General features: G+C 44.7%; 2 protein-coding genes across 2 annotated transcripts; both read left to right on the forward strand.

The window, feature by feature from the left end:
- Nucleotides 1-293: 293 nt before the first annotated feature.
- Nucleotides 294-32,756, forward strand: Tgm7 (transglutaminase 7). Its single transcript, XM_004660738.3, has 14 exons — nt 294-321; nt 716-817; nt 4,199-4,381; nt 5,088-5,333; nt 20,015-20,133; nt 22,029-22,157; nt 22,245-22,422; nt 25,001-25,139; nt 25,963-26,066; nt 26,438-26,680; nt 27,961-28,287; nt 28,982-29,142; nt 31,485-31,618; nt 32,597-32,756. Exons 1-14 carry the CDS (start codon nt 294-296, stop codon nt 32,754-32,756), a joined length of 2,253 nt encoding a protein of 750 aa, XP_004660795.3.
- A 17,828-nt stretch (nt 32,757-50,584) lies between these two features.
- Nucleotides 50,585-108,466, forward strand: Tgm5 (transglutaminase 5; the record flags this gene model as incomplete). The annotated part of the gene is made up of 12 exons (XM_012949269.2): nt 50,585-50,774; nt 50,879-51,124; nt 55,235-55,353; nt 59,471-59,599; nt 60,554-60,731; nt 83,949-84,087; nt 84,740-84,843; nt 84,933-85,172; nt 105,410-105,775; nt 106,209-106,369; nt 107,652-107,785; nt 107,960-108,466. Coding segments are annotated over 12 exons (2,160 nt in total), but the record flags the coding sequence as incomplete, so codon positions are not given.
- Nucleotides 108,467-113,100: the final 4,634 nt, after the last annotated feature.

The following is a 113,100-nucleotide window of genomic DNA, read 5'->3' on the forward strand; positions in this document are numbered from 1 at the left end:
AGCCATCTCCTCAGCCCCATGCTTTTCTTTTTTTAAAAAATTATTTATTTATTTATTTATTTGAGAGCGACAGACACAGAGAGAAAGACAGATAGAGGGAGAGAGAGAGAATGGGCGCACCAGGGCTTCCAGCCTCTGCAAACGAACTCCAGACGCGTGCGCCCCCTTGTGCATCTGGCTAACGTGGGACCTGGGGAACCGAGCCTCGAACCGGGGTTCTTAGGCTTCACAGGCGAGCACTTAACCGCTAAGCCATCTCTCCAGCCCCCCATGCTTTTCTTAAGTTAGATACTATGCGTTACAATCAGGTTCGCATTGCTGGTATAAATCACCCAACAGCAGCTTGTGGGGAAAAAAAGGTTTACTATGGTTTACAGACTCGAGGGGAAGCTCCATGATGGCAGGAGAAAACGATGGTATGAGCTGAGGGTGGACATCACCCCCTGGTCAACATAAAGTAGCCAACAGCAACAATAGAGTGTGCCAAACACTGGCAAGTGGACACTGGCTGTAGTACCCATAAGCACTTCCCCAGCAGTACACTGCCTCTGGGAGTCATGAATTCCCAAATCTCTATCAGCTGGGAACCTAGCATTCAGAACACCTTAAGTTTATGGGGGACTCCTGAATCAAACCGCCACACCATGCTTGGCTCTAGGCACGGGGATCTAGGTTCAAGATCATAAAGGACCTGCTTCTGTGGGGCTAATTCTAGAAGGTGTTGTGATAGCAGATGATCTGGGACAGGAGGCGGAGCACTTCGCTCAGCAGAAGAGAGTCCCATGCCGTGGTCATGCCGAGATCCACGTGGAGGATGGTGACTGAGCAGGGCTGTCTCGGGTTTTGGTTTCTCAGAAATCAGGAGTTTCGCTTCTCAGAATTCCTCACAGGCACACAGCTGTTTTAACGTCTCTCTCTCTTTTTTTTTTAAGGTTGATAATACATCAGGATATTCTTTGATCCTTTTATTCCCCTGTCTTTGCATTAGTCAGGCAAGCGCCAGGAGTCTTGTATCTGAGGCTTGCCTCCGTCTTACTCATGGCATTAGCTCCAGTGGGACTGTCGCCAAGTCAGGCCTTGTGGGTGCTGACATGTTTTTCTAATTGATTCTGTTGGATTTCTTGCATTGTTGAACCTCTTCCTGATTCTCTCAGCTTCCCTTCCTTTTATTCACTCAGACAAGTCTCCTTGACACGAAAAGCCCTTTAGTGAGCCAAATGTGTAATTACTTTAAGTACAACAATAAGAAAGCATAAGCATCCAGTGGAGAACGTGTTTCACGTCTGACAACCTCGAGCTTAGAGAGGAAGACACCCCTTCTCCTTAGCCTTGCTTCCTGAGCAGAGAGAAAGCAGCCTGGCTTAAAGGAGTGTTGCGCAGCCGGGCGCGGTGGCGCTCGCCTTTAATCCCAACACTCGAGGCAGAGGTAGGAGGATCGCCGTGAGTTCGAGGCCACCTCGAGTGAATTCCAGGTCAGCCTGGGATAGAGTGAGACCCTACCTCAAAAAAACAAAAAAAAAAAATAAAGGAGCGTTGTACTTGACTACCCCTGGGAACCAGGACCCAAGGTGCGGTGAACAGCAGCTAGGAGGCTGCCTCATCTCTGTTCTCTCCTGAGCAGGCCATGTAGGCTCTCGGCTCCCTTCCCTGCCTCTGGGAATGTAGTTAGTGTTGAGAAGCTTCCTGGCAAGGCTCAGTGGTCTTGATATGAACATTCCAGACCCCTCAGGAACGCAAATTGTAGTTTCCCACAAGCTTTCCACCATGACCACAGTTCATGTCATGACTCAGTGGTGCACAAACATCCTTGTTCTTCTGACGTGCAATACTTTGTGATATTTTCTATTTTTATTATTTTCATTATCTTCCTTTAAATCGTTCTCAAACCTACTAATAGGTTGGACCTGAAAGTTTTAAAAAATGCTTTTAAGTAATTCCAAGGCATTTGTCTTAAATATTTCTCTGACTTTTCTAGTTAAGTGCCCAAATTTCATCAAAAGTCTGAAAAATTGGGTACCATTTGATCTAGTAATTCATCTTAATGAATCTACCTGAAGGAAAGCTTATTCTTAGGAAGAGGATCAATGAACCATTGTGAGCACTGCATTCAGACATTTGACAAATTTAATGAGAAAGATGAACATATGGAATGTGCATTTACATTTTATTTTATTTATTTATTTGAGAGTGACAGACAGAGAGAAAGAGGCAGATAGAGAAAATGGGCACATCAGGGCCTCCAGCCACTGCAAACAAACTCCAGATGCATGTGCCACCTTGTGCATCTGGCTCACGTGCATGCTGGGGAGTCAAGCCTCCAACCGGGGTCCTTAAGCTTCACAGGCAAGTGCTTAACCGCTAAGCCATCTCTCCAGCCCTCTTTTTTTTTTTTTTTTTTTCGAGGTAGGGTCTCAATGTAGCCCAGGCTGACCTGGAATTCACTAGGTAATCTCAGGGTGGCCTCGAACTCACAGAGATACTCCTACCTCTGCCTCCCAAGTGTCTTTTTCTTTTTTATTTTAGAGAAAGAGAGAGAGAATTGGTGCAACAGGGCCTCAAGCTACTGGAATTGAACCCCAGACACCAAATGGGCATGTATGACCTTATGCTTGCCTCACCTTTGTGCATCTGGCTTACGTGGGATCTGGAGAGTTGAACATGGGTCTTTAGGCTTCACAGGCAAGCTCCTTAACTACTAAGCCATTTCTTCAGCCTAGAACCTGTATTTGATTTTAGGCTGTGAAAGAAATTTTAAGAGACCTAATCCAAGCCCTTCATTTGAGAAGTACAATGAGAAGAAGGCTACGTTCCTTAGTGACTCAGTGATAACCTGGAGGAAAGCTGTGAGGATGCTCACCAGGCCTCCAAACTGAAGTCCCACAGCTTACAGCCATCTCATGCCCAATGGCTGCAATAAAGACATGGAGAAGAGTTTAGACAGCTGGCAAGATCAAGCATTTGGGTGAGAGAATTGGTATTCAAAGAGTCCAAAGAACTAGGAAAGATATAAAACATAAAGAACTCATGTAAAAGTTTCAAATGCAGAAAGCACACAAGTGGCTGTGAGCAAACATGAGTATTTTCTCTAGGGTGCTCTTTATTGGCACCCAGTGCTCTGTCCACTCAATGCCAGGAACAGCCTCTCCCCACTCATCACAGAAATGCCTCCAGACATGGCAAATGTCTTTCAGGGGACAAAATTTTTTCTTATTGTGAATCAGTGGAATACTTTGATGTTCTGCCAGGAGAAAGACCTAATGGATTTTTTTTTGTTTTGTTTTATTTTATTCAAGGTAGGGTTTCACTCTAGTCCAGGCTGACCTGGAATTCGCTATGTAGTTTCAGGGTGGCCTCGAACTCATGGTGATCCTCCTACCTCTGCCTCCCAAAAAACAGCAAGGCAAATGCAATGTGTACTACACTGTCACTGCTCCTCAGACTAACTGGCAGTTGCTGGGTACTTGTCATGATGCCAAGGCTCTCACACAGGCTTCCTTACTTCTGGCCCATGAAAATGCTGTGAAATAGGAATATGGTTGCCTCCCCATTTTTCAGATGAGAACAATAAGGTCTAGGGATATTAAGCGACTTTCTTGTGGTCTCACAAGCTTCTTATGAAGGTGGTGACCTGGAGTTGTGTCGTTCCAGAGCCTGCACACTTGTCATTATCTTATGGAAGCTTCACAATCATACACTACATATAGACCACCAAAAGCAATCAATGCCTTCCTCACAGAACTGAAATATGACTGAGAAATAAGAAATAGCTTATAAGTAACCCTGAGTCTCCCTAGCACCCTAAAACAGGAACTTGTCCCACATTAGATGCTTAGTTCCCGTCAGTTCACTGACATCATCCATACAGAATTCTACTGTGTTCATTCTTAGACCACAGGATAAGAGTAACTTTCAGTTACCTCGAATCATTTTGCTTTTGGGACAACAGTCTTCCAGCTCTGTGACTCTGGATCCAGGTGTGGAAGCCCCAGGATTGAGAGCTGCTTCCTCTCTGGCCAGAGCCTGCTGAATTGCCTTCTGAGACTGAGTCATAAAATTGGCAAGCAGGGACGCAGAAATGCTAATTACTGGACAGAATCTTTACCCATATCAGAGTCATCTTACATAGAAACTCTTAAGTATTGGAGATGTCTGACCCAGAGTGACAGCTGGGCAGTGACCTAACCTCCTTCTCCCCAAGTGGCAGCCTTGGAGCTCAGGTCGGTGGACCTGCAGATCCCCAAGAACAACAAGGAGCACCACACTCAGGAGATGGGCTGGAAGCAGCTCATCTTGCGCCGTGGCCAGTCCTTCACTATCCAGTTGAAGTTCAGTCGACCCTTCCAGCCCCAGTTGGACCACATCACCTTCGTGGCTGAGACGGGTGAGATTGCTCTGCGTCCCCACCCCACCCCAAGGGCTCCATGGGTCCTCTCAAAACAAGACGTTAGCAAAGTTTACCTGCAGGGCTGGTGCCACTCCCTTCTGAGGCATCGTCTCCTCTTCTGAGACCCTCATGCTCTGTACTAACAGTCCTGGTAAGGACAGATTTGGCCTGCTCAGCAAACTGATATTGGAGGGATGGCAACCAACCTCAAGTACACAGGTGCAGTGCTAAAATTCACCATACACGGTCTCCTTTAATCCCTATGGAAGACTTTCAGAGGGGTACTATTATCATCCCATTTTACAGCTTAGAAGAAAAAATCAGAGCTAAAGAGATGGCACTTGCTGGCACAGCCAAAGGACCCAGGTTTGATTCCCCAGGACCCATGTACAAGATGGAGCATGCATCTGGAGTTCATTTACAGTGACTAGAGGCATGCCCATTCTCTCTCTCTCTCCATATATATGTGTATATATGTGTGTGTATATATGTGTGTATATATATGGTGTTAAAGAAATAATAAAAAAATCAGAAGTCCAGAGATCTTAAGTGGCTTACCCAAGAAGGCCAAATGGTGTAAAATCCTTAAACCAAAAGAGTTTAGCAAGTGGTGGGGGAAGAGGGAGTCCTCCCAAGCTACAAGGAATCCTAGACCACATGGAATTTTTTGAGTCCTCCTCTGGGATCATTCTCTTCCACCCAGGTCCAGAGCCCACAGAGCTTCTGGGAACTCGAGCAACATTCTTCCTCACTCACACTCGGCGGGGCAACATTTGGAGTGCTTCTGACTTCACCATTGCCTCCGACACTCTTCACATCTCCCTGTTCACACCAGCCAATGCAGTCATTGGCCACTACACACTGAAGACGGAGATCTCCCAGGGCCAGGCTCCTAGTGTGACTTACCCACTGGGGAGATTCATCCTGCTTTTTAATCCATGGAGTGCAGGTAAGACTTGCTCCCTCCCTGTCTGCAGTGTTAACCTGATCCATTGGGGATGTTCTGTGAGGTTCTTCTGAGAAAGTCCAGAAGATAAAATCACCAAATAACTGTGCAACATCCTACTATGACTCTCACTAAAAAAAAAAAAAAAAAACTTTCTTTTTTTGTTAGAGTATCCCACATATTCTGCTTTTTTCTCTTTATTTTATTTTATTTTATTTTATTTTATTTTGCTCTGTGTGTATGCGTTTGTGCACGTGTGTGTGTGTGTGTGTGTGTGTGTGTGTGTGTGTGTGAGTTTGGGCATGCATGTACCAAGGTGTGCATGTGGAGGTCAGAGGACAATGTTTTGGATGTCGGTCTATGCTTTCCACCTCATTTTGTGGCAGGGTCTCTTGTAATCACTGTGCTGTGTTCACCAGACTATCTCTTCTGTAAGCTTGTGGGAAGTTCTCCTGCCTCTGCCTTCTATCTCACCATAGGCATGCCACCATAGCTTCTGATTCTTCACATGGAGCCTGGGGATCCAAACTCAGCTACTCACGCATGCTTCATTTACTGAGCAATCTCCCCAGTCCTCCTCCCCTCCCTCCTTCCCTTCCTCTCTCTCTTTCTTTCTTTTGTCCTTTTTACTTATGAGAAAGAGAATGAGAATGGGAATGCCAGGGCCTCTAGCTACTGCAAACAAACTCCAGACACATGTACCATCATGTGCATCTGGCTTACATGGGTACTGGGGAATCAAACCTGGGTCCTTAGGCTTCACAGGCAAATGCCTTAACTGCTAAGACATCTCTCCAGTTATTTTTTCTTTTCTTTTCTTTCCTTTTTTTTTTTTTTTTGACACAGGATTTTGATCTGCAGTTTAAGCTACTCTTACACTCATGATCCTCTTGCCTTAGCCTCCTGGGTGTTGGTATTATAGGTATGGACCATCATATCTGCCTCTAAAAATTACTTTCATAGAGAAAATTTTTAAATTTCTTTTTGAAACTAATTGATTAATTAATTAAAAAAATTTTTTTTATTTACTTATTTGAGAGCGACAGACACAGAGAGAAAGACAGATAGAGGGAGCGAGAGAGAATGGGTGCACCAGGGCTTCTAGCCACTGCAAACGAACTCCAGATGCGTGCGCCCCCTTGTGCATCTAGCTAACGTGGGTCCTGGGGAGTTGAGCCTCGAACCGGGGTCCTTAGGCTTCACAGGCAAGCACTTAACCACTAAGCCATCTCTCTAGCCCTGATTAATTAATTTGAGAGAGAGACAGAGACACAGAGTATGGGTGTGCCAGGGCCTCCTGCTGCTGTAAATGAACTTCAGGCACGTGTCACTTTGTGCATCTGGTTGTATGTGGGGAACTGAACCTGGGCTGTCAGACTTCACAAGCAAGCACCTTTAGCCACTGTGCCATACATGCATGTAATGCGTTTTGATCATATTCATGCCCCACGTCCCTCTCTCTGGTCCCCCCACCACTCCTGGTGAACCTCCTCTTCTTGACTAGTCCCTCTCCTATCAGCATGGGTTTTGTTCTGGTGAGCTTAATTAAGGTGACTTGCGTGAGCATGGATTGGGAGTTATTTACTGGAGTATGGGCAATTTACCAGGGACTACACCACTGAAGGAAATTACTTCCCCTTCCCAGCAACCACTAACTACATAAGGGTAGAGGTGGGCTCTCACGAGCCCCTCTCCCATCTATGATGGAATGCTGGTGGGCTCAGTCTTGCACAGGTCTTGTGCAGGTACCACACTGCTGTGAGTTCAGGAGTGCAATGGCATGGCATGTCGGGAAGACAGTGTTTCCTTTCACAGAACTCCTTCTCATCCTCTGGACCTTGAATTCTTTCCCCTCTTCCATAATGTTCCCTGAGTCTTGAAAGGGGCAATACAGACGTTTTGTTTAGGGCTGAGTACTCAACAGTTCTTTATTCTCAGCATTTTAAACAGTTAGGAGTCTCTGCATATCATACCACTGCAAAAAGAAACATCTCTCTGGTCAAGGCTGAGATTAGCACTGTCTTTGATTAGTGACCTAAATATCTAGAAGGCAGTTTGATGACATGTCAGTTTAGCAAAGCAAGAGTAGTAAGTTCTTCCTAGGGCCTATGACCTCTTGAGCCATGGGCTTTTGATCAGGTTTACAGTACCTCCTGTGGAGTGGGCCTCAAATCCAATCAGAAAGTGGTTGGTAGCTGGGCATGGTCGTGCACACCTTTGATCCCAGCACTCAGGAGGCAGAGGTAGGAGGATCACGGGGAGTTTGAGGCTTCCCTGAGACTACATAGTGAATACCAGGACAGCCTGAGCTAGAATAAGACCCTACCTCAAAAAACAAAAACAAAACAACAACAAAAAAGAAAGTGATTGGTTACTCCCATCATAGTCATGGCACTGCTGTATCACTGGGCACACCTTACCTGGCAGGTTGGTAGTGTAGCATTCAGGTTACACAGCTGGGTAAGACTATTGATTACTTTCCTCCCCCAAGGGCTGGAGGGATGGCTTAGTGGTTAAGGCATTTGCCTGCAAAGCCAAAGGTCCCAGGTTGGAGTCGATTCCTCAGGACCCACATTTGCCATATGCACAAGGGGGCACATACATCTGGAGTTCGTTTTCAGTGGCTGGAGGCCCTGGCATGCCCATTCTCTCTCTCTCTCTCTCTCCCTCTTCCTCTGTCAAATAAGTAAATAAAATAAAATGAATACTTTCCTCCCCCAAAAGCTCAGGCAGCAACTTCTGGCACTATGAAAGCTATCTAGCACAGAGGAAACTTCCAGCACAATTCCAATTTGGTATTTCTTTGTGCTGCAACAAAAGTGCATGGTGTCTTCAGCAATAGAGATTTACCATCTTGTTTTTGTGGGCAACCAAGAGCAATGGCAGTAGCCTGTATTGTATGTAGGTCTCTGGGACCTCCTTGCCCAATATCTCGTAGGGAAGTGTCTCAGTTAGTTTCTTGCTGCTAGGACAAAACACCCCACCAGAAGCAGCTGATGAAAGAGAAGAGTTTATGTCAGTTTACAGCCAGGGGAAGTTTCATCATGGCAGGATAAACACAACAGGGGCGCACACAGCTGGTGAGCATCACATCTCTAGAGCAGCAGGAAGGAGGAAGTCTGTGAGCTTGCCTGAACACCCAGTGGGCTGGACCAGTGATCCTCAAAGGCCACTCCCGGTGATGCACCTCCTCTAGTAAGGCTCCACCATCCAGAGGCTTCACAGCTCTCTCACATTACTACCAGCTGGAACAAGTATTCAAAACACATGAGCCTATGAAGGACACTTACTTCAGACCACCACAGGAGGTGTCCCATGCATAGCCCTGGGATTTTCATTTAATAGCTATGGTTTCTGGGGTAGCATTATCTGCTCATGAAGAGTACAAACTCCTTTTTGAAGCTATGTATATATGTTTTTTTGAAAGAGAGAGGGAAAGAGGCAGAGTGAGAGAGAGAGAGAGAGAGAATGGACATATCAAGGCTTCTAGCCACTGAACATGAACTCCAGATGCATGTGCCATCTTGTGTATCTGGCTTATGTGGGTACTAGGGAATTGAATCTGGATACTTAGGCTTTGCAGGCAAGTGCCATAACCTCTAAGCCATCTCTCCAACCCTGAAATTATATTTTTTTAATTATCTTACAAGTAGTAGGTTTCCATATAGCTTTTTCATGCACCCTTATTTTTCATTAGCCCTCCTCCTAAGCCCCTCCTTGAATCTTCCCCTTATCCCCATTCATGCTTAAACATTTCCACCTCTAGATTTCTTTCTCTACTTTTTTTTTTAAAAGACCAATTGTGGTCTTTTCTTATTATTTATTTTATTTATTTTTTATTTGACAGAGAAAAAGGGAGAGAGAGAGAGAATGGGTGTGCCAGGGCCTTGAGACACTGCATACAAACTCCAGACTCGTATGCCCCTTTGTGCATCTAGCTAATGTGGGTCCTGGGGAATAGAACCTGCATCTTTGCTGCCATTTGTTTTCCTTTTTTTGTTTTGTTTTGTTTTTTATAGCCCAGGCTGACTTGGAATTCACTCTGTATTTTCAGGGTGGCCTTGAACTCATGGAGATCCTCCTACCTCTGCCTCCGGAGTGCTGGGATTAAAGGCGTGTGCCACCAAGCCCGGCCCCATTTGTTTTCTTGGTGGTAGCCATTCTGATTGGGATGAGATGGAATGTCAAAGTAGTTTAAATATGTTTTACTTATTTATTTGCAAGGAGGGGGGAAGAAGGAAAGAGAGAGAGAGAGAGAGAGAGAGAGAGAGGGAGGGAGGGAGGGAGGGAGGGAGGGAGGAAGGAAGGAAGGAAGGAGAGGATGGGTGTGCCAGGGCCTCTTACCACTGCAAACAAACTCCCGATGCACTACTTTGTGCATCTGGCTTTATGTGGGCACCTGGGAATCAAACCCAGGTGGTCAGGCTTTTAAGCAAACATCTTCAATATTTAAATTATCTTTCCAGCCCCTCAAAGTAGTTCTAATATGCAATTTTCCTGATAACCAAGAATGTTGAATGCTTTTAAAACTATTTATTGATCATTTTAGATTTTTTCTTTTGAGAACTCTGTTCAGTTCCAGAGCCCATTTTTATTATTTATTTATTTATTTTTGGTTTTTCGAGGTAGGGTTTCACTCTAGCCTAGGCTGACCTGGAATTCACTATGGAGTCTTAGGGTAGCCTTGAACTCACAGTGATCCTCCTACCTCTGCCTCCCAAGTACTGGGATTAAAGGTGTGTGCCACCACGCCTGGCTACCAGAGCCCATTTTTAAATATTTTATTTATTTATTTGAGAAAGAGATAGACAGAGGGAGACAGAGAGAGAGGGAGAGAGAAAATGAGCACATTAGGGCCTCCCTCCACTGCAAATAAACTCCATACACATGCACCACCCTGTGCATCTGGCTTATGTGGGTCCTGAGAAATCAAACCTGGATCCTTTGGCTTTGCAGGCAAGTGCCTTAACCACTAACCCATCTCTCCAGCCCCAAAGCCCTTTTGTTTTTATTTCTATTTATTTGCAAGGAAGAAGGGAGAGAAAGAGACAGATAGACATCACACAGTATGAGCATGCCAGAGCCTTTTGCCACTGCATATGAATTCAAGGTGCATGCACTACTTTGTGCATCTGGTTTCACGTGGGTACTGGGGAATTGAGCCCAGGCCAACATGCATTACAAGCAAGAGCCTTAACTGCTGAGCCATCACCCACCCCAAAGCCCATGTTTTTAAATGGGTCATTTGTCTCCTTGATGTTTAGTTTTTTGAGTTCTCTGTATATCCTAGATGTTAATCCTCCATCACATGTATAGCTGGCAAAGATTTTCTCTTATTCTACAGGCTGCTCTTTACTCAATTTACAGTTTCCTTTCTGTACAGAAACTTTTTTGTTGGTTGTTGGCTTTATTTCTTTTCTTTTCTTTTCTTTTTTTTCGAAATAGGGTTTCACTCTAGCCCAGGCTGACCTGGAACTCACTATATAGTCTAAGGGTGGCCTCAAACTCATGGCGATCCTCTTATCTCTGCCTTCCAAGTGCAGGGATTAAAGGCATGTGCCACCACACCCAGCTCTGTTGGCCTTATTGAATGAACAGTGTCCTATTCAGAAAGTCTATACCTATGTCTAGAGCTTGGTGTGTAATCTCTATTTTTTTTCTCCAAGCAGTTTCAGTTTTGGGTCTTACATTGATGTGTTTGAGCCCTTTGTGAAAGGTGAGAGATAAGACTCTAGCTGCATTCTTCTGCATGTAGATGTGGTGGTTTGAATGTAAAATGTTGCCTAGCCAGGTGTGGTGGTGCACACATCTTTAATCCCAGCACTCAGGAGGATCACTATGAGTTCGAGGCCATCCAGAGACTCCATAGTGAATTCCAGGTCAGCATGGGCTAGAGTGAGACTCTACCTCAAAAAACAAAAAAATGCTGTCACCCATAGACTTGTGTTTAAATACTTAACCCCCAGTTGGTGGCACTGCTCTGGAAGGTTGTGGGACCTTCAGGAGTGTGACATTAAGGAAGGCTTTTAAGGGTTACAGCCCAGTCCCAGTTGCTCTTACTACTTCCTCCCTGCTGACATGAAGATGTGATACAGGCTTCCTGCTCAGGCCAGCCATGCCTTCCCTGTCATAATGGACATTTCCCCTCAAAACTGTAAGCCAGAAAAATAGCCCTTTTCTTCCCTAAGTTACTTCTGGCTGCTTATTTTGTCATAGCAATAAGAAAGTAACTAAAACAGAAGATACTGAATTTTCTAAATGCTATTTGTTGAAGATGCTGTCTTTTCCATAATGTGCTTTTTTGGCATCTTTGTTAAAAATCAGGTGACTTGAAAAAAAATCAGCCCATTTTCTCTCTATCTGTCTCTTTCTCTCTCAAATAAATAAATAAAATATTAAAGAAAAGAGAGAGGGCTGGAGAGATGGCTTAGCAGTTAAGGTGCTTGCCTGTGAAGCTTAAGGACCCAGGTTCAATTCCTCAGTACCCATGTAAGCCAAATTCATAAAGTGGCACATGTGTCTGGAGTTCATTTGCAGTGGCTGGAGGCTCATTCTCTCTCTGTCTGTCTTCCTCTTTCTCTCTATCTCTGTCTCTCTCTCTCTCTCAAATAAATAAATAAATAAAATATTTTTAAAAATCTTTTTAAGTCAGGTAACTGGGGCTGCAGAGATAGCTCAGTAGTTAAAGGCACTTGCTTATAAATCCTGAAGGCCTGAGTTAGATTCCCCATTACCCATGTGGAGCCAGAGGCAGAAAGTGGTGCATGTATCTAGAATTTATCTACAGTGGCAGGAGGCCTAGACATGCCCATACTCTTTCCCACTGTCTTTCTTTTAAATAAATAAATAAAGGCTGGAGAGATGGCTTAGTGGTTAAAGTGCTTGCCAGTGAAGCCTAAGGACCAGGTTTGATTCCCCAGGAACCATGTAAGCCAGATACACAAGGTGGCCTATGTGTCTGGAGTTTGTTTGAAGTGGCTAGAGTCCCTGGTGTGCCCATTCTCTCTCTCTTTCTCTGCCTCTTTCTCTGTCTCTCTTAAGTAAATAAATCAAATATAAAAACAAATAAATAATTTTATAAAAATCAGGTGGCCAGGTCAGGGGCTGGGAGAGAGTCTAGGAAGATAGCTCAGATATTAAAGGTGATTGCTTGACAAGCCTGGTGGCCCAGGTTCAATTCCCAAACCATTCACATAAGCTGGATGCAAAAAGTGGCCCAGCATTTGGTGTTTATTTGCAGCAGCCAAGAGGCCTTGGTGCCCCTAGATGTAAACAAACAAATAGGTGGCTGCATTTATATATTAGTAGCTAAACATAAGAAGTTATTTATAACTATGCATGCAGTTATATGCATATATATAGTTATATATGTAGATAGGTAGGTATATATAAGCACATTGACTTATATATACTCCTTCTAATCCATTAATCTACATGTCTGTTTTTGTGCTGGTGCCAAACTGTTTTTATTACTGACTCTAGCATAACTTGAAATCAGGTTTGGAATTTTGATTGGGATTGTGTTAAGTGTGTATTGCTTTTGGTAGGATGGCCATTTTCACAATACTATTTCTTTAGATCCATGAGCATGGGAGATCTTTTTTTTTTTTTTTTTTTTTACCATCTGTCTCAATTTATTTCTTCATTGTTTTAAAATTATAATTGTTGCTGGCCATGGTGGCCCAAGCCTTTAATCCCAGCACTCAGGAGGTAGAGGTAGGAGGATCACCGTCGAGTTCGAGGTGACCCTGAGACTACATTGTGAATTCCAAGTCAGCCTGTGCCAGAGTGAGACCCTACCTCAAAAAACAAAACAAAACAAAAAAAGTTTTCATTGTAGAAATCTTTCACTTCATTGATTAAGTTTATTCCAAAGTACTTTTTTTTTTTTGAGGCTATTGTGAATGGGATTGTGTCTCTGATTTCTTTCTCAGGCATTTAGGGTAGCTACTGATTTTTGTATGCTGATTTGTATCCTGCTACATTGCTGAAAGTGCTTATCAGCTCTGAGTTTTTGTTTTGTTTTGTTTTTGGTGTAGTCTTCAAGGTCTCATATGTACAAAATCATATCGTCTACAAATTAGGATACTTCGAAAAGAACTCAAAGTATTTGTATCCATTTTATTTGCTTCTCTTGTCTTATTGCTCCAACTAAGATTTCCAGCAGTAGATTAAATGTGAGTGGAGAGTGGAACCCTTATTTTGTGCCTGGTCTTGGTGGAAATGTTTCAAGTTTTTCTCTTTTTAGCATGATGTTGGCTTTATTATGTTGAGATATGTTCCCCCATCCCAAATGTCTCCAGGGGTTTTATCATAAAGGGATGTTGAGGGCTGGAGAGATGGCTTAGCAGTTAAGGCATTTGCCTGCAAAGCCAAAGGACCTCAGTTCGATTCCCCAGGACCCACGTAAGCCAGATGCACAAGGCCAAGGGGCACATACATCTGGAGTTTGTTTGCAGTGGCTGGAGGCCCTGGTGTGCCCATTTTCTCTCTTTCTCTCTCTTAAATAAATAAAAATAAAGTTTTAAAAAAATAAAGGGATGTTGGATTTTGTAATAGTCCTTCTCTTTCTTTTTTTTTTTAAAAATTATTTATTTGACAGAGAACGAGGCAAATATATATATATATATATTTATATATATAAATAAATATATATATATATATATTTGCCTGTCAAATATAATATATATATAAAATAATATATATATAAAGACAATGGGTGCACCAGGGCCTTCAGCCACTGCAAACAAATTCCAGATGCATGTGCCCTTTGTTCATCTGGCTTAGTAGGTCCTGGGGAATCGAACCTGGGTCTCTTGGTTTTGCAGGCAAGTGCCTTAACTACTAAGCCATCTCTCCAGCCCATCTTTTTATATATTTGAGAGAAAGAAAGAGAGAATGGGCATGCCAGGGCCTGCAGCCACTGCAAATGAACTCCAGATGCATACACCCCCTTGTGCATCTGTCTTACGTGGGTCCTGAGGAATCTAACCTGGATCCTTTGGCTTTGCAGGCAAATGCCTTAACTGCTAAGCCATCTCTCCAGCCCCTCATTTCTTTTTCTGAGGTAGCCCAGGCTCACCTGGAATTTACTATGTAGTCTCAGGCTGGCGTTGAACTGGCCTCCCAAATGCTGGGATTAAAGGAGTGTGCCACTACACCTAAGTAGTCCTTTTTATCATATTTTACACATGCATATGTGCCTTACATAATTCCCTCCCATTACCTTTTCTTATCCCTCCTCTCTATCCCCCTTCCAGTAAACTCCTTCCCAACTGGTCTGTTTTCTACTTTAATATTTTTTTTGGGGGGGGGGCAGGGTTTAAGGTAGGGTCTTGCTGTAGCCCAGGCTGGCCTGGAATTCACTATGTGGTCTCAGAGTGGCCTCAAACTCATCATGATACTCCTACCTCTGCCTCCAGAGTGCAGGATTAAAGGCGTGCACCACCATGCCCGGCCTACTTTGATTTTTTTTCCTAGATAAAATTGCTACATAGCACTGGTTAGAGTCTTCCTACAAATCCCCAAGGAATTTTTTTGCTGCTCTATTACCTTGGGGAAGGTCTTGTAATCTTTTAAATTTCATCTTTCCCAGACCTCCTGAGTACCCCAAGCCTCCCTCTAGGAGGGAGTATTTCAACTCAGAGGACGTTGCTATATAACACCTGCCTAGTTTAATTAGGGTGGCCTACATCAACACAGGGGGAAGTTATAAGATCATGTACAACTTGCTACACTCTTGAAAAAAAATTCCTTCTACACCCCCAGCAACCATTAAATTCCAGTAACTCCTCCCATGGGCCCAAAATTGTTCAGGTAATAATCACAGTAAGATCATGAACACAGTGGTCTACAGCGCTCCTCCTCATCCTCTGCCTCTTACATTCTGACCAATCCCCTTCCTATGATGCATCCTGACCTTAAAGGGGCTGATAGAGATGTCTCATTTAACACTGAGCCCTCAACAGTCACTTATTCTCAGCACTTCGACTAGATTTACAGTCAACCATTTACATAGCAACCACCAACTGCAAAAACCCATTTATATGGCAACCACCAACTGCAAAATAGCAGCTGCTGACATGGGAATTTGGGGTGTCTTTGAGAGTGGCAGAGATGTTCTTGGCTGCTACTTAGGCCTTAACTCAGAAATTGGGGTGCTGGATGGTCAGTCACAATAAATTTCCACTGAGTCAGTGGCCTCCAGGTCTTGTCTTATGAATTCAATGAATGAAATCCAGAGGTTGAGGTTTAGAAAGATTTTTTTTTTCAAAGTAGGGTCTCACTCTAGCCCAGGCTGACCTGGAATTCACTATGTAGTCTCAGGGTGGCCTCAAACTCACAGGAATCATCCTTCCTACCTCAGCCTCAGTTCTCTTCATGGGCTGTTCCCTTAATCAGGATGAAGTGACCTTCTGAACTAAACTCTTCTGACTAGTTTTGATTTGAAATATATATATATATATATATATATATATATATATATATATATATATATATATAATATTTTTTTTTTCAAGGTAGGGTTTCACCCTAGCTCAGGCTCCCCCCAGAATTAACGATGTACTCTCAGGGTAGCCTTGAACTCACAGGGATTCTGCTACCTCTGTCTCCCAAGTGCTGGGATTAAAGGTGTGTGCCACCACACCTGGCTTAGATTTGAAGTATATTTGTTTAACATTTCTTTTCTTTCTAATTTTTTTAATATTTTATTTACTTATTTATGAGAGAGCTAGAGAAAGAGGCAGAGAGAGAGAGAGAGAGAATGGGTGCACCAGGGCCTTTAGCCACTGCAAATGAACTCCAGATACAAGCACCACCTTGTGCATCTGGATCTGGATTTATGTGGATACTGGGGAATCAAACCCAGGTCCTTAGGCTTTGCAGTCAAGCACCTTAACTGCTGAACCCTTTCTTCAGCCCTATTTTCTTTTTTAAAAAGTAGTTTTATTTATTTGAGAGAGTGACAGAGAGAAAGAGCCAGATAGGAAGAGAGTAAGTGTGGGTGTGCTGGGGCCTCCTGCCACTGCAAATGACTCCAGATGCATGAGCTACTTCATGCATGTGACTTTATGTGGATACTCGAGAATTGAACTCAAGCCATCAGGCTTTGCAAGCCAATGCTTTTAACCACTGAGCCATATCTCCCAGCCCTGATTTGAAGTATATTTAGTCAGATATCACAATAACAGCACCTGCGTGTTTTCTGGTTCCATTTGCTTGGAATATCTTTTTCCAGCCTTTTGTCCTATGGTAGTATCTATCTTTGCTGACAAGATGCATTTCTTGGAGGTAGCAAAAGATGGTCCTATTTTTTTTTTAATATTTTATTTTTTTATTTATTTGAAAGGGGGGAGGGAGAGAGAATGGGCACACCAGCACCAGCAAATTAACTCCAGACACTTGTGCCACCTTGTGCATCTGGCTTACATGGGTCCTAGGGAATAGAACCTGGGTCCTTTGGCTTTGCAGGCAAGCGCTTTAACTGCTGATCCATACCTCCAGCCCGATGGTCCTGTTTTCTAATACAATCTACTATTCTTTTAATAGAGTATTTTTTGTGAGTTGTAGCCCTCTGAATGTGGTTATATCTCCAGTGTCTTCTAGTATCTTCTAGAGCTGGCTTGATAGTCTAAATTCCTCCAGGCTAATTTAATAATGGAAAATTTTTCTCCTTTAGTTATGACATATAATTTTGCCAGTATAGTGATCTGGGCTGGCATCTGTGGTCTTTCTGAACTTGAAATAAATTATTCCAGGCCTTTCTGGCTTGTGAAGTTTCCATTACTAAGAACTTTTAATGGCACAATGAAAATATTTGTGGTGTGATGGTAAGTGAGATAAATTTAGCAAGTGGAAAATAATTTAATTTTAATTAATCACATGCACATAACAAGATGATAGAGTATACTAAAATGTATATATTACATGTCACTGAGTAGTGAGAATGACCAATTTTCATTATCATTCTTCTGTCCACCTACATTTTCCAAAAATCTACAATAAGTTTGTAACTTTTTTTTTGTTTGTTTTTGGAGGAGGGTCTCACTCTATCCCAGGCTGACCTGGAACTCACCATGTAGTTACAGAGTGGCCTTGAACTCACAATGATCCTCCTACCTCAACCTCCCAAGTGCTGGGATTAAAGGTGTGCACTACCAAGCCCGGCAAGTTTGTCACTTTTATGATTAATATTTTTCAAAGCATAGGTTATATTGCTAACTTCTTACAGCAGTTACCTTCTTTTGCTGGGGCAAAATACCCAACCAGAAGCAGCTTATGGAAGAAAAAGATCTATTTTTTGGCATACAGTTTTGAGAGGGAGGTCTATCATGGCACAGAAAGCATGGCAGGAGCAGGCATCCAGTGTCACAGTTTACATCAGCAGAGAGTAAGTAGAAAGCACAAAAGCATCAACTGGGGTTTGTCTATAACATTCCAAGTCCTGTCCCCCAGTGACACACGTGAAACCCTGTAAAATCCAAACACAGCTTATGTACTCCCAACATATAATTGTACAGAATAAATTTCTTGTCCCAAGAGGAAGGAAGGGAGCACATCAAGGTAAGACTTAACCAATTCAAGATCAAACACCAGCAGGGCAAACATCAAATCCTGCAGCTCCATGTCTGGCTCCTGGGACTTGTGATGAAATCATCTGACCTCCAAAAGACTTGGGTGATCTTTCCCTCCAGTTCTGCTGCTTGTCAGCCCTCGCCCAAGGAGCACCCACCCTAAGCCTGCAGTTCTTCTAGGCAGAAGTTCCACCATCCTGGGATCTCCAACATCCCAGGTTCTCCACTGCAACCTACAGTTCATCTTAACAGCTTCACTCAGTAGCTTCCTAGGGCCTCCTTTCAGGGACCTCAACCCTACTTCATATTTCTCAGCTTCAGCCACTCTCTAGCACTAAAGCACAATCCAGGACCCTATATTTTCTGCATTTTTCATGCTTATAAAACCAATACCATGTGGGCAACACTATGTATCTCCATGTGGGGATGAAGCCTGACCTTGAAGAGCAGGAAACTCCTTCAGCATTCTTCCTTCAGGCTCCCTCCCTTTAAAAAATTATTCTCATTGTCTTGAGCCTTCAATGGGTTTGGTCTTGTCCTCGGGACATCCTTCCCATTGTCCCAATGCAGAGCATCTGGCCCATCCTCAGTGGTGGTAATATCTTTAAGAATTGGAGAGCTCCAGGCTCTGGGCCTGGAACCTGAAACTTACTTGCATTTCTTTCTGTGCCAAACTACATATATACATGTATATACAAATTTTTTGTTTTATTTTTATTTATTTATTTGAGAGTGACAGAGAGAGAAAGAGGAAGAGAGAGAGAATGGGTATATCAGGCCCTCCAGCTACTGCAAATAAACTCCAGACATGTGCACCCCCTTGTGCATCTGGCTAATGTGGGTCCTGGTGAATTGAGCCTTGAACTGGGGTCCTTTGGCTCCACAGGCAAGTGCTTAACCACTAATCCATCTCTCCAGCCCCAGACTATATATTTTTCCTGTCCTCTCATTCTACATTTTGCTCTTTCGCTGTTGATCTGAATAAGAGCATCAAAAAGAAGCCAAATCATAGACTGTATGCTTTTTTTTTAAGATTTTTTTTAAAATTATTTATTTATTTATTTGAGAGTGACAGACACAGAGAGAAAGACAGAGGGAGAGAGAGAGAATGGGTGTGCCAGGGCTTCCAGCACTGCAAACGAACTCCAGATGCGTGCGCCCCCTTATGCATCTGGCTAACGTGGGACCTGGGGAACCAAGCCTCGAACCAGGGTTCTTAGGCTTCACAGGCAAGCGCTTAACCGCTAAGCCATCTCTCCAGCCCCTCTGTATGCTTTTTGCCCTGAGATTCTCCCCACCAAACACATAGTCCATTACTTTAAAGTTCAGTTTTGTTCAACTTCTCAGGATATGAGTGGATTCTTTGCCAGAATATCTTATGAACTGCTTCTATCCCCATTTCCAATGAAGTCCCTTTTCCCCTCTGAAACTTCCAATGTTGTTATGAAACATCCATTGTCTGTATTTCTCTCTACATTCTGTTCAGCCTAACTCCCACCAGAATGGCTCAGTACATTCCACTTACAGCACTGTAAGCCTTCTCCAGTCCAAAGTCCCAAATCCTTCCACATTCCTCCCTCAAACCAGTTTCAAAAGACTAAGAACTGCCAGGTGTGGTGGTGTACACCTTTAGCCGCAGCACTTGGTAGGAGGATCATTCTAAGTTCAAGGCCAGCCAGAAACTACAGAGTGAATTCCAGGTCAGCCTGGGCTAGAGTGAGACCCTCCCTTGACAACAAACCAACAAATAAGACAAGGAGCCATACAGTCAGGTAAACTTTGGGGGGGCATGCTTTCTTTTTTATTATCATTACTTTTTTTTGTTTTTCGAGGTAGGATCTCACTGTACCCCAGGCTGACCTGGAATTCACTGTGTAGTCTCAGGATGGCCTCAAACTCATGGCGATCTTCCTACCTCTGCCTCCTGAGTGCTGGGATTAAAGGCATGCGACACCATGCCCAACCTAAAGTGGGGCGGGGCATTCTTAATTTCTATTGCCACTGACTGCTCCTTCTGTTTGCAGAAAAATATTGTTGCTCATTTAAAAAATTTTATTGCTCTGTTTTTCTGGTTTGTGGTTTTGTTCTCTTCACTACTCTACTCCCCAGAGGATGACGTGTATCTGCCAAGTGAAATACTGCTGCAGGAGTACATCATGAGAGATTATGGCTTTGTTTACAAGGGTCATGAAAACTCCATCACCTCCAGGCCCTGGAATTATGGGCAGGTAACATCATCACCAGAAGGTGGGCCTGGGATGGGTGTGTTAAGGCTGGTCCTTAGCTGGACAACCCTGTTAGCTCATGAGGGCCAGCTAACAAAGGGCATAATGTAAAGTCTGGTCAATTTCCCATCCCTTTCCTTTCGAGCTTTTTAGGTTTTACAACACAAAACTGAAAACATGAGCAAAGAAGACCTGCAACTATAACTAATTTCCATGTGCCTGTCTCCCCGATTCAACGGGGACCAATTTATTATGTCTTCTCTTATCTCTTCCAGGGTCAAGAGTCCATGGGACAGATAGTACCTCAAGGTCCCCCCACTTTTTTTTTTTTTTTTTTTTTTTAGGGGTAGGGTCTCACTCTGGGCAAGACTGACCTGGAAGTCACCATGTATTCTCAGGGTGGCCCTGAACTTATGGCAATCCTCCTACCTCTGCCTCCCAAGGCATGCAAACCATGCCTGGCAAGCCCCTTGGGTTTTTGTTGTTGTTGTTTTTACATGGGTCTCACTATGTTTTCAAGGTTGGTCTTTAATCCTCTATATAGCCTAGCTTGGCCTTGAACTTGCAATCCTCCTGCCTTTATCATTCACACATGAAGAACTGTTTTCACATTTTAAAATTATTAAAAAGGATTTTAAAGGAATAACATTTGTAACATAAAACATTATATGAAGTTCAAAGGTTGGTGTCTACAGGTAACATTTCATTGGAACATGTGCATCCTCATACATGTAGATGCTGACTAAGACTGCTTTCATGCTATAATGGTAGAGGCGAGTTGTTTAGACAGAGCCCATGGTCTCCCAAGGCTGAGGTATTAACTACCTGCCAGTTACAGGAAAAGGGTAACCAGCTCTGGTCTATGCTTCTCCATTCCCACTGCTCTACTGGAGTTTTGAAAGGAAAATATAGATCACATATCATTTAATCCAACAATACTCAAGAACGTAACATACGCATCTAGAGTTCACTTGCAGTGTCTAGAGGCCCTCACGTGCTCATCTTTCTCCCCACCATCTCCTTCTTTCTCTGTCTCTCTCTGCTTGCAAATAAAAGAAAATAAATTTTAAAAGATTTTTTTAAAAAGAATATAGCTCCAAAGTATGATCATTGCGGAACACATAACCACAGTACGTGATCCAAACAGAAATTAAACATCCAATCACTGCTCAGAGGGGAACCTTGGAAGAGGAAAAGTCTTCCACTCTACCTACCCATGGTTGAGGTCATTTTCTTTCTTCCTTACACTGCCACACAAACTTCAGGGGGAGAATGGGCCACCTTGCTGAGGAAAATCACACTGTCCCCATTCTTCAACTATGGGAACTTGTGTTTTGAAACTGAGGTGGCTCGCAGTGCCTTTGGCAGCTGAAGGGTCCCCACGTATGTCATACACGTGTGTTGCAAATGTATGTCATGAGCCTGCCCTGATCTTTCTAGTGCTTTCTTACAACGTTAGCACTGTGCTCCTCTCTCTGATCCCAGTACTCGGCACCATCTTCTCCCTCTCCTCAAATGCTGGTCCTCTCGTCATCCAGGTGGCCTTTCCCTATTCCAGATAGGAGAGGACACAGGTCCTGGGACCTACCATGCTCAGAGACCTCAGGAAATGTCTCTCCTCTCCCCTTCCTGTGCCCCTATCCTAAATCCAGGAGTTTCATTGACCTCTTCAACCCAACAGAGGCCTCTCACTTTCTGAATGCTTTAGTATTCGCCCAGCTTAGTTTTGCAGAATTCTGAATGTCACACGAGCTTGCTGGAGGCAGGACCTTGCCTTGTTTTTAGCCCCCGCTGTCCTTCACCACATGCACACCATTCCTTAAAATCTATAAACGATGGTTCCAGAAATCTTGTAATTTTTGCTCTCTTCTGTTTTCTTCTTTGAAATGCCTTGCAAGTTTGAAGAGGACATCGTCAATATCTGCTTTGAGATCCTCGACAAGAGCCTATACTTCCTAAAGAACCCAGGCAAAGACTGTTCTCAGCGGCGCGATGTGGTGTATGTGTGCAGAGTAGTGAGTGCCATGGTAAGGACAGGGGCTCCACACCCCTATCTGAAGACACCCCAAGCCTTTCTCCGATGCGGTGGAAACCTAACTGTCCGTCCTTTGCAGATCAATAGCAATGACGACAGAGGCGTGCTGCAGGGGAACTGGGGCGAGGACTACACCCAGGGCACCAGTCCACTGGAGTGGACGGGCAGTGTTGCCATCTTGCGGCAGTGGTCATCCAGGGGTGGGCAGCCTGTGAAGTACGGACAGTGCTGGGTCTTTGCTTCTGTTATGTGCACTGGTGAGTGAACGCTCACCCATGGACTCCTCCTGATTCCCTTGTCATGTCAGGCTGTGACCATCTCCACTCTCACATAGGCCACTGTGGCTCATGAAGGGTTGGGAACCAGGGAGTGATGCGTAGAGCCCTTAGCCTACACTTCAGTCTCCAGGTAGGAATCTGTTGCAGTCATTTCACAGCCTCTTTTACAGAGACTGGTGAGGGGGCCACCTCAGCTGGTGGTGGCAGTGGTGCTGTACTCCTGTAACCATAGCACTTGGGAGGTAGAGGCTGGAGGATCAGGAGTTGAAGGCCATCATCAGCTACGTTGTGAGTTTGAAGCCAGCCTGGATTACATGAGACTTTGTCTCATAAGACCAACGAAGAAAGAAAGAAAGAAAGAAAGAAAGAAAGAAAGAAAGAAAGAAAGAAAGAAAGAAAGAAAGAAAGAAAGAAAGAGCAATAAAAAGAGAAAAAAGACAGAAAGAAAAAAAGGAAGGAAGGAAGGAAGAAGGAAAGGAAAGGGAGAGAAAAGGGAAAAAAAAAAAAAAGAAGGGTTACTTGCATAGTGCAACTTGCAATCTTAAAGCAAAAGCAAAACGCTTCTTCCTGCTGCCCGCTCAGCTCAAGGTGAGCCTGCACTGGACAGACAGGTGGAAGAAACTGGAGGTACAAGCAGACCCGGGGTAGCCTGAGCTCACACATGCAGGCTTCTCTGAGAGACCCGATGAGTCAGCACATTTAGAGCTTGGTTATCTTGCTGACGAGACTTCCCTTGAGGCATGGGAGCTTTGTGCATATTGGTTTCTTTACAATTCAGTGAAAAGTTGCTGTCCTGAGAATCTATGAAGATGGAGAGCCTGGGGATACCAAGGAATTGCCTGTCCGCCTCTTGCAAGACCTTCCACAGGGCTGTCTGGTCACCTTCTGTGTTCAATGCTTGCTCAAAAGGTTGACTGAATTGGAGAAAGGGGAGAAGACAAGGGCCAGAGTTCTAGACTTTCTTACAGGGGTGACATGGCTTGGCAGTTATGGTCAAGTGAAGCAGAGAGAGAGAGCAGCTGTTTTAATATGAGCATTCAAGTCAAGTGACCTCATTGAGCTGACTTGTGAGATAGGCTGGGACTACTCTGGCCCTTTGCAGTCTCAGTTCTGTCTTGGGCTGGGAAGTCCCTATAGACAGGTGGCCTCCTAGGGACATTGTAAACCTCCCCCTCCTGGGAAGAGTGAATGTGATGAGCCTCTCTCTGAGCTCCGCACCACACTGTCAGGTGACAATCTACCTCCCAAGGCACACTTGGATCTTGGCTTAATTTGACGTGACTCTGGACAGGTGGTGTGTGTGTATGCAGTAGGTGGTAGGATAATGTCTGCTTTGTTTGAACATACCTGGAAAAGCTTAGCCTTAAAGAAGCCTTTGTAAAGCCACCCCAAGAAGCCACAAGAGGGCGGTGCTCGTTTATCAAAGCTGGCTGTTACCAGCTATGTGGCTTCGTCTCTGATGTGTTCATGAGCATGGAATGAAGGTCCTTCTAGACAAAGCCATTCTTCCCCCTTTTAAAATTTCTTTCTTTTTTTTTCAGTACTGGGGAACAAACCCAGGCTTTGATAGATAGATTAGATAGCTATGTCCTCTTTTAACTCTTATCTTTAAGTAGAATTACAGATTCATAATTTTAGAATTAAAAGCCATCTGGTCCAGCTCTTCATTTTATTATCACAAAGAGACTAGCCCCGAAAATTTAAGCCACTTACCTCAGGTCACACCACTTTTCTCTCTCTCTCTCTTTCTTACATTTTTATTTATTTATTTGAAAAAGAGAGAGAGAGAGAGAGAGAGAGAGAGAGGAATATAGGTGTGCCAGGGCTTCTAGTCACTGCAAACAAACTCCAGACACATGTGCCACCTTGTGCATCTGCCTTTATGTGGATATTGTGAAATCAAACCTGGGTCCTTTGGCTTTGTTGGCAAGCGCCTTAACCACTAAGCCATCTCTCTAGCCTCTATCCTTATGTTAAACTACTAAAGTTACTCCAAACCTTAAAAACTGAGAAGAGGACCCAGGTTTGATCCCCCAGTAACCCATATAAGCCAGCTGCACAAGGTGGCACATGCATCTGGAATTCGTTTGCAATGGCTAGAGACCCTGGTGCACCCATTTTTTCTCTCTCTCTCACTAAATAAATAATTAATTAATTTTAAAAAATGAAAGGCCAGAAGAGCTCCTGCCCATGAGAAAGCAGGAGGTGGTTACTCCCACTTCTCTTTTGAACTGGCTACAGCATAGATCTAAAGTTTAAAATTTTTTTCTTTTTAATTATCACATGTTTTAGGCTCTTTATTTTTAACCTGGAAGACTCCGAGAAGGAAGGACCCTAAATGATAAGTTAATTAGTATTTTAAGTGGCACACAAATGACCTCTTTTTTGTGGATGGATACAGGCAGTAGTAGAGATTCAGGGCTGGGCACCCATGGTCTGGGAATAAGGGAGGTACAGGTTTACAACAATCTCGTCTCTAGTGAAAGAACTCATGCATGGTCAAACAATCCTGCTTGAAATCGGCTCAGGGATTCTCTCTTCTTTTTCTTCACTTTAGTAATGAGATGCTTAGGTGTCCCAACCAGGGTGGTTTCCAACTTCCACTCTGCACACAACACAGATGGCAACTTGACCATTGATACCTATTATAACCGAAATGCGGAAATTCTGCCAACTGAGAAGCAAGACAAGATCTGGTAAGAGGCACTGTCTCTAAGAACTCTGCACCGCGCTAGGTAGGGGAGGAGCTGACTTGGTTCACTCAGCCTCAGGAGACATGACTGCCCTGTGCCTTGCTATGGCTGCTCAGCCCCGGAGGCTGTTCTGGTTAATTAGATCATCAGACATGGAAGACACTGGGGTGCCATTCTCAGCACCTCAGCCGCATGAATAGCTGTCTCCTGTCCACCGGCCTGCAGGCCTTCATGCACCTCACTTTTTTTTGAGGTAACATTTATTTGCAGTGGTTGGAGGATTTGGCACATCCATTCTCTCTTTCTTTCTCTCTCCCTCTTTCTCTGTCTGTCACTCTCAAATAAATAAATACTTAACAAAAAAATTTTTAGGGCTGGAGAGATGGCTTAGCGGTTAAGCGCTTGCCTGTGAAGCCTAAGGACCCCGGTTCGAGGCTCGGTTCCCCAGGTCCCACGTTAGCCAGATGCACAAGGGGGCGCACGTGTCTGGAGTTCGGTTGCAGTGGCTGGAAGCCCTGGCGCGCCCATTCTCTCTCTTTCCCTCTACCTGTCTTTCTCTCTCTGTCTGTCGCTCTCAAATAAATAAATAAAAATATTTAAAAAAAAAATTTTTTAAAACTTCTTTGGTTAAGCTTATTCCAAGGTATTTTTTGAGGCAATTGTGAGTGGGATTGTTTCCCTGACTTATTTCTTTAAGCTAGTTATTACTTTCTAGTAGAGTGAAGGAAAATAGAAACATAAGCAATGATATAAAGCATTCTTCATAGTGTCTGGGGCCTGGAAGATCCTCAGGAAATGTAAGTCTGGTCCTTTCTCCCTTCTGTAGGAACTTCCATGTCTGGAATGAGTGCTGGATGATCCGGAAAGATCTCCCACCAGGATATAATGGGTGGCAGGTTCTAGACCCCACTCCCCAGCAAACCAGCAGTGGTAGGTGATGACCTCCCTGGGCGGCCAAAGAGAGCGACAAACCACATGAACAGGAGCCAGAGAGAAGCAGCATTGTCCCACTTCACCCTTGCCCAGAGTCAGAACCAAGACAGTGTCAGCTTTGGAGTCTAACCTCACCATTAACAGAGGTCGTCTGGATGGGTCAGGCCTCGGGTCTTTCCTCACCTGTGGGGAAGATGGTGATGACAGTGGCCACTTCGCAGGGCGGCTGTGAGAATCAGATGTGTATAAGTATGCTTGGTAAACTGGAGGCCACCTCAGGATGAGGGCATTGCTGCCCATCCATGCTTCTCACCTTCCAGGGCCCTTATGTTGGCAGCCATGTCCCATAATTCTTTCTGCCTCTACAGGGCTGTTCTGCTGTGGTCCTGCCTCTGTGAAGGCCATCAAGGAAGGGGACATCCACCTGGCCTATGATACTTCTTTTGTGTATGCTGAGGTGAATGCTGATGAAGTCGTCTGGCTCTCTGAGGATGGCCAGGTTCAGGAAATCCTGGCCCATAACACCAGGTCCATTGGGAAGGAGATCAGCACCAAGACTGTAGGGTCGGACAAGCGCCAGGACATCACCGGCTCCTACAAATACCCAGAAGGTACCTGGGCCTGGAATTTGGGCAGGGACAGATGTAAGCCCTGGAATAATTCCAGGTGAAAACTATCACCACCACCTCCTTGTGGAAAACTCCTAGGGTGCTTCACTGGATTTTCCTAGGACATTTGGCTCTGGGATGGATTTGCCCAGATTAGTAAATAAAAATACAGCATGCCAGTTTAAATTTGAATTTCACATATATTCAGCTAAACAAATATACAATTAATATAAATATGTCCCAAATGATATGCATGACATCTTTATGCTAAAAAGAACTTACTACCCAAAATCCAAATTTAACTGGGTATGGTTTTTACCATGAGCACATCCCAACTATATTGCGTTCAACCTATTATGAGAAGTTGTTATTTATCTTAAGTTCAAACTTGATTAGTGGCTCTGTATTTTATCTGATAAACCTCCTAGGATGACACCATTGTCCTCCTATGTCCACCTCATCAGGGTGGCAGCAGAGGGGGAAATAGATAGTCAGGGAGAGGGCTCTGGGCCTGTGGAAGGGAGCAGACATACCCATGGAGACCTTCAGTGGATTCAGGCTCTGCCATGCTGTGGCTGCTCAAGCCGAGGCCATTTTTACCAATGCCATGCTTCCACTTCCCCATCTGTAAAACAAGATAACACCGCTTCAGAGGTGAGTTAAGTGAGTTAGTACACAGATCACAATGGGAACTGTGCCTCTGGCAAAGAGTTTGGAATACATCTGAGTTAAGCCTGGGAGTTGAGCTATCTCCAAGGGAAAGACATAAAGTTCTACTTAAAAAGCCTGCTTGCCTGGCGTGGTGGCACATACCTTTAATCCCAGCATTTGAGAGGCAGACATAGGAAGATTGCCGTGAGTAGTTGGAGACCACCCTGAGATGACATAGTAAATTCCAGGTCAGCCTGAGCTACAGTGAAACCCTACCTCGAAAAAAAAAAAAAAAAAAAAAAAAAAGCCTATTACTCATTTTAAGAAAGAGGATGCTGGCAGGGGAAAGAAGCCTCTGGCTTTAATGAGGACAAGGATGCAATATTCACAGTAAAGAACCATGCTGAGTGCACAGAGATGAAGGGACTGTGATGCAGCAAGAGTTTAAAAGCAGCACGGATCCCACTTGCAGCCACGATGCTGCGTGCATCACTGCATGGCAGCTCACCACACATCATGAGGTCGGGGATTCCGGATAGCAGCTGGGAGTTCAGTTGTTTTCCTAAGAAGGTCATTGGTCTTCTCCACTTTCCCTGCTGATGTCTTTGTTGTGTGTGGATCTGTTCTGCTAGGATCTCCTGAGGAGCGGTCTGTCTTCATGAAGGCTTCCCGGAAATTGCTGGAGCCAAGAAGGGCCTCTTCACCCCTCCTGCATCTCCTGGGGTCTGGGGACTTGAAAGACCAGCCAGTGCAGCTGCAGCTGTGGCTGGCCAGGACCCCCATGTGGGGCCAGGACCTGCTGCTCATGCTGCATGTCAGGAGGGTTCCAGACAGAGCCCATACTCAGAGTCCCATCGGACTGATGGTGCGGTTCTGTGCACAGCCCCTGCTGCATGGAGGCAGCGCTCGGGAGCCCCTCTGGAGGCATGTGGTGCACTTGAACATGGATTTGGGGAAGGGTAAGTATGAGGCAGGCCCGGAAAGGCATCACTAGGTAGAATCGCTGTGTGTTCATAAACAAGACTGGGCTGGTCCAGCCAGATCACAGAGAACCCCCTCCCCTAACACACACACACACACACACACACACACACATCCCAGGCAGTAAAGATACTACTGTTGGGCACTTAATTGCCAGCCACTGAGCCTGTGGTGGCATTCTACTGTGTGAGATAACAGTGAGGTCTGGGGGAAGTCTTCCTCTCTAACATAACCCCTAAACCCAAGATGATGTTTTTACGTGTGTGTGCATGCGCACGCGTGTGCTGTGTATGCATGTGTATGTAACCATGCCACACCCGTGGTGGCCAGAACAGAAAGTCAGGTATTCTGCTCCATCACTCTTCCACCCATTTTATTTGAGCCCAAATCTCTTACTGATCTTAAAGTTTGCCTTTTTTTCCCATGAATTTCAGCTATTCCTGGTTCTCTGATCCCATATGGAACTGGGGTTACAGGTGTGCATAGCCATGCCCCGCAGTTTAATGTGAGTTCTGGAGGTTCAAATTTGGGAAATCTTAGGCTGAGTTCTGAAGATTCTAACGCAGGCAGGCAGTCTTAGACCCCTTCAGGCGCTCCTGCTTGCACAGGACGCACACTTAACCCCTGAACCATTTCTCCAGCCCCCTCAAGATGATTTTTGCCTGTGCTTAGAGATGCAGTGGCCACTCCTGCTGCCCTACAGCGATTACAGAAACAAGCTGACAGATGAAAAGCTGATCCGTGTGTCTGGCATCGCTGAGGTTGAAGAGACAGGGCAGTCCATTCTCGTCCTCAAAGATTTCTCTCTGGAGCCTCCCCGTTTATCTATTGAGGTAAGGGTCTCTGGAGAAAGATGGGAACCCAGGGATTCTCTGATGCTCCTAACATGGGGGCTGGGGGTACAGCAGTGAACAAGATCCCCCCCCCACCTTAGACACCAAACTGACAATTACAGTGCAGCATGGTGTGGTCTCTGGTGCCCTACACTTGAGCTTAGCTAAAACATCAAGCAGTGATGGTCTGGGCTGGAGAGATGGCTTAGCGGTTAAGCACTTGCTTGTGAAGCCTAAGGACCCCGGTTCGAGGCTTGGTTCCCCAGGTCCCACATTAGCCAGATGCACAAGGGGGCGCATGCGTCTGGAGTTCATTTACAGAGGCTGGAAGCCCTGGCGCGCCCATTCTCTCTATCTCCCTCTATCTGTCTTTCTCTCTGTGTCTGTCGCTCTCAAATAAATAAATAAAAATTAAAAAAAAAAAAGCAGTGATGGTCTTAGGCAGGCAACATTTGAAGAGGATGTACTGGAAGGCGCTGTGTAGGGAAGTTATATAGACATGAAGGCATTTTAAGGAAATTGCTTAGCAAAGGCAAAGAGACAAAAAGGCAACCACTGGGAGATGCAGTAGAGGAGACCGGTTTCAGACAGACAACAAGGCCACTTTCAAAAGATGAAGGTGATGAGGAAGTGAGAAAAACCTTGGGCTAGAGAGGTGGCTTAGTGGTTAAGGCACTTGCCTGCAAAGCCTAAGGACCCATGTTCAACTCTCCAGATCCCAAGTAAGCCAGATGGTACAAAGGTGAGGTAAGCACAGGGTTGCACATGCCCACTAGGTAGCACAAGCATCTGAAGTTTGATTGCAGTGGCTGAGGCCCTGGCATGCCAGTTCTCTCTCTATGTCTCTATTCTCTCTTCTCTCCAAAAAAAATTAATTTAACTTAATTTTTTAAAAAAGGTAAAGGGACCTTTTATTTTCAAACCTCAGATTGAAAATCTCATTGCCAGAGTGGCTGGTTTGGTTCTTTCATGAGGAAGATGAAGGAAAGGTACTGAGGAAGGCAGGCATGCTCCCCATATCCTATCACCAGTTTCACTTCCCCATACCCTCATTTCCCCACCTCTCTTCCCCTCTCCCCCAAACATGCCTCATCCGAGTCTGGTTCTACACCCGGTGGCTCGGTCAACAGCATGCCCAACCCTATCTGGAAGGAGAATTGGGTATCCCAGATTGGATCATAAATCAGCTGGCCCATGGTTTGAGGGTATGCTATCAGGTTGTCAGGCCAGATGATGCTGGGCAGCCTCTGGGATGGGGCAAACAGTGGACAAGTGCAGACACACCCTTGGTACCGAGACCAGAGCCCAGCCTGTTACCCAGAGCAGGGCCCTGGTTGTGCTAGGATCCTGACACAGCATGTGCCAAGTAGGCTTCTCATGGGTTCCCATGGGTGTGAGACCTATGATGGTGTCTGTCACTATGCTGGCTTCTAAAGCCATTTTGGCTTGTTTGGCTTTGACACTCTCATTAGAGACTTGGTTCTTTTGTTGAATTCCAGGTAAGTCAGGGTGTGTTGTGTGTTTTCTTCTCTTTGACTCTCTGGTCAAGCCAGAACATGTCCTTAGCTTGATCTGGATGGTCAGAGCTTATAGTTCAATCTCGTTTGCTGATATCCATCACCTGGCTGGCATTATCCTGGGCATAGGGGTTCCAGAAACAAGGACAGAAACTCTGTCTCCCACTCATAGGCCATGGTTGTGTTGCCCCATGCTCCAGACCTCAAAAGTCAAACACTGAACAAGAACGTGTCCTGCCAGTGTCTGACAAGATGCAGCAGGGCACGAGGGAAAGACGCTGGGCTGGGGCCTAAGACCCCTTTGTTAGGTTCTGACCCTGCTCTTAACACGTCATGAGACCTCGGGTTCTTCACTTCCTCACTGATGGCATGAAAGGATGGAATGATGTCACGGATGGTACATGGATGGCACACACGACACTCCTTCCTTATCCCATGCCCCATTCAGACATGACTAATCTATCATGACTGACTGGATTTGTCCTTGGGATCCTACTTCACACAGCCTTCATAGTAGCCATCACTAACCCTTTGGCGCTGACGCTGGTTGAATTCTAGTCAGCATCTTTAACTAGATGGTGGGGAGGGAAACAGGTTTCAACTCTGACGTTTTCGATTGGTGTAGCATTCTAGAGTAGCCTGTCCTCCTAGAACACTGAACATATGAGTTCATCACACTCTTGGCTTACACTTTTCTCTACCAGTGTGGCAGTACCTTAGTTAACCTCAGTTAAAGCAGTCCTTGGTGGGCACAGAGGTGGGGGAGGGGAAGAAGTTTACTGAATGAGGTGCAGGCCAGGGCACCTGTGTCTTCTCTCCACACAGGTGTTTGAGAGGGCTGAGGTGGGCCATGCCCTGAACATCTACATCACCCTCACCAACACTCTGATGGTGGCCCTGAGTAACTGCACTGTGGTGCTGGAGGGAAGCGGCCTCATCAGCGGGCAGATAGCAGAAGAGTAAGTAATGCTGCCCATGGGCCCCTCACCCACCTGCTTCTGGCCTGTCTGTTTCTCAGGCTGGTCTCTGAGAGGCAGCGTGTTGCAGTCCGGTTTGCATTGCTGGTAGAAATCACCCAACCAAGAGCAGCTTCTGGGAAAAAGATTGATTTTGGCTTACAGGCTCGAGGGGAAGCTCCACGATGGCAGGGGAAAACGATGGCATGAGCAGAGGGTGGACATCACCCCCTGGCCAACAGAAGGTGGACCACAGCAACAGGAGGGTGTGCCAAACACTGGCAAGGGGAAACTGGCTATAAAGCCCATAAGCCCGCCCCCAACAATACACTCCCTCCAGGAGGCATTAATTCCCAAATATCCATCAGCTGGGGAGCTAGCATTCACAAAACCTGAGTTTATGGGGGATACCTGAAACAAACCACCACACAGCACCTCCTGGGACCATAAGACCCTCGTCATTCTGCAGATGCCACCTGTAGCAGATTTAGGTTCGCTGAGATGGACTTCCAGACTAGGCACAGTTACGGAGGAAGGGATTTATTGAAGCTTACAGATCCAGGGGAAGTTCCATAATGGCAGAAGCTGGCCTGCTTTCACAGGGCCAAGCAGAGAGAGAGAGAGAGAGAGAAGCACAAGCCTAAAGCCACACAACACAGCACACTTCAGGAACTCCAGCTAGGCTCGCTTTGCATTTCTTTACATTGAAATCCCAAACCCACCATCACACCTTGAGATCCGCCCAGTGACACCGCCTCCAGCCAAGTGGCTGCAGATGCAAATTGCAAACTGATAAAACACTGAGTATATTGGGGGCCATCTAGTCAAACTACCACACCGCCTCCTTTCCCAATCTCCTCTGGGACACATCAGAGGGTAGGTAGAGCCGGGAGTGGGAGGTGCTCACGCACTACAGAGATTCCCCACCCTATCGCCCACCCAAGCAGTCACAAGCTCCAACAGGCTGCTGTTGACTTTCAGCCTTGGAACGCTGATGGCTGGAAACACCTTACGGATCCAGCTGGAGCTCTACCCCATCAAAGCTGGGCTCCGCCAGCTCCAAGTCCTCATCCGCAGCAATGAAGTCAAGGAGATCAAAGGCTACAAAGACATCTTGGTTGCTGCAGCTGGAGTGCCCTGAGTGCTGCCCTCCCCGTGGGGCTCCCAGGTCTCCCCTTGCCCCTCCCAGCACTGCCTCGCTGCCTTTTAGCCCTGCATACGCTATCTTTGCTCCACCTCTGTCCTGGGGATGAACGGCGCTCTGTAGAACCACTGTGTCCCTCGAGAAGAAGCAATCAAGGCATCTCAGCTCGCATCTGTGCTAACAAGCCACTCACTGCTGCCAAGGGTCCTCTGGGCCTGGCTGCCAGCTGTGTGGCTGGATCCTGCCTGCTCCTACTTTTCCTCCTCCCTCAAGGCCGCCATCCAAAAACAAAGTCCACATGAACCTCCCTGAAGCTACTTCTCTGAATCTGAGGGTCCCGTGCTTCTCAACTTACATTTTCTTGGCCAGCCTGGAGGCAGAGGCAGGAGGGAGACCTCTGGAAAGGTGGCAAACACGGTGCCAACAACCAGAAGCTTCCCAGAAGATCTTCTCAGCTGTTGCCGTGTGAGCACGCAGCATGGCACTTCCTCCACAAGCATTGCCCACAGGCCCTCTCAGGACAGACCAGCAGGGTTCTGGAAAGTGCGTCACAGCTGGGGCGCTCCGGGGACAGGCCTTGGCTTTCCCTGACTTCGTCCTTGCTCGCTCACACCCCCGACCTTCCATCCTCTCCTTGCCACCCTGCCTCTCCCCAGCCCCTCTCCCCTTGCATCTTTGATGGTGTTTTCATGACGGGAGTCAATCTTTTGTATTTTTCTCCTTATGGTTATTAAAGTCATCCATGTTCACTATTGATTATTAGGAAGTAACAGAAGAGTATAAATAAACTGAAGCAAAATTACCAACAGTTCCCTCATCCCAGAGGAAATATATATATACATATACATATATAAAATTTATAAACAAAGAGAGGAAAAGTGGGGAAACAGAGAATATAAGAATGAAAATGGGGCTGGAGAGATGGCTTAGCAGTTAAGCACTTGCCTATGAAGCCTAAGGACCTGGGTTGGAGGCTCGATTCCCCAGGACCCACGCTAGCCAGATGCACAAGGGGGCACACGCATCTGGAGTTTGTTTGCAGTGACTGGATGCCCTGGCGCGCCCATTCTCTCTCTCCCTCTCTCTCTCTCTCTCTCTCTCTCTCTCTCCCTTCCTCCCTCCCTCCATCTTTCTTTCTGTCACTCTCAAATATTTAAAAATATTTTAAAAAGAATGAAAATGGCCAGGCATGGTGGATTTAGGAGGCAGAGGTAGGAGAATTGCCATGAGTTTGAGGCCACCCTGAGACTACATAGTGAATTCTAGGTCAGCCTGAGCTAGAGTAAGACCCTACCTAAAAACAAAAAATCAAAAAAAGAAAAAAGAAAGAAAGAAAGTGAAGGCTGGAGAGATGACTTAGCAGTTAAGGCACTTTTTTGCAAAGCCTAAGGACCCAGTTTCGATTTCCCAGTACCCACATAAGCCAGATGCAAAAGGTGGAACATGCATCTGGAGTTCGTTTGCAATGCCTATAAGCCCTGGTGTGTCCATTCTCTCTCTCCCTCTCCTTCTTCCTCTCCCTCTCTCTCTTTCTCTGCCTCTTTTTCTCTCAAATAAGTAAATTTTTTTTAAAAAAAAGGAATGAGAATGAATGGGCATACCAGGGCCTCCTGCCATTGAAAATGAAGTCCAGATGCATGCACCATTTTGTGCATCTGGCTTTACATGGGTAACGGGGAATTGTACCCCGGGGCCAGCAGGCTTTGTCAGCAAGCACCTTTTATCCACTGACCCATCTCCCCAATCCTCTGCTAGCTGTTTACCGTGCACGTTTCTGGTCCTTTTCCTCTTTCCCATGGATGTGTAAAAGTCACTATAACACGTGGAAACAGCTCCCCCATAGGAAATTTAGAAAACTCAGAAATTGAAAATCAGAGGATTTTCCTATCCATTTTCAGATCTGGGCCTTCACTCATTGAGATCTTACTGACCTCCACCCCTTTGTCAGTTTCTCCTTCTCCCTCCTGCTTTTTTGCTTGTTAGTCCCCAGTCCTCTCTTCCTCCCTTCTATTTTCTCTTTCGGGTTGCCTCGCCCCAGCAGGAGCCTGTGCACTCACCTGCACCTTGTGGGCCAGCTGCACCTGTCCCCACTAACCATGACTAGGCATTGCTGTGAGCTTTCTCACTGCCTCGTCCCTGCTGAGTTCCAGGTGGCTCCCGCCCTCAGGAGCGGGTCACCTCTCCTGGCCCTTGCAGAAATGTAACACTTTGCTTCTCTGCCAAGTGCCCGCCTCTTTTTTTTTGTTGTTGTTGTTCATTTTTTATTTATTTATTTGAGAGCGACAGACACACAGAGAAAGACAGATAGAGGGAGAGAGAGAGAATGGGCGAGCCAGGGCTTCCAGCCACTGCAAACGAACTCCAGACAAATGCGCCCCCTTGTGCATCTGGCTAACGTGGGACCTGGGGAACTGAGCCTCGAACCGGGGTCCTGAGGCTTCACAGGCAAGCGCTTAACCGCTAAGCCATCTCTCCAGCCCCCGCCTCTGTTTGATCACTGCCCTCCTGTCCTATCCCTGGCTGTGTCACTGAAGAAGGACTAGGAAACAGTTCTACCCACCTCCTAGGGGGATGTGTATACTCGTAATCTCTATTTTCCCGGTCCACCTTTCACATGATTTTCCTTCTTCTCACTAAAAAATGGCTTCAAAGGCATACTCTGTAAGATTTTCCTGTTTTCACTTATGCAAGCCTTTCTGTCTTTCCCTTCCTCAGTTAAATGAAATAGATTATCTCCAAGCTCCCTTCCAGCTGGGCACCCCCTAGGCCCAATGTGAGGATCAGCTAATTACGTGACACACCGTGAGATTAGAATCTGCAGCACCTCCCTGTCGCCTGACAACAGCCCAGTGGGGCCAGTCAACTGGGTCAGGGACTCCTGCAGCCAAATGGTGGCAAAAGAAATGTCCAGGCAAAAGCAAGAAGATGGCCCAAACCAGGCAGGCTCCTGACAATGGTCTTCCTGACCCCTTTACAGTGCATCGAGCCTATCTGCCCAGAACCTTTGGGCTGTGAGTTTTGGGGTCCCCAACATCCAGCATCAACAGGTGACATGAATCAGAGCTCTCAACACCATGGAGAGAGCTTGGCTCTCGGGTGTGACATTATGGCAACAGTAGTCACGCCAGCCCACCTTCCCTTGCAGGGTTGTGTGACGGTCAAAGGAAGAAGTGGGTCAATAGTACTTTATAAGTTGTGAAGCACGTTCACTTGTAGAGGTCCTCTGATCCCTTTACTCTCTTGGGTGACTGTGTCTATTTCTGGGGGTGAGAATGGGAGGGGGGACAGAGAAATGCACTTGGATCTGCTAATTCTAGCTTTTCTTTATGGCCATTTGCAGGGAACCTCCACATCATACTCCCCTCACCCCAAAATGGGAGCCAGTGCATCACACCCCAGGAGTCTATACACAAGGAAACTGGAAATTTCTCAGGGGTATGCCAGAAATTCATAGCAGGGCTGGAATTCCTCCCAAGTCTCGGTAGGTCTTAGAAAGGTCTGGAGTTTCCCAACATCACTCTACTTGAGCTGGCCAGTGTCACAGGGATGGCAGGTGTGTCATCTGTACAAGTGTCCCTCCCCTGAGGTCACAGCACTGCTTCCTTCTAGACAGAAGGTGCTCACTGATTTTGCTTAGGTGTCCTGGACCGGGAGACCAGCTGCTGTGCTGAGCTGCCTCGCTGCCTCTCCACACCTCCCCACACACCCCGTGACTCATGGTTTGCAGGAACCCAGCAGAAGGCTAAACCTATAACCTCATTAGGCCTAGAGTCCAGGGTTATCCAGACCCCAACACCCAAGTAGAGTAGACATTAGGTTTTCCTGGCTTTCTGGACTCCAGGGGTCTGTGTCCCTGGGATTTGTTGACCTCTTTTCTTCTACCTTAAATCAGGCTTCTCCTGACCAAGATGGGTCCCCTGGGGTGGAACAAGAATGAATTCCTTGCCCTCTGCTCCAAATATGGAGAGGGCTTGGGGGAGTCACTAGAGCTGCCCAGAGTTGAGACCCCTACTCCAGGGCCTTTACTCACAGCGGATGCCTAATGGCTTCAAGAGCCTCAGTTTCTCCCAGATGCTTATGGTGCACCCCAGGAGTGCTGTGTTGTCTCCACGGCCTTCAGGCTCCTTCTCCTTCAGCTGTCACATCTCCAGACCTGCACACCGCAGCTACACGCACCTTCCTTTCTGCCCTCACATTAAGCTCTCGTGCTTCTGTCCCTTCTTGTCTCTGCATGTGGCATTGGACTCAGGCCTTTCCCTTTGCCATGCATAGATCAACTTTTAAAAATGTTTTATTTATTTGTAAGCAGAGAGACACCAAGAGAGAATGGGCATGCCTCCAGCCACTGCAAACAAACTCAAGATGTATGACCACCTTGTGCATTTGGCTTACATGGGTACTAAGGACTTGAACCCAGATTGTTAGGCTTTGCAGGCAAACGCCTCAACCACTGAGCAATCTCTCCATCCCTAGATCAACTTTTAATTCATCCATGCCATCCAAACTGACCATGTTTTAGACACTGTGATAAGCATTTAAAAAGCTCTGGAGTTTGGCTGCATTCACAAGCTGTTTCATTGGCTTTTGTTTTTGTTTTTAAAGCAAATGGCTTTAGGCCTTGGTTTTCTCATCTGTACAATAAAATTAACAATAATTCATAGAGATTGAGAATAAGAGGGTAGGGGCTGGGGAGATGATTCCGTGGTTAAAAGCCCTGACCTGGGTTCAATTCTCTAGCCACCTATGTAAAGCTAGGTGGGTGTTCATTTGCAGTGGCAAGAGAATAAGAGGGCTAATGCAGGGCTGGAGAGGTGGCTTAGCGGTTAAGCGCTTGCCTGTGGAGCCTAAGGACCCCGGTTCGAGGCTCGATTCCCCAGGACCCACGTTAGCCAGATGCATAAGGGGGCGCATGCATCTGTAGTTCGTCTGCAGTGGCTAGAAGCCCTGGCTAGCCTCCATTCCCTCTCTTTCTCTGCTTCTTTCTCTGTCTGTCATTCTCAAATAAATAAATAAAAATAAACCAAAAACAATTTTTCAAAAGACAGCTAATGCAAATAAGAAATTTAAAACAAGGAACTGGAGAGATGGCTCAACAGCTAAGGTACTTTCCTGCAAAATCTAACAACCCAGGTTTGATTTCCCAGTACCCACTTAAAGCCAGGGGCACAAAGTGGCACATGCATCTGGAGTTTGTTTGCAATGGCTAAAGGCCCCGGTGTGCCCATTCTCATTCTCTTTCTCTCTCCTTGCAAATAAATAAATAAAAGTTAAAAAAAATTAAAGCAGAATAAAAAAGTTGAAATGGTATCTGGTACCTAAAAACTATGACCAGTTCTATTAGTAGTTCTATTACTATTATTTACTGTCATTATTAATCACTGGCAATAATATTTTATTTATTTATTTACTTATTTTAGAAAGAGAAGAGAGATAATGAGCAGGACCTCTAGCCGCTGCAAACAAACTCCATGCACCACCTTGGGCATCTGGCTTTATGTGGGTACTGGAGAATCAAACCCAGGTGTCTAGGGTTTTCAGGCAAGCACCTTAACCACTGAGCAATCTCCTCAGCCCCCTTTTTCTTTTTATCATTATTTTTAATATTTACTCTTATTTATTTATTTGAGAGAAAGAAAGAGAGAGGCAGATAGAGAAAGAAAGAATGGGTGTGCCAGGGCCTCCAGCTGCAACTGCAAACAAACTCCAGATTCATGTGCCACCTTGTGCATCTGGCTTACATGGGTCCTGGGGAATCAAACCTGGGTCCTTTGACTTTGCAGGCAAATGCCTTAAACGCTAAGCCATGTCTCCAGCCACTGCCACCCTCGCTTCTTTTTTTTTTTCTTTTTTCCCAGGTAGAGTCTTGCTGTAGACCAGTCTGACCTGGAATTCACTATGTAGTCTCAGGCTGGCCTCAAACTGACAGCAATCCTCCTACCTCTGCCTCCCAAGTGCTGGGATTAAAGGTGTGGGCCACCATGACTGCCTGGCAATAATATTAATAACAATCATATTAATAAGACCTTCAAAGAGGTTTTGGGGAAGATGGGTAATTATAACATGGAAAATATAGAGGAATGGTTTTTTTTATTTCTTTTATTTATTTGAGAGCAACAGAGAGAGAAAGAAAGAAACAGGTAGAATGGTTGTGCCAGGGCCTCCAGCCACTGCAAATGAACTCGATGCGTGCACCCCCTTGTGCATCTGGCTTACATGAGACCCGGGGAATCAAGCCTTGAACCTGAGTCCTTAGGCTTCATAGGCAAGCACTTAACCGCTAAGCCATCTCTCCAGCCCATAGAGGAATGTTTTGACTAATAGAGAGTATAAGGGAGCATGTCCCAACTCTCAGTTTGGGGAGAGAGGGTATTGGGAAGAGCTTCTGCCAGGCTGAAGTTTGGCTTGCTTGGGGTAAGGAAAGAAAGATCCTGGGGTGTGGGGGGGAGTTGGGGGAGCAAAGATTCCAGGTGGGGAGGGACAGGTCTTCAAGGGTGATGTTGAGGAGTTTGGATGTGACCCATTGTTGGATCCTGAGCAGAGATGCAATTTGGCCAAATTGGCACTTCAGAAAAGAATCTCAGAGCCGGATGTGGTGATGCACACCTTTAATCCCAGCACTTGGTAGGCAGAGGTAGGAGGATTGTTGTGAGTTCGAGGCCTGAGACTACATAGTGAATTCTAGGTCAGCCTGAGCTAGAGTGAGACCTTACTTAAAAATAATAATAATAAGCCAGGCGTGGTGGCGCACGCCTTTAATCCTAGCACTCGGGAGGCAGAGGTAGGAGGATGACCATGAGTTTGAGGTCACCCTGACACTCCATAGTGAATTCCAGGTTAGCCTGGGCCAGAGTGAAACCCTACCTTGAAAAATAAAAAAAAATAATAATAATAAAATAAAAATGGTAGAAATAAGCTTTTACCTGCAGTGACTGGATGGGCAGTGTCTTCATTCACTGACCAGAACCACAGGAGAGAAGACAGGTATTTTAAAAGGAAGAGAGGGAGGAGCTCCATTTGGACACTTTGCTTGTGAAATGTCAAAAGTTAGCACAGCAGAGAGGTCTATAGGACCCCTCTACTCATGAGGAGATGAGTGATAACAGATGAAGCCCAGAAGAAATTCATGGAAAGCCACAGCACTGGGAAGAGGGGAGCCTCTGGTAAGGGACTAAAAAGAAAAGGACAGAGCATATGAAGAGGAAGGAGAACAGGGATATAAATGATAGAGAGAGAAGAAGGATGGGAGAGAGGGAGAGGAGAGAAGAAAAAAGAGATGGAGAGTCCTTGGAGTGAATGCATAGGGAGTAAAACACAGATGGTGGAAGAGAGAAGGGGAGAGAAGGGAGGAGCCCTACTGAGGAGCACGTGTGGCGCCTGTTCCCGCTCTCTTCTCAGGTTTGAATCCAGGTCCTTGTGCATGCTAGGCAAGTGTTCTGCCACTAAGCTATACCCCAGCCCATTTCATCCTTTTATTATTAGGATCAAGGCCATTACTGACATCCCAGCCTTTCACTTATTTCCAATCTTCCTACATGAATCTTCCTGGTGTTTTGTCCTCTACTACTTTTGAAATTCACCTGAGACTTGGACCCTCTCACCCAAAGCAGGGTTACTGCCAAAAATGAGTAAACAAATACAATAAAGTCATTTTGTGGTATGAGAATTTGGGGTGTCTTTGAGAGAGTCATGGCGGGTAGTAACTCAGAGCTAAGGCCCTGGAAGATCACAGTCACACAAGGCTTGTACTGACTGAGTCAGTGTAGCCTCTGGATTCTTGTTATATGAATTTCAATGAATGAAATCCACAGACCAGAGGATAAGATTTAGAAAGAGCCTATTAAATTATAGTTTAGGAGGAGGAGAGCTTGAGCGAGAGAGAGAGAGCTCAGAGCTAAAGGGAAGGAATGAAATAATATGCAAGGCTCATCTAGGTAGAAGCAGGGCTCTTGAAAAGAAAACACCAGAAAAACCCACCTAGAGACCCAGATTGGGATCTTTTATGTGAGTCCCCCTGGATGGGTGGCCAGACTGGTCAGTTCATCCCTGATGGCAAGGTCTTCTAAGAAAGGGCAATATTGCCATAAATCTTAATCTCCCAGGAGGGGCCTTCTTGGAAGGGGGTGATTATCTCATAATCTCCCCCAGGGGACAGAGATGAGGATGGCCCAAATTCTCTCCAAGACATTTCAATCACTTTCAGTTTACTCCGGGGGCCTGTCACCCCTAAAGTGCCTTAATTTCAAGGTCATCCAAAGTGAATTTCGTTTGTGTGTAAAGCTGTGCATAAGAGGGGGCACTGGTCCAGAGCAGGCTTGCAGCTTCGCACCGCCCCTTCATCACGCTGGAGGCTCACCTCTTCCTCCGGCACCTGAACCACAGCCCTGTTGCCCAAGAGCTACCAAAGGCCCACACGGCACACAAGGCCCCAAAGGCTCCTCGGCCTCCACACCCCCTCTCATCTGAGCAACCCTGCCAAGAAAAACAGAGGGCAAGTGAGAAAACCAGTTGCGATCTGCCCTGTAAGAGGTGGTGGTGCAGCAGACGGGCCCCGCCTCCAGTGTCTCCTGGAGTCTTGGGATGGAAAGGGCAGCTGACACTCAACACTCGAGGACCAGTTTCCTGAAGCTCCAGTCCATCCAGCTGTGAGTGGGGAGCAGCCATTATGGCTCAAGGTAGGAGAGCTCCATGCAGCGGCTGGCATGTAGCGACAAGGAGGGTAGAGAGCCCTAGGACATAGATGGCGAGAGGTGGATTCAGGAGGGGGAAAGGCGTAAATATAGAGCTGAACTAGGAAAAGTAGCTTGCCTAGGATCCTCAGAATTCACTGGCGGCCCAGGAACTGGGAGGCAGCGTAGAGGCTGGCAGAAAACACGCTGCCTGGCTGCTTTCACGGTGGGGTGGGACACTCGGTGATTAAGGGGTGGAGATGCCTGTCCTTCTCTGACACGAGCTAATCTTTGCACTGTTCTAGTTCCCAACTTCCATGCCTGAAAAATGGAAGGGTTTGGACAAGAATCTTGAGTTTTCCAGCTCTCAAGTTGTCTGAATCTTTTTTGTTGTTGTTATTTTTGTTTTTCTCTCCGAATCTTTATTTCTTCTTTTCTTCTTTTTCCTCTGAAAAGTCTCTACCTCATTTTAGCTAATCTTCCCACCACCATCTTCTGTGGATATTATCTCCCTCCCTAGAAAGAGCCACTGTGAAAATTAAATGCTTCTTAGAAATTATTTATAGGGATGAACTTTAAAAATATTAATTAATTGTAATGGGGAGGTAATATGATGGAGAATGGAATTTCAAAGGGGAAAGTGTGGGGGTGGGGAAGGAGGGAATTACCATGGGATTTTTTTTTTATAATCATGGAAAATGTTAATAAATTTTTTTAAAAAAATATTAATTAATTTATTTTATTTATTAGAGACAGAAAAAGAGAGGGAAAGAGAGAGAGAATGGGCACACCAGGATCTCTAGCCACTACAAACTCCAGATGCATGCGCCACTTTGTGCATCTGGCTTATGTGGGTACTGGGGAATTGAACCTGGGTCCTTAGGCTTCGAAGGCAAGCACATTAACCATAAGCAACCTCTCTAGCCCATGGGATGAACTTTTTTTTTATGTTGTACTCCTTTTTTTTAAAAAAAAATTTTATTAGCATTTTCCATGATTATAAAAAAAATCCCATGTTAATTCCCTCCCTCCCCCCCACACTTTCCCCTTTGAAATTCCATTCTCCATCATATTACCTCCCCATCTAAATCATTGTACTTACATATATACAATATCAACCTATTAAGTACCCTCCTCCCTTCCTTTCTCTACCCTTTATGTCTCCTTTTTAACTTACTGGCCTCTGCTACTAAGTATTTTCATTCTCACGCAGAAGCCCAGTCATCTGTAGCTAGGATCCACATATGAGAGAGAACATGTGGCGCTTGGCTTTCTGGGCCTGGGTTACCTCACTTAGTATAATCCTTTCCAGATCCATCCATTTTTTTCTGCAAATTTCATAACTTCATTTTTCTTTACCGCTGAGTAGAACTCCATTGTATAAATGTGCCACATCTTCATTATCCACTCATCAGTTGAGGGACATCTAGGCTGGTTCTATTTCCCAGCTATTATAAATTGAGCAGCAATAAACATGGTTGAGCATGTACTTCTAAGGAAATGAGATGAGTCCTTCAGATATATGCCTAGGAGTGCTATAGCTGGGTCATATGGTAGATCAATCTCTAGCTGTTTTAGGAACCTCCATACTGATTTCCATAATGTTTTTTTTTTAGCTTGCTCTACAAATGTAACAGCCTTGCCTTACCTTTATTTACTGTTTTTTGTGTTTAATTTTTTTTATTTTAAAACTTGTATATATTTAAAAATATTTTTATTTTTATTTATTTATTTATTTATTTTGCTTTTCAAGGTAGGGTCTCGCTCTAGCCCAGGCTATGCCTATGCACTATGCCTTTAATCCCAGCCCTCGGGAGACAGAGGTAGGAGGATTGCCGTGAGTTCAAGGACACCCTGAGACTACACAGTGAATTCCAGGTCAGCCTGGGCTAGAGCGAGACCCTACCTCAAAAAAATATTTTTATTTATTTATTTGCAAGAAGAAAGAGGAGATAAAGAATGATTATGCCACGGCCTCTAGCCACTGCAAATGAACTCCAGATGCATGCATGGACCAGGTTATTAGATTTTGTAGGCAAGTGCATTAACTGCTGAGCCATCTCTCCAACCCAAAATTTGTATAACTTTTAATTACAGAGGAAATGTAAGAATACATAGTTGGAGTAAAATAAAGCATTAATTAAAGCTAAAATTATGGTACTGACTCTACTTTCCAATCCTAACCTGGTTTTGAGTAATCAGTTACAGATCTTTTGTTTATACATTAACATTCATATAAGTTCAGTGTAACACATAGGATTGACATGTGTGCCTTTCTTGTCGTCATATATCCATGGCATTATCATACTATAAATACTTTTCAATTATTTGATTTTATTCACTCAATAATGTTTTGGTGGGTCTGTCCACCCAGTAGTAGCTATGGAGCTACTCAATATTCTCCTTTTGCAAAGTATATCACAATGTAAATATTTATCCATCCATCCAGTCCTCTACTGATGGGCACTTACATCATTCCTAAATTTCAGGCACATAAGCAATATTGCAATAATGATTCTTTGTATTCACGAGGAAATGTCTCTGGGACAGATACTGAGATCTTTCACAGAACTTTCAAAGTTCTTCCTTCCATTTTCTCATTATTTCCCTGGTCATTCCATCTCTTTCTCTCGTCACTCAAAGAACAAACACATCCAATAGAAAATGAACATCCTACTTGTGTATCTGCTGTTTGGGTTACAGAATCATCCCTGTGTCACAGGCGGAGATGGACTTGACCCACAGCATATATGGGGACAAGACAGAGCCACAGTGCTTGCTGCTGGGCAGATGTTGTCAGGCCTGTTGAGGCCTGAGTCACACTCCGACATGAGCTGGAGCCACTCAATACTTCCTGGACAGTCAATTAGTCTCCCAAGAGATGAGCTTCTTTTTCCACGACTGGGGAAAAGCAAGTGCCTTCCCAACTGTCAGGGCTGGGGTGTTCTTTCTGAACGTGACTGAAAGCCAACAATGCATAGAAGCTGTTGGGCACTGGAACAATCACTGGACTTGAGTCAGGAGCCCAGGGTTTAACCTGAGACAAAGCCTGTTGTCTACCTGAACCTTTTTTCCCTATCTCCAAGTGTGGATGACATAACATTTCTTCCCTCCAGGGTTGCAGCAAAGGTTAAATGGGATAATTGTCCTAGAGTACCTCACTTAGTGGCCTTCACAGGCTTGACAGGCCAAGGATCAAGGGCTGAGAGATTTGGAAACTTGAAATTAGGGCAAGGAGACTCTGCATAAGATAGAGAACTCATTTCAATGCTTCTGTGTATCTACATTGTGTCGATGATTCTGCTTATGTTTCTTTTATAATAATTATAAAATAGATTGTGAAAAAGATGTGTGTTATGAGTAATCAAAAGAACTTAGAGCCAGGCGTGGTGGCACATGCCTTTAGTCTCAGAACTTGGGAGGCAGAGGTAGGAGGATTGCCATGAGTTCGAGACCAGCCTGAGACTACGTAGTGAATTCCAGGTCAGCCTGGGCTAGAGCAAGACCCTACCTTGAATCCCCTCCCCAAAAAATAACTTAGAGATTGAAGGAAGTGTGTACTGTTTTATTCGAGTATTTTGGTACAGTTAATTTGGTTCACATTTGCTTGTAACTGCTTTATTGAAATGTAATCAATATGCCATAAATTCTATTCATTTATAGTATATAATTAAGTGTATTCACAAAGTTTTTAAAGTATCACCACTATCTAGTTCCAGAATGTTTTCACCTCAAAAAGAGCCTTGTTAGGGCTGGAGAGATGGGTCAGCATTTAAGGCACTTGCCTATAAAGCCTAACAGCATGGGTTCAATTCCCTAGTACCCATGTATATCCAGATGCACATAGTGGCACATGCATCTAGAGTTCGTTTGCAGTGGCTAAAGGCCTTGGCAGATATTTCATTCTCTCTCTCTCTCTCTCTCTCAGCTTGCAAATAAATTAAAAAAAAATTTTTAAGGAAAGAGGCCTTGGCCAGACATGGTGGCTCAAGCCTTTAATACCACTCTTGGGAGGTAGAGGTAGGAGGATCGCTGTGAGTTCAAGGCCATCTTGAGACTACATAGTGAATTCCAGGTCAGCCTGGGCTACAGCAAAACCCTACCTTGAAAAACCAAAAAGAAAAACAAAATAGGCTTTGTATCTATTAGCAGTCACATCCCATCTCACCTTTCTCTAGCCCCTGGCAATCCTTGATCTACTTTAAATCTTTATGGAGTTGCTTAATCAGTACATTACATGTGTCTGACTTTTTACACTGAACATATTTTCAAGGTCCATCCATGTTTTAACATGCTTACATTTCCTTTTCGTGACCAAACAGTATTTCATAATTTGGATAAAACACACTTGGTTTATCTGTTCACCATTTGATGGATCTTTGTATTGTTTTCACTTTTGCCTATTATGAATAATGCTGCCATCAATATTCATGTGCCAATTCTGTGTGAGCATGTGCTTTCATTGCTTTTGGGCGTAAGGCTAGACTGGATCAACATGGTAGCTTTTCAGTCTCCTGAGGAACTACCAAGGTTCTCCGAAGTCCTACTCCGTTTTACAACCCCGCCCACAGCGCATGAGGGGTCTGATGTCTCCACACTCTGCCAACGCTCGCTACTTGTTATCTGTTTTCTTAACTGAGCCATCCTAATGGGTGCAACAGAGTATCTCCTCAGTATTTTGTAATTACACTGAGCATCGTTTCATGTGCCTATTGGCTCTTTTATATCTCTTTTGGAAAAAGGTTTGTTCAGATCAGTTACCCACTTTTTCTTTCTTTCTTTTTTTTTTTTTTTTTTTGAAGTAGAGTCTCATTCTAGCTCAGGATGAACTGGACCTCACCCTGTAGAGGTGGGCCTTGAACTCATGGCAATCATCTTATCTTCGCCTCCCAAGTGCTGGGATGAAAGGCACACACCACCACTCCTGGCCTACTTTTTATTTGGGCTGTTTGTCATTGTATGCTTGCCATCTGCTTTACCTGTCTATCTGTCTATCTTTCTGTCAAATCTGGACATGAGTCCCATATTAGGTATACAATTTATAAATATATCCTCATATTCTGTGGGTTATCATTTTGCATTCTTTAGATGTTCTTTAAGCAAAAAGTTTTTAATTTTGATGAAGTCCAATTTATGTGGTTTTTATTTTCTTTCATTGCTTCTGTATCTGCTGTTATATCTAAAAAACAAGGCCCAATCCAAGATCATGAAGGTTTACCACTATGTTTTCTTCTATGAGTTTTATAGTTTTAGCTCTTTGATCCATTTTGAGTTAATTTTTGTATATCAAGTGAAATGGCCATTTAGTTTTATTATTGTGCATGGGTGTCCACTTCTCCTAGCATTAATCTTTTGAAGAATATTCTCTTCCCATTAAATTCCCTTGACATACTGGTCAAAAATCAATTTACTATAAATGTGAGTTTCTATTGCATGTGTATGTGTGTTCATACTTGTGTGTGCAGGTGCAGATGGGTCAAAGGTTGTGGTGGTTTAAATGTAACCTCAAATGTTTGTGATTAAGCCTCTGACTTAATTCCCAGCTGGGTGGTTTGGGAGGAGGAGCCTTGCTGGAGGAGGTGTGTCACTGAGGGCAGGCCTTGAGGTTTTTAGTCCAGCCCCACTGGGTATAGCTTACCTCATCCTATTCCTGCCTGTTGCTGTGGAGATGTGACACCAGCTATCTGTTCTCACCATGCTTGCTGAAACCACTCCTCAAAGCTATAAGCCAGCCAGATGTGGTGGCACACGCCTTTAATCCCAGCACTTGGGAGGCAGAGGTAGGTGGATCGCTGTGAGTTCGAGGCCACCCTGAGACTACATAGTGAGTTCCAGGGTAGCCTGGACTAGAGTGAGACCCTACTTTGAAAAACAAAACAAAACAAAACAACAACAAAAAGAAAGAAAGAAAGAAAGAAAGAAAGAAAGAAAGAAAGAAAGAAAGAAAGAAAGAAAACAACTGTAAGCCAGAAATAAGCCCTTTCCTTCCATAAACTGTTTCTGGCTGGGTGTTTTGTCCCAGCAACAAGAAGGTAATTTTGCCACAGAGGTTGATGAAAGGAGTCTTTCCACCTTTTTATTTCTTTTGAGCAAGCGAGCGAGCAATTGAGAGAGAGAGGCAGAGAGAGAGAGCATGGGCTGCTGCAAATGAACTCCAGTTGCATGCACACACCCCCTTGTGCACATGCGTGACATTGAGTGTTTGCATCACTGTGCATCTGGCTTACGTGGGACCTGGAGATTCAAATATGAGATCTTAGGCTTCACAGGCAAGTGCCTTAACTGCTAAGCCATCTCTTCAGCTCCTCTTCACTCCTCCCCCACCAGGTATGGGTCTCACCCTGGCCCAGGCTGACCTGGAATTCACTATGTAGTCTCAGGGTGGCCTTGAACTCACAGTGATCCACCTACCTGTGCTTCCCAAGTGCTGGGATTAAAGACATGCACCACCACACCCAGCTCACTTTTTTTTTTTTTTTTTTTTGAGTAACCTGGAACTCACAGATTTAGTTATACTGACTAGCCCACAAGACCCAGGGATTCTCCTATCCCTGTCTCCCTAGCTCTGGGACTATATGCATGCACCGCCACACCCATCTTTTGCATAGATGCTAGGGATTGAAACTCAGGTCCTCATACTTGTATGTCAAGCACTTTACCATCTGAGCCATCTCTGCGCCCCCCACATAGACTATCTGTTCTATTTCACTGACTCACGTCTATACAAATGCCATCACAACATTGCCTTGGTTACAATAGCTTTATAATAAAGTTTAAAATACAGAAGTGCAAGTCCTCTGCTTTTTCTTAAGATTACTTTCCAGCCAAGTTTGGTGACATGTGCTTATAATCCCAACACTTGGCAGAGAAAGGCAGGAGGACTGCCATGGGTTTGAGGCCAAACTGAGCTACATATCAAAATCCTGTTTCAGGGCTGGAGGGATGGCTTCATGGTTAAGGCATTTGCCTGCTAAGCCAAAGGACCCAGGTTTGATTGCCCAGGACCTACATTAGCCAATACACAAGGGGGTGCATGAACCTGGAGTTCGTTTGCAGTGTGGAGACCCTGGTGCACCCATTCTCTCTTTCTCTCTCTCCCCCTCTTTCTTTGTCAAATAAATAAATAAATAAGATCCTGTCTCAACCTGCCCCCAACAAATAAAAAGAAAGAAAAAAAGAGAATTCTTTGCTATTATAGACCCCTTTTATTCGTCTATTGGTTTTATGATCCGCTTGACAATATCTGCAAAATAAGAGCTGAGTTTTTGATAGGTATGGTGCTGAATCTAGATCAAACTGTCATCTTGGTAATATTATCTTCTGATCTACAAATATGGAATATTTGTAGAAAAATATGGAATGTTTTTCCATTTATTTAGGTGTTCTTGAATGTCTTTCAATGACATTTTGTAGGGGATTGTGATAAAAGTTTTGCACTTCTGTTGTTGAATTTGTTTCATTCTTTTGATACTACTGTCAATGCAATTGCTTTTAAAACTTTATTCGTGGGCTGGGCAGATGGCTCAGTGATTAAACCATTAAGGCATTTGCCTGCAAAGCCTAAACACTCAGGTTCAATTCCCCAGTACCCACATAAGCCAGATGCACAAAGTGGCACAGGCATCTGGAGTTCATTTGCAGTGGCTGGAGACCCCAGTGCTCATTCTCTTTCTTTCTTTCTTTCTTTCTTTCTCTCTCTCGCTCTGTCCTTGCAAATAAGTAAGATGTTTTAAAAGTAACAATTTATTCTCAGATTATTCATTGAGTGTGTAGAGAAGTCCAGTTGAATTTCTATATTGATATTGCATCCTGCAGTTTTGCTAGGTTTATTTGTTAATATTAACGTAAGGGCCATTCTTTAGGGTCTTCAATATTCAAGATTGTCATAGGTGACTCGAGATGACTTTATGCCTTTCCAATCTGAAAGTCTTTGATCTCTTTTCCTTGCCTAATAGCGCTGATGGGAACCTCCACCACATTGTTATCTGCAACAACAACACCAGAGCACACATCTTTGTCTTGTTCCTTATCTTAGCAGGAAAGTATCCAGTCTTCCACTATTAAATATGATTAGCTGTGGTTTCTACAGGTTCTATTTATCATGTTGAGGAAACTCCTAGTCCTAGATGGCTGAGTATTTTTAACATGAATGGGAATTGGTTTCTGCCAAATGATTTGGCTCATTTACTTTTAAAAATAAACACAGGCAATGTAAAGCAGCTTGATCTCGGTCCTTATTGGCTCAGGTCTAGTATTATAAACAGACAAATAAAAAAGTAGCTAAGGGCAGGGCGTGGTGGCCCATGCCTATAATCCCAGCCCTGCAGAGGCTGAGGCTGGAGGATCATGAGTTTGAGGTCACCCTAAACTATATAGTTAAGACCTTGTCTCAAAACAGCAACAAAAAGTAACAAAGAAAATATACCTGAGCACTTTCTGCTGAGACTGGAAGAGGCACTTGGAGACCAGAAAGGTTAGTCTGTGTTTTAGTATAGGCTCCAGGAGGCTGCAAGTTGTGCTTTCTTTGACTCTCAACATTCAAGTACCCAGGATGTTGGGCACATGGCACTGGTGCTGGTCAGAGAGCCAGCATTGCTACAGCAGGACAGCTCATGTAAGGGCAGTAATGCAGAGGCTGGCTCCTAGGTTTGGAAGCTGCCACAGGGACAAGTGAGACTGTTAACGTGAATCCAAGAACGTGGACACAGGCTGAATTTCTTAGGCAGGTCTACAAACAAGGAAAAGAACAATGTACCTCTAGGATGCAGTAAGAAAGAGGTGGCTAAGGGTCAGAGAATAGTTGAGGACGAGGAAAGAAGAAAGAAAGAGGAACTTAGATGTATGGAGCCTCATGTAATCCTCATACCAACCCCATTGGCTTAATATTATGGACTCCATTTTATCAACATGGAAACTCAGGTCAAGAATAAATTACTTTTTTATCACCTCCTCCCATGTGGGGTCTTGCTTTAGCCTAAGCTGGCCTGAAATTTACTAGGCAGTCTCAGGGTGGCCTTGAACTCACAGCGATCCTCCTACTTCTGCCTCCCTAGTGCTGGCATTAAAGGCGTGCGCCACCACGCTTTGTTGAGTGTGGCCAAGTGCTAGTGGAGGACAGGACTGGACAAGAATCCCCAACTCTGCTCAACTTTTGTCTGACCTCGCGCAGGGCTGGAGGTGGCCCTGACGGACCTCCAGAGCTTCCGGAACAACAGGAAACACCACACGGAGGAGATCAGCGTGGACCGCCTCGTGGTTCGCCGGGGCCAGGCCTTTGCGATCGTCCTGTACTTCAGCACCCGGGGCTTCCAGCCGGGCCTGGACGACATCGTCTTTGTGGCTGAGACCGGTGAGGACCTCGGCTGGCTCGCGTGCGCGCGCGCGCGTGTGTGATGGGAGGCATCTGGGGGGTGGAAGGTCTCCATCTGAGCTCTAGAGTGGCTTTCCGCACAGGACCCCTGCCGGACCTGGCCAAAGGGACCCGGGCCGTGTTTAGCCTGATGAACAAGGGCGGCCCCAGCCCCTGGATCGCCTCCCTGGAGAGCAACAGCGCCACCTCCCTGGAAGTGAGCCTGTGCGCCCCACCCATCGCGGCCGTGGGCCGGTACCTCCTGAAAATTCGCATCGACTCCTTCCAGGGCTCAGTCACAGCCTACCAGCTCGGGGAGTTCATCCTGCTCTTCAATCCCTGGTGTCCAGGTGAGGCACGGACTGGCGCGCCGCCCCTTCCCTCCTCCTGTGTCCAGATCCCGCGCTCTGGCCAGCTGCAAACCTCCCAGGCCCAGGCCCTCCAACTCAGCAGCCACCCCCCCGCCCACAACTAGACTAGCAGGCAGTGCCATCTGCTCGCTCATTTCGAACTTGGAAATTATGAATCCAAGTATTTCCTTCTATAGGAACCTATTAAGTGTGACCACTAACATCTACCTTCCCTACGTATTTTAAAGGTAACCTGAATTCTTTGATGTTTAAAAGCAATAGGTGCATACTGCATTGAGTATTTGAAGAAAAAACGTAAAGGATAAAAGTGAAAGAAAAAGAAAGGAGAGAAGAGAAACTGGAAAGAGTGAGAGAAGGAAGGAAGGGAGGGAGGGAGGAAGGAAAGAGAAGGAAACAAAGGTACAAAATGAGAAGTAAAACCTGCCAACCTTCAAGCTCTATTCTGCAATGGAAACCTGTGATGTGGTCTTATGAAAAAACTATTGTAGCACTCCCAGCACTAGGGAGGCAGAGGTAAGAGGATCACTGTGACCTTGAGGCCAGCCTAGTGAATTTCAGGTCAGCCTGGGCTAGAGCGAGACCCTACCTCAAAAAAAAAAAAAAAAAAAAAAACACCAAACTATTCTATACTTAATCAAATATATATATATCTGATATATATATATTTATATCATAATATATAATATGACATAATACAAAATATATGTTATATGTATTTTATATATTTGATTAAGTATATAATATACTTTATATCTATACATATATATCTGTATATATATATATAGATAGATAGATAGATAGATAGATAATACATATAAGGCTATGAGTATAACTCTATAATATATATTACAATGGGATTATACAATACATACAAATCTTTTTTTTTTTTTTGGTTTTTCGAGGTAGGGTCTCACTCTAGCCCAGGCTGACCTGGAATTCACTATGAAGTCTCAGGGTGGCCTCAAACTCACAGAGATCCCCCTACCTCTGCCTCCCGAGTGTTGGGATTAAAAGCGTGAGCCAGCACACCCAGCCATACAAATCTTTAAGTTGCATTTTTCACTTAAATATTCAACTTTGCCAGCGCTTGGGAGGTTGAGACAGGAGGATTGTTGCAAGTCTGAGGACAGCCTAGACTACATAGGGAATTCCAGGCCAGCCTTGGCTACAGAATGAGATTTTTCAAAAAGAAAAATTAAAAATAATTTAAAAAACACACATCTAACTTTGAACTTATTTTCTCATCAGAACATTTATTTTCTTAATAGTTATATACTCCATTGTTTGGGCGTGCCAAATAATTTTTAGTCCCCTATGTCTGGTCCCTTAGTGTTTTTTTTAATTATTTATTTATTTATTTGAGAGCGACAGACACAGAGAGAAAGGCAGATAGAGGGAGAGAGAGAGGATGGGCGCGCCAGGGCTTCCAGCCTCTGCAAACGAACTCCAGACGCGTGCGCCCCCTTGTGCATCTGGCTAACATGGGACCTGTTGAACCGAGCCTTGAACCAGGGTCCTTAGGCTTCACAGGCAAGCGCTTAACCGCTAAGCCATCTCTCCAGCCCTGGTCCCTTAGTTTTGACAGTTTTGAGTTTTTCTCTTGTACACAAAGCCATGGGGCACATCCCAGCACCATCTGCCCTCTGAATCTTCCCGGGGCAGGCGTAGACACGAAGGCAGAAGTAACAGCATGTGTGCGCGTGAAGCCCAGGCCAGGAAGAGCTAGTGAGGAGCTGGAGAGGGCTGAGTAGGTGGCCTGCTGAGTTCTGGGCAGAGGTCTCACTCAGCCAAGCCTGTTGCTGACTTGGAAAATAAGCCCCTGGCCATCCTCTTGCTCATTCTAGTCTCCTCCCCACTTTAATTCTGGTGGGGCCTGCTGGGCACATTCTGACCCTGCATTATCTCCCACGTCCTTGTCATTAAATGCTCAGGACTGTCACTCACCTCACCAGCTGGGTGAGGAGATCTGCCCCTGGATCAAGGAGGGCCAGGTGACTGTCATGTGTTCTTGTTGTGTATGTCTACCTCTATCTCTGTTTCTCTTACACAGACACACACACACACACACACACACACAACTGTGGGCATCGGACATGAGCACAGGTCATGTCTGAGTGGTGGGGAGGACTGTGTGGCTTCTCTTGTGTTCCACACCCAGGTCCTAGGGAGACCCAATACTGGGGTCGAGACCTATAGGGAGTACAATCTGGATCGGTGGCTTCCATATCACCGTGCCTGGGATATTTGGCTGGGAAGCCTCACCAGGGATGTTATAACCCCCAACTACAAACCTGAAGCTATTTGACACACTGGTCCAAACCCTAGATAAGATGTATCTCAGAGAGGCATCCTGCATCAGCTTCTTCCAGGCTCAGTGTGAGGCTGCCTCTGGACAGAGCAGTGAACCTCTCCAGGCTCAGGCAGACCTTCCAGACAGATCCAGACCGCTTCCCCTCATGGATTTTTATTTACTTTAAAAGATAACCAAAATATAATAAAAAAAAAATAAAAAAGAACAAAAAAACCAAAATATAATTAAAAAAAGAACAAAAAGATAATTTTCACATCATAAAAACAACAAATGTGGGTTAAGGCACTTACCTGCAAATCCTAAATACCCAGTTCACTTCCCCAGACCCATGTAAAGCCAGATGCACAAGGTAGTGCACGCGTCTGGAGTTTATTTGCAGTGACTAGAGGCCCTGCTGCATCCATTCTCTCTATATCAGAAATAAATTTAAGAAATATTTTTTTAAAAATCAACAAATGCTCATTCTAAAAAATCTGGAAAACACCAATAGGCAAAATGAAAAAGAAAAACAATTATTATTTGCATCTTTCAGGATGGGTTTCAAAATCTATTCATATATCATATATTTTTAAAAAGTTTATAGGTTTTATTAGATTATAGATAGCACTTATGAGAAGAAAGGAAGACAGAGCTCATGCCCAAAAGGCCTGAACGGGGTTCCCAAAAATGAGGAAGCCCAGAACGTAAGATAAGGAAGGACGGGTGGAGAGATGGCTTAGCAGTTAAGGCACTTGCTTATGAAGCCTAAGGACCCAGGTTCAATTCCCCAGGACCCATGTAAGCACAAGGCGGCGGATGCATCTGGAGTTGTTTTACGGCGGTTAGAGGCCCTGGCACAGCCATTCTCTCTCTTCCTCTCATTTATCCATCTATCTATCTACTTCTTTATTTCTCTCTCTCTCAAATAAATAAAAAATTTCTTAAAAAAAGAAGAAGAAGAAGAGAGAAAGGAAAGGAATGCAGTGCTCTTGTCCAAGGAGGCAAGAGAGGGTTTGAAAAGCCCCACACATAACATTTTGTTCACTTAACTTGCTTTTGAGGTAGGGTCTCACTCTAACCCAGACTGGCTTGGAACTCACTCTGTGGTCCCAGGCTGGCCTCGAACTCTCAGTGATCCTCCTGCCTCTGCCTCCCAAGTGCTGGTATTAAAGGTGTGCACCATGCCCAATGTACATATCATGTGTTTCAGTCATGCAGAATTCGTGTCATATATGTGTGTATAATTTTCCTCTGTACATTAACACTGTGTAGAAGTCTGTGATGGAGATGCACTGAAGCTATTTAATCTCCTCCAAAACAGGGTATGTGGGTTATTGTCACCATTATAAACAGTACTCAGATGAGCAGCTTAGCATCTGAATCTCTGTGTAGAACAGGCCGATGGTGTCAGTGCCAACTCTCGAGTTCTAATTTGCTCTTTTGTAATCAGTTCTAAGGGAATGTAGCAGAAAGCCTAGAATGTGGAGTTGCATGGCTTTGCGTTCAAATTCCAGCTCTGTAATGAAGTATGATTTGGACAAACTACTTAATCAGTCTGTGCTCGTTTTCTCAACATTAAAATGGAACCAGGGCATAAATGTTCCACAGGGAAACTCACATTAATCTGTTTCATCTGCATATGGAGCTGGTGTTGACAGGTGATGTCTCAGTATCCATCCACCTCTAGCTCTTCGATGTGTCCCTCACCCGAGCTCAGGCTTCATGGAACTGTGTGGAGAGGCATGGGGCAGGAGGGCAAGATGACATTCTCTTTTGTGTCCTCCCCTTTTGATTCCTAGGGGATGCTGTCTACATGGACAGTGAGCCCCAGAGGCAGGAATATATTGTGAATGACTATGGCTTCATCTACCAAGGGAACAAGAACTGGATCCGCCCATGCCCCTGGAACTATGGACAGGTGAGCCTCAGCCCATTGGACCCTGGGCTCATGGGGAGAGGGGAGGGAGAGTAGGGCGCACTGCTGACTAATGCTAGTTGGCACCAATAAGGTGTGAGGTACACCCCAGGTTACAGCTAGTAGAGCAGCCATAGGAAGGAGGAGGGCATGTTCTTTGCTGACCACGTACGCCTTGGACAACAAGATCTACAGGGTTAGCCCACCCAAGTATTCCACTGAGGGGGAGGTGTGTTCAATCACAACAGAAATGATGGCACCTTTCTTTCTCTCTCTCTCTCTGTCTCGCTCTCTCTCTCTCCCTCTTTGTCTGTCATTCTCAAATAAATAAAAATTTAAAAGGACTAGAGAGATGGCTTAGCAGTTAAGTGCTTGCCTGTGAGGCCTAAGAACCCCCATTTGAGGCTCGATTCCCCAGGACCCACGTAAGCCAGATGCACAAGGGGGCGCAAGTGTCTGGAGTTCATTTGCAGTGGCCAGAGGCCCTGGTGTGCCCATTTTCTCTCTCTCTCTCTCTCTCTTTTTCTCTCTCTGTGCCTCTTTGTCTACATTCTCATTCTCAAATAAATAAATAAAAATTAAAAATTAAAAAAGCCAGGCATGTTGGTGCACGTCTTTAATTCCAACTCTTGGGAGGCAGAGGTAAGAAGGTCGCCATGAGTTTGAGGCTACCCTGAGACTACATAGTGAATTCCAGGTCAGCCTAAGCTAGAGTGAGACCCTACCTCAAAAAAAAAAAAAAAAAAAAACACAAATGATGGCACCTGGCATTTTGTCTTCTGGATTACTTTTGCTGCAGGGTCCCACTTCCCACTCTCACTGTACTCTCCCAACCCCCATAATGGACCCTGGCGTCCAGTCTGTCATGCTGATCCAAATGGCCCCCGAGCATCTCAGGGCTGATGAGCAGCAGTGCATCTCTCTGGACCCCATGACCAATGGCTTTTAATTGATCTTTTTTTTTTTTTGTATTTTTTTATGAGAGAGAGAGGGAAAGAGAGAGAACTAGTGTGCCAGGGCCTCCTTCCACTGCAATCAAAACCCTATCTGAAAGACAGCTGGGGCCCTGGGGATGTGGTTCAGTTGATAGAATGCTTACGTGGCGTGCACAAAGTCCTGAGCTCCATCCCCAGACCACATAAAGCAAACGTCATGTTATATCCCTGTAATCCTAGCAGCTGGGAGGTGGAGGCAAGAGAATCATAAGTTCAAGGTCATCCTCAGCTACACGGCCTGGGCTACATGAGACCCTTTCTCAAAAATCTTTGCAAAGAAACATTCCAAAGCTGAACGCCTAGAACACAGAGGGCATCCTCAGTACGGTGTCACCTTATGCATGTTCCTCTTCACTTTGTTGTCTACACATACTCTAAAACTTGTGATTTTATGTAAGAAAAAAATAGTGTGTAAATCCACTGCAATGCTTGGCAACTCTTATCTTTCTAAAACCTGCCTCTTCTTTGCAACCCAGTCCCCAGCAGGTGCTCCACGGTGTCCAAGGCCAGGGAGGAGGGATTTTCTAAGCTGAGCCCTAGTACTAAGAATGCTGAAGGACAGAACAGCAGCCCTTGACCACTCAACTAGGACACTCTGAGGGTCCTCAAGGAGCTTCATATCATCTAGATATTGGTTCCTCATTGGACTTACCCAAGGAGAGTGAACCCTACCTCAAAAAAACAACAGCAGCAAATATATATATATATATATATATATATAATATATATAATATATATATAAAAAATATATATAATATATATATAAAATATATATTATATTATATATATATGATAAATAAAGTTACCATATATATATATTATTTATTTTAGAGAGAGAAGGAGGCACAGACAGAGAGAAAGAAAGAGAGAGAGGAAGGGTGTGCCAGGGCCTCCAGCAAACTCGAGATGCATGAGCCATCTTGTGCATCTGGTTTACATGGGTACTGGGGAATAAAACCTAGGTCCGTAGGCTTCCCAGGTAAATGCCTTAGCCACTAAGCCATCTTTCCAGCCCTTGAGTGGCTTTTAAAAGAGGCAGAAGCCTTGATTCTCTAGACTGTAGGGACCTTTGAGCATTTGTGTTTCTTTTTTTAATATGTTTATTTATTAGAGAGAGTGTGTCTGAGAGACAAAGAGACAGATAGAGAGAGAGAGAGAATTGGTGCTGAAGGGTCTCCAGCCACTGCAAATGAACTCCAGATGCATGTGCCACCTAGTGCATTTGGCTTATGTGGGTACTAGGGAATCAAATCTGGGTCCTTAGGCTTCACAGGCAAGCAAGCACCTTAACCACTAAGCCATCTCTCTAGTCCACCTTGGAACGTTTTAAAAGTAGAAAAGTGAACTGGTCAGACTGTCCCTGGAGAAGATGGATTGGCGAACCTCCTGTTGCCCACAGTTACATGGCAGTGATGCATTCATTTACACTCATTCATCCAAAATATATGGAGTCCCTGCTATGTGCCAGGCTGTGTGTGTGCTCTGCCTGAGTCCAGAGCTATGAAGAGAGCATCCATTCAGGCATGACACATGAACCTTGGTGACATCATACAACCATTTGCTGGCGAGAGGGAACATAACCAGGCCTATAGACCTAAACCAAGCTCAGCCTCAGGGAAGACCTCAGAGGAAGAAGCCTCACACTAGGCCTGAAGGACAAGGAAGATCTAGGCTACTTTGAGTGGGAAGGTCCCATACGCACATCTGATTGGTCAGTCCAGGGCCCCAGAGGTGAGGGTTGCCATGACAATCAGCACTGTCCCTTCAGCCTGGCTGCCAGTGATAAGCCAGTTCATCAGGTGAATGTGGAACAAGGAAGTAACATGGTTTTAGCAAGAACATCTCAGGAATCCTGGAGAGTGGAGATGGAGTGGGGAAAGGGAGGACTAAACTTTCTTTTTTAAAAACTATTTTATTCATTTATTTGAGAGAAAGAGAAAGAAAGAGTCAGATACACAGAGAGAGAATGGGCTTTCCAGGGCCTTCAGCTGCTGCAAACACACTCCAGACACATGTACCACCTTGTGCATCTGGCTTACGTGGGATCTGGGGAATCAAACCCAGCTCCTTAGGCTTCGCAGGCAAGTGCCTTAACTGCTAAGCCATGTATCCAGCCCTAGACTTTCTAATAAAGCAGGCTCATTGAGAAAAACAGCAGTAGCAACAGTTCTTTCAACATGGAGGAGGGATTTGGCTTATAGGGTACACATGGCAGGTATGTTGTGACTACATAGCTTTGAAACCTCACACCGGCCTGGAACAATATTCATGCCTATTTTGACAGTTACTCTATAAAGGAGGGCTATTCCACTAGAACTGCACTGTGGAGCTTACTGGGGCTGGGGAGGTGCGCTATTTCTTTTATTTTTAAGTTTTAAAATATTTATTTTATATATATAACTTCTATACTTACAGGCAACAAACCATGGTATTTCCCTTTCCTCCCCTTCATAACTCTGCTCTCTGTCATATTCCCTTCCCTCTCTCCAATAGTCTCTTTTTTAATTTGATGTCATCATCTTGTTCACCTATTATGAAGGTCTTGTGTAGGTTTTGCTAGGCACTGCACGGTCTTGGATATCGAGGCCAAATTCTGTCCAGATGGTTATATATAAGGAGTGGTACCCTTCCTTTGGCTCTTGCATTATTTCTGCCACTTCTTCTGCAATGAACCCTGAGTCTTGGAGGGTGTGAAATGTTTCAGTGCTGGAAACTCCTCCATCCCTTCTTCTCAGTACTGTGTTGCCTTTTGGGTCATCCCAGTGGTCACCACCATCTGAAAAGAGAAGCTTCTCTAACCAGAAGTGAGACTAGCATTAATATATGAGTATGAGCATTAAGTGTAGTGCTTTCAGGGCAATTTGGTGAAAGAATTTATGCATTGATCCAGACAAGAGCAGGCTTTTTACCCCTAAGGCTCATGATCTTCCCCTGCCATAGGCTTTTGATTAGGTTTTCAGTACCAGGCATGAATTCCCTCCCATAGAGTAGGCCTTCAGTCCAATTAGAGAGCAGTTGGTTTCCCCCAGAGCAGACATGCCACCATTGCACGGGGCTGAGTATTTCTGTACATATCACCACATGTCCCGTGAGAGTACCTCCCTTCTCTGTGCCTCCTCTTGCAGTTTGAAGAGAATATCATAGACATCTGCCTGGAGCTACTGGAGAAGAGCCTGAACTTCCAAGTTGACCCATCCACAGACTGCGCCCTGCGGGGAAGCCCTGTCTACATCAGCAGAGTGGTGTGCGCCATGGTGAGGTCCCTGGTGTGCCCTGCCCAGGGGTGGAGGGAGCTATGCAAGGGGACCCTTGCCTTCTCACAGTTGTCCTGCACTGGTGGGAAATGGGGCGTCAAAAGACAGGGACCCTTAGAGAACAAAATCATTTTGGATGAGACTGACACCAGAATGTACACACGTTTTCTCAAATGAACTCTTAAATAGCTGGGTGTGAGCCATCACCTCTATTAATTTCAAATAGTGTGTTTTGGGGAAAGCTGAATATCACTTCAGTTCTAGAAATTATCTTGTTGCCTCCAGTTTTTCCTTGTTCTGACGTATGTTTTGGTTTTTATTTATGTATTTTCATGCATAGAGAGAGAGAAATGAATGAATGGACCCACCAGGGCCACATGCTACTGTAAAACAACTCCAGATGCATGTGCCATTGTGTACATTTGGATTTACATGTGTCCTGGGGAATCGAGCCCATGCTGGCAAGCTTTGCAAGCAAATGCCTTTAACTACTAAGCCATCTTCCCCGCCTGAAGTATTTTTTTTTTATTTTTATTTTTTGGGTTTTTTGAGGTAGGGTCTCATTGTAGCTCAGGCTAACCTGAAATTCACTATGTAGTCTCAGGGTGGCCTCGAACTCATGGTAATCCTCCTACCTCTGCCTCCCAAGTGAGGGGATTAAAGGTGTGCACTACCACGCCCCGCCTGCCTGAAGTATTTTAAAAAGTACTGAGCTAAACCTCAGCTTTGCAGGGAATTGAAATAGAACAATAAACTAATGCAAGGGCGAGTCAGAATGGCTGGCCTTCCACTCCTTCCTTCCCATCACTCCTTCCCGTCCAGAAGGTTCCAAGCAACAAGAGGTCAAAGGCCTCCTCTGTGTTTCACGCAGTGGCCCTTCCAAGGCAGCCCCCACATCACATGTTGTTGGGGAAAAGGATATTTCTGATGCTTTTATATATGTGTTCTCTTTAGATCAACAGCAATGATGACAATGGGGTTCTCAATGGAAACTGGAGTGAGAATTATACAGATGGTCTCAACCCTGCGGAGTGGACTGGCAGTGTGGCTATCCTGAAGCAGTGGCATGCCACAGGCTGCCAGCCCGTGCGCTACGGGCAGTGCTGGGTCTTCGCTGCTGTCATGTGCACAGGTAGGAGGCGGAAGGGGAAGACCGAGGTCTAGCAGCTCACGTGAGAGCCCTCTGCGCTGTTCTTGTCCCAGCTTCACCGTTCCCACCGAGCGTCATTTGGAAGTAAACCAAAAGATCTCGTTACTGACTCGGGGCACACAAATTTGGGCTTTAATTTTTTTTTAATTTAAAAAATATTTCACGTATTTATTTGAAAAAGAGAGAGGCAGATAGAAAGAATTAATATGCCAGGGCCTCTAGCCACTGCAAAAGAACTCTAGCCATGTGCACCACTTTGTTCATTTCGCTTTATGTGGGTACTAGGGAATGGAACCCAGGTTCCTTGGCTTAGCCAGCCAGAGCCTTAACCACTAAGCCATCTCTTCCAGCCCATTGGGTTTCTTTTAGATGGTGTTATGAGGTAGAAATTCCACACATCCAGGACTTGGTGTCCTTCCCTTCTGAGCTCATGCAACCTAACAAAATGTCTCCATGAGACTGGGAATGGTCCAGGCCCAAGAGAGACTTGAGATGATGTCAAGTATTAGACTACTTACCAAACCAAATTGTGCCTTTTCTGGCTTATGACGAGATGCAAAGGAGGGAAGTGTGCTCCTGGGCTATGATTTGGGTCATGGAGATAAAACAGGATGGCAACCCACGTAGCATGACCTAGAGATTTCTTTCTTTCTTTCTTTCTTTTTCTCAATTTTTATTAACATTTTCCATGATTATAAAAAATATCCCCTGGTAATACCCTCCCTCCCCCCCCCACTTTCCCTTTTGAAATTCCATTCTCCATCATATCCCCTCCCCTTCTCAATCAGTTTCTCTGTTATTTTGATGTCATGATCTTTTCCTCCTCTTATGATGGTCTTGTGTAGGTAGTGTCAGGCACTATGAGGTCGTCATGGATATCCAGGCCATTTTTTGTCTGGAGGGAGCATGTTGTAAGGAATCCTACCCTTCCTTTGGCTCTTACATTCTTTCTGCCACCTCTTCCGCATTAGATCCTGAGCCTTGGAAAGTGTGATCGAGATGTTACTCAGTACTCCAGTCACTTCTTTCCAGCACTGTGATACCTTCTGAGTCATCCCAAGGTCACTGCCATCGGAAAAGAGAGAGTAACGTTAATATAAGTGTATAAATATTAAGAGAAGTGCTTACTGGGCAGTTTGATAAGCATAGTATATACATTTATCCAGACATTAGCAGATGTTACACCCCTAGGGGTCATGACTACCCCTGTTTGAAGTTTTCAGTATCAGGGATGTATCCCTCCCATGGAGTGGGCCTCCAGTCCAATTGGAGGGCAGTTGGTTTCTACCATGACAGAAGTGCCACTATTGCATCCATTGGCTCATTTGGCCTGGCTGGCCAATTATAAGGCTTGCAGTGTCCACTGTTGAGTATCTTCACTAGTGGTATCTCTTTCTCCCATTGAACTACATGTAGAATGGCTTCTTCCAGCTTTCTGTCAGCTGGTCTACGTGGAGGAGGTTATCAGCTCAGTTCCAGCAGGATTTCTCAGTGGCCTTGCAGCCCAAGTATGTGGAGTCTTCAGCAATAGGGTCTTACCATCTATTCCTGGTGGGAAACCAAGGGCCTCGGCAATGGCCTATAATGTTTTGGGGGCATCAGGGACCTCCCTGGCCAACAACTCACTGGAGGTATCCCAGCCCTGGCACTGAAAATTTTCTAACAACGATCTATGGCTCCTGAGTGTTCCATTGTCCAAAACCAGAGGATTCCATATGATTTATTTGCATCCTCTTAACCTTTTCTTTACTCGATCTCTTCCTCTGACCTCATTTTGGGCCTTTTCACCCCCGTTAATCTATTCTTCTACTTACATATATACAATACCAACCCATTAAGTACCATCCTCCCTTCCTTTCTCTTCCCCTTATATCTCCTTTTTAACTTACTGGACTCTGCTACTGAGTTTTTTTCCTTTTCACACAGAAGCCCAATCATCTGTAGCTAGGATCCACATATGAAAGAGAACAACAACAAAAAATAAAAAAACAGGGCTGGAGGGATGGCTTAGCAGTTAAGGCATTTGCCTGCAAAGCCAAAGGACCCAGGTTTGATTCCCCAGGACCCATGTTAGCCAGGTGCACGGGGAGGTGCATATGTCTGGAGTTCGTTTGCAGTGGCTGGAGACTGGCACACCAATTCTTTCTCTTTCCCTCTCCCTCTTTCTCTGCCAAATAAATAAATAAAAATAGAATATTTTTAAACTTAAAAAACATTTTATTTATTTTTTGTTTATTTTTACTTACTTAATTATTTACTTATGAGAGAGGGAAATAGAGAGAGAGGCAGACAGAGAGAGAAGAGGTGTGCCAGGGCCTCTAGCCATTGCAAATGAATTCCAGATGCATATCCTAACTTGTGCATCTGGCTTTATGTGGGTACTAGGGAATCAAACTTGGGTCCTTAGGCTTCACAGGCAAGTGTCTTAACCACTAAGCCATTTCTCCAGCCCTGACCTAGAGATTTCTGTCAACATGGCATGGTGTCTTCAGAGCAGGAACAATGATGAAATCCTGAGTTTTCCCCTTCTCTGCAGCTGCAGAGCCTGGTCTTGAGATGATGCAGGGATAAGACATAAATAATTCAACATCTCTGATATCAAAAGTCATGGAGGGGTTGGAGATCTGGCTTAGGGGTTAAGCCTATGAAGGCTAAGGTCCCAGGTTCAATTTCCCAGTATCTGTGTAAGCCACATGCACGAGGTGGCACATGTGTCTGGAGTTTGTTTGCAGTAGTTAGAGGTCCTAGCATTCACATTCTCTCGCCCTCTATACATCTCTCTTTGAAAAAAGAATGAAAATAAAAGTCATGGAGAGCCAGGTGAAGTGAGAGGTCTGAACCATTCAGGAAGCAGACGGATGGCTGATGGGACTAGGTGTGGTGGCTCATACCTGTAATTCCAGCACTTGAGAGGTTGAGGCAGGATTGATGCAAGTTCAAGGTCAACCTGAGCTATGTAATGAGTTCCAGATCAATCTAGGCTACAGAGTAAGATCTTGTCTCAAAACAAACAAATGCTGGAGAGATGGCTCATTAGTTAAAGGTGCTTGCTTCCAAAGCCTAATGGCCTGGGTTCAATTCCCCAGTATCCATGTAAAGCTAGATGCACAAAGGAGCACATGTGTCTGAAGTTTGTTTGCAGTGGCAGGAGGCCTTGGCATGCCCATCCTCATTCTTTCTCTTTTTTCATTTTTTATCAGAGAGTGAGAGAGCAAGAGACAGAGAGAAAAAAAATAGCCATGCCAGGGCCTTAGCCACTGCAAATTAACTCCAGATGCATATCCCACCTGTGCATCTGGCTTTCATGGATTCTGGGGAGTTGAACCTGAGTCCTTAGGCTTAACAGGCAAGCACCTTAACCACTAAGCCATCTCTCCAGGCCCACTTTCTGTTTCTGTTTCTGCTTCTCTCTCTCTCAAATAAATAAATAACATATTTTAAAAAGCACTACTGGAAGGAATTGGTTATTATGCAAGATAAAGAGAGAACCTTCTAGAGTGTGGAAAAAGTAAGTGTGTAGAAGAAAGAGCTAGGTTTGGGAGTGGTTGTCTGGAACTGAGTGATGAAAGAGGTGAAGACAGTGGATGAAGTTAGGAAATGATAGCAGGGTAATTAAAATGCTTATGAGAATCGTGGCCTTTTGTGACCTTGGAAACAAAGAGTTGGGCATAGGGCACCAAACATGGCTCAATCAGCCTTCCCACAAAGGGTCTCTATGTTGAAGATTCATAAATACATTAGTCTGAAAATCTCACGCATTCATCTGACACTTATCAAGTCTTTATTCCATTGCATTCCAACTACTTTTAGATCCAAAGATGGAATACATCCAGTCTCTTTGGTACTCTACCAGAGTTAAAAATAAAGCTGTCAAATTCTTTGTGCCAATACAGCTGCCAAGAGCATGTTTTAAATATTCCATAAGCTGTGAGGTTAATTGAGGATCTCCTTTGTGCCAGGCACTGTGTTAATTCCTTGGCAGGCTACAGTAATGGAAAAACAAGTGAACTCTGGAGGTAGATGCTTAGAGGTTTGTAACTTCCTTTATTCAAGACCCCGAAGGGATTCTTTCAATGGTGTATTATACTAAATCCCCTATACATATGTTTCTGTGACTAGTTTAATGTATACATGAAGTATAGTAAGAGACTAGCAACAATAAGTGTAATAGTTTAGAAGCATTATAACACACTGTAACAGAAGGGCCAGCATCACTACTCTTGCACTTTGGGTCAGTATTAAATAAAATCGGTCACTTGAACCCAAGCACTGCAGTACCACAGCAGACAACCTGAGAGCCTAGGAGGCTCTGATTGACTAACAGGCAGGTGGTGTGTACAGACAGTATGGACACACAGGACAGAGGCACGATTTGTGTTACGGGCCGGACAGTGTGAGATTTCATGTTGCTCAGAACAATGAACAATTTAAAACTAAAGAATTATCTGTTTTTGGAATTTCCATTTGATACCTGTGTTTTGTATCTGACTGAGGGTAACTGAAACAGCAAAAAAAAAAAAAACACAGATAAGGAGGGTTGACTATACAAGCTAACACTACCATTGTCCAGGTGACCTCAGGGCAAGTCCAATGTTTTGATTTTCTTAGATATATGATGGGAAAAGAAATGATACCTACTACTTGGGTGTTTTTCCTCTCAGAAACGGATGCTTCTTATTCTATTATGAAAATCAATTAAATAAATTAAAGAAACATGCTCTCAAATTATGCAGATTATTATGTAAGAAACCCCAAAACCTTTTTTTATTGATGTTGGATTATTTATGAGGAGAATATTATATGTCACACAACATAGAAGAATGATGAAATCAAACACCAAGAACAAAAAAGGGGGGAAAAAAGTACAATTTTTCTTACTCAAAAGGTAATTACAGTTGTAGTACACCAATTTTCCCTTCAGTGGTAGAGACAGTCCTGTCGAAAGGAAAAACCTAACTCATAGGGTGGTCTAAACTCCTATTTTTTTTAATTAATTTTCTGTTCTGCAAGTACAGGCAGTTTGGTACCAGTATTAGGCTCATCCGTGACCTACCCCCTCCCCATTGGCCCCTCCTTGTTGAGGTATATGGGTCATGCATTGTGGAGTTAGCCCATAGTTATTGGTACGATAAATGTCTCTGCATATCATGACCCAACATGTGGCTCTGACATTCTTTCTGCCCCCTCTTCTGCAAAATTTCCCTGAGCCATGTTGGGTTCATTTTTTGGTCTGCTTCAGTGATAAGGTGTTGGGGGTCTCTGAGGCTCTGGCTCTCTGATTTGGTAGGAGTTGATTTTTCTCTGTGTTGGTCTCCTTCCCCTTTGTGCTGGTATCCGGTTCATCAGGAAAACAGCATCCTTGCTTCTTTCGCCAATTTTCCTTAGTTTCAGCCGGGGCCCTTTTGAGGTATGATGGCTCTCTCCTTAGGATCTGCATCTATGTGAAAAAGAGAAGCAGATTCTCCAATGGAGAGTAAGTTAGCACCAGAACAAATGAGATAGCCCTTACTTTTTTTTATAGAGAGTTTAATAGGTGTAGGCCCTCTTGTAGCCCATGATTGATGGTAGCTTGATATTGGAGAGTGGGCTTATGTTTGGATATGGTTCTGACTTGTTTCCCAGCTCCAGCTATGGGTCTCGTACCACTGAAGGGATCAGTTAGACGAATCAAGAGCAGTTGGTTCCCCACCATGGCTGTGTGCCACTATTGCACTTGTGTGGGCATCACAACAGGTTATTTGCTTCTAAGTAGGCCAAAACCTTTTTTTAATGTCTTTTCTTTCAACTGACTAGTTCTTTTTATTTTATTTTAATTTTTTAAAAGTATTCATTTATTTGGAGTAGGAGAGAATGGGCATGCCAGGGCCTCTAGCCACTGCAAATGAACTCCAGGTGTATGTACCACATGGGTTCTGGGGAAATCAAACCTGGGTCCTTAGGCTTTGCAGGCAAACGTCTTAACTGCTAAACCATCATTCCAGCCCTATTTTAACTTTTTATTAGTCCACATTCATTTGTATGGGTTTCATAATGACATTTTTGTTCCAGTATATCATGTACTTTCACCATATTTGCTCCCATCACTCTCTTCTGTGCCTCCCTCCTGCTTTCTCTTTCCAAATAGTCACCTTCTATTTTCAAGTTGCACATGCATGTGTGTGTTAGGTTCCACATATGAGAGAAAACATGCATTATTTATCTTTCTGGAGCTGGCTTATTTTGCTAAATTTATCTGAATTACATAATTTCCTATTTTTTTTTGTTGTGTTTTTCAAGGTAGGGCCTCACTCTAGCTCAGGCTGACCTGGAATTCATAATGGAGCCCCAGGGTGGTCTTGAACTCATGGTGATCTTCCTACCTCTGCCTCCCGAGTGCTGGGATTAAAGGAGTGCGCCACCACGCCTGGCTTTCCTGTTTTTTTTTTTTTTTTTTTTAATTTTTGTGTGTGTATGCATGTTTGTGTGTGTTGGTGCACACACGTATCTGTGAAGACCAGAGGTCAACACTGGGGGTTTTCTCAATTGCTCTCCACCATATTCTTTGAGACAGGATCTCCTGCTGAACTCAGAGGTCACGGATTTGGCTAGTCTAGCCAGCTTACCTCAGGATCCTCTTGTCTCCACCTCCTGAGCTGTGGGATCACAGGGCATGCCCTAGTGCCTGATATCCATGTGGGTCTGGGGATCCAAACTTGGGTCCTCACACTTATGTGGCAAAGAAACTTTCACTGAATTATCTGCCCCAGACCCACAGTTTCATTTTCTCTATTTGCTTAGCTTATTAAAAGGGGATCTCTAGGGCTGGAGAGATGGCTTAGTGGTTAAGCTCTTGCCTGTGAAGCCAAAGGACCCCAGTTCGAGGCTCGATTCCCCAGGACCCATGTTAGCCAGATGTACAAGGGGGCGCACACGTCTGGAGTTCGTTTGCAGTGGCTGGAGGCCCTGGTGCGCCCATTCTCTCTCTCTCTCTCTCTCTCTCTCTCCCTCTTTCTCTCTGTCTCTCTCAAACAAATAATAAAAAAAAAATTTAAAACATAAATAAAAGGGGATCTCTAGAGCAAACTGACTAGCTAGACTCTCCCAGTCAGCAAGCTCCGTGTTCAACTAAGAGACCTTGCCCAAGTAAATAAAGTGGTCAGTGATCAAGGGAGACATCTGACATGAACCTGTGGCCTCCTACCCACATGCATACATACACACACACCACATGGCAAAAAACAAAAATAAATATTGCATGAGTACATACATGAAGAGCTCCTAGCCAGACTGAGTGTTTAGAAAGAATTAGCTAGTGTTGCCTTGGTTGATCCCTCAAATGACCTCGTCATTATTCTTCTACCTTCTCCATCTGACAGTTGAGGAAATGGATGCAGAGCCAGTCTCTCCGCCACGTGTGTCTGGCATCCCAGGCCATGCTCTAACTATCAGGCTTACGGCCTCAGAGCCATTGCTAGCAGCTGCCTTCTACCCAGCCCCCACCGTGTTTCATGAACATCCTAGGTGCTTTCATTATTCAATCCCCCCACACTAGTGATAAGTAGAAATCATTAGAGCTGATTCACAGATGAGAAAACTGAAGCTCAGTGTGACCACCTGACTCCACTGACTCACGTACATTCTCAAGCTGGGGGCGTGACCAGGGGCAGCTTGCCTAGCACACCTGAGGCCCTGGTTTGATCCACAGTGCCACAAAGAAAGGGTGCACTCTCCCCACTGCAGCCCTCCCACCCAGTGTCGCCTTTCCCATTTTTTAAAATTATTTTTATTTGTTTATTCGAAAGTGACAGAGAGATAGAGGCAGATAGAGACAGAGAGAACGGGCATGCCAGGGCCTCCAGCCACTGCAAACGAACTCCAGACGCATGCACCCCCTTGTGCATCTGGCTAACGTGGGTCCTGGGGAACCGAGCCTCGAACCGGGGTCCTTAGGCTTCACAGGCAAGCGCTTAACCGCTAAGCCATCTCTCCAGCCCGCCTTTCCCATTTTGATTAGAGAAATCCATAACTCGCCCTTCCTGTGCTCTGGTCCCTACAGTCCTCTCTGGACATTAGGCTCGTCCTGTTCAGGCCATCCGTTCCTGGAGAAGACGGGGACCCTCAGCCTTGAGTGGGGTCTGAGAAAGGACGGTGAGCTTCTATTTACTGAAAAGCTCCCCAGAATCCATGTCAGAAAGTCATGGATTCCGTGGTTCCATACATATGACATGCCTAGAATAGGCAAGTGCAGAGATAGAGAACTTCAGTGAGAGCCGAGAATAATGACCACTCGTGGATACAGATTGTGTGTGTATGTAAGAGAGAGAGAGAGAGAAAGAGAGAGATAATTGTTGTTGAGATCAGATATATCACTCTGTAGCCCACACACTGCTCAGTCTCATGATCCTCCTGCCTCAGCCTCCCAAGTACTGGGATTACAGATTTGTATCTCTGATGCCTGGCCAACAGGGTTTCTCTTCAAGGTGATGAAAATGTTCTCAAATTAAATAGTTCATTTTGTTGCACAACCTGTGAAAATATTACAAAACACTGAATGATACATTTCACAAAGGTGAACTTTATAACATGTGAGTTGTATCTTATCTTTTATTTTTGGTTTTCTGAGGTAGGGGCTCACTCTGGCCCAGGCTGATTTGGAATTCACTATGTAGCCTCAGGGTGGCCTCAAATTTACAGTGATCCACCTACCTCTGTCTCCTGAGTGCTGGGATTAAAGGTGTGTGCCACCACACCCAGCTTTTTTTTCTTTTTCTTTTTCTTTTTTGAGGTAAGATCTTTCTCTAGCTCAGGCTGACCTGAAATTCACTATGGAGTCTCATACTGGCCTCGAACTGATAGTGATCCTCCTACCTCTGCCTCCTGTGACTTCAGAAAAATCCAGGTATCCTGGAAGCATGCCTGCTCTGCTTTTTTCCTCAGAACTGCATTAGGTTGGGCGGGCAGAATCACAGGGACTTGGGCAGGAAAACACTAATATATGACTGATCTGTGCGGTTTAATCCCCTCCTCTGTAAAACAGAACTCTAGGCCATGGAAACCACTATAAGAAGGAGAAATGGGAGCCAGGCGTGGTAGCGCACGTCTTCATCCCAGCACTCGGGAAGCAGAGATAGGAGGATCGCCATGAGTTTGAGGCCACCCTGAGACTCCATAGTGAATTCCAGGATAGCCTGGGCTAGAGTGAGACCCTACCTCGAAAAAAAAAATATGGTCCTAGAAGGAGAAATGGGAGCTGCTGATAGAGGGGAACAATGAAATCCTCTACTTAAAACTTCTTGAAACCCCAAGCTAGATGTTCTCTAAGATCTCTTCTAACTTAATTGTATAATGGCCTCTATAAATACCTCATTTTCGTTTCTGTACAACTCTTGTTTTCATTGTTTTTACTGAGTTGAGTCTCCAAGAAGAAACCTCATTCCAGAGCCCAACATTTCCTTCGATCCCAATTTGCCCAATGCCCTGCCTGGAACTCTTGTCTACTGTTATTATTTATTGACTTATTACGCATGAAGATTATATGGAATGTTCCAGCATAGAGTTGTTGATTAACATATGACACATATTTAGAAAGATGTCTGGCACGTAGTTTTACCTAATGTTAGGTATTCTAATTAATCTGATACTGTTTTAAACTCCACTTCTTGGCCTCTGGTGGTATGGCTGGGTCTTCTTCAAAGGTATCTCCGGCCATCCCCCAAATGTCAGGTATCTTTTCTACCTCTCTTTCTCTTTTTAGTTATTTCCTTTCTTTCTAGAAATGTTTAGGGTTACAATAATCATATTTCTGACTTCATGGTATTATCATAATTGATCAGCTTCAAGCCTCTCTAAACACAGCTAATTGGGCTAGAGAGATGCCTTAGTGGTTAAGGTGCTTGCTGGCAAAACCAAAGGACCTAGGTTTGATTCCCCAGGCCCTGGTGCACCCATTCTTCCTATCTATCTCACTCTTTCTCTATCTGCCCTCCTCAACAAGTCCCAGGCTGGCCTCAAACTCACAGTGATCCTCTTACCTTTGCCTCCCAGGTGCTGGGCTTAAAGGTGTGTGCCACCACACCTGGCCTTTTGGTCAGTTTTGATTGGACACTGGTCATTGGTTTGTGTTGTTGAACTGGATATTGTTTTCTTCCTTCAGACTTGTGGTACACCAATAAGTTCCTTGTAGATCAATTTGAGCCTTTGGAGATTTGCTTTTTAATTTTGTCTTGGTGGGTCCAGAGCAGTCTTGAAACTTGTTTTAGCCGCCACTAGTAGGTCATATATCAGATGCCCTGTGCATTTTGCTGGCCTCCTGGAACTTTTTTTTTTAATTTATTTTTATTTATTTATTTATTTATTTATTTATTTATTTATTTATTTGAGAGTGACAGACACAGAGAGAAAGACAGATAGAGGGAGAGAGAGAGAGGATGGGCGCGCCAGGGCTTCCAGCCTCTGCAAACGAACTCCAGACGCGTGCGCCCCCTTGTGCATCTGGCTAACGTGGGACTTGGGGAACCGAGCCTCGAACCGGGGTCCTTAGGCTTCACAGGCAAGCGCTTAACCGCTAAGCTATCTCTCCAGCCCCCTCCTGGAACTTTTAACAGCATACATACACAAGTTATCACTAAGCAGAGACTTTAAAGGACTCCTCTATAGGCCTCAGGAACACTGTTCAGCTCTCTCCCTTCTATGCTATGCTACCCTGCAAGTTCTAGCACCAACTCTTAGCATCTCTGAACCATGATCTCATCTCCTAAACTCTGTAAGCTACTGGAGTTTGCTCGGGTTCCTCCTCTTTGTGTTGGGGCCTGGAAGCTGCTTCTAGGATGTGCCTTAGTTGGGATGGACTGACATTTTTATCATGATTCTATTAGAGTGACATATTCAGGGGAAGAAGGTCACAGAATATCTCCCAAGGGTGCAAACTATCAATGTCACGGATCCCTATGGGTGTTGATTTTGATACTTAGCTCAGGTGGTTTGGCCTTCACTGAATGGGCCAGCGGTGGGGCTACAGCTTTTTCCTGCAGTGTGTTCCTCTTGACACGAATCTAATGTGGACCCAAGCATTAGACCTGGCTAATATCCTTTGGGCCTCTTGTAATCTAGAAGATTGTTTTTTATTTTTTTTTATTTTTTTATTTATTTATTTATTTTTTTTTTTTTGGTTTTTCAAGGTAGGGTCTCACTCTGGTCCAGGCTGACCTGGAATTAACTCTGTCATCTCAGGGTGGCCTTGAACTTATGGCAATCCTCCTACCTCTGCCTCCCGAGTGCTGGGATTAAAGGCGTGCGCCACCACGCCCGGCAAGAAGATTGTTTTTTAAATCAGTATGTGTCCTTGTTGAAGACATTGGGACATTGTCCTATAGAATTCTACTTTTGTATTTATCTGAGGAGTTCACTGTATTGTTGGTCTTCATGTAGCTCTGTTGGTTTTGTGGTTGTTGTTGTTATTTTTATTTATTTATTTGAGAGTGACAGAGAGAAAGAGGCAGAATCGAGCCTCGAACTGGGGTCCTTAGGCCTCACAGGCAAGTGCTTAACCACTAAGCCATCTCTCCAGCCCTGAAGCACTGTTTTGTAATTGGAAGGTGTTAGATAAATGTCATGTTAAATAATTCGGGGTAGATGTATTCCTTTTACAGTTAAACCCAGGGCTTTGAGAACACCAGGCAAGCATTCCACCAGTGGGCGAGAAGAGGAAGCCAGGTTTAGAGCAATCTTCTGATCTTCCACACTCACATACCCTCCATTGGTCCAAGTGACTAACTTCTGTGAAGACAGAGAGAGCAGATACAGGCGTCTCATTGTGAGGGGGCCTATTTTACCACTTAAGACTCCCCTAAATGACACAAACCCCAAAGCTCTGTGGAAGATGCCCAATACCACCCTCTTGTCTGGGTAATACAACTTATTTGTAAGTACTCTGCTTAGTTCTTTACAAGTTGATATCCTTGATTTCATATTCTATTTCTCCATAAGTGGTGCTAATTTGTACTTCTTCAGTAACAGATAGATCTCAATGACTATGATACAGTTGTTAAATTGTTCATCTTCTAATCAAAATAATTTAGTGGTGGCTGGAGGAATGGATTAGTGATTAAGGTATTTGCCTGCAAAGCCAAAGGACCCTGGTTCAATTCCCCAGGACCCACATTAGCTAGATGCACAAGGGGGCACATGCATCTGGAATGCGTTTGCAGTGGCTGGAGGCCCTGACGTGCCCATTCTCTCTCTCTCTCTCTCCCCATCTTTCTCTGTCAAATAAATAAAAATAAACATAAATTAGTGGGGTCTGGCTCTAATGCAAGAGTAAAAAGCTATATATTTTCATGAAAAAAAACAATGATGTAGCTTTACATACTTAAGACATTGTTAAGAGCTAGGCTCAGTGCATACTATCGTCCCAACCACTCAGCAGGCTAAGAACGGGGACCATTTGAGCCCAGGACTTGGAGGCAGCATGCTGGGACTCCAGAACAGCAAGAACAAAAGCAAATGAATACTATGTAAATAATGAAGTGTCCTCTCTCTCTCTCTCTCTCTCTCTCTCTCTCTCTCTCTCTCTCTCTCTCTCTCTCTGTGTGTGTGTGTCTCTCTAAAAAAATTTTCTTAAAGTCTACAGAGCCAGGCGTGGTGGCGCATGCCTTTAATCCCAGCACTTGGGAGGCAAGGTAGGAGGATCACCTTGAGTTCAAGGCCATCCTGAGATGACACAGTGAATTCCAGGTCAACCTGGACTCCAGTGAGACCCTACCTTGAAAAGCCACTGGCCCAAAGAAAAGCTATAGAGATGGCTTAGCAGTTAAGGCACTTGCCTTCAAAACCTAAGGATCCAGGTTTGACTTCCCAGAACCCATGTAAGCCAGACACACAAGGTGACACACGTGCAGAAGGTCATGCATGCGCACAAGGTGGCGCCCGTGTCGGGAGTTTGATTGCAGTGGCTAGAGGCCCTGGTGCACCAATTCTTTCTCTCTCTCTTATGTTTCCCCCTATAATGCTCCCCTCATAAAAAAAATTGTAAAAAATGAAGCAAATAAGCTTTTATATATAACAGTTTAAATATGACCTCATGATGGTCTGTCTGAAAGGCCAGAGCTATGCAGTCATAAGAGACAACTGAAGTCGATTCAATTAAAAACTAAATGCATCCAAGCAGAAAGGAAAAGGTGATAAAAGGCATCACATCTAAATGCAACCACTTTGACTATAATCCTCAGGCTCAGCCATGGAAATAGAACAGCCCAGCTGACGGAACTAATTTCAATAAATTGAACTTTAATTTTCCACTGATTTTTCTTATAAATTGGAGACCCATCAAAGCCTTCATAACCAATCTTAATATAGCATCAGGTCCATGTCTGCCCCCAGGAGTGGTGCTGGGTTCCTTGACTGCAGAAAGATCTCTCATTTCTGCATCGTCTGCATCTAGCCCATTGGTGGCTATAGCAAGAGCTCCACTCTACTGATGAGTGGATGCTCAGTGGCTGAGTGAAGAAATGTCACAATGCCAGAGCATGTTGTAATATGCTTCGGCAACTCTGGAGTCCCTTTCCAGCTCTACGTCTTATCTAGCTGTGCCCAGTTGTCATTGCATGGGTCAGGCATGTTGTGAGCATACACACACACACACATATGTCCAATTTGAATCTCTCATTAGGGACTCAGATCCAACAAAACTGTCAGTGGAAGAGCTGCCTGAATGCCATGTCAAACTGAGAGCCATCAGGACTGATAATCTGTCGAGATCTTTGGTCACAGGCTAAAGACAATTTGCTTAACAGAATGTTAACTAATGAGCATTCACTCTGTTCCCAGCATTGTGCTAGGCATGAAGAAATATGAGTAAAGGATCTGATAGGACACTTTAAGGTTATGTGTTAAATGGCTGGCAAGACATGACAGATACGTAAAATTACAGAGAAGTTAATCCAATGATAAAATGTGGGATATAGCACAAGGAGGTTAGTGTGGCCCACAATAGTTAGAGGAACTTCACAGAGGGTGGCACACTGTGACTGCCCCGTCAAGTGAAGCATCGCAGAGGTGGGGGACTTACATTTAAAGTAGGAGAGGCTTTGGGATTAGAGAAATGTGGCCTGGCTTTCCTCTCCCCATCATGGGACTTCGCCTTTAAAGTTTAACTAGGCATAGGGAGGAGGCAGTGAGATAAAGCATGAGATTCAAGTTCAGGAGTCCTGTGCAAGAAAGTGAGAGGTGGGCTGGAGAGATGGCTTAGCGGTTAAGCGCTTGCCTGTGAAGCTTAAGGACCCCGGTTCGAGGCTCGATTCCCCAGGACCCACATTAGCCAGATGCACAAGGGGGTGCACGCATCTGGAGTCCGTTTACAGTGGCCAAAGGCCCTGGCATGCCCATTCTTTTTCTCTCTCTTTCTCTCTCTCTCTATCCCTCTCTCTCTGTTTCTTTCAAGTAAATAAGTAAGAATAAACAAAAAAAAAAAAAAAAAAAAGAAAGAAAGAAAGTGAGAGGTGAAGTCACTAACGAGTGAGCTACGTGGGAGAAGACCAGGCAGGACCAGGCAGAGCAAGTCCTCTGGAAACATCAGTGTGCATGGCTTTGTGCACATCTGCTCAGTTAGTTCCCTTCCCATTTGCTTCATACCCTATGTGAGGAACGCTGGTTTTCAGGCCTGGTGGTTTGCACCTGTAATTCCAGCATTCTCAGTGCTGAGGCAGGAGGATTTTCATGAGTTCAAGGCCATCCTGGGCTACAGTATAAAACTGTGTCTCACAAAAAGAAAAAAAATAAGCCAGGCGTGGTGGCGCATGCCTTTAATCCCAGCACTTGGGAGGCAGAGGAAGGAGGATCTCTGTGAGTTCGAGGCCACCCTGAGACTACATAGTGAATTCCAGGTCAGCCTGAGCTAAAGTGAGACCCTACCTCACAGAAACAGCAAAAAAAAAAAAAAAAAAAGAAAGAAAGAAAGAGAGAGAGAGAGAGAGAGAGAGAGAGAAAGAAAGGAAAGAGAAAATAACCAGAAGAACAGGATAGAAGAGAAGAGGAGGCGGAGGAAACACTCTTGCCCCTCCATCTCCCAGTAGCTTTATTCCGTTCCACTGCGACAATCTGTCCCCCTTCCCAGTCCTCTCAAAAGCTATGTGTAACACACCTTTTGTCCCCGCACTTGGAAGGCTCAGGTAGGAGGAGTGCCATGAGTCTGAGGCCAGCCTGAGACTATAGAGTGAGTTTCTGGTCAGCCTGGACTAGAGTGAGACCCTCCCTCAACAAAAAAAAAAAAGAAAAGAAAAGAAAAGAAAAGAAAAGAAAAGAAAAGAAAGAAAGAAAGAAAGAAAGAAAGAAAGAAAGAAAGAAAGAAAGAAAGAAAGAAAGAAAGAAAGAAAGGGAGAAAGAAAGAAAGAAAGAAAATGAAACAAAACAACAACATCACGAGTAGGAGGAGTGAGAATGGATCGTTGATCACTGCGAAGTCGTGGCCGCCCAGAGCTTGCGCTCTGTGGCTAGGCAAACGCGTGTCTGAAGCACAGCACATAGCCAGTGTGACAGGGCTGTGTTGAAATCAGAAAGCCTCAGAGTGGGCACGAAGTTCATGAGACATCGTTTCTTTATTCACCCAGCAAAGATGCAACAAGTATCAGCAAACACAGAGGCCTTGCCTTGTGTTGCTAATGGCTGTGAGGATGAGTAACCTGGTCCCTGCCCTCAGGAAGACAGACTTGTAAACAAAATCGTTGCAAGCCATGTGCTCTGGCCTAGCAGAGAACTTCAGAGTGAGGTGAGGCCCGTCGCCTGTGTTAGGATGGAAGGACACCCATCAGGCTGAAGTTACCAGGAGGTGACCTCCAGTGGCCACTGGCGGACTCCCTGGTCAGAGTGGAGACCGGAGGGCACTCTGCTGTCAGCCTGCCGCCCTGCCTGGGCATGCTGTCTTGCTGAGTGCCACTCATGCTCCTGACCACACTTTTAGCATAACTGCCTGCGTCACGCTCCTCTCTTGCCTCACCCTTATCTTATTTTTCTTTAGTGGCAGCTTTTCTGCCTTCACCATCCCTACTGATGGTGTCCTGTCTTATCTACACCTCCCACGCACTTGCCTGGGCTATTGCCCACTGCCTGCCCTAGTTTGTTTATTTGGCCTTGTTCAGAGGACACTCTGCCACTCAAGAGAGAGCTCAAGGCTTCCTTTTGAGTACCTCTCCTCCTCATCCCAGGTGACATTCAGGGGTGCCCCTCTCCCCTGGCTTAGACAAGTTTGAGTCGAGCTGCAGTTCCAAGGGCCTGGCTGAGTCTGGTGACTCAGTCCTGTAATCCCAGCTACTAAAAAGGCTGAGGCAGGACTGCAAGTTCAAGGCTTGTCTGGGCTACAGAATGAGTTCAAGGCCAGTCTTAGTAAATTAGTGAGACACTGCCTCAAAAAATTTTTAAAAAGAAAAAAAAAAGTTGGGGCTACAGCTCAGTGGTAAGGTGCTTAGTAAACTCAAAGCCAGCCCTGGCTACATGGTAAGACATTGTCTTACACACACATGCGCGCGCGCGCGCACACACACACACACACACACACACACACACACACACACGGGGCTGAAAATATAGCTCAACGGTTAAAGGCACTTACTTACAAAGCCTGCCAGCCTAGGTTCGATTCCCAAGACACCCATGGTAGCTGGAAGCAAAACGTGTTGCAACAACAAGGGGCCCTGGTGCAACCCTGCCCTCACACATGCGTGCAAATACATAGATATTTTAAAAGCCTAAAATTTATAAACAATTAAATGTTTAAACTACAAATTTGAAACACTTCCTAAAATGACAGTAGCAGGTGTGGAGAGCCTTTACAAATATCTCCATTCTTTATTCAGTCATTTTGCCCCTTAGAATCTGTCCCCAGGAATGAGAAGGGACTGATCTACGAAGGTATTCATCACAGGATTATTTGCAACAGAAGAAATATTGGATACCAACTAAATGTCTAAAATAAGAAACTCTAGTAACCTCGTTTTTTTAAATTTATTTTTTTATTAACAACTTTCATGGTGGTAAACAATATCCATGGTAATGCCCTCCCTCCCACCCCTTTCCCCTTTGAAACTTCATTCTCCATCATATTCTCTCCCCCTCTCAATCAGTCTCTTTTATTTTGATGTCATAATCTTTTCCTCCTATTACGATGGTCTTGTGTAGGTAGTGTCAGGCACTGTGAGGTCATGGATATCCAGGCCATTTTGTGTTTGGAGGAGCACTTTGTAAGGAGTCCTACCCTTCCTTTGGCTCTTACATTCTTGCCGCCACTTCTGCAATGGACCCTGAGCCTTGGAAGGTGTGATAGAGATATTGCAGTGCTGAGCACTCCTGTCACTTCTTCCCAGCACCATGATGCCTTCTGAGTCATCCCAAGGTCACTGCCATCTGAAAAGAGAAGGTTCTCTATCAAAAGTGAGAGTAGCATTAATATATAGGTATGAACATTAAGAGAAGTGCTTATTGGGCAATTTGATGAGCATAGTATACACATTTAGCCAGATAGCAGCAAACTTTACACATCTAGGGCTCATGACTACCCCTGTTTTAGGTTTTCAGTATCCGGGATGTATTCCCTCCCATGGAGTGGGCCTCCAGTCCAATTAGAGGGCAGTTGGTTTCCACCATGACACATGTGCCACTGTTGCACCTGTTGGCTCATTTGGCCTGACTGGCAAAATATAAGGCTTGCAGTGTCCACTGTTGGGTATCTTCACTGGTGATTTCTCTTTCTCCCATTGATCTGCATGCAGCATGGCTTTTTCCAGCTTACTGTCAGCTGGCCTACATGGAGGAGGTTATCAGCTCAGGTCCAGAAGGATTTTTCAGTGGCCTTGCAGCCCAAGTATGTGGAGTCTCCAGCAATAGGGTCTTACCATCTAGAAACTTCTTAGCAAATAGTTGATAATATGGGAAATTCCTGGGATGTATAACACTATCATGCTGAGTTGTGGGTATACCACTGACCAGTGGACACTGCACTGGGCGCAAGCTTAAGGTAACACTGTGCCTTACTAGCTATATGACTCTGGTCAAGGCTGCAATTTTTTTCTTTTTTCTAATACTGTTATTTTATTTATATATTTATTTATTTATTTATTTATTTATTTATTTATTTATTTATTTGAGGGAGAGAGAAATAACAAGAGAATGGGTGCACTAGAGCCTCTAACCACTGCAAACAAACTCTGAATGCATGTGCTACTTTGTGCACATGCTTATGTGGGTTTGGGGAACCTAACTTGGATGCTTAGTCTTCGCAGGCAAGGGCCTTAACTGGTAAGCCATCACTCCAGCCCCTGAAAATTATTCTTAATCTCTGATTCTTTGTCATTGAAATGGAAATAATAGGCTGGAGAGATGGCTTAGGAGTTAAGGTGCATGCCTACGAAGCTAAAGGCCCAGTTCAATTCTCCAGGTCCCATGTAAGCCAGATGCACATGGTGGCACATGCATCTGAAGTTCATTTGCAGTGGTTAGAGGCCCTGGAGCACCCATGCTCACTCTTAGTGCCCCTCTCTCTCTCTCTCTCTCTCTCTCTCTAATAAATATTTAATCCCAGCACTCGGGAGGCAGAGGTAGGAGGATCACCATGAGTTCGAGGCCACCCTGAGACTACATAGTGAATTCTAGGTCAGCCTGGGCTAGAATGAGACCCTACCTTGAAAAAACAATAAATAAATAAATAAAAATAAATATTAAATAAATTTTAAAAGGGCCAGGATGATGGCTTAATGGTTAAGGCATTTGCCTGAAAAGACAAATCACCCTGGTTTGATTCCCCAGGACCCACGTAAGCCAGATGCAGAAAGGGGTGTATGCATCTGGAGTTCATTTGTAGTGGCTGGAGGCCCTGGCACACCCACTCTCTACCCTCTCTCTCTCTCAAATAAATAAATAAAAATTTAAAAACTAAATTTTCTTTTAATAAAAAAGAAAATAAAATGGAAATAATAGTAGCCAATACTATACAGAGTTATCATGAGGATAAGGAAGGTGAAGCATTTATGTCCTCACTGATGGATATAATTAATATGATTCTTTTCATTTAATATATTCATTGATTTTTTTATTATTTTTTAAATTATTTTTTATTGACAACTTCCATGATTGTAAACAATATCCAATGGTAATGCCCTCCCTGCTCCCACTTCCCCCTTTGAAAGTCCACTCTCCATCATATCCCCTTCCCCTCTCAATCAGTCTCTCTTTTATTTTGATGTCATGATCTTTTCTTTCTGTTATGATGGTCTTGTGTAGGTAGTGTCAGGCACTGTGAGGTCATGGATATCCAGGCCATTTTGTGTCTGGAGGAGCACGTTGTAAGGAGTTCTACCCTTCCTTCAGCTCTTACATTCTTTCTGCCACTTCTTCTGCAATGGACCTTGAGCCATGGAAGGTGTGATTGAGATATTTCAGTGCTGAATACTCTGCTGTCACTTCTCAGCACCATGGTGCCTCTGAGTCATCCCAAGGTCACTGCCATCTGAAAAGAGAAGGTTCTTTAACCAAAACACTGCCATCTGAAAAGAGAAGGTTCTCTAACCAAAGGTGACATTAGCATTAACATATGGGTATGGACATTAAGAGAAGTGCTTACTGGACGGTTTGGTGAGCATATTATATACTCTTAGCAGCAGACATTATACTCCTAGGGCTCATGACTATCCCTGTTGTATATTTTCAATATCATGGATATATTCCCTCCCATAGAGCAGGTATCCAGGCAAATTAGAGGGCAGTTGGTTTCCCCCATGAGACATGCCACTATTGCACCCATTGGCTCATTTGGCCTGGCTGGCCAAATATAAGGTTTGCAGTGTCCACTATTGGGTATCTTCACTGGTGATTTCTCTTTCTCCCATTAAACTACATGCAGCATGGCTTTTTTCAGCTTTCTGTCAGCTGGTCTAAATGGAGGAGGTTATCAGCTCAGTTCCAGCAGAATTTCTCAGTGACCTTGCAGCCCTAGTATATGGAGTCTTCAGCAATAGGGTCTTACCATCTATTCCTGGTGGGAAATCAAGGGCCTCAGCAATGGCCTGTAATGTTTTGGGGGCATTAGGGATCTCCCTGGCCAACAACTCACTGGAAGGTATCCCATCCCTGGCACTGAAAATTTTCTAGTAACAATCTACAGCTCCTGAGTGTTCCATTGTCCAAAAAAGTAGGTTTCCATAATATTTATTTATATCCTCTTAGATTTTGATTAGCCCTCCCTCCACCTTTCCTTTACTCAGTCTCTTCCCTTTCTCTACTTCTTTTTTTTTTTAATTTTTATTAACATTTTCCATGATTATAAAATATATCCCATGGTAATTCCCTCCCTCCCCACCCCCACACTTTCCCCTTTGAAATTCCATTCTCCATCATATTACCTCTCCATCTCAATCACTGTACTTGCATATATAAAATATCAACCTATTAAGTACCCTCCTCCCTTCCTTTCTCTTCCCTTTATATCTCCTTTTTAACATACTGGCCTCTGCTACTAAGTATTTTCATTCTCACGCAGAAGCCCAGTCATCTGTAGCTAGGATCCACATATGAGAGAGAACATGTGGCGCTTGGCTCTCTGGGTCTGGGTTACCTCACTTAGTATAATACTTTCCAGGTCCATCCATTTTTCTGCAAATTTCATAACTTCATTTTTCTTTACCGCTGAGTAGAACTCCATTGTATAAATGTGCCACATCTTCATTATCCACTCATCAGTTGATGGACATCTAGGCTGGTTCCATTTCCCAGCTATTATAAGTTGAGCAGCAATAAACATGGTTGAGCACGTACTTCTAAGGAAATGTGATGAGTCTTTTGGATATATGCCTAGGAGTGCTATAGCTGGGTCATATGGTAGATCAATCTCTAGCTGTTTTAGGAACCTCCACACTGTTTTCCACAATGGCTGGACCAGATTGCATTCCCACCAGCAGTGCAGAAGGGTTCCTTTTTTTCCACATCCCCGCCAACATTTATGATCATTTGTTTTCATGATGGTGGCCAATCTGACAGGAGTGAGATGGAATCTCAATGTAGTTTTAATCTGCATTTCCCTGATGACTAGTGACATAGAACATTTTTTTAGATGCTTATATGCCATTCGTATTTCTTCCTTTGAGAACTCTCTATTTAGCTCCATAGCCCATTTTTTTGATTGGCTTGTTTGATTCCTTATTATTTAACTTTTTGAGTTCTTTGTATATCCTAGATATTAATCCTTTATCAGATATATAACTGGCGAAGATTTTTTCCCATTCTGTAGGTTGCCTCTTTGCTTTTTTCACAGTGTCCTTTGCGGTGCAAAATCTTTGTAATTTCATTAGGTCCCAGTGGTTAATCTGCGGTTTTATTGCCTGAGCAATTGGGGTTGTATTCAGAAAGTCTTTGCCAAGACCAATATGTTGAAGGGTTTCCCCTACTTTTTCCTCTAGCAGTTTCAGAGTTTCCAGTCTGATGTTAAGGTCTTTAATCCATTTGGACTTAATTCTTGTGCATGGCGAGAGAGAAGAATCTATTTTCATCCTTCTGCAGATAAATATACAGTTTTCAAAACACCATTTGCGCTTTTTTTTTAAATTTTTTTTTATTTTTTGGTTTTTCGAGGTAGGGTCTCACTCTAGCTCAGGCTGACCTGGAACTCACTATGTAGTCTCAGGGTGGCCTTGAACTCATGGTGATCCTCCTACCTCTACCTCCCAAGTGCTGGGCTTAAAGGCATGTGCCACCACACCCGGCTTATTTGTTTATTTACTAGCACAGATAGAGTGGTTATGGATGTGCCAGGGCTTCTTGCTGCTGCAAACGAACTCCAGATGCATGCATTGCTTTTTGTATCTGGCTTTTTGTAAGTACTGGGGAATTAAACCCAGGCTGGCGGGCTTTACAAGCAAGTGTCTTTAACTGCTGAGCCATCTTCTCAGCCCCAGTTAGTATTATTCTAGAACTGGGTGGATTAGCACAGGCATCTCCAGAGCACGTGGTGGTGAGCTGGGATAGAGCTGATCACTTGCTGGAAAGAGCACAGGATGGAGGGGATGCGGCAGAGGACAGAGAAAGAAGTTGGAAAAGGTAACGGATGGCCCTTGGGAATAAAGACAACATTCTAGGGCTGGAGAGATGCTCAGCGGTTAAGGCGCTTGCCTGCAAAGCCTAATGACCCAGGTTCAATTCCCTAGTACCCACATTAAGTAGATGTACAAAGAGGTGCATGCACCTGGAGTTCATTTCAGTGGTTGGAGGTTCTGGTGTGCCTATTCTCTCTGTCTGCCTCTCTTCTCTCTATCTTGCTCAGCTTGCTAATAAACAAATAAAAATTTGTTTTTGATTTTTTTAATAATTTTTTATTTATTTATTTGAGAGCGACAGACACAGAGAGAAAGACAGATAGAGGGAGAGAGAGAGAATGGGCGCGCCAGGGCTTCCAGCCTCTGCAAACGAACTCCAGACGCGTGCGCCCCCTTGTGCATCTGGCTAACGTGGGACCTGGGGAACCGAGCCTCGAACCGGGGTCCTTAGGCTTCACAGGCAAGCGCTTAACCACTAAGCCATCTCTCCAGCCCAAAAATATTTTTTTAAAAAGACAACATTCTATCTTCTTTCAAGAATATACAGACAAACTTTTCTAAGCTTCTGTTACCTTGGGGTTTTTTTTTTTTTTTTTTTTTTTTTTTTTTTTTTTTTTTTTGCCTTTCCTGACTTGATCTGGGCTGTTTCCTAAAAGGGTTTCCAAAATACTATTCCTAAGAATAAAAGGAAAAATCCAAGCCACAGAAATCTTTGCCTGAGAATCTGATAGTCTTGGCAAGAATTCTAATGACAGGAAGAACTAGGGTCCCAGTTGTCTGTTTTATAGATGGAGACTGAAGGGCAGAGAAGTGAGGCTGAGTCAGATGTCTGAGACTTGCCAACAGAGAGGTGTGCCTGCTCCACCCTGTTGGCATGAGCAGGAGATCTGACAAGTTGCTAGACTTTCTGTTGGCGCCAGCAATTGGCAGTGCTTGTCAGAGCAGCCATCGTCTTAACCCCTGCACTGTCATCCTGTGACATGGGGAGGAGGATGGAATTGTCACCAAGCCAGTGGCCCAGGGAGCTCCTGCCTGATCCTGCAGATGCCAGACGAATGTGTTTCCTCGGTCCAGAGCCCTAAGTGCAGGAAGCTCAGTGGATGCTTTCTGGGTCCACAGCCCACTCACTGGTGGATTCTTTGCCTTTCTGCAGTGATGAGGTGCCTGGGGATCCCCACCCGTGTGATCACCAACTTTGACTCCGGCCATGACACAGACGGAAACCTGATTATAGATGAGTATTATGACAGCACAGGCAGGATTTTGGAGAATATGAAGAAGGACACAGTCTGGTGAGAGACAACCGCTCAGTCCATTTCTAGGCCACAAATCTGAGCCGACCCCCACCAATAGGGAACAGGACAAGGCTACAGCCTGAGGTCTCCTCAGAGGACTCACCTCTTGCCAATTTTAGAGCTTGGTATTTCCACCCGAAGATTGGGAGATAGCTAGGGAAAAAAAAAAAAAAAAAGAGCAGTGGGTTTAGCATCCCCACATCATCTCTCAGAGCTTTTGAGCCAGGCCTGACGTTTCCCCTTTGTTGGGTCTTTCATCTCAGAGCCTATGGTTCTGACCACAGGGGGCCTGAAGTCTCACCTGTAGCCATGTCAAAGACCATGACTGCCTCTGGGAGTTAGCCATGCACACAGGAAAACGACCACAAGAGACTCTGCGGAGCGTGCATGAAGGAATTGTAACTCAGTACACTGGAAGCCTCCACTCTATTCAGAGTCAGCAGAGGGAAGCTTTTTCTGGAGGCAAATGGAGGCTCTCAGGAGGAAGATCTGTCACTCTTCACCCCCCTGGGGCTTCAAGCCCTGTGGGCACTAAGTGTGCCATTTTGTAATAATTCACTTGTTCATCCATCTTGTTCTAGAAAGAAGACAAGAGGATAACGTCTGCCCTCGCTGTGTTTAACACTCACTCCTCTGGCTCCTCCCTCAGGAATTTCCATGTGTGGAATGAGTGCTGGATGGCGCGGAAGGACCTCCCTCCTGGATATGGAGGCTGGCAGGTGCTGGATGCCACACCTCAGGAGACCAGCAACGGTGAGGCTTTCCAGAGAGAAGTCGCTCCCGCGGGACCTGCCCCTGTCCCTGTGTGATCCACCACAAACTACCTTTCTGCTCTCCTTCAGGCCTCTACTGCTGCGGCCCCGCCTCTGTGAGAGCCATCAAAGAAGGAGAAGTGGACCTGAACTATGACACACGCTTTGCATTTTCCATGGTGAATGCTGACTGCATGTCCTGGCTCGTCTCTGGGGGGAAGGAGGAAAAGCTTCACCAGGATACTGCTACTGTTGGTAATTTTATCAGCACCAAGAGCATCCAAAGTGATGAGCGTGATGACGTCACAGAGAACTACAAGTATGAAGAAGGTACAACCAAGCAGCCCCACCCAGAGTCCAAGGCCTGGGGGTACCTTCTCCTGTCCTATCCCACAGAGCCAGCTGTTCAGTTGTAAGATTCCAGTTAGGGTGACCCCACTGCCAACCCCCCCCCCCACCATCCCACAGACCAGAGAGCTCCCTCCACAAGATGTTCATGTCTACTGGCATCCCGCTAACACAACATGAATTCTTTTTCTAAAATTTCATTTATGGGCTGGAGAGATGGCCTGTGAAGCCTAAGGACCCAGGCTCAGTTCCCCAAGTGCATGTAAAGTCAGATGCACCAGGTGACACATGCATCTGAAGTTCCTTTGCAGTGGCTAGAGGCCCTGGCACACCCATTCTCTCCCTCCTCACCCCCAACTAACTAACTAAATAAATACTTTTTAAAAATTTTATTTAGCTGGGTATGGTGGTGCATGCCTTTAATCACATCACTTATGAGGAAGAGGTAGGAGGATCATTGTGAGTTCAAGGCCACCCTGAGACTATGTAGCAAATTCCAGGTCAGCCTGGGCTATAGCAAGACTCTATCTCAAAAAACTAAAAAAAAAAAAAAAAAAAATTATATATTTGCAGACATAGAAAGAGATTGAGAATGAGGAGAGAAGAAATGGGTGTACCAGGGCCTCTTGCTGCTGCAAACAAACTCCAGGTGCATGCACCACTTTATGCATCTGGTTTTATGTGGGGACTGGGGAATTGAACCTGAGACATTAGGCTTTGCCTTTAACCATGGAGCCATGTCTCAGCCCAGAACACAAATTCTTTTTTTTTCTTTTTTTTTCTTTTGGTTTTTCGAGGTAGGGTTTCACTCTAGCCCAGGCTGACCTGGAATTCACTCTGTATTCTCAGGGTGGCCTCGAACTCATGGCGATCCTCCTACCTCTGCCTCCCGAGTGCTGGGATTAAAGGTGTGCGCCACCACGCCCGGCTAGAACACAAATTCTTTATCCCCGCCACCCCTGTCCTCAAATCATCTTCCCTCTGAAGATGGTAGTACATGGTCTTACTGATGATTTAACTTAACCTCTATTTAATTAATTGCATTTGACTGAGTGTTTAGGAGACAGACCAGACACATCAGCCAGCACCCACACTAATATAAGGCCAATGTTCACTTACTCCCATATCACCTCTTGGGGCCAGCACGGCCTGAGAGTGACAGCCCTGAAACAGTCAGGAGGGTCAAGGGGAGGCCTTTGTTCAAATTGTTCAGATGTAGATGGATCCCTGGAAATTGGGAACAGCCAACTGCTATGTTAGCTTAGAGGGAGTCAAGCAAAAATATCCAGCCATGAGGGCCAGAAGCAGGGTTAGGATCTGGCGAAGCAAGTCAAGGTGGGTGGAGGGCCGGGGAGCTCAGTGGTTGCTGGTTGCTGTGTGTGCTGATTAGGTGGCTGAGGATTGCACATGTAATCTTCTAAGTGGACACGAGGAAGATGTAGACTCCAAGCCTCAGAAAGGCGTCACACCAAGGGGCAAGTACAGTAAGCCGTCCATACCCACAGATTTCAATCCATGGAGGTGTCGAACTGTGGAACGAACACAGTAGGGAAAAAAATGTGTCTGTACTGACCTTTTTAAAAAATTCGTTGTCATTATTCCTTAAACAATACAATGCAATAAATATTTGCATTGCATTAAGTAGTACAACTAACTTAGGAACCATTTAAAGTATACAGGAGAAGGTGTGTAGACTATATGTAAATATTACACCATTTTATATAAGGGACTTATGGTTCTATAAATTTTGGTATGCTTGGGGTCCTGAAACCAATGTCCTATCATCACAAGACTGAATTCAAAGCTGCTTGTGCCTTCACTCCTGATCCTCTTTCAGAAACAGTCTGAGGAATGGATTCGAGTACAAATGGGTTATTTTGTGTTTGTTGTGTTTTGTTTTGTTTTTTAATTTTGTGAGACAGAGCTTCATTCTAGTCCAGGCTAACCTCACTCTGTATTTCTGGTTGGCCTCGAACTCACACCAGTCCTTTTACCTCAGCCTCCCAAGTGCGGGGATTAAAGTTGTGAGCCACCACACCTGGCTCCAAATAGTTTGTTTCTGAGGCGCTGCAAGTGAGTTGAGTTCCAAGTGAGGAGGCAAGTCAGAGGGAGTAGAGGGAGCCAATGGAGAGTGGCTATGACAACCGTTTGTACCGTTGGCTGTTGGTGCTTACTCTCAGTGGGACCTCTGGAGGATGAATAATAAGTCAATGGAACTGGGTCCAAATTGTTTGTTGAAATTAAAATTAAGTGCTCCTGTGGTTTTAGTTTTGATTTGCTGTGATGTGTAGACCAACACCACATATTTATTACTTCCTTATAGTGAAGGCTTTCAAAGTCCTTTCATGTAGTTAATAAGATAGAAATTGCAGGTCGGAGAGATGGCTTAGTGGTAAAGGCACTTGCTTGTAAAGCCTAAGGAACCAGATTCAATTCCCCAGTACCCACGTACACCAGCTGCACAGGGTGGCACATGTGTCTGAAGTTGGTTTGCATTGGCTAAAGGCCCTGGTGCACCCATTCTTTCTCTCTCCCTCTTTCTCTCTCTCAAAAATAAATAAATAAATAAATATCCAGGAATGGTAGTGCACACCTTTAATCCCAACACTTGGGAGACAGAGGTAGAAGGATCACTGTGAGTTCCAGGCCACCCTGAGACTACATAGTAAATTCCAGGTCATCCTGGGCTAGAGTGAGACCCTACCTCAAAAAAACTAAAATAAATAGATAAATAAATCGAAATTGCATCATGGGAACAGAGTCACTCAGTTTTGCACACCAGAACTTCTTGCTGCTATCTAACCATAACTTAGTAGCCATTGGTCAACCTTTCCCATCCCTCTCTGCCCTCTACTCGCTCTAGCCTCTAATAATCATCACTCTATTCTCAACATCATGAGATCAGCATTTTTAGATTCTACATCAGAGATGTGGTACACATGTCTTTCCACACCTATTTCATTTACCATAATGGTCTCTAGTACTAGACCACAAATGAAAGGATTTCATTCTAAGTCTGAGTGAAATGTATTCTATTATGTCTATGAACCACTTTTTTTTTTTTTTTTTTTTTTTTGGTCATTGTTGTTTTTCAAGGTAGGGTCTCGCTCTAGCCCAGGCTGACCTGAAATTCACTATATAGTCACAGGGTGGTCTTGAACTCATAGCGATCCTCCTATCACTGCCTCCTGAGGTCTGGAATTAAAGGCGTGCACCACCACGCCCAGCTTGAGCCACATTTTCTTTATCCATTTGTCAATTGATGGACACTATATTTCTTGGCCTTTAACTGCTGAGTCATCTCTCCAGCCCAGACAGGAGGCATTTCGTTATTGATTCATTCTCATTACTTAATACTAGTCTGTTGAGGTTTTCAATATAGTTCTTCACTATTGACTCTTGGTAAAGTACAGGTGTAAATGCACATAGTGAGTACATGTGTGAATTTGTGCATTTTTCTAGGTTATAAAAACTTGTTAAATAACTTCAGAACCGTCTCCAATGAGGTTTTGTTTTTCAGTAGTGTCAGCTGTAATGTCTGTCCTTTTCATTTCTGATTTTGAGTCTTCTTTCTCTTTTTTATTTAGCCTAAAGATTTGTTTAGTTTGTTTTTAATTTTTTTAATCACTTATTTATTTGTGGGGGGGGTGAACATGCCATGGTGCAAATGTGGAGGTCAGAGCACAGCTTTGAGGAGCTGAGCTCCACCTTCTCCGAGACAGATGAACCGCCTGGCTGCAGAGGATGGTCAGATTACTGGCCAGCGAATGTCGGGTTCTCCTGGCTCGGCCTCTATGGTCATAGACCCAGCTGAGCTCACAGATGCACACGCCACTTTGCATCTAGCTTTACGTGGGTGCTGGGGAATGAAACCCAGTCCACCAGGCTCTGCAAGCAAGTGCCTTTAACCACTGAGCCATCTCCCCAGCCCCTTAGTTTATCTGTTTGAAGAACTAGCTGTTTGTTTCCCTGTCTTCCCTCTCCCCACTTTCTCGGGTCTCATGTATCTCAGTCTGTCCTCAAACTCCCTGGGTGGCCAAAGATGGCCCTGAATTTGTGATCCTCCTACTTGCAGCTCCCAAGTGCTGAGATCACAGGAATATAGTACTACACCTGGTTTATGCACTGCTGGGATCGAACCCAAGGCTTTATACATACCAGACGAGTGCTTTACCAACTGAGCCACATCCCAGCCCCTCTTCCATGAATTTTTTGTTTTGTTTTGTTTTGTTTTTCAAGGTTGGGTCTCACTCTAGCCCAGGGTGACCTGGAATTCACTATGTAGTCTCAGAGTGGCCTCGAACTCACGGCAATCCACCTACCTCTGCCTCCCAAGTGCTGGGATTAAAAGCGTGCTCTACCACACCTGGCTTTTCATTAGTTGTTAGTCTCCATTTCATTTATATCTGTTCTCATCTTTATTATTTCTTTCTTTCTACTAATGTTGGGTTGGACTTGTTCTTATTTTTCTAGTTCCTTGAAATGCAGTGATAGACTGTTCTTTGGTTTCATTGCAATAGACTTCCTTCTTGGTGTAATGATTTTTCTGTCTCCTTAGGTTTTAGTATGATGTTTCTTCCAAGTCATACATAACCTTTTGACTTGCTTTTCACTGCCAGGTATGAATTACCTCCCATGGAGTGGATCTCAAATCCAATTGGAAAGCAGGTGGTCACCCCAAAACTGATTCATCACTGTCTCACCAGTGGGTACAACAGGCCTGGCTGGTAGTCGCTTAAGTGTAGAATTGAATCTATTTATATTCAAGGCAATTATTTTTGTTATTGAGAACTTTAATATATGAACATGCAGTAATTTTCTGTCCCTTAATCCTTTTTTTTTTTGTTCTTGTTCCCTGTTCCCTATCCCCATCCCCTGAGAGCCATCTTCTTTCTTCCTTCCTTTTATTATTATTTTTGTTTTGTTTTGTTTTGTTGAGTAGTGTCTCTAGCCCAGGCTGACTTGGAAGTCTCTATGTACCCTCAGGCTGGCCTCAAACTCATAGTGACCCTCCTACCTCTGCCTCCCTCCCGAGTGCTGGGCTTAGAGGTGTGCGCCACCACACCCAGACCGTCTTCTTTCAAGGAAACCCTTCTGTTTATTTGTTCCTTTTGTCCTCCTGTGTCCTTCCTGTTAAAGTGTCGATGGCTCAGAACCATGCTGGTGTTGTGGGGGTGTTGTTAGTGACTGTGGAGCCAGGAATCCACCAGCTGGTTCAAGTGGGGAGGACAGTGTCCTAAAGTGCACCTCTTCCCTCCAGGGCTCTTCTGTGCCCTCCGCCCCCTCTTCTACAGCGTCTCCTGCATGGTAGAAATCTCTTTTAGTGTTGAGAAATCTCCCTCAGTGTCAGCCTCTTGTTTTCTACTTTGATGAGTTTTGGATCTCCTCAGTGTCTACCACTAAAGGAGAAATAGGAGAAAGATTAGACAGTTCAATTTAGAAACAGGCCCACAGAGAACTGTTACCACCTTCCCCTGGCATAAATGGAACTCTTGGCAGAAATGGAACTCCTGTCTCATAAAGACTCAGCTATAATGCCCCTGCTGCCCACAGTTTAGTACATAGGTGGCTTTCCTCTGGGGTCCATCCTCCAAATCTACATCCCAATCAGGTCTTCCCCTTCCATACCTAAATCTAACTAAGGAATACGTTTTCAACAACTATAAAGGCTGCGTTCGGCCTCCTCTCCCAACTACCCCTCTCCCCGTGTGTGTGTGTGTGTGTGTGTGTGTGTGTGTGTGTGTGTGTGTGTGTGTGTGCGTTTCTCTCCTGGCCTTGCACATGAGTCTGGCTTCACCCCAGCCCAGTGAAGAGCATCGTACAGTTTCTTGGTCTGACTAATTCTCTGCTTGCCTGTTTTATACCTTGGAGTAACTTCTCACTTTAATTGCATGATTTGTCTCTGGTCTCTGAATCTTCCACATACTCTTACACTCCAAATCTACCACGTGGGTGCCTTCTCTAACTCTAGACCTGCTACCTAACTTCTTTAAACTCAGGGTAGCCATGGGTAAAACTCTCTTTTCTACTCATTTCTCATCTGAGTTTCTTGGTCTCTGCTTGGATATTTTCCCTCTGCTAGTCTTCCTTAAGCTCCCACTGTTTACCCTCAACTTCTTTCCATGGGGAATCACAGGCAGATACCCTATGTGTTTCTTTTAAATCTCCCTATATATTCACCTAAGTTCTATCTTCCATGTGCTCTGAATGTACCCCAGTCTTTCCATAAACATCTCAATTTCTCTTAAATGAACTTTATGAGCTACCCTTCATATACTTGTGGCTCTACTCCAGTCTTTTTCTAAAATCCTCAGTTTCTCTTAAATGAATCTCATGAACTCTGCTGTGTTTTTCACGTGAGTACGTGTCTCCTGCCTCCCACACACTTATGACTCGGCTCTAGCCTTCTTCCTAGATCCCAATTTCCCTTAAATAAACCCCACAATTTGTGATTGCTCCCTAAATAAACTTAATAATTCATAAGTTATTCTTCTTGAGTTCATTTCCATCAATTTGTTAAAAAAAAATAGGACAGGACCAAAAACTGGAGTTCATAAACCTTGGGGACACATCTTGAACACCCAAATCCCACATCACCACCATTTCTATAGAGAAGGATCTCTGGCTGTCAGTGAGAGCGGCTCTCATATTCTTTCCACGACTACCTCTGTAATGTTCCCTAAGCTATGGTGTGTTGGATAGAGATGGCTCACCCAGTGACAAGTCCTAGTTTTTCTCCTCATCATTTGGATGAACTTGAGTCTCCCTGGTATTTGTCCCCCCCCCCAATAAAAACAAGGTTTCCTAACCAAAAGTGAGAACAGCATTAATCAAAGTGCTTAAGCATACATACTTAGAAGGCTTTTTGATGACCATAATGTCTGTTTAGCCAATGATAGTGGAAGCTTCCCTCTAGGGTCTATGACCTTTCTAGCCATAGGCTTTTGACTGGGTTCTCAGCACCAGGTATAAATTCCCTCCCACTGATTGGAGCCTCATATCCAGTCAGAGAGCAGTGGATTACCCCCATAACTTATGTGCCACTATTGCACCCATAGTCTCAGGGTGGCCTCAAACTCATGGTGATCCTCCTACCTCTGCCTCCGGAGTGCTGGGATTAAAGGCGTACACCACCACCCCTGGCCTAGTACCTCTATTTTTATTTATGAGACAGGGGAAGGAGGGATAATTGGCATACCAGGTCCTTAGCCACTGCAAACAAACTCCAGACATGTGTGTCACCTTGTGTATCTGGCCTATGTGGGTTCTGGGGAGTTGAACCTGGATCCTTAGGCTTCACAGGCAAGCACTTTAACTGTGAAGCCATCTCTCCAGCCCTAATACTTATTTTTTTTAATTCTTTCTACTTGCATGTGTATAAGTGCATGCTCATATGTGTGTGGGTGCATGTATATGTGTATGTACATATTTTGAATACAAGTTTATTAAGTCACAAAGCAATCAGATTCCCATAGCCCAGACCCCTCCCCTCCAAGTGGCATCTTGACCGGGAAGATGGGCATGTGCATAAAGGACAGAGATTACTGAATCTAAAACTCACCGATTAAGTCAGACTAGCTGGCCAGCAAGCCCCAAGGATCCTCCTGTATCTGTTGTTCCAGTGTGTGGACTACAGGCGTGCCTGGGCTTTTCATGGGTTCTGGGGATACAAACTCAGGTCCTCATAGTTGCATGGCAAGAACTTTGCTGATAAACCATCTCCCCAGCCCTTCCTTCTACTTCATTTAGTCTTTGTTTATGGTGAAGTGATTTAATCTAGTAGTGTGTTTTGATTCCTTGCTTTTTTTCTTTAAATATGCTATTAATTCATTTATGAGAGAAAAAAAAAAACAAGCAGAAAGAGAGAGAGAGGGAGAGAGAGAGAATGGGTGCTCCAGGGCCTCCAGCCACTGCAAATGAACTCCAGACACATGTGCCACTTTGTGCAGCTGGCTTTAAGTGGATACTGGGGAATCGAACCTAGGTCCTTAGACTTTGCAGGTAAGTGCCTTAACTGTTAAACCATCTCTCTAGCCCTCCTTGCTTTTTATTTTTTTTCCTGGCTTATCTATTACAGATTTTTTGTGGTTACCATAGGTTTATAACAAATATCTTTAGATTATAGCAAGCAATTTGAAATGATAGCAACTTAACATGATTATGAAAAACAGAAACAAACAAAAGAATGAGAAAATATATGAATATGAAAACAACACCTGCACTCCATTTCTCCTTACATTGTGAATTTTTTTAAAAAATTGTTTATTCTTATTTATTTATTTGAGAGTGACAGACAGAGAGAGATAGAAAATGGGCGTACCAGGGCTTCCAGCCACTGCAAATGAACTCCAGACACATGCGCCCCCTTGTGCATGTGGCTAACGTGGGTCCTGGGGAATTGAGCCTCAAAGCAGGGTCCTTAGGTTTCACAGGCAAGCACCTAATCGCTGAAACATCTTTCCAGCCCTACATTGTGAATTTTTGATATCATTTTTATATCATTCTATATTGCCGATTTCCTGACATGCTAATGTAGTTACTTTGTTTTCAAGGGAGGGTTTCACTGTAGCCCAGGTCGTCCTGGAACTCACTGTACAGTCCTAGGATGGCCTCAAGCTCAAAGTGATCCTCCTACCTCTGCCTCCCAAGTACTGAGATCAAAGGTATGTGCCACCACACCCGGCTAGAGCTATTATTTTTAATTGTTCTGTTGAAACTAAAGACATGAATAAGTTATCTATCATACTTACAATATCAATGCATTCTGAATTATTTTTATTAATGAGTATTATACTTCTCATGTTTTCTTCTTTTTTGAGGTGTGCCTGTATGTAGGTATGCATGTCCATATATATGTGGGCCCATGTGTGTGTAAAGGACAGAAGACAACCTCAGGTGTAATTCCTTAGGAATATTGTCCACCTCTTTCTGAGACAGGGTCTTTTGTTGGCCTTGTGCTTGCCAATTAGGCTAGACTGGCTGGACAGTGAGCCCCAAGAACTGTTCTGTCTCTGCCTTCCCAGGGCTGGGATTATAGGCACATACTACCATGCCTGGCATTGTGTGTGTGTGTAGTATTGTGTATGTACATGTGTGGTGTGATGTGGGGTGTGCGTGTGTGTGTGCAGATGACCAGCGATGTCTGGCTATTCTCTGGTCTCTGCTCCTCACAGGACTGAAGTTATGGGTGTATGTGCTACGCCCATCTGTTTAAGTGGATGCTAGGGAATTGAATTCAGGGTAAATCAGGCCCTCATGCTTATGTGGCAAGTGTTCTTACCTGCTGAGCCATCTTCCCAGCCCCATGCCTGGCATTTTTTATGCGAGTTCTGGGCATCAAATTCAAGTTGTCATACTTTTGAGGCAAGCACTTTACCAACTGTGGTGGTTTGATTCAGGTGTCCCCATAAACTTAGGTGTTCTGAATGCTAGGTTCCCAGCCGATGGAGATTTGGGAATTAACACCTCCTGGAGGAGGTGTATTGTTGGGGACAGGGTTTGGCACACTCTCCTGTTGCTATTGTCCACCTTATGTTGGCCAGGGGGTGATGTCCACCCTCTGCTCATGCTGTTGTTTTCCCTGCCATTGTGGAGCTTCCCCCTCAAGCCTATAAGCCAAAGTAAACCTCTTTTTTCCCCACAAGCTGCTCTTGGTTGGGTGATTTTGACCAGCAATGTGAACCTGACTGCAACACCAACTTAGCTATCTAGCTATCTTCCCAGTCCCATGCCTGGCTTTTTTTTTTTTTTTTTTTTTTTTTGAGGCAGGGTCTCACTCTAGCCTAGGCTAACCTGGAATTCACTCTGTAGTCTCAGAATGGACTCAAACTCACAGCAACCTTCCTACCTCTGCCTCCCAAGGGCTGGGATTAAAGGCGTGCACCAGGCTGTAGAGATGGCTTAGCAGTTAAGGTGTTTGCCTGCAAAGTCAAAGGACCTTGGTTCAATTCCCCGGGACCCATGTAAGCCAGATGCACAAGGTGGTGCATGCATCTGGAGTTCGTTTGCAGTGGCTAGAGGCCCTGGCGTGCCCATTCTCCCTCTCTCTGTCTCTCTTTCAAATAATTAGATTAAATTAAAATTTAAAGGCGTGCACCACCAGGCCTGGCTTACTTGCTGGCATTTTTATATGAGTTTGGGAGATCAAATTCAGGTTGTCATGTGTTTGAGGCAAGTACTTTACCAACTGCGCTATCTTCCCAGCCCACCATGCTTTCTTTCTTTTTTTTTGTTCATTTTTTATTTATTTATTTGAGAGCGACAGACATAGAGAGAAAGACAGATAGAGAGAGAGAGAGAGAGAATAGGCGAGCCAGGGCTTCCAGCCTCTGCAAACGAACTCCAGACGCATGCGCCCCCTTGTGCATCTGGCTAACGTGGGACCTGGGGAACCAAGCCTTGAACCGGGGTCCTTAGGCTTCACAGGCAAGCGCTTAACTGCTAAGCCATCTCTCCAGCCCAACCATGCTTTCTTCTTATCCATTTACCCTTCTTTCTTTCAGCTTGAAGAATTTCTTTTAATCTTGTGTAGAGCAGGTCTGGTGGAGATGTGTGTGTGTGTGTGTGTGTGTGTGTGTGTGTGTGTGTGTGTGTGTATATCGTCTCTGCTTTGGCTTCTTTGGGAATGTCTTGATCCTTCCATTATTTCTAAAAGACAGCTTTGTTGGACAGAGCATTCTCTGGTTACAAGGTTTTTCCCCCTTTAATACTATGAAACTCTCATATCAGTTTCTCCAAGCAAATAAGGTTTCTGCTGAGCAGTCTGTTGTCGGGTGAATTGGGACACCTTTATGTGTGTGCTATTCCTTTCTTTTCTCCAGCAGTCTTGAGAATGTTCTCCTCATCTTTTACCTTTGAGACCTTGATGATGTCTTGACATAGACTTGGTTGCCTTAGATTTCACTTGTGGCCTTTGACCTTCCTGACTTGGATATTTGCGTTCTTCTCTAGGACTGGACATTTTTCTGTTATTATTTCTTTGGTTAAAAAAAAAAAAAAAGAGAGAGAGAGAGAGGAAAAAAAGGTGATAGCACACACCTTTAATCCCAGCATTTGGGAGTCAGAAGTAGGAGGATTGTCATGAGTTTGAGACCACCATGAGACTACATAGTGAATTCCAGCTCAGCCTGGACTACAGGGAGACCCTGCCTTGAAAAACAAAAACAAACAAAAAAACAGAAATTTCTACTCCTTTGGCCTTGCCAAACTCTTCTTGAGCCACAATAATCTGAATATTTTCTCTTTTACTACTGACCAAAAGTTCCTATAGGCTTTTTAAATTTCTCTTCATTTTCCCTCCTACTGTATGTTTTCAAATAGCTTGTTTTCTTTTAATACTTTTAAGATTTATTTTTTTTATTTATTAGAGAGAGAAGGAGGGGTGGGAGGGAGAGAGAAAGAGAGTGAGAATGGGCGCACTAGGGCCTCTAACCACTGCAAACAAACTCCAGAAGCATGCGCCACCATGTGCATCTGCCTTACGTGAGACTAGGAAAATCAAACCTGGGTCCTTAGACTTGGCAGGCAAGCGCCTTAACCACTAAGCCATTTCTCCGGCCCTCAAATAGCTTGTTTTTGAGCTAATTTTTTTCTTCTCTTTCAACCTGGTACTGATGCCTTCTGTTGCATTTTTAATTTTTTAAATATTTTATTTACTTGTTTGTTTACTTGAGAAAAAGAGGCTGGGCACACCAGGGCCTATAGCCACTGCAAACACACGCCAGAGGCATGTGCCATTTTGCGCATCTGGCTTCACATGGGTCCTAGGGAGTTGAACCCAGGCTCTCAGGCTTTGCAAGCAAGTGACTTACCTATGAATTCATCTCTCAAGCCCTTGTGCCCGTGTTATGGCATTTTCATACATATATGCCATTTTTCTTTCTTCTCAGTCACCCCTCCCTTATAACTGTGTTTTCTTCAAGCTCACTGAGTTTCTTTAAAACAGCCATTTTAAATTCTGTCTGAGAGTTCTCCCACACTGATTACTGTCTGATCTATCATCTTATTAAGCCAAGTCACAGTTTCCCAAAATCTCTTGATTCTTCCTGGTATGCAGTATCATCTGGGCACTGAAGGATTTGATATTTTTCAGTATGAAAAGAGAAGCTTCTCTAACCAAAAGTGACAGGATGCCAAATTAACATACAAAAAAATCGGTAGGGCTGGAGAGATAGCTTAGTGGTTAAGCGCTTGCCTGTGAAGCCTAAGGACCCCGGTTCGAGGCTCGAGTTCCCAGGACCCACGTTAGCCAGATGCACAAGGGGGCGCACACATCTGGAATTCATTTGCAGTGGCTGGAGGCCCTGGCACACCCATTCTCTCTCTCTCACTTTCTGTCTCTTTCTCTCTCTGTCTGTTGCTCTCAAATAAATAAATAAAAATAAGCAAAAAATTTTTTAAAAGTCTGTAGCCTTCCTATACCAATAACAAGCAAGCTGAGGAAGAAATCAGGGAAAGAGCATCATTCACAACAGCCACAAAAAATTAAATATCTCAGAATATCCTTAATTAGGAAAGTGAAAGGCCTCTACAATGAAAACTTTAAAACACTGAAGAAAGAAACTGAGGAAGACATCAGAAGATGTAAACCTTATGAATTGGAAGAATTAATATAATGAAAATGGCCATTAATATAATTCATTATATAGTTATGTAATATAATAAAATATATAGTTAAAATACATATATAAGGAAATATATATAACTAATTATTATTTTTTTGTTTGTTTTGATTTTTCGAGGTAGGGTTTCACTCTAGCCCAGGCTGACCTGGAATTCACTATGGAGTCTCAGGATGGCCTAGAACTCATGGCAATCCTCCTACCTCTGCCTCCCCAGTGCTGGGATGTATAACTAATTAAATAATTAATACAATGAAAATGACTATCCTACCAAAAGAATATGCAGATCCAATGATATCTCAATCAAAATTCCAGTACCATTTTTCAAAGGAATAGAAAAAAATATATTCTTAAAATTGATATGGGCTGGGCATGGTGGCACATGTCTTTAGTCCCATGGGAGGATGAGGTAGGCAGATTTCCCTGAGTTTGAGTACAGCCTGGGAGAACAGAGTGAGTTACAGGTCAGCCTGGGCTAGAGTGAGACCCTGCCTCAAAAAAAAAAAAAAAAAAAAAACCAAAAAATTCATATGAAAGCACGAAAGACCCCAGAGAACCAAAACTATCCTCTATTTAAATTCTTTATTTAAATTCTTTATCTCCTCTCAGTACTTTGGTAGATCATATGTGTCAAGAAATCCACTCACTCATCTGTATTTTTCAGGTTGGTGGAATATAGTTCTTGAAATATATCTTTATAATTCTCTTGATTTCATTGGTATTTGCTGTAATATCTTCTTTTTCATCTCTAATCTTACTGATTAAGGTCTTCTCTTCCTTTTGGTTAATTTAGCTAAAGACTTGTCAGTCTTATCTTTTCAAAGAACCGACTCTTTGTTTTGTCTGTTTTTTTAATTTTATTGATTTCTATTTAATTGATGTCTGCCCAACTCTTGATTATTTCTTTCCAGCTGGTACTTTTGGGTTTGTTTTGCTCTTGTTTCTCCAAAGCCTTCAGGTGGATGCTTAAGTTATTTGTTTCATATCTCACTATTTTTTTTTAAGGTAGGGTCTCATTCTAGCCCAGGCTGACCTGGAATTCACTATGTAGTCTCAGGCTGTCCTCAAACTCATGGTGATCCTCCTACCTCTACCTCCTGAGTGCTGGGATTAAAGGCAGGCACCACCACAACTGGCTCAAGATCTCACTATTTTTGTAATGTAGGCATTTGGAGCTATAAATTTTCCTCTTAATATTGCCTTCAAGGTATCCTATAAGTTTTGGTTGTGTTTTTTTTTTTTTTCATTCAGGTCTAGGGATTTGGTTTTTGTTTGTATGTGTGCATATGGTGTGTGATGTGGTGTATACATGTGTGTGTGCCTGGGTGGCACAGAGTAGACTCACCTGCAATGGTCAAAGTGGAATGTTGGAATGAATTTTTCCACCTGGTCTTATTTTGAGCCAGATTCTCTTCCTTCCAGAGCTTGCCATTTCTTCCTGGACTCCAACAATTCTTGGGTCTCTGCTGCCCTTTGAAACTGGGGGTGTGGACAAATGTGGCCACATCCAGCTGTTTATATGGAACCTGGAGTTTCATACTCTGTAGTCTCAGATCCTGTTAGGCCTTCATGTTTACACAGGAAATGCACTTAACTGCTGAGCAGTCTCTCCAGCCCATAGTTCTAGGAATTTTCAATTTTCCTTCTTGATTTCTTCAACAACTCATTCACTGTTTAATACTGTGTTGTTCAATCTCCAGGAGTTTGTATGTTTTCTGTAGCTTGTTTTATTGTTGATTTCTAGCTTTACTGCTTTGTAGTCAGATAAAATACAAAGAGTTGTCTCAATTTTCCTAAATTTTTCAAGACTTACTTTGTGTCTTAATATGTGATCTATTTTCTTTGTTTGTTTGTTCAAAGTATTATCTCACTGTAGTTCAGGCTGACCTGGAATTCACTGTAGTTTCAAAGCCTAAGGACCCAAGTTTGATTACCTAGTACCCACATAAAACCACATTCACAAGGTGGCTCATGCATCTGAAATTCTTTCACAGCTGTTGGAGGTCCTGGTGTGCCCATTCTCTGTCCCTCTTTGCTGGGTATGGTGGTATACACCTTTAATCCCAATACTCAGCAGGCAGAGCTAGGAGGATCCCTGTGAGTTTGAGGCCAGCCTGAATGTACATAGGTCAGCCTGGGTTAGAGGAGCAAGATGCTACCTTGAAAAACCAAGAAAAGAAAAAAAAAATTAAGTGCACCTGTGTTTGGTGTATATATGTTTAGAAATGTGATGTGTTCTTAATGAATTGTTGCTTGCTCAATATGAGGTGACCCTTTTTAAAAATATATTATTTATTATTTATTTGCAAGCAGAGATAGAGAGAGAAGGTGCATGCCAGGGCCACCAGCTACTGCAAATTAATTCCAGATACATGTGCACTTGGCTTTACATGGGTCCTGGGAAATTGAACCTGGGTCAATAGGCTTTGCAAGCAAATCCCTTAACCACTGGGCAATCTCTCCAGATCGAGGTGACCTTCTTTATGGCTTCTGATTAATCGTGGCTTAAAGTTTATTTTGTCAGATATTAGAATAGCCACACCAGCTTGTTTCCTAGTTCCGTTTGCTTGGAATGTTTTTTTTTTTTTTCATCCTTTCACCCTAAGATAGTGTCTCTTTTTGACTCTAAAGTGAGTTGCTTAAAGGCACCAATAGTATTGATCCTGTTTTTTCTTCTAAGGTGTTGGTCTATGTGTTTTCATTGGGGAGTGGAGACTGTTAATATTCAGTTATTACTGATGCTATGTATAGTGGCTCACAGCTTTAATCCCAGTACGTGGGAGGCTGATATAGGAGGATTACCATGAGTTCAAGGTCAGCATGGGCTACAGAGTGAGTTCCAGGTCAGTCTTGGTTAGAGTGAGAGCTTGCCCAAGAAAACACAAGCAAAAGGCTGGAAAGATGGCTTAGCCTGTGAAGCCTAACAACCCATGTTCAACTCTCCAGGTCCCATGTAAGCCAGATATGCAAGGTGATGCAAGTGCACAAGGCTACACATGAACACAAGGTGGCACATGCATCTGGAGTTTGATTACAGTTACTGGGGTCCCTGGTGCACCAATTCTCTCTCTCACTCACTTGCTCTCACTCTCACTCTCACTCTCCCGCATAAAAAATAAAGGACAGGGCTGGACAGATGGCTTAGCGGTTAAGGCGTATGCCTACAAAGCCTAAGGACCCCAGTTCAATTCTCCAGGTCCCACAAAAGCCAGATGCACATGGTGGCGCATGTGTCTGGAGTTTGTTTGCAGTGGCTAGAGGCCCTTGCGTACCCATTCTCTCTCTCTAATAAATAAATAAATAAATAAATAAATAAATAAATAAATAAATAAATAAAATAAAGGCCAGTCTGTTGGGCTTCCCTCAAAACAAACAGACACACATAAAGCAAAAATGGAGTCATTATTGAAAAGTGTATATTAATCCCTGTTTTGTGGATTTTATGAAATTTGATGTTTTCTTGGCCTTCATTTACTTAACAAGTGTTCTAGCTTTGGTTTTGGATTTTCTTCCTTCAGCTTCTTGATTATGTTTATTCTTCTCTTCAATATGTAGTATCCCATTCAGTGTCCTCCATAGAGCTGGCTTAGTACTCATAAATTCCTTTAGCATATATTTATAATGGAACATTTTTCTTTTTTCTTCTATTACAGAGATAATTTTGCTGGATATAGTAGTTTAGGTTGGCATCTGTGGTCCTTCAATACTTGAAACACATCATCCCATGCCCTTCTGGGTTTTAGTACTTCCAATGAAAAATCAGCCATTATTCTTGTATGTATCCCCTTGTATATGGTGCGATGTTTCTGTCTCCTTGCTTTATTCAGTGTTTTCAGTATCTTGATAATAGTATGACATGGGAAATTTATTTTCTGGTGCAATCTCTTATATCTGGATAGGCATCTCTTTCCTTAAATTTGGGAAATATTCTTCTATAATTTTATTTAAAATATTTTCCCGCCAGGCATGGTGGCACATGCCTTTAATCCCAGCACCTGGGAGGCAGAGGTAGGAGGATTGCCATGAGTTCAAGGCCAGCCTGAAACTACATAGTGAATTCCAGGTCAGCCTGGGCTAGAGTGAGACCCTACCTCGAAAAACCAAAAAATATTTTTTTTTTCTGTGCCATTATCCTGAAGTTCTTCTCTTTATTATATGCCCATATTGTAGACATTTTGTTTTCTAAGGTATCACACATTTCTCTCAGGTTCTGTTCATATGTGTGTTGTTGTTTTAACTTCTCATTGGTTTTGACTAATTGATCCAAATCCTCTTCCTTCAAGGCCTGATATTCTGTTGTCCACTTAGTCCATTACATTGGTGAAGGTTTCCATGGAGCTTTTTGTTTGATTTGATGTATTTTTCATCTTTCTTTCTTTTTGGGGGGGAGGGGTTTTGAAGTAGGGTCTCACTCTAGCTCAAGCTGACCTGGAATTCACTATGTAGTCTCAGGGTGGCCTCGAACTTTCAGCGATCCTCCTACTTCTGCCTCCTGAGTGCCGGGATTAAAGGCGTGCACCACCAAGCCCAGCTCATCTTTATTTCTGATATTTTTCCCTCAGGATTTCTATCTCTTTATTAAGTTCAATTTTTACATCCTGGTTAGACATCCTCATTTCATCCAGCTGTTTGCTTGTGTCCTCTTTGAGCTTATTCGGGATTTCTTTCATACAGTTATCGGTGTCTTAGATTTCTTTGTACACATTTGCAATCATTCTTGTGAGCTTTTTGTCCAGAGTTTCTTCACGGCTGTGCTCTGCTATGGGCTTTCTTGGGGGAGACATATTGGATTGGTCTTTCATGTCATATTTGGACTTTCTCATCTGAAGATAGTGCCTTGCTCAGATCTTTCTGGCACACATGTGTTGAGTAAGTGTTTGGAATGGTACTTGATGTTTGTGTTCACTCTTTTCTGCTTTGTGGTGCTTATAGCTCTGTTTTGGAGGAACCTGGTACTGCTTTGTAGGTAGGGCAGGTAAAGTGGTTTCATTCAGTGTCTGCTGGGCTCAAATGTGCACTTGGATCCCCATTCAAATGGGAGATGATTGGTGAGACTCTGTTGTAGGGCTGAGGGCATCTGGATGTTGAAACTCAGCACAGGCCCTAGCCCCGGTGGCCTGGGGTGCCCACATGGTGGGTGGAGAGGATTTCTGTAGGGATTCCAAGCGCTATAACTGAATGCTGGACCCAATCACAATATTGAGTTTGTGTGTGCCCTTGTAAGTGCCCACAGGTGGAAGTGTGGAGTGGAGAGGGTCCACGCCCTTCACGAACCTGTCTGTCCCTCCACATCACCAAGGCAGAGGGTGGGAGTGCAGGCTGGTGGAGGAGTGGGGCGGATAGGATTTGTGCCTCGATCTTTATATCTCTGAAATGTAAGGATGGCTTAGTGAAAGCAAGAGATCAAAAGATAAAGCTTGTTATGTAGACTTAAGGTAATATCTTTTCTCTATCTGAGAGATAAATAGCACGGAGGGTGGGGATGGAATTGAGGCAAACTTCATTTTCTTAAGACCTTAATTAGCCTGTTTTTCCCTAGGCCTGAACATCCCATGTTTTGAAGGTAGTGGGGAGTCTAAGAGAATTGAACACACTAAGGGGAGAAACAATAAAGAGGGCCTGTGCAATGGGGGAGAATTCAAGAAGACCTGACAGTCTGGGGGACTCCCCCTTTCCTGTCACACTACCAGGTGTTCCTGAAGAACTTGAGTGTCTGCCTACAGAAGGGGTTATAAACATTGGTTTGAGCTTTCAGCCCTTTGGGCCTTACTTATCCCCTGGCCGGGGCTTGGATCAATTTCTTGTTTTTGTCTCCTCAGACCATATCCTACAATACTGGGATGTGTCCCTGATCTCTGAGGCTTTTTTTTTTTTTTTTTTTTTTTTGAGGTAGGGTCTCACTCTAGCCCAGGCTGACCTAGAATTCACTATGGAGTCTCAGGGTGGCCTCGAACTCATGGCAGCCCTCCTACCTCTGCCTCCCAAGTGCTGGGATTAAAGGCATGTGCCACCACGCCCAGCTCATGAGGCTATTTCTTTTACCTTAATGGAATAAGGTCTTTTTTCCCAAGAGGCTCTGAAAAGGCCCAAGCTGTAAGGTTCAAAACAGAGGCTTCCCTGCATGAATGGCTCTAGCCTTTCGCCAGATTGCTATTCAGGTTAAAAGTACAAAGAGGCAACTCCCCCCCGCCCCCCATTGTATCTCACGATCAAGAGAATATCTTATTACGAGGAGACTAAATCTATACCCTCCAGGATGGGGCCATCAATGCTGTCTACAATGTTTTCCACATGCATTCCAACATAACTGTGAATGTGACCCAACACATCAGTGGATGTCAAGATCATGTTCAGGTCTAGGAGAGGGAAGCGCTAGGGATTTAAAGTTATAGATCATTTTGTCCCTCAATGTATCATCTTTGACAAGCTATCTTTAGGAAAACATGTATTATTTCCAAGGGCTATTGGGCCTTATCATTATCAGGTTTTATTTAACAGCAGAAAGAGGGTGTCAGGGTTTGGAGCAGGAGGGAAGCAAGAGCAAAAAGCAAAGGGGCAGAGCAGGGCAAAGGGAGCCCCAAGAGAAAGAGGAAGGTGGCTGGAAACTGACCCCAGTGCAAAGGGCAAGCCGAGTGAGACACAGAAGGGGGGAAGAAGGGAGAGAAAGATGAGAGAGAGAGAGAGAGAGAGAGAGAGAGAGAGAGAGAGAGAAAGGGGATACATGAGCCAGAAAGAGAAAGGGGGAGAGAATGGGAGTGAAAGGGAGGATTGCATTCACCTAGGGCAGAAGAGCCAAGAAGACAGAGAGAGAGAGAGAATGAGGACAAAGGAGAGAGTTTTAAGCCCCTTGGGAGGAAGGAAGGAAGGAAGGAAGGAAGGAAGGAAGGAAGGAAGGAAGGAAGGAAGGAAGGAAGGAAGGAAGGAAGGACATTCTGCAATGTGCTGCAGGGGGTTTGGGGAAGGAGCCTGCAGTAGCCAGGCTGGCTGGATTCTTCTGGGGAAGTGAACCGCTGAAGTTTCAGTGACCCTAACTGGAGGGATTCCAGAGCCTCTGGCCGTGTGGGAGGGGTGCGAGGGGAGTGGGAGGAAGGAGTTCTGAGATTTCAGTCAGCAGAAGGGGCAAGCCAGACCCCAGGATGGCGGGCCAGTTTTCTCTCCCGTGCTTTTCTTCCCATGTCACCATGACGTTCTTGATCTCTCCATCCTGCCTTGGTGCCACGCACAGGTTTTGGAGGTAGGTAGAATAGATTTCTACCTGGACTCTGCTCCGTAAAAGCCAGATGACGAGCAAGCTGACGGAGCAAGTGACACGATGAGCCTCGTTTCCCTGTGTGTCTATGGAGTAATAGTAATCGTGCATGTCGTGAGTGGTCGATACAAGGACAAACGGTTGTGACACACTCAGCAGAGCCTAGCTCCTGGAAAGTTCCTGATGCATGGGGGTGGGAGGGGATATTCCTTATTGGAAATGAAGGCTTTAAACTTCCCCAGCACCCCCCACCCCAGTGTTGGCAGAGGTGCCGAGGGTGGGGTGTTCAGCCAAGAGTTCACTCCTGGATCAGGCTGGTCCACAGCTGACACTGTATTCTACCCTGCTAGGTTCCCTCCAAGAGAGACAGGTGTTTCTGAAGGCTCTGCAGAAGCTAAAGGCTGGACGGTCTGAAGGCCCCCACCGAGCAGACTTAAGACCCTTCAGGTCCATGCCACCACAGCAAGACGGTCCTTGGAGCCTGGATGCACCCTCCCGTCAGCCTAATGATATTGTCCAAGTGTCTCTGAAGTTTGAGCTACTTGATCTACCCAACATGGGCCAGGACATAAACTTTGTTCTGTTGGCTCACAACATGTCACCCCAGTTCAAGGAACTCAAAGTGAACCTGAGTGCCCAGTCCCTGTTGCATGATGGCAGCCCACTGTCCCCATTCTGGCAGGACATAGCATTCATCACCCTGTATCCTGAAGAAGGTATGGGGACTGGACATGGATGTGGGACACACTGTGTGCACAGAAATTGTTACGTTACAACAGTGTGCTTTGGGGACATGTCCTTGGGAAACCACTCTTTCTGCCGCTTCTCTAATACATATTCCTCCTCCAGTCCTTCCCTCCTCCTTCTTCATCCTCTCCTTGTCTTTCCCTCTTTTCTTTGCCTCCATTTGCTCTTTGAAAGGAGCCAGTTTAGTGAGGAAAACCTGTGCTTTGAAGTCATCCTGACCTTGGCTGGGGCCTCAGCCGGCCAAAGGAGAATGATTCCTAGTTCTTAACTGTGGTGTCTCCACCTCAGAGGTCAGTGTCTGCTTCAGCAAGAGTCGGCACCTGCTGACTCCCTCAGCCCTATGGAAGAACCACAGATCCAGCTCAGATTCAGCTGGTTTTCTCACTTGTCTTCTGTCCCCAGAAAAGATCTACCCCTGCAAAATCCTCTATTCTCAGTACAGCCAGTACCTGTCATGGGACAAGTTAATCCGCATCAGCGCCCTGGGTGAAGAGAAGAGTAGTCCTGAGAAGATCCTGGCCGTCAAGATCATCACCTTGACTTACCCAGGCATCACAATCAATGTAGGCAAAGAATGGTCCCCGGAAATGGTCTGCGGGTCCCATTGTCTCTAGGTGGGAGGAGTAGAGCCCTCTGAGAGGGTAGCTGGGCATGGTGGCACATGCCTTTAATCCCAGCACTTGGGAGGCAGAGGTAGAAGGACCACTGTGAGTTCGAGGTCACCCTGAGACTACATAGTGAATTCCAGGTCAGCCTGAGCTAGAGTGAGACTCTATCTTGAACCCCCCTCCAAAAAAAAAGGTGAGGCTTATTGAAGGATTTCATCATCTTTTTAAAAAAATTTTTTTTTATTTATTTACTTACTTGAGAGAAAGAGGGAGAGAATGGGCGTACCAGGGCCTCCAGCCACTGCAAACGAACTCCAAATGCATGTGCCCCCTTGTGCATCTGGCTTATGTGGGTCCTGGAGAATTGAACTGCGATCCTTTGGCTTTGCAGGCAAATGCCTTAACCACTAAGCCATCTCTCCAGACCAAGGGTTTCATCATCTTGTCCCACTAGAGGCCATGTTGCACAGGAGCCATGAACTCAGGAGATCCACTCCTGTTGCGCCTTTGTTGACCTGCCCGAGGTCAGCATGAGGAGATGGTCCACATGGGAGGGGCTCAGGCGAGGGAAGAGCCCTGCCTCAGGTCAGCTCAGATTGGGTCTGCCATGTCCTGGCCAGGCATCCTTGGGCAAGTCCCCGAGCCTCTGCTTCTTGGTCTGTCAAAAGAGACGAGACTAGATGGCCTCTGGGGCCCCCTGCTCTGACATTCTGTGACCTTCTGAGGGAGAAGTCATTCAGGACTGCTTTCTTCCTGCGCTGACTCCCCGGACCCAGCCCATCTCTGGATCCCACCAAGCGAGCCCCTCGTGGAGCAGCTCAAATGTATTCTCAAAAGAGCAATACGTTTTCAGAGAAGTGACAGGACAAGGAAAAGGGCCATGAGTTCCTAAGGGTAGCAAACTGTGAGAAGATGAATAGATGAGAAGCTCATGGTAGGTAAGGGCTAGACAGGAAATTTTGTTATATAGGATTGTTCTGGCTGGTACGGGTCAAGTTGTCTCCCTGGTTAATTTTGTCATTCCTGGGAGAAGGAAAGGGTGAGGGACACCTTTATAAATATATATCTTACCTTTAGGTAAATGGAGGGAGGCCAGGGAGTGTTTCCTGTAGTCATTAGGCTAAAGTATTTGGGGATGGCATATTATGTTACCCTATAGAATAGTGCTTCCACTAGCCGTGAATCGGAGGCCGTGGACTAATGCCCTGCTCTGTCCCTGCTCTGGGTCTCTGTTTAGGTTCTAGGAGCAGCCATTGTGAACCAGCCACTCACCATTCAAGTCATATTTTCAAATCCACTCTCAGAGCCGGTTGAAGACTGCGTGCTGACCTTAGAAGGAAGTGGCCTATTTAAAAAGCAGCAAAGAATCCTGTAAGTGCTGGGTGTGCTCAGACTTGCCTCTCCTTTTATCCTGCAAGTAGCACTTTCCTTCCTGGACACAGGCTCAGAACCAGGAGCGCAGGGACCAGGAAGTAGAAAGGAAAGGGCGTTGGGGTGATCACAGTGCCTACGGGGTTTTCTGACATCCTTCCTACTCTGTTGTAGCATTGGAGTCCTCAAGCCTCAGCACAAAGCCAGCATCACTCTGAAGACTGTCCCTTTCAAGAGTGGCCCAAGGCAGATCCAAGCTAATCTGAGGAGCAACAAGTTTAAGGACATCAAGGGCTACAGGAATGTATACGTGGACTTCGGGTTATAAATTCTAGGATGATGAACTGGATGTGTGTACTTTAGAGGGGGAAAAAAAGAAAAAAAAGCAAATCCAAATCCAAACTGTGCTTTTCTCCAACACTAGAGGCTTTGCAAGACTTTGAGATCAGCAGCCCAGGAGCTGCCATCGCCCGCTAGTTGCCTGGGCTGTTTGTACAGCGTTCCAGGACTCTGTTCGGCACCCAGGGATTCCATCATGTCCCATATGAAAGTGTGAGTTGGCAACGAAGTCAAAGGACTGGTTGGACTTGACCACGATCTCCTGTCCCGGCTTAGCAGCTCACTGTTGCTTTGTTGTTCAGTGACTTCCCTAGTATCAATAAACTTCAGTCCCTGCTCCCATCTCCTTCACCACGGGGAAACCATTGCTTTCCCTTCAGAAGCTCCTGCCTGGCTGGTCCTCCGTTGTTGGGAGTGCCCTGTTGTTTCACTGCCTGAGTCTGTCCGCTTACTCAGGAAGTGTTTTTTGAGTGTCCAGTGTACATGAGGCACTGTTCAGAATGGAGGTGACAAGGTAGGCATTAAAGCAAGGATCCTGCCATCAGGGAGCAGGGAAGATAACTAATAAACAGGTCAACAGGCGGCCTAGCAACCTGATTCAGGGAGAAGGAAAGAACTTCTGAGGTGTCTTGACACGGCGCCCACCATCCTTGTATCTTGGGAGGAAAAAGCCCAAGAGAACTCTCACTTTTGGCTTTCCTTTGTGTTCCTTCCCAAGTGGCATCAAAGCTATCCCTCGGACCTCACAGTCTTGGCATGTTCACTCAAAGTCCACCAGGGGATTGAGGTCCTGGAGGTGTTGTGTTGGCTGGAGCTCGGTGAGGTAGATATTTGGTGGGGAATGAAATACTGTTCCCCATTGGTTGCAGCTTCTGTTAATGATCCTGCAATCCCCACCCTTTCTGGGTCCAATCATCACCTCCTCCCAGATACACCTGCTTTCTCATGGCACTGCCAAAGAACTTCACAAAGAAAGGCACGGTGCCAGTCCCTCCAGGTACCGGTGTGACTAAAGCAGCTGTCCTATTAAAATGTACATACATTAAGTAAGGAAGTTAAAGACTTCCATTATACATAAACAAAAGGGTCAAAGCAGTTAATCAGAGGGAGAGAAGAGGCGTGGTGGGAATTACTTAATAGGTTGACTGTCATTGCTAGTCAGTCACCTGAAAACCAGGAGCTAGTAGCATAAGCTGGAAGTAACCTGTAATTATCTCATCCTATAATTAATACATGGCAATCACAAGAAATCATTTAAGGGAAACACTGTGACACACCTGACGGAGACCTCTGAAGTACTTGGAAGTTTTCAGCTGCCACATCCTTAGACCCTTTTATTTCGAGTCCTGACTTTAACCCTACATTCGCTGACCCACTCAACAAATATTTCCTGAGTTTCTTCCAGGGATAAGGCCATCTAAGGCACTGAGGGCACAAGAAGGACAAGGGCCTTCCCTCAAGGAGCTCAAGTGTAGGTGTTTGGAGAATGAAAACTATGCAAAAGAGTAAAGCACAGTGGTGAAAGATCACCCCTGGGATAGCCCAGGTGTTGTGCTCCACAAGGAGAGAGAGCCAAGTCCTGTCTTTGGATTGTGGAGCAAGAAGGCTTCCTGGAGGAAGTGACACTTACACTGAGGGCCAAGAGACTAGCAGTTTGGTCTTCCAGAGTCAGGAGTAGAAGGAGGTGAGGAGGAGCGAAGCAGCCAGGAGCTGCAAGCTACTCACATGGTTGGGGACCAAAGCAGGAGGGATTGTGCCCAGGTCAGACACCAGGAAAGAGCCAGGTGGCGAAGGGCTTCAGAGGACAATCTGAGGAGTTTGGACTGCTGGCATCATCAGGCTCCTGTTTCTTCTCCATCTTGGATCCCACTTGCTGCCTGCCATGTTGGAACTCAGAAGTGACTTTTCTTGGCATTGCTGAGCAGACTTTATGTGACTCAACATGCACCTAAAGGAGTTAAAACACGCTTAAAAAACAGTTCACCACAATGTTCTGTTTACAGTTCCCACTAGAATCACTCCTTTGAGTCAAGGCTTCCCCTGACTTCAGAAGTTGTCTTTCATCTATCCACTTCGTGTTTCCTGAGTGTTTTTGTCCAAAGGTGCTAGACCTGGGGAAGAAAGCAGGACAGAGTAGATAAGGTGCATGAAAGAGTAGATAAGGTGCTTTCCCACCCATCCCCAGCTACCAGCTCAGCCCTCAATCCCCCAACCCTAGGGGATCCCAAACTGGCATCAGATGCTTTCAGATGTTTTCTTCTGACAACACTCAGTACTGCTTCAGGCATAAAGGAGCCTTCAAAGGGCTGTTGAAGGAAGACCTCCTCAGCAGGGTTGGGGGCTCTGTCTGAGAGAGGCTTTGCTTCCTTTTAGCCCAAATTGGCATGTGACTTATGCTGGACAAATCAGACTCTTGTCCTGGGACTTTATGCAGAGCAAGTCAGCCAAAGAAAGGAGAAACTCAAAGCCAATCCTTCCCAGCAGCAAAGACAAGAGAGAGAGAGAGAGAGACCTCTTCTGTTGCTGTGTCAAGGCCCCTGTCTAGATTCTACATCCTGGTTCTGAGCCTGATTCTCCTTTTACCTGACAGTCAAGGAGTTCCTTCATTCTCTGGCATTTTTATCCAAGTTGACTAAAGATGATTTGTTTCAATTTCTTGCAGTCAAAGGTCTGTGCCTGACTCAGAGAGATTAATTAATGTGTTTAAGGTCACCCTCTGAAATCTGACTCCAGATTCCTCCTATCCATGCTGCTCAATGCTCCCTCCAGGTCTGCTCTTTGGTTCTAAAGATGTCTTTATTAGTGTAATAAGCCAGTGTGAAGTTCAAGGCAGAGTCTCTCATGTCCTCAAACCTCATGGGTGTCTAGGTAGGCTGGGCTGGCTGCGTGGAAGGGTAGAGTTAGACACCAGGGCTGGAGAGATGGCTCAGTGAAGAGTGCTTCCCTCGCAGCACGAGGTCCACACGGGCCGGAGACTACCCAAATGCAACTTCCCAGCACCCACATAAGCAGCTGCCCGTGGCCACACACACCTGTAACCCCAGCCCCCAGTCTGGAACATAGTCCTGTGGGGAGCAGACACCTGGGAATCACTGGAGCTTCCTAAAAATGGCATGTTCAGGCTGGAGAGATGGCTTAGCAGTTAAGCGCTTGCCTGTGAAGCCTAAGGACCCGGTTCGAGGCTCTGTTCCCCAGGTCCCACGTTAGCCAGATGCACAAGGGGGCACACGCGTCTGGAGTTCGTTTGCAGTGGCTGGAAGCCCTGGCGCGCCCATTCTCTCTCTCTCCCTCTATCTGTCGTTCTCTCTGTGTCTGTCACTCTCAAATAAATAAATAAATAATGAATTAAAAAAACTGGCATGTTCTAGAATCAGTGAGAACTCTGACTCAAGAAAACATTCAAATGAGAGATGGAGAGGGTCACCCACTCTGAAAGTACATCTGCACACGCATGTGCGTGCATACACCACACCACACCATATACCATACCACACATAATGCCTCTCCCTCCACCACTACCCCACACACACACACCAAAAAGAAGAGGAAAAGGAGGAGCAAGGGGAAGGCTCTGATCTTCCTCTGGTCTCGGCATATAAAGTCCATTATCCAAATTCCCCCATCACCACGTCCTCCCTGAGCAACAAGCACAGAGCTCACGTACAGTCTGCACCTCCTCGCTACTCAACTCTGAGGCCTCACTTGCAAGTCTTCAGAAAGCATCCGGTGCCAGTTTGGGGTCTGCTGCTTTTCAGCACCAACAAAAAGAACTCAGTTGCAAAGTGCTGATCTCAGACATCCAATGAGGCCTGGCTTCAGAACTCTCACAAGGAGCTTCCTGAAGGGAGGCAGGCCATGAGTCTGGCATAGTAAGTGTTCAGAGGGCCAGGCGTGGTGGCACACGCTTTTTTTAAAATTTTTTTTGTTTATTTATTTATTTATTTGAGAGTGACAGAGAGGAGGAGGAGAGAGAGAGATAGAGAGAGAGAGAGAATGGGTGCGCCAGGGCCTCCAGCCACTGCAAACGAGCTCCAGATGTGTGCGCCCCCTTGTGCATCTGGCTAACGTGGGTCCTAGAGAATCGAGCCTTGAACCGGGGTCCTTAGCTTCACAGGCAAGAGCTTAACCGCTAAGCCATCTCTCCAGCCCGGCACACACTTTTAATCCCAGCACTCAGGAGGCAGAGATAGGAGGATCACCATGAGTTCGAGGTCAGCCTAAGATTGCGTAGTGAATTCCAGGTCAGCCTGGGCCACAGCAAGATCCTACCTTAAAAAAAAAAGTGTTCAGGAACTGTTGGAGCTTGAATCATGCATGAGAGAGAACTGTGTATTCAATGTTAGGCTCCGGATAATGCTAATATCCTCCAGAGAACATTCTCTACAACAGTTTGGATAGGGGTAAAGTACAGTGATGGGGATGTATCAGTTGCCTTTCTTATTACTGTGACCTGTCAAGGAGCACTTGAAGGAAGGTCTATTTCAGCATACAGTTCCAGGATACAGTCCCTCATGGTGGGAGGCAGGAACTTGAAGCAGAGCTGTTCCCATTCAGCCCATGCTGAGACGGATGAATGCTGATTCTCCACCAGTTCTTTTTATTTGTTTGTTTGTTTGTTCGTTAGTTCATTTAGTTATTTATTTATTTTGAGGTAGTGACTCACTCTAGCCCAAGCTGACCTGGAACTCACTCTGTAGTCTCAGGTTGGCCTCAAACTCACAGTGATTCTCCTACCTCTGCCTTCCAAGTGCTGGAATTAAATGTGTGTGCCACCAAGACTGGCTTATTTTTATTTCTATTTATTTATTTGAGAGAGAGAGACAGAAAAACAGGCAGAGAGACAGAATGAGCATGCCAGGGCCTCCAGCCACTGCAAACAAACTCCAGATGTGTGCTCCCCCGTGTGCATCTGGCTTGTATGGGTTCTGGGAAAATTGAACCTGGGTCCTTTGGCTTTGCAGGCAAGTGCCTTAATC

The sequence above is a fragment of the Jaculus jaculus genome, chromosome 8 (assembly GCF_020740685.1).
Source record: "Jaculus jaculus isolate mJacJac1 chromosome 8, mJacJac1.mat.Y.cur, whole genome shotgun sequence".
Taxonomy (NCBI): domain Eukaryota; kingdom Metazoa; phylum Chordata; class Mammalia; order Rodentia; family Dipodidae; genus Jaculus; species Jaculus jaculus.

What these genes read in the sequence shown, in the direction of transcription:
- Tgm7 (XM_004660738.3), top strand. Translation starts at nt 294, where the DNA reads ATGCGTTACAATCAGGTTCGCATTGCTG. An exon ending in GGCCCTGGAATTATGGGCAG is followed by an intron (nt 20,134 to 22,028) that starts GTAACATCATCA and finishes ATGCCTTGCAAG; the next exon opens with TTTGAAGAGGACATCGTCAA. An exon ending in GAGAAGCAAGACAAGATCTG is followed by an intron (nt 25,140 to 25,962) that starts GTAAGAGGCACT and finishes TCCCTTCTGTAG; the next exon opens with GAACTTCCATGTCTGGAATG.